Source organism: Stegostoma tigrinum, chromosome 20, assembly GCF_030684315.1.
Source record: "Stegostoma tigrinum isolate sSteTig4 chromosome 20, sSteTig4.hap1, whole genome shotgun sequence".
NCBI lineage: Eukaryota > Metazoa > Chordata > Chondrichthyes > Orectolobiformes > Stegostomatidae > Stegostoma > Stegostoma tigrinum.
In genome coordinates, this window is record NC_081373.1 from 41004524 (window position 1) to 41148702 (window position 144179).

General features: G+C 41.1%; 2 protein-coding genes across 2 annotated transcripts; one reads left to right on the forward strand and one right to left on the reverse strand.

Moving 5' to 3' along the window:
* The first annotated feature begins 2235 nt into the window (after positions 1–2235).
* ccnj (cyclin J) lies at positions 2236–20531 on the forward strand. Its single transcript, XM_048551171.1, has 6 exons — positions 2236–2425; positions 2569–2668; positions 5704–5914; positions 12182–12481; positions 18794–18953; positions 19043–20531. The coding sequence occupies exons 2-6, from the start codon at positions 2591–2593 to the stop codon at positions 19437–19439; spliced, it is 1146 nt and encodes a 381-aa protein (XP_048407128.1). The 5' UTR covers positions 2236–2425; positions 2569–2590; the 3' UTR covers positions 19440–20531.
* Positions 20532–28910: 8379 nt separating this feature from the next.
* Positions 28911–117081, reverse strand: LOC125462049 (protein CC2D2B-like). Its single transcript, XM_059652934.1, has 16 exons — positions 116956–117081; positions 116516–116719; positions 114656–114748; positions 84191–84300; positions 80787–80883; positions 71584–71679; positions 71321–71485; positions 71114–71140; positions 70821–71024; positions 60998–61087; positions 60556–60669; positions 55693–55827; positions 43046–43168; positions 42432–42490; positions 39370–39547; positions 28911–29099 (listed from the first exon to the last, which is right to left on the reverse strand). The coding sequence occupies exons 1-16, from the start codon at positions 117079–117081 to the stop codon at positions 28911–28913; spliced, it is 2010 nt and encodes a 669-aa protein (XP_059508917.1).
* Positions 117082–144179: the final 27098 nt, after the last annotated feature.

Consider the following 144179-nt stretch of genomic DNA (forward strand, 5'->3'; position numbering starts at 1 on the left):
TTAGGAATTGCTGAAGATGAATCTGACTGTATATCATGTCCAGTTACCTTTGCTGTTGACTCAGATAGAGGGAATTTAATTTAGCCAGCAGACTGTATTGAGTTTACAGGATAATATGAAGTTCAAATCTGTTATTGAAGACAAAGATGTGGTCACACTCACTGACTGCACTGGATTTGCCTTTCTTTAGTAGTGAGAAGAGTAGCTAATCAGTTTTCCCTGAAGGGAATCGGTGATGAGGAATATTTATCTTCCTCATCATGCTGCTGCTCCTTTGAAATACAGGGTCTACAACTCCAACCCCTTTCTCCTGTGGTGCACCAAATGAATAGATCTTCCTGCAAAATGAAATTCTGTAGGATTCAGTGTTCCATCAAAGACTTAATGTATATTGACAAGCATCTCCAGTTCAATGTAGCTGACCACGTGCAGATCTTTTACATTTTCTCACTAGATGTGATTAGCAGCGGCACAGATGTTGCAATCATTAAAAGTAGAACTTGTCGCTTTATTTGTTAGCCAAGAGAGAGGTGGCATGATTAACTGGCATAAATGTATTGTGCCACCTGCCAGCACACAGACCACTCATAAACGAAGTGTGAAGCTGGATGATGCTACTTGGCCTGCTGTGTTCATCCAGCTCTACACCTTGTTATCTTGGATTCTCCAGCATCTGCAGTTCCCATTATCAGTCATAAACGATGTGTGTTGTTGGTCACAGAGCAGCACGCACGTATAGAGTGCGAAAACCTCAAAAAATTCAGCCTGAATTTATCATCTGTACATTTGATTATTAGGCGCCCCATCGTCAGTAAACTCCAGCGCACAGAAAGCTGTTTTGATTGCACCCTGTCCTGAGGTTTGTTCACCCAAATGTATTCAAGCTTAAGTTAAACATTCTCGACTTCCAAACTCCCTCCATAAATTTAGCCTCCCTATAAATCCGTAACCTCCATCAGCATCATAACCGCCTGAGTGCATTTTTTGTATCTCACATCCACCTTCAAATCACTCACATCAGTAAAGAATGGGAGAGAAGCCGTTAGCGCAATAGATGTAAAGGAAGCAACATTTATATAGCGCTTTGAAAATGCAGGAGGGTTTTCAAATGAACTTTGGCACTGAACCGTTTGAGAGTAGAAGGTGGTCATGAAGATATTTAAAAAGACCCAAAGACAAATACAGCAAAGAGAAGAGTGAGCCGCAGAATGATAAGATCAAAATTCGAGGGAAAATAATTACACACACATTCCTGCTGTGTCAACCAAAGTGAGAGATGTGCCTTGTCGTACAGCACAGAAACGGATCCTTCGATCCAACCAGTCCATTCCGAACATTATCCCCAACTAAACTATTCCCACCTGCCTGCTGCTTACCCATATCCTTCTAAACATTTCCTTCGTCTGGGATCTAACATAGAACTCTAAACGGAACTTGCCGCTCATTACTGCCTTCAAACTAACCCTTTATTCCCTCCCAGTTCTTTTAACATTCTGCCAGTGAATTCAGTGCTCTATGTACCGTTACGTTCAGTTCAAACATACCTTTTTTTTAATTGACTCGTTGTATTCGTTGTTTTAATACTCTAGATTCTCTCGTTCTATTTTGACAAATTATGGCTTTATTTCGGGTCAGTTTATTTTAATCACATTAGGCTGCGAATTCCCTCTGTGTTGATACGCATCTTGCCCTCCGGTCCAACTCAATTTTTTAAAAGTTTCCAGGTTTGTGTTTTATTTTCGGGAATGACATGCACAAACTGCTTAGATAGCGAATGCCAAACTGAACACCAGAATTTATTACCGCCGTATAAACGCGAATCAACCAACACTGCGCTCCCGGAAAACACAACTATAGCTTTGCTCTTGGTGAGTCGGGTTGCAGTCACATTTGAGATGTAGTGAGCTGGTTTCTGTGCGTGGGTCCAAGAGACTAAAGCGTTCGGAAACAACACAACCTGAGAAATGTAACTTTGTAACTCATACAGACGGCGTGAAAGTGACTGGGAAAGTCAACTAAGCCGAACACAACGCAACTGGAAAAACAACTTTTTTTTAAGAATGCGTATACTCCAAACAATTGGCTGCGGAGAGACAGTGCATTATATAACTTTTTGGCTTTGGTCTGTGAGTCTGTTAAATAAAGATGCAAACTACAAATCAGGCTGTTGGTGTTCGATGTGGTCCCGGAAGTGCTTGTGTCCACAATGAACATACACGTTGCTCTGAGCTCAATACTTCCTGTTGCAGTTTTATGTTTGTAATTTACATTCAGACTGTCAAGTGTGTTTTCAGATCGTAGGTCAGTTTTGCTGTCAACACACACACACAAAATAACTTTCAGCTGTGATGTGCCGAATGTTTTTGCAATCGCAATTGAAACTGGCCATTAGCGAGGTCAAGGCTTATTCATCAGTAAATGTCAGGTTTGTTTGGTGAATACGAACAATTGATTAGTGTTAATTTGTTGGGTTGATAAGGACGAAGTAGGTTTGTGATCTGTTCAGTCTAAATACTGAACAGCGGGACCGTGTGCTTTTGGTTACAGGCACGCTGTCTTCTTTTGCAGACTAATTTAACTTCGTATTTTGATGAATCCGATGGAGCTGGGGGAGCAGTGGTGGAAAGGACAAGTGGTTGCTGACATCCATCAGGCTCTTCGTATCAAGGTACACCTCTTATTCTAAACAGAGTTACAGAACCACAACCTGAGTTTCCGCAGGCTCTTTTACCTTGTCAGAATCGGGACGAAGAAAGTCCGCACCCCCGCCCCCCCCCCCCCAATTTGACCAACTTGCTAGAGATGTGTGGAGGCTGACTTCTAAATATCTTTATTTGAAGGAGTTATTTTAAAAATTAAATAAATCAGATTGGCCTCTCCCTTAATGTACATGTCTGTATGATCAAGGTGGTGTTTCATTTTTCATATTTGAGAAATTTTCTTTATAGGACTCGTCGATACAATTTGAGATACGTCGTTCAAGTAGCACGAACCATATGAAATACAGTTCTATTAATAATATTAATGCTTTTTCTTTTAAAACTAATTTTGGCAACTTTCTTTTTATTATATCTTTGAAGCTCGCTTTAGGGTTGTTAACCAAAGAATGGTAACCATCAGACTTTAAAAGTAATTCGAGAACCACCTCACTGATTTAAAATGAAATTGACTAAGAGGAGTTAGGTTGGATTGGGCATTGTTTACACAGTTTGCATATGTCACGCTCTCTACAATAGAAACCAACAGATTTATCATCAATCAAATACCTGGATTTGGTAAAGGATCCTTCTGAGAGCTCTGGATCAAAACTTGGCCACAAATCTAGGCTGCACCTGTACTACTACAAGAATAATGAAATTACTGAATGTCTATTTAATTGTTCACATTAATTTGTTGGGGGGTGGAACTACCAGAGCATGCAGTCGAGCTTTTGCCATTTGATAGATTTGGTGTACATTTGGTGACTGTTTTTGGAAAATTGAAACTAGTTTAATCTAGACATTAATGTTTCAATACATGTACTCTCTCAAAAATTGATGTGTATTTAATTTATGACTTTCTGGGATTTTCAATATGACAAAATAAAATAATAACTTCTGATTTTTATTGTGACTTATTTGATACTTGAGTCTTTCTGATGTTGAGAAATGAGAGCTTAAAGTTGTCTAGTCAGACTCTTTGTATTGATTCCCATCCCTTTTAGACAGGCAACATTGGTTCATAATTGAACATTTTTACTGTACTTGTGTGAAAATGCTTTGGTATTCCATGGTCCTTTAGTGAGAGGATCAAATAAAGCCAAACTATTGTTTTGTCTGACACAATTAGCTCACAAACCTTTTTATTCTGAGGCAAGTATGATATTCCGGTCTATGTTTCTTTCTAGTGTTAAATGCAAGTTATTTTTGCTACCACTATAATTTATTAGAAAAGAAATTGGAACATAAAAAGACTCATTTTTAAAGTTGTGGTCAATTTCAATCTTTCATTTTAAGCTGAATGTGTTTCACACAATGTGATACAATTCCCATCGAGGCTTACATATTGGCTCACCAAGAATTACATTCATAAGGCATCTGAGTGCTTAACTAAATCCTGTTTGGACAGTGTCACATTGCAATGTTTTAATAAAAGTAGTCACTTCAAGGTTATAACCATATTGACAATAAGAGTTTCTACTATAAATTTTAAAATGTAAAATATTTGACCTGCTTTATAAAGTAAGACACATCACATGAGGTCATTCCCCATTTTTAAAATTGATGTTTGATTTCAAATAAGAAAAAATAGGTCATAGCAGTACCATTGGTACAAATTTGGGCATAGCAGAAATATGGTGCTGCAACTTGTATTAATCAAAGTAAGATTTTTTTTTAAAATTGTGACCAATTTTGGGAATTCCTCCTATTAGTGGAGTTAACTTCCAGATCAGTCTACATATTTTATGTGCAAATTTGCTTTTGTTGAATGGAGTGCTTGCAGCTGACGCTGTTGCAAAGAGAATGGTGACAATTAAGCTAGTTTTAAAAGTTAATTTAAAATTAGTCCACCCACTTCTGGATGTTTAACTTTGATGTGAATTCCAATTTAATGCAGACTCAATAGGCTTGAAGGGTAAATCAGGAAGTGTGGCAAAATCAAGAAACTGAGACTAGGTGGATGTCCTTCAAGAAAAGCTATAGGTTTGATTCAGTAACTGGCAGATGGACTCTAAATAATTCTAGAGTTCTTTTTATTTGTTATGATAATTTGTGATTTTGAAAATAATGTATGTCTGGATACATGAGTATAAATTTGGCCTTGCACACTTTATTATGCTTGTGCATTTAATCATCAAAATTGCTGCCTCTGTTTTTGAAAAGGGACTTTTTTTTGTTGCATTAGCTTTTCTGTTCATTTGACAGTGTTTTTCTCAATTTAATTCCCATCCCCTTAAAAAAAACAACGTTGCTGGTCATGATAACTCACTTAAATGGATTTGTTTAAGGCTGATTCTAAATAATATCTGCAGACTATTCAATGACATGCAGCATCATAGTCATGCTTAATCCTGCCCTTACTAAGTGTCCACCTACAATTTCCAACCGTGATCTTAGCCAGACATCAGTTAGGGCTTCTGTGCTCTCTCGTTCATTGGGGATGCTGAGAGAAATTATAGAGCCCTTCGTCCATATTTGGGACAGATCATAGATCAAGGAACTCTCAGTCTGTAGTGGCTCAGTGCCACTTGGCACATTGGTGTGGTCAGTTTTGAGAATTTTTTTAAGAAACACCATGCAGATGGCATTTGCTAATGAGTGAGATCCAAACTCTGTATTCATTTCATTATCCTAAATTTACCACATTAATCTGTACTCCTTCTATCAAATGAAGCTGCAGAGGTCATTTTGTGTTTCTGTTTGCATGCCCAATAGTAGCAGGATTGGATGGTAAACCAAGACCATCTTCCTTCCTACCTGCGCTAGCTCAATGATTTTTTTTTTCTCCCTTTATTATTCCCAACTGGTTGTGACTAGAAAATGATCATCAGGAAAAAACTGGAACATAAGATTGAAGTACTAATTGTCCAGTTGAAAGAACATAGGTGAACCTCTTTTAAACTAAAATTGCACATTGTACAAGCTTATGTATTTTTTTTGATAATAATAATTTTTACTTTAAGTGTTGTTCCTTAAATGTATGTTCTTGTTTCATTATGTTCAGGAGCTGAGATTACCACTCTACAAAAGCCATTCTCCTCAGCTGAATACTAGACGTTACTTTGCAGATCTTCTTGCAATCATCAGCAATCATTTTCATCTTTGCCCCACTGCTCGTCACCTTGCTGTTTACCTTCTAGATCTATTTATGGACCGCTATGACATTTCTGTTCAGAAATTGCATTTAGTGGCACTGTCCTGTTTACTTTTGGCAAGTAAGTGTGTGGTTTTTTTTGTTTTCCCCAATGCTTTTTCAATGTTGATATACAACTTTAAGAATCAAATTTTGATGTGTTCTTGTTTTTAAACTTCAAACTACACTGACAATAAGTTTGATTATTTGGGTAGATACTAGAACTAATTTTATGTTAAGTATTAATTGATTTCTAAAGAAAAATGTTGCCAAGATCAGAAATGTGCAACAAATAGGCAAGATTGGCTTGCAAGATGGATAAATGCATTGAGTATGTTTCTGGGCCAAATCCTGACCTGTGGTATAAAGGGTGATCTTTGCTAGGTTAGCAATGGGTTCAATGCTAGTCATGGGCTTCTGCAATCTAAAGGCCTGGTGCACTGATCCTGATTGCTCCGTAATGACCTTATTACAATTCTGTACATGCAGCTATGTGAATAGATCAGCTGTCATGGTCTTACAGTCAATTATTCTCCAATCATTCTGAAACTTTATACTTTAAGATTAGTTACACCAGGGGTGTGTGGAACTCTGAGCAGCAATGATAATTTCCATCAAAGACTGACCTCCAGGAACTTTAAACCGCAGGATAAGTTTGTTTCTGTAACTTTTGTGAAGTTATTTATAAAGTCTAGTAAGTTTTTAATGGTTACATTAAAAAAAACTGATTATATAGTTTGTTTAGGTATCTTTCACCATTTGGAATCTAATGTTCTGAAATTCTAATTTTGGTAGTTGTACTCAATATGCCATTCCAGTTTGTTCATGTCGATCACAACAGCAGAAGCAGGCTCTTTCCAATGCTAATACTGAAGACCATAAGATTTTAGGAGCAGAATTTAGCCATTCAGCCCATTGAGTTTGCTCTGACATTAGTAATAGCCACTGTTTCTCAACCCCTTTCACCTGCCTTCTCCCTGTAACCCTTATTTCTCTTACTAATGAGAAAGCCATCTATCTCTGTCTTAAATACACTCAATGATTTGGTCTTCTCAGCCTTCAATGGTAACGAGTTCCACAGATTCACCACCTGACTGAAGAAATCCCTCCTGCTCTTGATTCTGCAGGGTTATCCCTTCTTTCTGAAGCTGTGCTCTCTGGTCCTAGTCTGTCCTGCCAGTGGAGACTTCTTCTCTGCATCCACTGAAACTTTGTATCCAGGCCTCTTGGTATTCTATCAGATTCCCCGCTTTCTAAACTCCATTGAGTACAGACCCATAGTCCCCAACTGCCCCTCATATGACAAGCCCTTCGTCCCCAGGTCATTCTTGTAAACCTCCTCTGGATCCCCTCTGGTCTGTAGAGCCTTGTATTCAGGCCCAGAACTGCTCACAATGGTCCAAAGACTGACCAGAGCCTTATGCAGTCTCAGCAGTACATCTCTCTTCCAGCCCTCTTGAAATGAATGGTAACATTGATTTTTGCCTTCCTAGCAAATTAACCTTAAGACAATCTTGAACCAGGACTCCCAAGTCCCTTTGTGCTTCAGATTTCCGAAGCCTCTCCCTGTTTAGAGAATATTCTACACCTCTAGTAATCCTACCAGAGTGTATAACCTGACACTTGCCCACACTTTATTCCTTTTTACCTGCTTTTTAGCCTGCTCAGTCTTTGAGCAGCGTCCCCAATTCCTCACCACTACCTGTCCTTCCAACTATCTTTTATAATCTGCAAACTTAGCAACAATGCACTTTAGTTTACTTTGTCTAGATCATTAATGTATAACATAAACAGTTGTGGTCCCAATATTGACCCCTCCATCTTATCATGTAGATGTATTCCAGGTGTTCTTCTTCAGTCCTACCAAGATCCAGGCCCTCAACATGCTGGTCACTGTCCCTAATAATGCATTTGTAGATTTTTATGGCTTACTATCCTAATAATCATTAAACACATACTTTAACTCCCTTCAAGCTGTGGTATATGAGAAGTGCTCATTCCTGACATCCTCCAGTTGAAAAAAACTAAAATTTAATACATTAAGAATTTTGAATAATATATATTAGCAAATCTTCAACAGCATCAGTCTGGAATGTCAGGATGTAACTAGTGGCAATTGTGATGTTAGTTTAAAATTGTTGTTAATATCAGACTTGTGGTGTAATTTGTTGTAAATGCATTTTAATTCAATTTGCCAGAATTTCCCATTGTTCTCACATTTTAAGTGACGACCTGAGTGAATACCAAAGCAAAGTACTGCAAATGCTGAAATCTGAAGTAAGTATTAGAGAATGCAGAAATATTCAGCAGTTCAGGTCACCTCTGTTGACAGAAACGGCTAACATTTCAGGTCAGTTAAGTTATGTAACAAAACTGTCATCTACCCATGTTGGCACTGTTTAAATTCAGTTGCTCTGTACTGAATTATATAGATTCAAATCTGCTTGCCCAGAAAGGGATGACGTAGTCGTAATATCATTGGACTCGTATTCCAGAGGCCCAGACTAATGCTTATGGCCTGGAATTTTTCTTTACAGTCTTGGTTTTGGTCACTATGAAACCATTGTCAATTGTCATATTAGCCTTCTGGTTCACTAATGCCCACTGTAGGGAAGAAAAATCTACCATCCTTACCTGGTCTGATCTACATGACTGCAGACCATCAGCAATATTGTTGACTCTGAGACTCTGAGCTGTCCTCTGAAATGGCTGAATAAGTCACACAGATAAAGGGCAAATCCGGGAAGGATTTGCTGGTTTTGCTATTGACACTGCCATCTCATTAAATAACTTTTTAAAAATGAATGTTAAATAACAGATTTGGAATTCTTAGTTTTCTTTGTCACCTTTCTTAAGTAACAGTTACATTCTATAACTGTAACTATTATGGCCAGATGAGGAAGAATGAATTGGGTCACCTCTTTTTCAACTCCTTGGTTGGTCTCAAAAATGTGTTTTTAGCTTTAGGCTGTAACTCCTCTTTGCATTTTAAAAAAAAAGTCTACTATATCAGGAAAATTCAAATTACAAGGTTTTCTTGAGGGAAAGGAGACCAATTTCGTTATCTGTTAATCCTAAGGAAATTAATAAAGGCATGTGCCTTGTATATACTCATGTTCAAAAAGATGGGAGGAATAGACACTTCAAAGTCCTTGGTGATTGTGGTCTTTTGCCTTAAGTTCTGAACATTCACTCCATTTTCTGTTGTCAATGGGTGCTTTGTCCTTCTTCTTGAGGCAAAGAGACAGCAAGCTTTCTCCAGCTGTACAGTCACAAATCCATCTCCCCTGTTCTATCAAAAACAATCCCCTGAAACACAAATTGACTTGTATACTTTAGTACCAGAATTCATTGTTTCTGAGCTTAATAATTGCAGGTTCATAAAGCTGCTGCTCTTACCCCATCAAACTTCCTTATTCTTTTGATAAACCTAGTAATTGGAACATTTAACTCCCAACCATGACCAGAGGAAAGATTTAATGTTGCAGGTCAGTGGCAAACCTCGTTGCTGAATTCACTTGATAGTGAGAAAGGCTCACTATCCCCCGGGGGACTGTAGAAGGATTCCCAGAAACGGGAACCCCAGCCACAGGATGTAAATAGGGCCGATTTACTGAGCCAGTTGACTTTCACCAACTGTGAGCCTGTGGCAATTCAGTGGTGACTAATTGATTTAATTGGAACCAAATGACTTTCCCACACCTATGACTTAACCTCTGACTGCTACCTCTCTCTCATGATCCCTACGCCTTAATATTGCTTTTGCCTGGGATTTTTTTGATTATTCTGGCCCTGTAGTGGGCATTTTGCCAACAACTGCCTCTGTTACCAGTGATGTTGATGACCAGTGCTGGCCTCCATTGAATTTAGCTTTATTGTTATGTGTACTCAAATGAGTACAGTGAAAAGGTTACATTGTAAACAATTCAGCACCATCTTAGGAACAGATGCCGATATTTAAGGTATAATTGTCTGACATATCTTTTGAGTGGGTCCCCAAATCCTCGGAAGGTACTGCAGTTGTCATTAAGCATATGAAATACTTAATATTATTAGGAACCCCACTTGGAACTGATTTGGGGGTGCTCTACCACTTCTCATTTAGTGGGCGAGTGCCCCTTTGGGCCAGCTGAACCAAACTTCTCAATTCAAGGCTCCTTAGACATCACTTTCCAAACCCCTAACCACTACCAATGACAGTAACAATGGGAATGCCACCAGGTGCAGGTTCTCCTCAAAGCTACCCATCATCCTGACTTGAATATGTTGTTCCTTCATTGTCACAGCTTCAAAACTCTGGAACTGCCTCTGTAATGGCATTGTGGTTCTACCTATGCCCAATGGACTGCAGATCAACACCCCCTCCTCAAGGGCAACTAGCAACAGGCAATAAATGCAGGCCCAGCCAGTAATGCCCACATCCCACAGATGAATTTACAAAGTCATAGAATAATTGTTGTGCTGAAGGGGACCATTTGATCCACTCTATATGTGCCATCTCTTTAGAAGAACAACTTGTGTAGTCCCATTCCTGTGCTCATTTTCCTGGTAGGTTTTGCAAACTTTGTTCTCTTCAGGCACTTAATTAATTCCCCCTCAAACCACTTGAAGCTACTTTTAACCAGTCTCTTCTTAACATTCTTTAGTAACAATCCCTTCAGCTTCTCCACTATAAGTCTCTTGAACCATTCATCAATTTTTTTTTCTTTCTGCCCTTTTCTTTAAAGTCTTCACATTGTACTTGGCAATGAATATGATGGAAAGAATCAATCACAGTGCTTGTGTTGAGGCTAAACCAGTGTTTTAATAAGCTCATAACTTTCTTCCTTTTGTAATCCATACCTCTATTTGCAAAGCCCTGGATCCCTCTGTCTTTATAACCACATTCTCCATTTGCCCTGTCATCTTCAACAATTTGTGCATATATGTCCCAAGATGGTGTCCTTTAGAGCAATTTCCCTTTAGAATTGCACCCTTTTTTTACATTTTCACCTCCTTTTTCTTCATCTCAAACTCTCTGAATTGATTTTTAAAATCTTCTTCCTCCCTGTTCTAGATGTAGCCTGACTCAGATCTCAAGATAGAGGAGCACAATCAGGCCATTCTGGCCATCGATTCTGCTTCACCATATCATCTTGAAATCTGTGGCTTTCATCCTCGTAACTTAAAATAGTGCTTGGATTTTGAAACATCTGCAAATTGAAATTGAGCTTTGTAGTCTAAATCATTTATCGTATCCACTTCGTGTACCTTACCCAACTTCAAAAATGTCTGTTGACCAAGTGGCAGGAAAGTGCATTAATTAACTCCTTTTACCAATGCTGCTAGAATTCCTTTTATTCCATGGTTTCAATTATATTGGCAAACATATATTGAGTGGCAATTTTATCAAGAATTTTTTAAAAGAAATCCCTGGAAGTGACTAATAACTTTAAACAAGAAAGTGGTTTCCTGAGTGACCAACTTAAAGGAATTGCACAAGATTAGAGGTTTGAAAATGTTTACTGTGACCTCCACAGTAACCAAACAGTATTTAGTGATCAACGAATACTCTAAACTAAGTAAAGTTAACCTCCATTAATGCTTCTGTGTAACCCAGACAACAGTTTTAGTTCACTATTTGCTTAGTTCAGAACTTCAAGCTTTGCAGTGATCAGTCTAATAAAGCTCCCAGATCCTAATGGATTTGGTTCTCGCTGTTTCACTGAGTCAAAATATTACGTGACTACTCAAAAGGCATTGCTGTTAGTTGTTGGACAAGCCTGAAGCAACAACCAGCAAGGCAGCCTGCTCTGGCACTTGTTTCTTCCAAATTTCTTGGATTATCACAGAATACATCTGTTCAAGCAGAGTTAGTCTTTCCTCCTGTATTCTACCCTCTAATCCAAAGAAATAAAAGCTTTACCTCCTTTTATGGATATGTCTTTACAAGCTAGTCAATATACAAATATCTTAAATGACTTCAAATAACAATTTGAAGTTCAGCTGAAATCACTTTGCTTTGACAAGGTGAAGTGTAAATTGCAACCCAAAACTATAACAGAGGAGCTGTGGAGCTGGAAGAACGGGCCAGGCTGCATCAGAGGAGCAGGAAAGTTGACATTTTGGATCGGGACCCTTCTTCAGAAATCTTCGAAACTGTAACACTTGTGTAATGAAATTCACACCTGGATATTGAAAAACATGTGCTGCTTAGTACGTTTGTAGAAAGCTATAATATTCAAGTGAATGCACTATACTAAAATGAAATTATACAAATTTGGAAGTTCTAATACTTATCCACTGTTTGCTTTGATTCAGAGAATTATTGTAAATATTACTAACATAAACATTTGTTTTATTAAATCAGGCAAGTTTGAAGAAAAAGAAGACCGTGTACCGAAACTTGAACAACTCAACAGTCTAACTTGCATAAGTAGTATGAACCTGGTGTTAAACAAACAGGACTTATTGCACATGGAACTGTTGTTACTAGAATCCTTTCAGTGGAATCTTTGCCTGCCTACTGCTGCGCATTTCATTGATTACTACCTTTCCATTGCTGTACATGAAACTGATCTTCATGATGGAAAGCCTATGGTTTACTTGGAGAAGACAAAGTTATATACAGAAAAATACTCTGCCTACTTTCTAGAGGTATCTTTACAAGGTATTTATAGTCAACCAAAACCTCATTTTAGTAATTTATTCCTCTTTCACTCCCATTTAATTTTGTTGGAGTCTGCTGTAACCCACTCTGTTCCTACCTGCCTCTCCCTTTTCTGCTATGTTGCAGGAGAGCCTTTGTGTCCCATTCAGTTAACAAATGCTTTTGAAAATGATGTCATTGGTTAAGAATTCCAAGATATTTGACCAAGCAATGATACAGGCTTTGGTTCCTAAAATGCCTGTTTTCAGCAGGGAGAGTTAGGGTCAGGCAGCTACCCTAATACATTCCGATATACCCCCTGAAATCACCCCATAATACACTGAGTGGATGCATAGTTAGGAAGCCTGCTTGTGATACTTACATAATTAAAGGCCACTAAAGGTTGTTAATAATGAGCCTATTGACCTCAGTAATATGCCGTCCATAACAAAATAGACTGAAATGCTATTGAGAAATTGCCTGTGATGGCTGGAGTTTAATAGTATTGCCTCCCTGAGTTAAAAGGCTATTGTCTCACTTGGAGATGAGTGCAAAATTTGAGGCTGTTGTTCCGTTTGAATACTGAGGGTGCAAAGAAATATCAAGAGGTATCATCTTTTTGGTGAGACACTAAGCCAAAGAATATTTTGCCCTTAGCTGGGCATGAATGCAACCCCGGCCCTATTATTAAAACAACAAAGAAATTATTTCTGATATATAGTACGATATTTATTCACTATCAAATAATTTAATCCCTAGTTTATCACTTAAACAGCAGTTATTCAATTATAAGATCTTTGTACCACAGTTGGCTGCTATATCCTACATTATACCAGTGACAGTGCAAATGTAGGTGTACTTTTATGGCTGTTAACCACAGCCACGTGACATCCAACAGTATTTTGTGAAAGGCACTGTCTGAGCATAAATATTTCTTTATTTGGATTAAAACTTTCCTGGAAGTGAGTTTTGCCAACAAGATTGGACAGCAGTAGTAGAAGTTGGACACAATTACCTTCTCACATGAACTTTAACCGGGGATTAGCATTTCTGTACTGTAATTCACATTGAACCAGAACAGTTATTGAAGTATTAATGAACTTTTAAATATACCTTTTTAAAACTAAATATCGGTCTATATAGCTTGTACACTAGAAACTGTTTAGTGGCGATGCTCTTGATTAAAAAGGGAGGTGGTGACTGGCTAAACAAACATGACAATAAAGGTATTAATTCTCATTTTGACCAGAAATTTAAGGAATGATTTGAGAGACATTCTTGATACACCCAAGTATAATAGGAGTGTGATTAGTTATTTGTTAAAATCAAAATCTCTGACTTTTTAATCAAAAGTCATGGAATATCCATCATTAAAAGACATTTTTGTAATTTTCTTTTTGCTTAGAAACAAAGGATGCATTCCATTTTTCCAAGATTTTACCATGTTCCTTTCTCTTAGGAAAACAATGGGTAGAATTTCCAACTTCCTGCGGGTGGCAAGGAGTGGAAATAATTGAGTTTGCACTAAAGAGTAACTAATACTCTGTGGACATGGGTCAAATTCAACAATGGCAAATTATGAAATTTGAATTCTGTAAAAATCTGGGGTTAAAAAGCAATTGCAAAATTGTTTTTTTTGGCTGAAAGTTTTTTTATTTGAGTATTCTTGAGGGATTCCTGCCACTCACTGTATCTTAGTAGATACATCTCAGTAACTGCAGGCACCATCACTGTGTGACATGCCTTACATCCAATTTCTATCTCCATTTGACCATGGGTTTCTCCCAGAAACAGCTTACCACTCAATGGAAATTTTCTGGAGAGCTGGCATCTCTTGTGCCTATGCCATTTTTAAGAGGCTGGTGGACCCTGGAATAGCATTGGCATTCCAAAGCTGCCCAGCCCAGTCAAGGGCATTTTGTGAAGACTCCTCAGACTAGAAAGATGGTGCTGCACTTCTCCAAAAGGGACCAGGACGTCCCAGCCAAGTGGTAGTACAATGGAGAGGAATGCTCTTCCTGGACGAGTGGAAGAGGAGGCAATGACACCTGAGCCTTGCAGCCTGGTCCAATTTAGCCACCCAGGCCCATACCATTTTGACAGCCCAAAGGAACAGCCAGTAGTACCATAAAAAGGTCAACACCCTCCTCTGCTTCACCAAGGTAAGTACCACACTTTATTTCTCTTTGCTACTCAAACCCATCCTATCTCTGCTACTACTACCTATATCCCACCAAGGCCATGCTCTACCACTCTGTGGCTGAAACATTTTCTCTCACTTGCTGTCACCACCAGTACACACCACAAACTCTGTGGCCTGTGTGCTGCCTGCTCACTATCTCTGAACACCTTGCCATCATTTGTCCAACTGCACAGGCCCTAACTGAGATGCAGACAATTTCATCTTGCTTAGATCCTTCCTTTCTCTTCGTATAGGAGAAGACAGCCCATAGCTCAGAGAATCTGAAGAGATGGGCAGGTGCTTGACATTGCACCCCATATGTAACCAATGGCCATGATGCCTTCTTACTTGTTTTACAAGTACTGTTGACATCTCTTTGACCTCTGCAGTGAAGTGGTTGGCTCCTCCATGGCCTCTGAGGGCTAGCATATTGAGGTCTCAGAGGAAGCATTGGCAAGGCTGCCTCCTGCATCTCCCACATCTCCCATCAGCTCAGTTAACAACAGCTTTTGTGGGAACACAAGCACAATCTGGAGAGCACCTTGCTGTGCCACTTCTGCTGGCTGAGGAAAGAAAGGCTCAGGCCACTTGCACTCTGAGCACTCCTGAGGTGAGGCATCTGCACAGCCCCAGACAGGAGAGGGATCTGTGGTGTCAGCAGTCAGTGCATTGGTTAATGTGTGCACAGGAGCAGCAGACAGGTGTCTGGGGCACATTTGGTCCTCAAAGCCCAGAAGTGCCAGCAGCGTAACAGATCATGTGACCATCAATCAGTCTTCATGGACAGGTTGATAGCTGTCATCAAGAGCCAGGTACAGTACCCTTGAGAGCTACTGGAGAGGTGGATGTGCCTGCACTCTGTCACCAAGCCTTCAGTTTAGAGAACCAATAGTGGGACAGGCAAACTGCTTTCACCTTACATCTGGTTGTTTGTCTGAGTAGCCTCAAATGTCATTGTTCCATCGTTGGGCATAATTTCATGGCCAATATGATGTAGCATGGATTGAAGTTGTAGTCGTAACATTATCAGGAAGCAAAATAAGCAAGGCATGTACAGTACTGTGGATCTTAATTAACTTTTGGCCCTCTGTGCTACAACATTCCCATTCTTTCCAGGACCCTCTTTGCTAAAGTTGTTGGTGTGAGTGAGTTGATCAGCGATCTCTTATCATTAGTAATGGACAATGCAATAGAATGGGGAGCAATGGTGATCCCACAGGTCGGTGACCTGTACCATTCATCTATCTGTGTGCAATGCTCCTTCCCTTTCCTTTTTTAGAAAAAAAAGCCCTGACATCAGTAGGCTCTGCAAACCCTCCCTCACAGATCTAGTCATTTTACCTGCCTTCTCCAACCTTGGTCACAGACATTTTCTTCATCAATGTACGTTTCCGATTTCTACCACAATGGAAGAAGATAGTGAGAGCTCCTTGGCCAGTGGCCTTCTGCCTTAGCTTTCATTTCTGAGGCCCTCTATCCAAATTCCCTTCCTGGTAGTATTTCCTGTAATCATCAAAATGCACATCTCCCAGGTCCCACCCAACTTGCCGACATTAGTCTGTACCTGCCCACTCTTCATCCTCGACTGCTGACATACGGAATGTCCATGCTGCTTCAGGCCATGCAGATACACCCCACGTGCCTGACCATGACCAAATCCTGAAGTAATATTGGGTTGCTGTTGGCTTACTGAACTGTGACATGTATTCCTCCATGGACCTCAATGAGGACTGCAACTCCCCCTCCCCAAGACTGTGATATGGCTGCTTGCTCACTGCACATAGTGTCTTTGTGGGTAAGCTGTTGGCACACGGTCCAGGCATGAGACTGATCTAGCACATTGTTGTCCAGCAAGATAACTATCCCTTTGACTAAGGATTGCTGACCAGCAGAAGTTTCTTGGTTGTGTGACTAGGTGAATTGACATTGCATGGATAGTGAAAGCATCCAAGTTGACAGAGAGACCTTCCTGCGGTCTTTTGATGCTAGTTGCTAGAGCAATGCAAATCTGCTTCAGGAACACCTACAAGTAAATTGAAGAGGTGCGATTATCATGAGATGTTGGCACATGTCCACAGACTTTAGCATCTGACAGGGTTGCATGTGGCTGGTGCCTATGGACTGTGCCCTGAAGTGCTATTTAAGCCCTAGGCAACATGGCTTCTTTGGATTAAGCGGTGAGCTGAAATTACCATGGATCTGCTCTGAATTCTGTGTCGAGTTGTCTCGATGTCTAGCCTGTTTGTGTTTCAGTAAAATAGGAATCTGAATATTAATGAGGTGAGTTGGGCTGTTAACAAGCAGTAATCCACTAACCTGCAATTTACCACTACCTAGCAAGAAACTTTGATCGCTGTGTGTCAAACATATAAAAGATAAAGCATGATCTTCCCATTGCTGAAGCTGATTTCTCATCCAAATCTGCCACCAATTTTGCCATAGATCACATCACACGGACCTCCATGAAGTCGGTGCAACTTAATGGTGATCATGTAACCACTGTTGATTGTCATTAAGCCCACACTAGTTCACTAACATCCTTTTAGGAATAGAAATCTGCCACCCTTCTCTTGACTGGCTTACATGTGATGCCGGGCCTCCACATGTGGTTGATTCTTAATGGTCTTCTTTGGGGTGTAATGCCTGCATGAATTTTAAGAATGTTATTGCCGTTTTGAAGTTACTGGTGAGCTACCTTCTTACCTTCTTAATAACCACAGTGACTTGCTAGACCATTTTGATGGGTGGTTAGAAGACAGTAATAAGTCAGTTGTAGTCCTGCTAGACTTTTTTTTAAAAAAATCTATCTTTAAAACATTTTACTAATTTTTTTTTAAGAAAAGCAACTCCCACCAGCCATTCATTGGTTCTATAAAAATGGTAGCTGTGTGGCCACTTTTTAACCCTTCCCCAACTCCCGTATTATGGGAGACTGATTCATGAATCGATTTGCATCCTGCAGGATTTTATACTTGTGCAGGGCAGCACCAATTCCGATTTCCAAATGTGAAATTTGGCACTGTTTCTTGGTCATTTGGGTTAATGACCAATCTGATAATGTAACCATTACACAAACGTACATCGCTGTTCATGCAGCTGAATTGTTAGTTGTGGTCATATATTGACCTGATATAACATTATATGACTGTAGATAAATCACCTGAGATAGCAAGAACTGCAGATGCTGGCGTCAGAGATAACAAAGTGTGAAGTTGGAGGAACACAGCAGGCCAGTGACCGGGATTGGCCAGTGAGGTGGGAGGAGCGGACAGGTGGGAGAGAAGGTGCTCGGGTTATGCCAGGTCAAGGAGGCAGGGATGAGAGGGAGGTAGGTCATGGGATGAGGCCGGGGTGGTGGGACTTTGAAACTAGTAAAAGCCACGTTTAGGCTATCGGACTGTAGGCTCCCAAGGCAGAATGAGGTGCTGCTCCTCCAGTTTGCAGGTGGTGTCATTGTGACACTGTCCATCCTGGGCCACCTCCGGTGTCCATCTTCTCTTCCCATCTGTCCGCTACTCCCATCTCACTGACCAATCTCAACCACTGCCTACATGCACTCACCTATCACCATCCCACCGACCTTCCCCTACCCCACCCGTCATCTCTGTTTATTTCCAAGCTCCCCTCCCCATTCCCTTTTCTGAAGAAGGATCCTGAACCAAAACCTCAACTCTCCTGTTCCTCTGCTGCCTGGCCTGTTGTGTTCCTCCAGTTCCACACTTTGTTATCTTATGTATGGCTGTAGATATGCTTTGGTAAAATAGAAAATGTATTTACTTTTTTAGCTATCTAAAGACCTTTTTACATTTGCAAATTTGTGATTGGATAACCTCCTATTTAAAAGGAAAGTTCATTAACTCTCTTACTAATATAAACATCTACGTCTATACTTGAAGCATTGTAATTTTTTTATAAATGGATTTTTGTGATGTCCAATATCCTCCTCATCAATCAAAATGATTTAACTTTGCTAGTTACGTCAATGCAAAGATCCGCATAGATGGGCTTTCACTGTAACAATTCCAGGTCAGCAGTTTGGCTTTGGGTAAACTAAATAAATATTTTTACTTATTGTTTAATTGAAGTGATGAAGGACATAACTTGTTAATGTACAATTAAATGGATAGGCTCTCAATTTTTTATCTTTACAGATCATGGCTTTTTAAATTATTTTCCTTCAGTAGTTGCAGCTGCTTGCGTAGCAGCATCGCGAGCTGTTCTTAAACTCTCTCCTTTATGGCCTGTTCGACTGCATCATATTACTGCTTATGCTTGGGATGTTCTCTTACCCTGCACTGAACGTCTGTTGATGTGAGTTCAGTCTATCTAATATAATTATTTTTAAATGCGATTGCTGAACTTGGTAGCTCTCTAACTTTTCATTCATTGTTAATTTGAAGCGCTCATGACAACGACGTAAAAGAAGCCAACAAGCAGAAACGTGAACAAAAAGGCGAACAATCAATTCAGCAGATTGGGCAGAGCACTTTCTTGACTCAACCTGTAGCTCCTTCTCAAACCCAGATTGCACAACAAACCTCACCATACTTTCAACCAAAGCACTCAAATCTGTTACAGTATCCTCACCAACAGCCCTTGCAGCAGAGTTGTCAATCTGCTTTTTCAACCGGTCAGGCAACAAGATATAGTATATCAGCATGCCCTTCCAATCTCCAAGCTAACCTTGTAACTCATGGACCCGTACAAGCAAATAATATGTCATTAGCAACAAATATGGAAGTTAAATCTTCTATTAATATTCCTTCTAATCGTAACTATCAAGTCAATGGCCACTAAATCTGAAAACTCCATGCTTTTGAAAGACTATTTGTTGAATCAGTCATCAAAAGATGCATTGCATATGGAAATAGCTTTAATAGTGACTTTATATTTTGAAATAGTTCTTTACATCTTTAAAGAAAAACAAAACAAATTCATTTTCTAGGTGTTGGGAATTATTGGGCACTAATATTACAGAATAATAAAGAACCTATCTAAATGTTTGAAGATATACTTAGCAACAAGTTAATTGATAGGATGAACAATAAGTCTGACAAATTAACAGGATAAAATGCTTGTTTGGAAGCTGGATGCTTTACCTCAGAAAATGATCCTGATTTTTGGTCAGTGTCTTGATAATTACTTCCTGTTTGTACACCTTTAAGAGCCAAACAGTCACTGGCTACAATTTTAATGGCAGCATTTTTCTTTTTTTTCCCTCAGACTCAAGTCTAAAGTTAATTGGCTGCTAATTGTGCAATATTATCTTTTTTCACACTTCAGAAGGTAACCACGTTCAACAATTGGTAACTACCTCATTTAGTTACATTTTAATTGGATTTGCATACAATCGTTGAGACCATTCAATGTACTGGAAGAACAGTTTCAGTGTTCAATTTATTTATAAGTAGCTGAACTTTCTCTCAGTTGAAATGTGCAAAATCATTTGAACAGTACAAAATTTATTTGCAGGAGTAAAATTTATAATAACAATCTCATGTTCAGGTGCTTAACTCACCTTTTTTTTGTATGACACAGTAAATATATCTGCCTTTTGTATTACTGATAGCTTCTCACCTAACATGATGCTTGCATTTAAAAACTCTGCTCTTGGGATTTAATTGTTCATTTAATCTTTACCTATTTTCTGATAGATGGTTCTGGAAGTTCATGTTTCTAAAAGAGCAATAAGAATGCTTTTTGGATTAAGTGCATATTTTTAATAAATGTATTAACTTAAAATATTGTGTGAGGGTTTTCAAGAGTGGGCACGTGCACTTGTAGAAAAGAATTAATGGCACAAATATGATCCTTTACTTAAAGTGTAATGTTGCATTGTTTTCCAAACCCTAGTGTATCATTAGAATAAATTTGTTTTACCAGGTATATGGTAGCAATTCCAAAATGGAGAACTTCCTTACTGAGTGCTATGCATCTCTAAAGTAATCAGTGATTTTAAATAAAATTGTTTCCACTAGATATTGTTTGGTATTCTTTCACAAAGGTATTTAAAAATTCTCATTTTAGTTATACTAGAATCTAATGAAAATATTCTAAAGTTTGGGAACAAAACTATCTACAATTTCATTGTTTTTTGAAATGATGATTCACATCACATGAATCTCCATTCTACGGGTTTTCTTCAAGTCTACAATATCTGTATTAGTACTTTAAAGAAGTCCTGCATACAGCTGAATTTTCCCTTTTTTTGGGTGGGAAGATTGGGGTCAACTTTTCTCACATCAATTACACAACCAGCCCCCATGGTGCCCAGTTCATGCAATTGTGTGGTGGTGGCTGCTTTAAACCTGGCTCCCCAATACATCACTGCATGCCATAATATTTCCTTCACTTTGTGGTTGTGTATTATTGGGATCTTGCGAATTGGCATCATGTTTCTTTGGATATGAAATTACCTCCTGCATATTTCCAACCTCACTGTTGTAGCAATGTCCTTTTGCAAAGCATCAAAATGGTGTACTCTATGGTGCAGGGGCAAATTTTATGTTTTGTAAATGGCAATTGAACAATTTTGAAGTAATACTTCATAGTATAATTTATTACCACCTTAATGCAACCTCTGAACTTCCTCTGGCTGCTGTTTTTTAATAGAGATGTGAGCCATTTCTAAAATAGAGGATTTCCTGATAATAGGAAATTACAGGATTTATTTGTCTGCCTGTTGCTTTTTTTATTTGCTGTTATTGTGTCTGTTGTAGTTACAGCACTTTTATTTTGTGCTTTGATTTCACTCCTTATTCAGTAATTTATTCTCTCCAAGCTTCTAAGCTCATTGTGTCATGGGGAGTCTTGCTTGCAAGATGCTTTTCAATGAAACCTACATTGTTTATTTCCTATAAAACTATTCACTTACTTGTACATCTCTGGCTCCTTTATAGCCGCTCTCCCTTTTCTTCCCCTTTTTTACCCTTCAGCTATCCAATTAATTTTTACTTAAGCCACGTGCCAAATTGCGTCAATTTTGAGGAGTTGCATAGCAACGTTTCCTATGTACCTTTTTAATGCTGCTCACTTCATTATGTATGCACGACACCTTTTCCAGCACCTTTGCTCACACTACTGGGTGTGCATTAGTAGCAGCAGCAGTATTCGCCACTGCCAGGACTTTCAGGGACTACCAGTGCAGATGCCCCTATTTAAAACCCAGCTATACACCAAGTCAAGCTTTACCAGCCACAAATAGCCCTTCACAGCACATGTAACAGGAGGGAAACAAAAGACAAAGGCTTCTGAGGGCACAAATGTTGCACAGGTGACTCCTCTTTGGAAATGTAAGCTCACGTTTTACATCATCATCTGATCAACAATCACTGCTTTGTAGCTACAAGAATCAAACTAAGCAGGTTACGCAATATCCCATTACAACCATTTCTAAGAGAATGCTACACTGGCTCCAAATCCTAATGTAATGTATTCTCTTTCTTCAATGCAAGAGTATCAATACTGGAAAGTCTCCAAAAGAATGGAAAGTGATGATTTTTCTGGGACTACAGTAAAAGTGAAGAAAAACAAGCAAGATAAAGTTGTAGAGATAGTAGGAACTGCCAATGCTGGAGAATCTGAGCTAACACGGTGTAGAGCTGGATGAACATAGCAGGCCAAGCAGCATCAGAGGAGGAGGAAAGCTGACATTTTGTGTCGAGAGATAATGGGAACTGCAGATGCTGGAGAATCCAAGATAACAAAGTGTGGAGCTGGATGAACACAGCAGGCCAAGCAGCATCTTCACTTTGGGTCGAGACCCTTCTTCAGAAATGGGGGAGGGGAGGGGAGGGGGATTCTGAAATAAATAGGGAGAGGGGGGAGGTGGCTATAAGATAGATAAGGAAGAAGTTAGTTGGAGAGGAGACAGACAGGTCAAAGAAGCAGGGTTGGAGCCAGTGAAGGTGAATGTAGGTGGGGAGCTAGGGAGGGGATAGGTCGGCCCAGGGAGGACGGACAGGTCAAGAAGGTGGGATGAGGTTGGTAGGTAGAAGATGGGGGTGGAGCTTGAGGTGAGAGGAATGGTTAGGGAGGCAGGGACTAGCTGGACTGGTTTTAGGATGCAGTCTGGGGAGGGGAAATTTTTGAAGCTTGTGAAGTCCATATTGATAGCCTTGGGCTGCAGGGTTCCCAAGCAAAATATGAGATGCTGTTCCTGCAGCTTTCAGGTGGTGTTTGTATGACAATGCAGGAGGCTGAGGATGGAAGTGTTTTCCAAGGAGAGGGAGGGGGAAGTAGAAATGGTTCGCGACTGGGAAGTATAGTTGTTTGTTGCGAAATGGTCCCCAAATCTCCGCTTGGTTTCCCCAACATAGAGGAGACCACAACAGGAACAGCAAATAAGTTGAATTTGCTTTGGGAATAAACAGGAGCTGCTTGCCTTTTGATTGTAAAGTTGCTGTTGTTGTCCAATGATTAATCTCTGCATCCAGTTGGGTGGATATTGGAACTAGATGTCAATTAATTCCTATCTGGCTTGTAGTACCCAATGCTGCTGTATCCTATCATGATATTCCTCCCACTCAATGTTCTTATCTTCCTCCTTGGCAGACTCCTATTCCCTCTCCCAGCTCTTCCCCATCCAACACATCTCCTCTTTGCCTGCTCCAATTATGCAAAAACAACATGCTATGGTTACATAGCAAACTCTGTTTGGAGTAAACTGCAATGACCACACCTCCCAGACTGATCCAAGTATCAAAACCTCATGTTCAGGAGGGCTATGATCTGCTTCATAATGGCTCCAATCAAAGAATACTATCTTATGTTTATGCTTGCCTCAGACAATATATTGGGTATGCTGTCATCAACCATGGTTGCAGAGGGTAGCCCTTGTCTCCACTAACCATCCCTATAAGGCATGTGATGCTTTAATGAATTAGGACAGAAGAGTTCTCAAGGATTTTTTTAGATTAGATTCCTTACAGTGTGGAAACAGGCCCTTTGGCCCAACAAGTCCACACTGCGTCTTGGAGCATCCCACCCAGACCCATCCCCCTATAACCCACACACCCCTGAACACTATGGGCAATTTAGCATAGCCAATTCACCTAGCCTGCACATCTTTGGACTGTGGGAGGAAACCGGAGCACCTGGAGAAAACCCACGCAGACATAGGAAGAATGTGCAAACTCCACACAGACAATTGCCTGAGGCTAGAATTAAACCCAGTTCCCTGGCGCTGTGAAGCTGCAGTGCTAACCACTGAGTCATCGTGCCACCTTATACGATATAAGCATTGTTACAGCTTCCACGATACGTGAGCAGACTTCCAAGCTATGATACCAATGATCACAGATGACTTGTGTATTGATGGAATGGGACTCTCCTGTGGATGAAATATGTTGTGTTATGATAGGGTCCAATCTGTAGTTGAAGATTCACAATTTTGCCTCCATGGAGATGCTCTCCACTGGGGGAAGCCAGTTATGTTGGCAAAGCCTACTCCCCAAGCTTTGAGAGAGTGTGAACTGGCACAAATTACATCAGGAACAGCCTTGATCCATGAATGTGTTGAGGATTGAGAGATCCCAGACAGGATCTTTGCAAGCAGTCAGTTGTGTAACAATTTAGTGCAGCTGTCATCTTGACAGACAAGAGAATAAGATGGACATCCAGCCCTTCAGGTTGCAGGTCCCACTCCAGCAGCTGACATAGTTCTGTGATGGTGTCTGGACATACCCTGTGGCTGCACTGTGTCTCACTGATCTGGAGGAAATAGCATCAATGATAATAGTCTCAAGGCTTCCTATAAGCCTTCTATGTCCAGAGTGAACCTTCAGCTGTGAATTCATAAAGAGGCAATTTGACAGCTGCTGCAGGTGACTACTGGTCCTGCGATTGCTGGCACATCGGTTTCTCCTCCATTTCTCTGTGCCTTTGAAGTGTTGAGGCCACGCTAACCATGTTCTCTTATGTGGCTGGATCCATTGGTCACAGTTCCAATGAACCTGTATGGGGAATATCAGAAACAGAGCAACCCTTGGTAATGTAAGCAGTAAGCATTCACATCACAAGGAAGTGAAAGCTTAGTATATTCTCAATGCCCTGGGAAATGAAGGACCAGTCATCCCTTGTGCAACCTATGAGATCTTGGATTGTCTTTGTAAATTGTAGCTAAAAGGTAACATCTAAGGTTATCTGTGGTAACTATTGCTTCACAGAGGTGTCTATGATCAATCTGTAATGACTAATGATAAGGTCAAGATTGATTGCAACCAGATTTGCATTCCACACATTGGACAGTGATGAGTTTCACATGCAGGATGCTATGATTACAGATGACTTTAAATTGTAATCTGAGAATGCCTGATTAATGTAATTGTCTCTTGAAGGGCCTCACATCACTCACATGTAGAGCCTGCATCCTCAGCCAGAAAAAAAACTATTTACCCCGTCTATTCCACATGTGGTCACAGCCATTTTCCATTTCCATTACACATTTATGATTTGGATGAGATTGGAAAACAATGCAAGTTGTGCTTGGCAGAGTGAATTGCAGACTTAGAGTAATTATGTAGGGACTGCTCCCCAACCTTCATGTTCCTTTCTTTCTTGTACTCCCTGTCAACTCCATCAGTTCTGAGCTTCTGACTCATTAGGTATTCATCTCCCAACATTATCCTCTGGGTCCCAGGCCTACAACTTAGCCACATCAACCTTCATGATACACTGTCTCTTGTTAAGGCCGTGGTGGTGGTGATCATCATTGATTCCTGTCCCACAGTAACCCAGGCCTTCCAATGCACTGTCATCTCCCACCCTTTATATGTTGAGTGCCTATCTTCACAATTATTGTTCCCTTTGGAGGCAGCAGGCTGGTATGCAATCCCCAGAACAAATTTTGCTAAAATTTCCTATAGAGTGCTGTCCCCACTGATAATTCACTTGATGTTCATTGGCCATGCACCCAGAACTGGCCAACATCCAAACCTCTGATTGACTTTGAAGGGCAGCCCTGACTGATGACTGACCAGACCCTTGACTGATATCTGTACAGTTCCCTAACTGACTTACCAATATTTGCCAGGTTGGTTGCACAGGACCTGTAGGTCTAATTATGACCTGCTGATTTTCCCCTGTACTCAGTCACTCGGTTGGCTACCTGGTTCATATTGCAGCACTGGAAAAAGTTCTCGTGAGCTCCTTTTGAAATGCTGACACTTTGTCCACCAAAATCTCAATTAAAAGAGTTTAAAGACACTTTTGTATTCATTATTTTCATAATTTGCTTAAGTTGAGCCAAATACCTTTCATTTACTGTAATTAAGATAAAGTAATACTTATTTTAAGCTGAATTAAATACTTTGACTTTTTTTTAAATGTTGAGTGGATGTGAATGTGCAGGGAGCAACCCATGCGCATCTGAATGCTTAACATTGTGGTAAAACAGTGGTTAATTGTTAGGCCTGTGGTCATCTTGCCAGCATATTATGCGGAAAGTAGAAAACTTCAGATACAGAAGGGATCAATTTTGGAAATTACCTTTTTGCAGCTCTCAATAAATTTCATCCTAGGGTCTTAAAAGAAATAGGTAGTGAGATAGTTGATGAGTTAGTTTATATTTTGTAAAACTCATTAGATTTGGCAAAAGTTTCTTTACATTAGAAATTAGCTATTGCAGATCCTTTTATTCAAAGAGGGAGGGAGGCAGAAAACAGGAAACTACAGGCTGGTTAGCTTCACATTTGCCACAAGGAAACTGTCAGAAGCTCTTGAATTTTTTTTCCTATTCAGTTTTTTTGTGGGATGTGGGTGTCGCTGGCCGTGCTAGCATTTCTTGCCCATCCCTACTTGTCCTTGAGAAGGTGATGGTGAACTGTTTGCGTGAACCGCTGAGTTCCTCTTGCTGTGGGTTGACCCACAATGCTATTAGGGAGGCAATCCCAGGATTTTTACCCAACTAATCATAACAGGGCACTTGGATAAGTTAAAGGTAATCAGCTGGAAGTCAACCAATAAATTCACTAGGAATTTCAGATGAAATTTCTTTATCCAGAGTGTGATTAGAATGTGGAACTCTTTCCTATGCTTAGTTGAGATTTAGGTGCTTTAACAGAAAAGGGATGAAAGAAATACGTGAAGCATTGTGGGATGTGTTGTTATCTTTAATGTGTTACTTAAAAGCAATTTGAATTTGGTGAGAGCTTTTAAAATACTTTTTAGAGGCTGCACGCTCAGAAGAGCTAACTTAATTTTAAAAGCCTCAATAAAGATCTGGAAATTACAACAATTCACTATCATTTAAAGGTGTTTGACACCCCCTACAGATGCAGTAAACTTTATGGTCTGGACTTCTTTTCTGTTTATAACGTTCTTAAAATTCGTTCAACTGATTGTGGTGACTCAGGTTTCACTAAATGCAAATTATGGTTAACATTCCACAGCTTTTACATCATGTGATTCCAGTCAAATTATGCTGCTCAGATGGAAATTCTTGGCTAAAATATATATGTTAATGAGGAACTAGTAGCAATTTTATTTGACTTTTGTCTTTGTACATCTACCTACTCTACACTGGCATGAAATATATTACTGAAATATTGAGCTGAATTTTATTGCCACCTGCCCATATACTTGTGAGCAAGACAGCACAGAAAATAGAACCAGTGATTTATTCGTCATATTCCCACATGCTCTCGAGCTGTTCATCCTAGTACGATGGGCTGGAAGACCTGGGATGTTACCTTGCCCCTGCAATTACACCTCCCTCCCTGGCTTCCAACCCAGTTGAAACTCCCCTTTCATTCCAGCATCAATGGTTAGAATCTTGTGCTGCTCCCTAGAGTTGGCAGAGGAAATTAATCATTGTTGAGTCCAAAAATCAGTTTCCTGTCAATAGATGAAGCTTTAGAATTAACACTCTGAACATTAAAACATGGGAAGAACACTTCAATGACAGGGAGTCAGTGTCAAGGAGACAGCGTGTCTGGTGTAAAAGGAGAAAGGGTAACCATGTCTTGAATATGCACCTCCTGCTGGGAGAGCAGTTGTGGTTTCTGAGCAGGGCTGGTCATAAATAGAGTCAGTGCTATCAACAGCAGGTCATCGGGGGTTAAACAGCGACTGCTGGGCAGTGGAACAGTGACTGCTGGGCAGTGGAACAGTGACAGTGACAGTGAGAGGGAGGTGGAATGCAGAAAGGAGAGAGTTGAAAAGTCATCGTTGGATTTTGTGAGGAAATATCGAACATTACAGAACAGATGTCTTCAATAATGGGAGGCATAGGGGTTAGGGTATGCATGCAGGCAGTGGATATGGGTTTACAGAGGAGATAAGGTATTTTGAGAGTTGTAATGTCAAGGGTATTGATAAAGTTCAAGGGTAACAGTAAGGTCATATGGTAGCATTGGGTAGGTTGAGGCTGATGGGGTGAAGTTGGTGGATATGGGGAGGAGTGAAAGTGCTGGAATATCTATGAAAGGTAACACAAGTTGTCTGCTGCAGCAAATGTAGCCCTTCACTAAGAGTGATCACTGAAGGTATGAGAAGGGTCACTTCAGGTGGATGGGATTACTGGACATGCTCAATGGTAAAAATCATGGGAATCCTAATAATCATGATTCAACTGGATGACAATCATGCTCAGGTGTGGGCTCCTTTCTCTGGTCACCATTGGTCTGGTAACACCAACATTGATCCCTGACTCCTGTGTCTCATTCAAGCAATGTCCAAGCAAGGTCCATGTGCTGGAGTAAAGGCATCTTCTGATGACCCAGGCAGAAAGTGATAGAGGTAGGAAATTGAAAGTTCCATGATTTTTACACTCTACTTCATTATCTTTCCTTTATCTCCATTAGCAGATTTGTCAAACACTTGTTCACACCAAGTCCTGTGGTCAATATCCTGGTTAACAAAGCATGGGCAGAATGACACCTCACCCAATCTGGAGGCGGAGGCAGTCACACCAAGTCCTGTGGTCAATATCCTGGTTAACAAAGCATGGGCAGAATGACACCTCACCCAATCTGGAGGCGGAGGCAGGGGAGGTCCATTTAACTAAGGATCTGCTAATGGAGATAAAGGAAAGATAATGAAGTAGAGTGTAAAAATCAGCTCAAGTAGTATAGTGCCTAAGAATTTGGGTTTAATCTATCAAAAATCACAGCAACAGTTGGATCATATAAGTATATAGATTCCGTTAACAGGGATTAAACATCAACAAGACATTTAGGAAGACAAAATATAAAGACTGCAAAAGGAAAAAAAGAGGCATTTAACAACTAAACACAAGTATATCTTCTAAATTCCAAAGTGAGTTTTTTTTTATGTCTCATGTACCAAAGATGCTACATAGATCCACACTGATAGTACATTATTAGGATATGGATAAATGTACACTGCAACAGCAAACTCCACATTAGGGATTTCTACATTATGAATACCAGTACTGTAGACTTTATCAAATATTGTCTGTAAATTTGAATAGCGCATCTGAATAGGAAATCCAGAAACCTGTAGAAGAGCACAAGAAAAATAATAAATTGCCACAGCTAACTTAGATACTTCATGAATCAAAACATTTCTTCTTATCCAATAAATTAAATGTGCAGAAAGATTCAATATATGGTGATGACCTACACACCATTCAATTTTGCGACAATCACTTGAGATTTTGCATAACATGTGCAGATAGTTATAGAGACCTAGTGGTTTTGTTGTAAAACTTGGATTAATAAAATAATGCAAACCTATACTTATTCAAGCTAGTATATAATCTTGTCACAAACTTTGTACTTAAAGAAAACTGAAGTACTTAATTCAAGTTGTGAATGAAATACGTATGTTTCAAAAAGGAAGTAGGCCACTGAGTCCAGATGGCTCATGTTAATATTTACATTGTGTGAGCAAATATGTATGGTCACACTTAACCAACTTGATCTATCCCTTCAACCAGTTTTCTTTCATTTATCTATTTGATCGAATCTGATTATTGATCGAGTTGTTTTCTCAACCTTGGAAGTGAATTCCACAGTCTTGCAACATGCCTTATTGATTAATACTGCATTGTTCTACTGAAAAGTACCCAAATGTCTTTTTACATGTTTCCTGAAATAACTCCAGAGAGGCCAGTATCCTGTCACCAAGTCACCCTTTATTTACACATGGAAAGTCCTCAACACCTAACCAGCTCCCTTGGAGCCTGCCATCAGAGTGCCCCTTATTAGTCTTCCCTGTAATTCGCATGATAAATGGAGACAGACAATAGACTATGTAAAACGTTCTCCATCATCTGCTGAAAAATTGCACAGGCTGACAATATTCAAAATGGCAGTTCCATATATTAGTATAAACTATTATGGGTATTAATTATAGCATACTTATGGGAATCCTCAGTTAACCGAAATTGCAAGTACATATGGCTCATGTCCAGCTTCATGGGGGGCAGACTTCCACTAGCTTTGTGTATAAATCCTCCATGTATTCAGCTGCAAAAAGCAGTTTACCGATTGTTATTCTCTGCAAAGGCAAACTGACCTGTCAGGCTTCGCAGTCGGTAAAACTGATGCTGCTGATTCTGCCAACTGGAATGGTTGATGATCGCTTTGCTTTCCAGCTTTCTGATTTCTACCTCTAATTTTGTCTGTAAGGTAAGTGGCACTAAGTGGGCCTTGCAGAATTGTGAAATTGCTTCCTGGTCAACATGCAAGGTGGTCTTGGCTCTTTTGATAGTCCCTAGACCATCCTGAAAATCATCCAGGTATTTAGTTAGGACTTTATTAAGGCAGCTATTTTCTAATCAAAAAATGCTGAGCCAGTCAAGGAGAATAGTTCTCAACCAATTTTGCCCCATCAAGTTTGTTCCTACTACAATCTGAAACAGCTGCTTTTCATAACAGACGGGAACTGAAGCTGTATCCTTTATCTGTAAAGGTTCCCTGATATAGGTTCTCAGTATAGCTGAAGTATTGTGCAACTTAAGGGTTGGGATCCAGAGCAAATTTTGTTAAAGAATGGTTCTGCAGTCATGGAAACAGCCACACTGGTACCGACTTCCATTAGAACCGGGTGAACATTTAACCAAATGTTTATTTTGATTGGTTCTGATTTGGATCTTGTTAAGCAATATAACTGCTCCAAACAGATATAAGTGGACTTTCAAGGGTGTGCACTCTCCCAGATACTGACCTTTGAGATCTCTTGTTCAATTTAACCCAGCGGGACTCATTTGCTGTCTCGGGTCCACATTTTGGCAGCAACTACATTACCTTTTTAACCCAGATCCTAACGAAAATTATAACCATTTGACCGAGGCATGGCTTTATTTTGGGGTTTTGCTGTGAGCTGACCCAAAGTTCCTCTGTTCAAGCTATGTCATGAGTGATGCTGTGCAATTGCCTTCACCCGAGTGGTGTTCCCCAAGCTCAGTTGGACTGGCTAGGATGTCCATTGGAATACCCTGCAATTTGAATGCTCCATTTGGCACATTTTCCAATAATAAAGCCAGTTGTAGTGATTGTTTGAAGTCATTTGGGCTTCAGCTAAGAGGCACTTTTGCTTGGTTACATCATTAATCCCAGAACTCTTTTAGCATCTCATTAAGGGTAAAACCAAAGCACATATTTCTGACAGTCATCCTAACCTAGTCAAAAATCCTGATTTGAATTTCCCTGGTGCTCAAATTGCTGAATAAAAATGGTAGCATCTCAGAATTAGAGAAAGCTTGCAGTCGTTGAAGGGATTTAGTATCTGGTGGCTTGGGGAAAGTTAGGCTTTCTATATCTGAAAATGTTGTGGGTACACAAGCTGATAGGAGAATTACTTGTTGCTTTTCAACTGCCCCAATGTAATTTGCCTGGAAAAAAAAATGCATTCTTTCCACATACTGGGCCCAGCCTTATGTGGCAGGGTCAAACGAGTCAATCTTCCCAAATAACAATGACGCAAGCAATGCTTATGCCAACTTAAAGATAACTGTTGCGAGTGAGTTTCTTCAGGATATGTTGACTGTCATCGCCACTGAAATAACTCCAGAGAGGCCAGTATTGTGTCATTAAGTAACTCTTTTGCACATGGAAAGACCTTGAGATTTCTCATAATGTGCAGCATCCAAATGTATATACATTGCACCTTCTAAGCTTCAGGACCAAATACTGCACATGGTACACTAACCTAGTTCACATTCAGGCTTTCTATAAATCCATCATTCGTATTGTTACTCCATGACAAAGAATTTTACTAACATGTAAAAATGAATACAGGGATCACAGTACAGAATGAACTTGAAACTGTTCTTTGTTGCTGCCCATCTCTTTTAAATAACTGCTGTGAGCAACCTGTACTAGTTGCCGTGCACCTTGGGTACAAGCATTGGCAGGCAGCCGGATACCCTGAGTGACTAGCACAACATAAACACAGCCTACTCATCTTAAAAGAAGGATGCTTTGTGGCTGTAAGAGGTAAGGGTAGAATTTCAAGGTCAGGCTAGCAGTGATAACTTTAAGCAGCATGCGAGAGCAAGCACTCAGTGTTCAGACAATATGGAGTAGTATATGATCAGGATGCAGCGAAAACAAGTAGCAGCAAAAGTGAATACTGTATGGATTCTCCAGCATCTGCAGTTCCCATTATCACGGATACAATTTTAACCTCACTGTGAAGCCTCTTCCAGGGATGCCTAACCTGAAGAAGTTACCCTCCTCCCTCCGGACCAACCTCAGGGAATCTCTCTCTCTCCATCTTCGGTCCGCCTCCCCCTCTCTCCCTATTTATTCCAGAACCCTCACCCCAACCCCCTCTCTGATGAAGGGTCTAGGCCCGAAATGTCAGCTTTTGTGCTCCTGAGATGCTACTGGGCCTTCTGTGTTCATCCAGCCTCACATTTTATTATCTTGGATTCTCCAGCATCTGCAGTTCCCATTATCACTGTCTGGTGTAGAGCTGGATGAACACAGCAGGCCAAGCAGCATCAGAGGTGAATACTATAAGTATTGCTCCAAAAACATAACGCATTGAAGAAAGAAGTTTAATAATCTGGCACAAATTGTGGGTGTAGGTGAACCATCTTCAAATTATATATCGTACAAGCACTAGCCTCATCCATATTCTTTTCCTATCTCCACCAAATCACGTGTGATTTCTTTTCATCCATTAACTGCCATCAGTAAATCACCTGTGTTTTCTGACTGATTCATTTACATGCAAAGCCGATTAGGGCAAGGGACTCTTTTTCTATATACTATTCTCCACAATTAAATCAATACTCAACCTTCCAATTCATATGCTTTACCTGGCATGCACAAACCAAGCACTCATACTCTGATGTAAACTATGGAAAATGTGTTAATGTCATTTACTGCAAGTTTGGGCTCTTGGATTCTAAGTATGTGAGAGGACTAGACAGGCAGTGCAGAATCCCCTATGACTATTCCCCTGCAAAACAGATAAACCATTTTGAATACTGCTGAGGGTAATGGCCTGTTAGGGGAAACCAGTAAATGCCAAATTCATTCCAAATTGTTGGCTCTGCTGAAAGGGAAAGGAGGAGAATATATGGGAGTGCAACAGTTATTGGAGATTCACTTGTAAGGGGAATCGACAGGCATTTCTGTGGCCAGAAACGAGACTCTAAGATGATATAAAAACAGAAGTTGTTGGAAAAGCTCAGCAGATCCAGCAATGTCTGTGAAGAAAAATTAGAGTTAACATCTTGGGTCGAGTGTCTCCTCAAGCGTCACTGATCCCGAAATGTTAACTCTGATTTTTCTTCACAGACACTGCTGGATCTGCTGAGCTTTTCCAACAACTTCTGTTTTTGTTCCAGATTTACAGCATCCTCAGTTCTTTCAGTTTCTGAAGAATAGTATGTTGCCTCCCTGGTGCTAGGGTCAATGATGTCTCAGAACAGCTACATCGCATTCCGGAGAGGGAGTGAGAACAGCCAGTGGTCATGGCACACGTTGGTTAATAGGTTAAAAAAAAATGAGCTCCTAAAAGTAGTGCTCTCTGAATTCATTGTCGTAGCTACTCTTTCCATCTTAATTGACTTAGACAACATGAAACTTATAGAATATAGGGAGTTTATGAAGCAAGCTAAAAAGTAAGACATCAAAGGTAGTGATCTCAGAATTACTACCAGTGCCACGTGCAAGTCAGACTTGACGTAGCAGGATATATCAGTTGAATATGTGGCTAGAAACATGGTGCTAGAGGGTGGATTTCAGATTGCTGGGATGCTGGGACTGGTTCTGGGAGAGGTGGGTACAATCTGGATGGATTACATTTGGGCAAGACTGGGATTGACATCCAAGGGCAAGTATTTGCTCATGTGGTTGTTGCAGGTTTTAACTAGAATGGCAAGGACAAGGGGGTTGGGAACCTAAGTAGGGTAACAAGAGAAAGAGAAATCAGGATGGTAATAAAAGAAAGATGCAAAACAAGAAATGCAAAAACAGTCTGGCACAGGCTGTGGCAAGGCAGTGGTGGAGGAGTTTCAATCCAGCAGTGAAAGATGGCACTTGAGGAGCAGCGACTTCGACAGTGGTTGGGTACAGTGTAGATGGTGCAAAGCAGTGGAGGGGGAATGGTGGTCCAGGCTTCATTGATGGTGATAAGCTGGATCAGGACTGATGGACTCTCTTAAATTATTCAAAATGATGGCAAATAGTGGTGGCATATGAAAACTTTTCATTGTATTTTATTGTACTCTTACTGTAAAATACACATGACAATAAAATAATTAATTCATGCATTCAGTGGAAAGACTAAACAACAGCAAGAGGCAAATAAGGCCACAGTATAAGGAAAACCCACAACAAATAAATGGAGCACATTATAACAAAAAGCAATAATTGTGGGTGACTTAAGCTTCATGTTGTCTAGGTCAATTAAGTTGGAAAGACTAGCTATGACAATTATTTCAGAGACCACATTAGGGATTGTTTCCTAGAGCAATATATCATGGAGACAACCCAGGAACAGGAAATCCTGGATCTGGTGATGGGTGTGACAGAGTCAATAAATTATCTCCTAGGAAGTAGTGATCATAACATAATAGAAGTTAATTTTCAGTTTGAGTGTGAGAAATTTGATTCAGAAACAATTGTGTTTAACTTAAAGAAAGACTAAAGGTGACTGGACAGATAGATAAGCAGAAAAGAAGGTAAGCAAGTAGTGTCAAACATTTAAGGAGGTAATTCATGACCCTCAGATTTCAAGACAGGATAGACCAACTATAGCTAAGGAAGGTCAGAAGAGTATAAAGTTGAAAGAAAATGCACATAAGAAAACTAAAACCAGCAGTAGCCCTGGAGTCTAGGATAAATTCAGAATCCAGTGTAGGAGAGCTAAAAAGACAATAAAGAGAGAGAGAAAATAAACTACAAGGGCAAACAAGAGAAATATAAAAAATTACAATAAGGGCTTCTTCAAATATATAAAAAGGAAAAGAGTATGTATAAAGTGAGTGTAGGCTTCTTAGAAAATGAATCTGGAAAGGTAGTTATAGAGAACAAAGAAACAGCAGAGAGTTAAACAGATGTTTTGTATCCATCTGTACAATGGAAGATACATCAAACACCCTATTAATAGTGAGGAATATAGAGGAAAAATTAAGTGCCATCACCATCACTAGAAATGTAACATTGGATGAACTAATGAGGTGAAAGGTAGATAAATCCATTGGTCCTGACGGCTTGCATTTTAGAATCCTCAAAGGAGTAGCTACAGAGATATTGAGTGAATTAGTTGTAATTTTCCAAAACTCCTTGAATCTGGAAAAGTACTGCAGAATTGGAAAGTTGCCAATGTGACACCCCTAATCAAAATGTTATGGGGACAAACAGTAGATGACTATATCCGATTTGTCTAACATCTATTGTTGGAAAAAATGTCAGAATCAATTATTAAGCGAATAACAGCAGAACATTTGAAAAATAATAATCTAATCAAGAGTCATATGGCTTCATGGAAGAGAAATCACATCTGAAGAATTTATTTACAGTTGTTCAAGTAGGTTTCAACTAAAGTGGATAGAAGGGAACCAGTAGGAGCCAGAAGACAAGACACCTCACAAAAGGATAAGTCATAAGATAAGCCCATGATATTGGAGGTAGCATATTATTGCAATAGAGCATTAACTAATGGCCAGTAAACTGCAAGTGTGGAAATATGGTTCTTCTTCAGGTTGGCAACTTGTAACCAGTGGATCAGTGCTGGGACAACAAATGTTTACAATATATATTAATAACTTGGAGGAAGGAAATGGATGTATTATAGCCAAATTTGCAGATGACACAAAAATAGCTGGAAAGGTTGTGAGAGTGATACAAACAGCTTCTAAGGGATATTGATATGCATTTGTAAGGCCAAGTTCGGAGTACTGCATACAACTGTGGTCACTCTGCTATAGGAAGGATGTTATCCAATGTGAAAAGGTGCAATAAAGATTTACATGGATGTTACCAAGACTGGAGTGTTTGAGTCAGAAGGAGAGGCTGTCTCCTTTTTCCCTGGAACGTGGGAGACTGAGGGATGACCTTATAGAGGTTTATAAAATCAAGAGGGGCATAGATAAGGGTAGGGGACTCCAAAGCTGGAGGATATACTTTTTAGGTGAGAGGGGAAAGACTTAAAAGGGACCTGAGAGGCAACTTTTTGCACACAGAGGGTGATGCATAATGGAACAAGCTGCCAGAGAAAGTGGTAGCAGCAAGTATAATTACAACATGTAAAAGACATTTGGGCAGATGCATGGATAGGAAAGGTTTACAGGTATTTGGGCCAGTTGCAGACAAATGAAACTAGTTCAGATATCATACTGCATATTTTTTTCTATTCATTTCTTGGCCCTCTCTAGTTACCCTTGAGAAGTCTTTTTGAATCATTGCAGTCCTCCTGCTGAGGGTTGATCCACAGTGCTATTAGGAAGGGAATTCAGTATTTTGACCCAGTGACAGTGAAGGAATGGCAATATATTTCCAAGTCAGGATGGTGAGTGACTTGGAGGAGAACTTGAAGGTGGTGGTGTTCCCATATATCTGATGCCCTTGTCCTTCTAGATGGAAGTAGTCATGGTTTTGGAAGATGCTGTCTGAGGATCTTCTGTAAATGTCTGCAGAGCATCTTGTAGGTAGTACATACTGCTGCTACTGAGCGCCAGTGGTGGAGGGAGTGAATGCTTGTGGATGTAGTGCCCTGCTTTGTCCTGGATGATGTCAAGCTTCTTGAGTGTTGTTGGGGTTGCACTCATCTAGGAAAGTGGGGAGTATTCCATCACACTCCTGATTTGTGCCTTGTAGATGGTGGACAGGCTTTGAGGAGTCTGGAGATGAGTTATTCGCTGCAGTATTCCTAGCTTCTGGCCTGCTCTTGTAGCCACTGTGTTAAGCCCAGCTGAGTTTCTGGTCAATGGTAACCCCAGGATGTTAATAGTGGGGGATTCAGTGATGGTAGCACCATTGAATGTCAAGGGACAGTGGTTAGATAGTCTCTTATTGGTGATGGTCATAGCCTTGCATTTGTGTGGTGTAAGTGTCACTTGCCACTAGTCAGGCCAAATCTGGATATTGTCCAGATCTTGTTGCATTTGAACATGGACTGCTTCAGTATCTGAGGAGTCACAAATGGCACTGAACATTGTGCGATTATTGGCGAACATCTCCACTTCTGACTTTATGATGGAGGGAAGGTCATTAATGAAGCAGCTGAAGTTGGTGTGCCTAGGACACTACCCTGAGGAACTCCTGCAGAGATGTCCTGGAGCTGAGATGATTGACCGCCAACATCCATGACCATCTTCCTATATATCAGGTATGATCCAACCACTGGAGAGTTTGACCCCTGGTACTCATTGATTCCAGTTTTGCTCGGGCTCCTTGATGCCACACTCGGACAAATGTAGCCCTGATATCAAGATCTGTCAGGCTCACCTCACCTCTGGAATTCAGCTCTTTTGTCCATATTTGAGCCAAGGCTGTAATGAGATCAGGAGCTGGCAGGAGCAGGAGCAGGTCCCTGGCAGAACCCAAACTGGGCGTCACTGAACAGGTTATTTCTGAGCAGGTACTGCTTGATAGCACTGTTGATGAAACCTTCCATCGCTTTACTGGTGATCAAGAGTAGACTGATAGGGTGGTAATTGGTTGGGTTGGATTTGTCCTGCTTTTTGTATACAGGACATACTTTGGCAAATTTCCACATTGTTGGGTAGATACCAGTGTTATAACTGTATTGAAACAGTTTGGCTAGGGGAGCGGCAAGTTCTGGAGCACAAGTTTTCAGTTCTATTGCTGGAATGTTGTCAGGGCCCATAGCCTTTGCAGTATCCAGTGTCTCCAAATGTTTCTTGATATCACATAGAGTGAATTGAATTGGCTGAAGACTGGTATCTGTAATGCTGGGGACCACTGGAGGAGATCGAGATGGATCATCCACCTAGCACTTCTGGCTGAAGATTGCTGCGAATGCTTCAGCCTTATATTTTGCACTGATGTGCTGGGCTCTTCCATCATTGAGGACGGGGATATTTGTTGAGCCTCCTCCCCCAATGAGTTGTTTAATTGTCCACCATCAATCATGACTAGATGTGGTGGGACTGCAGAGCTTAGATCCGATCAGTTGATTGTGGATCACTTAGCTCTGTCTGTCACTTGCTGCTTTCACTGTTTGGTGTGCAAGTAGTCCTGTTTGGTGGCTTCACCAGGTTGGTGCCTCATCTTCAGGTATGCCTAGTGCTGCTCCTGGCATGCCCTCCTGCACTCTCCACTGAACCAGAGTTGATCCCCTGGCTTGATAGTAATGGTTGAGTGGGGTATATGCAGGGCCATGAGGTTTCAGATTGTGCTGGAGTACAATTCTGCTGCTGTTGACGGCCTATAGTGCCTCATGGATGCCCAGTCTTGAGTTGTAGATCTGTGCAAAGTCTGTCCCATTTAGCACAGTGATAATGGCACACGACATGATGGAGGTTGTGGGTCTAGGCCCAAAACGTCAGCTTTTGTGCTCCTGAGATGCTGCTGGGCCTGCTGTGTTCATCCAGCCTCACATTTTATTGTCTTATGATGAAGGTTGTTCTCAGTTTGTACAATCAATTTATACCAGGCCACTAAAAAGGAAACAGTTGCATAACTCATGTTGTAAGTCTTCAGATTAATTAGCTCAAAATTCACATTCACGTTCCAAAACAATTTGCCTCCAATTAATTTTCTGGAATTTCGAATGTAATTGCTGTATCCATCCTCTAATACTGACTTTGTCTCTCCCTTTGGCAACAGTTTGAACAGTCTGTTCACAAATTTGATTTCTCATTTGATCCTAAGATAAACTTCCAATGTCAATTCATGACGTCTCTAACATCACCTATATCTACTTCAGTAATGTTGCTTAATTTTCTCCTGTCTCAGAGCATCATATGCTGCAACCCTCGTTCATGCTTATATCAATATATAGTGTTGACTACACCAATGCACTTCTGATCTCCTGCATTCTACTCTCAATAAGTTTAAGATAATTCAAAATGTTGCTGTCTATGTCTTAACTCACACCAAGTCCCATTTCACCATGGCTTTCATGTTTGCTGACCTTAACCAAGCTTTTGGTCACCTGGACTGCTGTCTCCACATACACCTTAATGTCACATCTTTCTAATGTTCCTCTGAAACGTCTTAGGATGTTTAATTTGGTTAAAACTGCTATACATATATGTTGTTGTGTTGCTAGTTTGACAAGTCAGTGATGAGAAGAATTTTAATTGAAAAACTAAGTTGTTCGAAGAGGTAACACAAACCTTGAATTCTTTTAATAAACTTTCTAATCCTGTGCTCTGTTCTTCACTCACTGAGCGACCAAGGTTTTGTTCAAGTAGTGGAAGAAAATTTTGAAACACTCCAGTGCAGTAACGATTCCATCGCGTTGGGTGCTGAGCTCTCCATTCCATGATTTTATTCTTCAAAGCCCATTCAATCCTAAATCACAATGAATAAGTAGAGAAAAAAGCACATAATAAAATATCTGTACAAACCTAAGAAGTAGGATTAGAAGTAGGCCATTCAGATCCTGGAGCCTGCTCCACCATTCACTTTCACCATTCTGCTGATCTGTTTATGTTTCAAAATTCACATTCACATCTAACTCCAATAACTATTGATACTGTTCCATAACAAGAATCTATCTAACTCTGCCTTACAAGCATTTAATGGCCCTACTTTCACCACTTTCTGGGGCCAAGGATTCCAAAGTAGCACAATTCTATGAGAGAGACAGATTTTCCTCATCTCAGCTCTAAAAGGGTGACACCTAATGTTAAATCAGTTCCAGTAAGTTGTTGACTGATCAACAAGAGGAAACATCCTTTCCACATCAACCTTTCAGGACTATTAAGGAGCTTATAAACTCAGTCAAATCATCCCTTGCTCTTCTCAACTGAAAACAAGCCCAGCCTGTCCTCTCATTCCAAATGTCATTTTGTGGAGGGAAACAACCCAAAGTTCACTAGCCATGGGAAAAGTTTTAAACATTCAACTCAAGTATGGGTTACCACACCAATACGTTGATTTGTTTAAGTTATTAATTGTATATTTAATATCAGATTTTTCCATTAGATAAATGTTATTTTTCAGGCTTAGTTCAGCAAAAAGGCCAGCTTTTAACAGAAAAGTTTACCTATGCAACAGCAATTTAGCCAACATAATCTATAAATTAACCTACATTCATAACTCTAAGTGCTATAATGATAGCAAGGGTATGGCGGTGTCCTCTGCTGATCCTCCAGGAAGAGCGTGGCCCTTCTCTGAACCGTTTCTCTACTAGGACCACCAGGTCCCTTATCAGAGAATCACTGAATCATCTTCCCTTTCTCTGACATGTTCATAAGCTGTGTGGCATTACAGAAGTTTTAGAATGCCAATGTACATCCAGCTGTACAGCAGACTTTCAAAGATGACATGGCCACAAGATATACTGGTCTTTTGGCAAATGTTTGCTGAGTGTTGAGTTGAGTCAGGAACAACACGTTGCAAAATGGGACCGGAATCCAATGTGACAAACACTATAGGGACTGAGCAGTTAGGTAATGCATTGAGCTTGGTAAGATATGGTCATAACTCTCTGGGTCCAGCAGCAGAAATCCCTCCTAAAAGTTAAATTCAATTCTAATATACAAAAGAAAATAATGTAAGATGCTGCCTGAGGGTACATCAAGGATTACATTCTGCGAGCCCTAACAGCTTCACTCATACAAGTTTTCATTTTTGACCTTACTAGGCATACAGCAGTCTTTCAGGGTTTCCTTTAAGCACTATCTTGAGCTCAAAGTGGCAGAAATGCTCACCAGTGTGGGCATCCTCCAATGTTCATTCCACGAGCACCGTATTCAAAGTTCAGCTGTGCACCAGTTCAAGTGCTACAAGCCAGTAATAGCCCTTCACAGCTCAAGTAAATTTGTAAATACACTTGTAAATATATTTTCATTTTACATCATCATCTGTCTGTTTGATTGTCATTTTTAACTATAGCTACAAGAATGAATTTAGGGAGACTTTCCTTTCTCAGTGCAACACCATATTAGAACGATGTCTGGAGGAATGTTACTCTTTCTCGAGTGCCCATTGTAGCATCAATTCTGGTCATGTTTGAATGTGGAAGCATTAGATTTTGTGAAGTCTTCCACCTATTTGTAATGTTAACGTTTTTAGCCAACAGGAAAAGCCAAAACAGAACGAACGAAAAGCTTCTAATTGTGTTTGGCAACGAACATTGGGTGCTTGTTTTTTATGGCAGCAGCACGTCTTCTATTAATGAATGATGACTTAACCCAGCTCAGTTGCATTAGGGATAACAAAGTGTGAAGCTGGATGAACACAGCAGGCCAAGCAGCATCTCAGGAGCACAAAAGCTGACGTTTTGGGCCTAGATCCTTCACCCGAAACGTCAGCTTTTGTGCTCCTGAGATGTTGCTTGGCCTGCTGTGTTCATCCAGCTTCACACTTTGTTATCTTGGATTCTCCAGCATTTGCAGTTCCCATTATCTCAGTTGCATTAGGAGTGAGTGTCAAATAAGTCCTGGTTTGTTGTAGCTATGCTTTGTTCTCTGTCATGGTGAAGGTGATATTTTATCTGGTCAATGCCTTTATCTTCCTCATTAGAAGAATCCTGCTGCTTTTACAAAACCTCATTGTTCATCAGACCCCTCTTTGTCTGCTCCACTTGTCCAAAGCACAATAGACAAGGATTATCCTGTGAACTCTGTAGCATACTGCAAGGTCTCTCTACTGCCCAACCCCCAAGCCCCCAGAAGCATGGGAACCCATTCTGTGGCCCTTGGTGGCCCCAGTGGAAGAATGCAAGGCATTGCATATACACTCGGCCTCAGGGGTTATGTGGCAGAGTGATCAGCAATGGTAGCTTCTCTCAGAGCATCCACCCTTGTAAGGCATGTGACCTTTGAATGAAACAAGAACTTGATAAAGTTATTTCACTCAATGTTGGATTTATCAGGAATATAGCCACAACTGTAAATGCGTATGTAGTGTACGATGATAATGAATTGTATGCAAAGTATTTGTTTAACAAGTCTGACAACTACTGCATATTGATTTGCTCTATAACTTGCATCTGTCTTTAATGGGCCCATGTTTCCTTTGCAAGTAGTTGCTTTTTACAGTTCTCCCAACTGGCTGAATTTTTGCTTTTTTTTTGCATTTTGTGAGATTCTTCTTTTAGATTTATTCTGTACCTACATTGATTCCGGTTGCCTATCTACACAGGTAGAGCTTTTACCTTTAGGATTATGCACTGGTTTTGTATATTGAAAAAGTATTCAAACAATACAATAATAAACATAGCTTCTACCTGCTCTGTAATTTATCAACAAGGCTTTTTTCTGTGACGTGGTAGATTAGTTCTGGCGGCTAGAAAACATTTTAGTATTATATGTTACAGATGTACTTAAGTGTCTAATGAAAATAATTTCTTCATATTACTGAATCAATCAAATTGAAATATTCTTTGTACAGCAATACAAATAAAGTTATTTAATTTAAGGTACACAGGAATATAGAAGCAGGAGTAGGCCAATCAGCCCGTCAAGTCTGCTTGCGCATTCAGTTATATTATGACTGATCATCTAACTCAAAGTCACCTCCCTGTTCTATCCCCATATCCTTTGATGTCCTTCATAGCCAGGAATCTATTGATTTCTGGCTGAAACATATTTGATGATTGAACTTCTACGAGTGTCTGTGGTAGAGAAATCCAAAGATTCACTAACCTTTGAGTAAAGAAATTCTTCTTCAACTCAGTCTTAAATGGCCTAACCTTTACCCTGAGATGATGTCTCCTGGTTCTATACTCATTGTTAAAATCAGTTTCAAAACAGGCAGTTGTGTATCAGCAGGTAAATGTTATTTCAAGATCATGAGCCATAATGTTGACTTTAATATTTCAGATAAACCAGAATCAACTACCTGTACAGAAGATAATACATAATTCTGGGAACCCTTGGTGAAGAATGGTCGCCAATTATTTTCCTTTGTGACATCAAAATTTACACTCATAGGGAGACTGTTCTTCTGAATATTAGCCCAGACCTATAAGAATGTGTTTCAAAAGTCAGTACATAATTTTTAAAATTTACTGCACATTAATTAAAATATTTAATACTTAAAACAGTATCAAGTAGTATAATACATTATGCAATAAGAACAAAAAAATTCTGGAAAACTGAGTAGGTTTGACAGGAGCTGTATAGAAAAATGTACGTTTTAGATCATGATATTTTACCAGGCGCTCTGTTTCACTGTTTTCCATTAACTCTGTTCCTCCCTACGCAGATGCTGTCAGACCTGTTGGGCATTTTCAGCATTTTCTGTTTTTATATCAAACTTTCAGCATCCACAGCATTTTGCTTTTGGATTAGCCTTCAGTAGATTTTATCTTGTCTACATCTCTCAAATTTCCAAATTTTACTAAATTAGATTGCAGATAATGTTATACTCCAAAGATCATTAACACCATATTTCCACTGCAAGTATTTACTTATGTTGAATGCAGAAGTTTGGGAACTACTTCAGTTTATAACTAAATACACCATTATGGCAAAGATAAGAGGATTGAAGTGTCTTTCTTTAATTCTACTACTCCACCACATAAATTGAATTGATTTATCCGGTTCCCAAAATGGCCAATCATATACTTCCTCTGTACTAGACTTTAAAAGATCTATCAATCAATTTCTTTAATAAACACAGTGTTATTTATTACAAGAAGAATTATTCAAGGATGATGCAATCTGCTTAACAGACTCATTTTGTCCACGAAAATATGCCTACTCCTCTAAATAACTCAAAACAGATAAACACGAATTCTGGGTAAAAGGGAGGAATACAGTTACTTTCTATATTGTTTTGGGACAAGGACACTTTCGAACAATAAGTGTTAGTTCTTGAAGGCAAGAAGTAAGGAGAAAGTGTGGAATATTTAGATGGCTGACAGTCTAATGTTCTGATGCATGAAGGCACCAATCACAAGCAGTTGACTGCAGGGTCTTTGCCATTGTGATAATCAGGTTTCAATCTGGACCAAGCCTCCAGCTACCAGATTGGACCGACAAGAAGAGTTTTCTAGAAACAGGAAGACTGGGCTGGGAAGCACTTTTCTGACCCCAAGCTGGCCATGAAACAGAATCCCAAACAATTTCAAACTAGATGTTAAAACCTGATAGTTGTAAAGACAACAACAAAGTGTGGAGTGGATGAACACAGCAGGCCAAGCAGCATCTCAGGAGCACAAAAGCTGACGTTTTGAGCCTAGACCCTTCATCAGAGAGTTGTAAAGATGGACAGCTGTCTGCAGTAAACAAGCAGTTATCATAAGTGTCATGACAACTGATCATAGTCCCAAATTATTTATGGGCATATTGACTTTTTAAGGAAGGCAGTATTTTTTATTTAAAAACATTCAAAAGGACATGCAAGCTAAAGATGGCTTGGATTGTAAATTCAAATATAAATAAGGATGTAACTCCAAACTATCGGGAAAATTCCTAGGTGGAATCTTCTCAATCCCAAAACAGCATGGAAGGTCACATCTTGACCTTGTCAAGGAACTTTAGATAGAAACACTTCAAAGGAAGAGTTGCAATACAAAAGCTGAACTGTAATCTCATGGTTACAAGGATAATGGAAACCATTGCCAAGTTAGCAGAAACTATTTCCTATGAGTTATATCCCATATAATGATAAGATATATAAAAATGTAATTCTTGGCAAAATATATATGTAATATCTCATGGTAGAAATACACAGTGGAAGGGCTTAAAAAAATCAACTGCAACTCAGATTTCTGAGTGCTGTTCTTGTGTTGAGTTCTATTGGGTTGGTGTTTACAGCAAGGGTCATAGCAGAAGAACATTCACAGCAAGTTTAAAGAAAGTCTGTTTCTCTTTCTTTATGATTTATGGAAGCAAGTCACAACAAATCCACCATCTAAAAGAAAACAGGACTACTGCATTCAGTTAATTTGCAGAACAAAGAATCTGAAGGCCAAGACCAATGCTAATAGCATGAACCAACTTATCAACCATAACATTCCACCATTAACCAATCATAGACAGGCCAAAACTAACTAATTTATCCTTTTTCTAACTTTTCTTTTCAGAACCTATATCATCTCTCACTACTGCCCTGATGTTGTCGTTAAATATCAGAACAACACCACATCTCTTAACTTCTTATGTGTCCTTCCAAATAGTCTGATTCCTCTGGATATTTAATTCCCAGTTGTGACCGTCCTGCAACCATGACTCTGAAATGCCTTCTAAATCATACTCATTCTGGATAATTGTGCCGTTATCTCATCTGCCTTGTTTCGAATGCTACCAGTATATAGGTAAAGTGCTTTTATGCTAGTTTTTATACCTTCTTTTTGAATTCTAACATTTCCATCAATGATATCTCCTGAGTTTACCTTCCTCTTAACTTCTTTCATAGTCCTCAATGTAGTTAAACCCACCAGTATACTTCCTGTCATTTTCCCCTTCACTTCCCCCATCTCACTGGTTTAAAAATCCAAGTGACCACTCTATTTATCCTTTCTCCTAGAACACGTCCGAGATCAGTTCAGTGGAGACTGTCCCAGTGGTACAGATCCTTCCTGTTCCAAAATTGATGCAAATGCCCCATGAAATGGAACCCCTCTTTCCCACAGCACTCCTTTAGCCACTTGTTTACTTCCCTAATTTTCTTATCTGTATGCCAATTTGCGCACAGCTCAGGCAGTAATCCTGAGATTATAATCCTTGAGGACCTGTTCCTTAATTTATGAATAGAGATGTTAGAATTAATAAAGATGGTATAAAAACGAGCATAAAGGCACTCTACCCAATTGCTTGTAATATTTGAAACAAGGTAGATGAGTTAACAGCACAAATTATGGCAAATGAGTATGATTTAGTAGCCATTGTGGAGCTATGGTAGCAGGATGGTCACAACTGGGATTTAAATATCCAGGGTTATCAAACTATTCAGGAGGACAGTCAGGAAGGTAAGGGAGGTGGTGTTGCTCTGATATTTAAGGATAACATCAGGGCAGCAGTGAGAGACAATATAGGTTCTACAGAGAATAAGGTTGAATACATTTGGGTGAAAATTAGAAATTCTGAGAAGAAAAAGTCACTGACAGGCGTAGCATATAGGTCACCAAATAATAACATCACATTGAGATGGACAATTAGTTGAGAAATAACTAATGCCTGTAAAAACGTATGGCAATTATCATGGGGGATTGTCATCTACATGTCAGTTGGTTGAACCATGCCAGCCAAGGCAGCCTTGAGGAGGAGTTCATTGAACGTATCCATGATAGCTTTCTTCAACGATGTGTAATGGAACCACTGAAGGAGGAAGCTATCCTAGTTCTGGTCCAGTGTAATGAAACAGTGATAATTAATGATCTCATAGTTAGGGATCCTCTTGGAAAGAGTGATCAAAGTATGGTTGAATTTATAATATAGATGGAAAGTGAGAAGATACAATCCAACACCAGGGCCTTGTGCTTAAACAAAGGATACTACAGTAGGATGGGGGAGGCGTTGGCTAATGTAGACTGAAAGCAAAGACTCTATGGTGGGACAGTTGAGGAACAGTAGAGGGCTTTCAAAGCAATTTTTCATAGTGCTCAACAAAGGTATATACCAGTGAAAAGGAAGAACTGTAGGAAGAGGGGTAATCATCCAAGGATGTCTAAGGAAATAAGGGAGGCTATCAAATTGAACGAGAAGGCATACAAATTGGCAAAGACTAGTGGGAAACTAGAAGATTGGGACAACTTTAAAAAATGCCAGAAAAAAGGCTATAAAAAAAGTAAGATAGATTATGAGACTAAACTAGTTCAGAATACAAAGACATATAACCAAAGTTTCTATACATGTATAAAATGAAAAAAAGAGTGGCAAACATAAACTTTGGTCCTTTAGCGGACGAGAAGGGGGATTTGATAACAGGAATAGCTGGGGCACTAAACAGGTATTTTGTGTTGGTTTTCACAGCGACACAAGTAACTTTCCGGTGACAAAGAGACTAAGGTAGGTGAAGACCTAGATACGAATATTATCACAAAAGAGGTTGTGTTGGGCAAGCTAATGGAACTAAAGGTAGACTGGTCCTGATGGAATGCATCCCAGGGTACAAAAAGAGATAGTGGGAGTAATAACAAATGCATTAATGGTAATGTTCCAAAATTTGCTGGACCCTGGGGCAGTTCCAGGAAATTCAAAAACAGACAATCTGACACCACTGTTCACAAAAGGAGGTAGATAAAAGATGGGGAACTATAGGCTGGTTAACTTAATTTCTGCAGTGGGGAAAATGCTCAAATCTATCATCAAGGAAGAAATAGCAAGACATGTAGATAGAAATTGTCCCATTGGGCAGATGCAGTATAGGTTCATGAAAGGCAGTTCATGTTTGACTAATTTTCTGGAATTCTATGAAAACATTACGAGCGCAGTGGACAACAGGGACCCAGTAGATGTCATGTATCTGGGTTTCCAAAAGGCATTGGACAAAGTGCCGTACAAAAGGCTGCTGCCTTTTGTAATATTCACGGTGTTACAGGCAATGTAGTAATATGGATTGAGGATTGGTTAACTAACAGGAAGCAAAGAGTTACAGCATGCTGCTGTACAGAGGGACCTAGGTGTCCTTGTGTATGAATTGCAGAAGGTTGGTTTGCAGGTAAAATTGGTAAATAAGAAGGTAAATGGAATTTTGTGCTTCATTGCTGGAAAGATTGAGTTTAAAACATAGGGAGGTTATTTTGCAGCTTTATGGGGTTCTGGAGGCCATACCTGGAGTACTACATGCAGTTTTGGTCTCCTTACTTAGGAAAGGATGTGCTAATGCTAGATGGGGTGCAGAAGAGATTCACTAGGTTGATTCCAGAGTTGAGAGGGTTGGCTTATGAGAAGAGGCTTCAAAGACAGCAATTATCACTGGAATTTAGAAAAATGAGGGAGGATCTAATAGAAACATATAAAAATAAAAGAGGAATAGATAAGGTAGAAGCAAGGAGGTTGTTTCCACTGGCAGGTGAAACTAGAACAAGAGGGCATAGCCTCAAAATTAGGAGAAGCAGATTTAGGACTGAATTGAAGAGGACTCTCTTCACCCAAAAGGTCATGAATCTGTGGAATTTCCTGCCCAGTAAAGTAGTTGAAACTTACTCATTGAAAGTTTTTAAAGCTAAGATAAAGTTTAGAATAGTAAAGGAATTAAGGGTTATGGTGAGAAGTGGGTAAGTGGAACTATGTCCATGAAAAGATCAACCATGATCTTATTGACTAGTGAGGCAGGCTCGAAGGGCCAAATGGCCTACTCGAGCTCCTGGTTCTTATATTCTTATATAAATAACTGAAAATGAGTAAGATATCCACGAAAGAAGGTATTCCTTGTGCTAAACCTATTGTGTCCAACCAAAGCAAGAGAAAGGTTGAGTAAAGAAGGGAGCCAGTTCCTTCTTCCTCACTCAGGTGTGTAACAATTTGGAGATGTCCTGTCCAGCATCATAACAAATTGGGCATCTTCTCCTGAGACTAGTCATAACACAATGTATGTGGCTTTCAACAAATATCTTATTTGAAAGATATTCCGCTGTGCTTTCATCGGCCTCTTAAAGAAATATCAAGGTATGCACAATCTTTCAAACTCAAGCTCGCAAAAATAATTAAATATGAATGTATCGTAACCTCCAAACTTTGAATAAATGAAATTCTATTTTTGATTGCAATACATCCCAATGTGTACACAAGGACAGATCTTTTTAAAAAAACTAAGACATAGTTAGACACCTATTCTCATCTTCACCATATCATTACCTTGGCTGTAGGGATTGGTGAGCTCATTTGGTTTGATGGCTGGTTTGATAACAATACGGATTCAATTCCCATGTTGGCTATGGTTTCTATGAAGGTCCCAACTTCTTAATCTCTCACATCACCTGAGACTAGTGACCCAAAAATTAAACCACCACTGTTATCCAAGATAATGCCAGCACGGTAGATAGGTTTGGGCTCATCAGAGCCCATCCACTCCAAGCTGGCAGCATCATTTTTTCAATGTAATATTAGACTTTTTCCTTTGTATTCTTCCTTTCTTCTTCATCTACAATGCTGGACCGGTGTCAGTAGAGTGACACCTGTAGTGTGGACTCCTGGTGGCAGTGGCTGTGTCCAGAGTCTGGATTCCTGGCAGCAATAGGCACAGAGCCTAGATTCTAGGAGGTGGCAGCGTCTGGAGCAGGGACTCCTGGCAGCAGTGGGCCAGGAGCCTTGGACTCTTGGTGGTGTTGGTGAGGCAGGGGCGGCCACAGAGCAGGGGTCTCCTGGGGCAATGGCGCCATCGTTGCTGTTCCCAGAACAGGACCACTTGAGATCCAGAACATCTTGTATCAACTTTGCAGAAGCCCTGAAGCTGTGCTTGAGATGTCAATTTGAACAAAATATGAACTCTAATTTAAGTAGTTTCTTTTTATTCTTATTGTCATTCAAAATGGCACTGGATGGTGGCAGCAAAACAATTTTTACTGTTTCTTCAAGCTATAAATGACAATAAATCATTCACTTATTCATTCATTCAGACATCCCTCATCAGAAAGTAGGAGGAACCAACATTGATCAATTGGTCAATGTTAATTTCAGCTTTAATGTCAACTTAATTTCAACCATCTAGAAGGACAAGACCAGCAGATGTATGGGAACACCACTACCATCAAACTCCCCTTCAAGCAAATCACCACCCTGACTTGGAAATATATCACTGCTCCTTCTCTGTCGCTCAATCAAAATCCTGGAATTCCCTCCTTAGTAGCATTGTGGGGCAACCCACAGCAGATGGGCTACAGTGGTTCAAGCAGGCAGCTCACCACCACCTTCTCAAGGGCGATGATGGATGGGCAATAAATGCTGGCCAGCCAGTTATACCGACATCCCACAAAAAGAATTTTTGAAAAATTCTCTAAGGATGCCAGCACTCTCCTGACCTCTGTAACTTGGTTTTTATTGGTATCAAATCCGCCATTAGACCAGCTGTGATGCTAAGATTTGGTAAAATTTGCAATGCAAACTAATTCCAAACTTCCAACAAATCTTTGATTTCTCATTTAGTTTTAGGGGCATCACTTCCATGACAGCTTGTACTAATGCTGTTCTTGGTTGCACTTGTCATCTCTCTCGAATGAGACAGGACTCTGGTAGAGACAGGTCTTGTAGACGACGGTGACTGCCTTAGATTTCTTCTTGGTACTTAAATAATTCAAATAAAGTTGCATGCTTGACATCATGGGGGTGTCACAGTTGTTCAGTGTTTAGCACTGCTACCTCACCGCACCAAGGACCTGGGTTTAATTCTACCTTCAGGCAACTGTCTGTATGGAGTTTGCATATTCTCCCCATGTCCACGTGGGTTTCCTCCAGATGCTCTGGTTTCCTCCCACAGTCCAAAGATGTGCAAGTTGGGTGGATTGGCCATGCTTAATTGCCCATAGTGTTGAGGTAAGTTGTGAGGATTGGGTCTGGGTGGGATGCTCTAAGGCATGGTGTGGGCTTGTTGGGCTAAAGCACCTGTTTCCACATTGTAGGGATTCTATTCTATGATCACTAGTGAGATTCTGACTTGAATTCTTTCATATAGGATAATAGGTTATGATCGGTATATACGTGTGATTCCCTATGGATGTGATAAACTTAAACATCAAAATGTTTAAGAGCCAGGAGCAGTCTCATGGTTTATTTTTCCAACATGGAATATCTCTTTTGGTATCAATTTAGCTTTTTGGAAAAAAATTCCATTGGGTGGTGTGGTGATACAGTGGTTAGCACTGCTGTCTCACAGCACCAGGGGCCTGGGTTCATTTCCAGCTTTGGATCACAGTCTGTGTAGAGCTTGTATGTTTTCCTTATGTCTCCATGGGTTTACACTGGGTGCTCTGGTTTCCTCCTATGGTCTAAACATGTACTGGCTAGGTGGATTAGCCATAGTAAATATGGGGCTAAAGGAATAGGGTTGGTGGGCCTGGAAGGGATGTCCTTCAGAGGGTCAGCGCAGACATAATTGGCCAAATAGCTTCTCTCTGCAAAGTAGGGATTCTATCTATGTCTGACTTATCTTCTTGCTATGTAGAAGTATTTAATGAAAGTAGGAGGAGCCAACATTGGTTAATTGGTCAAGATTAATTTCAACTTAAACGTCAGGTAGTTTCGACCATTTAGAAGGACAAGAGCAGCAGATATATGGGAACACCAGTACCTTCAAGCTCCCCTTCAAACCAATCACCACCCTGATTTGGAAAAATATCGCTGTTCTTTCACTATCACTGGAGCAAAATCCTGGAATTCCCTCCTTAGTAGCATTGTGGGTCAACCCACAGCAGGTGGGCTACAGTGGTTCAAGCAGGCAGCTCACCACCACTTTCTCAAGAGCAATGAGGGATGGGTAATAAATGCTGGCCAGCCAGGTACACCCACATTCCACAAAATGATTTTTTAAAAAATCTCTAAGGATGCCAGCCCACTCCTGACCTCTGTAACTTGGCTTTTATGGGTATTAAATCCATCATTAGTGCAGCTGTAGTGCTAAGATTTGGTAACATTTGCAATATAAACTAATTCCATCCTTCCAACAAATCCTTGATTTCTCATTTAGTTTTAGGGTCATCAAATTCCATTACAGCTTGTACTTGTGCTGTTCTTGGTAGCATTTGTCATTGCTTAACTATATATTTTAGGTCAGGTATCTATGCTTTTACAAACTCACTTTAAGCAAGGCTGCTTGCTAACTTGGCTGAAATTACAATTTTCTAAGTTGAGCTTCTAATCATTCCTAGTTATATTTTCAACTGTTATTGTGTATCAGAATATTATCAAAATAAACTAAATAATAAGGAACACAGGCTACCATTTGATTAATCTGTTCCTGGAAAGTGACTGGAACATTTCTTTTAGCTCAAATGGCACCTCTTGGTATTGGAAAAGACCATCTGGTACAATAAAAGCCGATATTCCTTTAGCTGACGACATTAAAAGAACCTGCCAGTTCCTTCAACAAATTTATTTTAGTTTGAAATCTGGCACTGCAAACTCTGTCAATACAATTTTCCAGGAATTGACCAGAAATCACCTTAAGTACGACATTGACCCTTATGTGATCTATGAAGAATCTGGTTGTATCATCATGCTTCGGCATGAAGACAACTGGAGAACTCTAGTTACTTTGACTTGATTCAATGAGACGATTTTTTTTAACATGCTGGATTTCTGCTTTCACCTGTGCCAGTTTCTCAGGACCTAAACAATAAAGATGCTGTTGCATACTTTATGTCGTTCCACAACTTCCAGTTTCCGGGCTGCAGCCACCTCCTCATCACCATGGACAAACAATCCTTCTGCACATCCATCTCCATTAGGATGTTCTGAAGGCTCTCTGCTTTTTCTGTGACAAGGTGCCCATCTATCACCACTCTCCTTAACCTGACTGAAATTGGTCTAATTTTGAACAATATCTCCCTCAATTCATCTCATTTTCTCCAAAAATAAGGTATTTCAGGGTATCAGGATAGATCTAAGATATGCCTGTCTCTTTTTGGTGTTAAATGGAACCTTTCTTGTTCCAGTCCTACTTGAGGAACCTCCCACAAATATTTCATCCTATCTGTACCCATCATGGTTTTATAAACCTCGAAAAGGTCAGCCCTCAGCCTTTGATGCTCCAGGGAAAATAGCCCTAGCCTAATCAGCCTCTCCCTATAGCTCACACCCTCCAAACTTGGCAACATCTTTGTAAATCTTTTCTGAACTCCTTCCCTGCCTTGTCTTGCCTTTTAGTACATGGTACCTCAGCCAAAGATACCAGGCTCACAGTCCTGCTGTATTGATAGGCCCTTAAGTGCAGACAAAAAGCCATGAAGCTTGTCATAATTGGCAGTATTCTTCAGTCAAGTCAAAAAATGTAGCCTTCGATCAGTGGGGCCTGGCATAGTAAGTCAAGGATAGCCTCCAAAGCTCATCTAGACTGCAATATGAACCAGGCTGGCATGGTCTGATGTTGTGACCTCCACTGCTAGTCATAGAGTCATGGAATGATGCAGCACAGAAATAGACTCTTCAATCCAACTTGTCCAAAGTTACCATTCCTAATCTGACCTAGTCCCATTTGCCAGCATTTGGCTCATATCCTTCTAAACCCTTTCTATTCATATACCCATCCAGATGTCTTTTAAATGTTGTAATTAAACCAACCTCCAAAACATCTTCTGGCAACTCATTCCATACACGCACCACCTTCTGCATGAAAAAGCTTCCCTTTAGGTCCCTTTTAAATCTTTCCACTCTCACCTTAAACCTATGTCCTCTAGTTTTAGACTCTCCCATCCTGGGAAAAGACCTTGTCTGTATACCCTTTCATTGGCCCTCAGGATTTTAATAAACATCTATAAGGTCACCCATTGGGCTCTGACACTCCAGGGAAAAAAGCCTCAGACTATTCAGCCTCTCCCTATAACTCAAACCACCAATGCTGTTAACACCCTTGTAAATCTTTTCTGCACCCTCTCAAGTTTAACAACTTCCTTCTTATAGAAAACTAACCAGGTTTGTATGCAGTATTCTAAAAGTGACCCACCAATGTCCTGTACAGCTGCAACATGACATCCCAATTCCTACATTCTATGCACTGATCAATGAAGGCAAGCATGTCAAATGCCTTCTTCATCAATCTGTCTACCTGTGATAACAAGGTGTAGAGTTGAATGAACACAGCAGGCCAAGCAGCATCAGAGGAGCAGGAGAGCTGACACTTCAGGCCTAGGCCCTTCTTCAGAGCTTAGGGAACTTTGCACCTGCACCCCTCGATCACTTTGTTAGGCAATACTCCCCATGGCCCTATCAATAACTGTACAAGTCCTGCCCTGGTTTGTATTATCAAAATGCAACACCTCACAATTATCTAAATTAAATTCTGTCTGCCATTCCTTGGCCAATTGGCCCTTCTGATCAAGGACCCATTGTACTTTGAGATAATCTTCTTCAGTGTCCCCTTCACCACCTTTTTTGGTGTTATTTGCAAACTTACTAACCATGTCTCCTATACTCACATCCAAATCACTTATATAAATGACAAAAAGTAGTGGATCCAGCACTGATCCTTGTAGCACACTGTCAGTCACAGGCCTCCAGTCCAAAAAGCAATGCCCATCACCCTCTGTCCTAGGGGAAATATGCATAGCACTTCTACGCCATTCCGTTCACCAGGAATTTTTGATCAGTGCTCACAAACTGGGGTGTCAATTTTCCTTTGCTAATCACATCCAGGGCAGTAATCAGGAACAATGCATGGCAGCTCCAGACTGACAGTGCCAACCTGAGTGCACAACAATATTTTACAGATGGTTTCAGTGCCAGGATTTCAGCCCATTCCAGGGTGAGTTGTCCTTTATATGGTGAGTGATAGAGAGGAGCTAGAATTGGATGATAGATTGCCAATAGAATTGGGTATATAATGAATGAGTTTGATGAGATGCAACAAGAAAACCATCAGGCCTCATGGACAAATACCCTCCATGAAACTTGACAAAGCTGGCACTTTGCCAAAACAATGTAAAATTCAGCCTCTGAGATAGTAGAAGCGGCTAATCCTGGAGAATCTGAGATAACACAGTGTGGAGCTGGATGACTACAGCGGGCCAAGCAGCATCTGCTCCTCTGATATCTAAAATTCAGCCCCTGATATCTTTCCTTTTATCTTTTCATAGTTAGTATTACCCACTTACAATTAATTGTTCTCAGGATTGGATATCCTGCTGCAAGTGCCCACTTTTATGTAATATCTGTGCTTTCCCTAGTCCCAGTACTCCACAGGACGTAACATAAACTGAATTGTTTTACCAAGTTTCCAATATGGCTAATCACATGCATTCTCTAAATTAGACCTTAAAAAAATCCATATAACGGGTTTAACACAGTTTGTATTATGAATGTACGAATGTTCATCTATTTAAATAAGTCATCCACTGATGTCCAGCACAGCTAGTGCCATGTACAGCTGCGCTGTGACTACCTCAGTCTTCAAACCAGCATGCAGCTTTGGTGTCACTATCAAATAGGCTGTGGATCCACCAGAGAGCATTGTGAAGAGGCCCCTTACTTTCAACCTGCCTCTCCACAGCTTTTTTAGGCCCCCACATGCACTCCCAGGTTTGCCTACAGTGGCTCAGTTCCTAATAAGTGGGAAATGCAGGACTGGACCATCTCACACATCCATGACTCTACATGTTTCATCAACAAGGCTATGCTACAGAGATCTATACACCTTGTATCCAGTTGGCAATTTACGCCATATATCCAAGAGGGTTGGCACTGTCTCAACCGATGATACCACACATTCACATGTCAAAACATCTCCACACAGAAGGGTACAGAAAGAGATGGATATTTTCTTTTCACAGTCTGAATGTTTCTGCTGTTAGGTCAGATTAATCAAAAACTGTGTTTGGCATATAAAGTGTATAATAGCCTGTTTAATGATTTATTTGAGACAAATGTGCTTTAATGTTCAAGAATACTCACATTTTCTTTATTGATCAAACAATCAGCACTTTGAAGTGGACAAAAAGCATTGTACTGGTCATAACACTCTCCAGTTTCTGGATTCCATATCATGGTGGCCGTTTTTTCTTGAGTAATCACATACGCTGTCACTCCCTTTAAAATAGAAGTTATGAGGTGATACATCAGAATACCTTTTGAATAACTGAAGTATAACCTAAAGAAAAGGCAATATCAACATTTATAATATGAAAGTAAAAAACAGGAACATTGATAAGTTGGCTGAAATTCTTCATCTATTATTTGTTGACAGTCGAATAGAATGGCCACAACCTTCAGGACTCACATAAATAGATTCTACCTAGGGGAACTTGTTCTTGGAATTATGTAGAAGTGAGTAGAACTTCCAACCACACATTCTTTGACTTTTCTAATTCACATTGAAATAGAATGTTTTTCGTCCAATTTGGAATAACAGTTTACTGAAATTATCCCTGACAAATATTGTGTGATTACTGATCATGTAAATGTCATTGATTCTATGTAATATATTCTCAATTCTAAACAAACCTTTATTTGTCATCCTGAAGACAGATTGGATTGAAGTAATAAGAGCACAGAAACATTACAGTACATAATAAAATGGTAAAATTGTAATATGGGACAGTTGAGGAGTGATAATATAACTGGACTGGTAATCTAGAGGCTAGGCTTATTCCACTATGGTAGTTGGTGGAAATTAAATGCAATTAATTACATTTGCAGTAGAAAGTTAGCCTCAGTCGTGGTGGCTATGAAGCTACCGTTAATTGTCATAAGATCCATCTTGTTTACTCGTGCCCTTTAGGGAAGGAATATTGGCAACTCTTGCCTGATCCAGGGTAAGTGGGATTCCAGCTCCACTCTACCTCAGTTGACTCTTAACTGCTGTGTGAAATAGCCTATCAAACCTCTCAGTTCAAGGACAGTAAATGGTGGGCAACAAATGCTGCCTTGCCAGTGACACTTCCATCCCTTGAAAGGATCTCAAGAACATAAAGTAACTAGAAATGTCAAAAAAGTAATTCCAAGATACGTTAGCTTGGAAAGATAAAAGATAAATGGAGATATGACTCAAATGGAACATCGTGAAGTTTTCAAAAAAGTGTAAGGTTACAATAAATAATCTATCACACTTTATTATTATTCCTGCTTCATCATTTGTATGAGTTTCTGTGGTTTTGTTTCTTCTTCAAGCTAGCTTGCAACATATGATTGCCCTTACTATGCTAAGTCGTTAAATCAAGATTAAATCTTTTATGTCAGTTTAAAGATTATTGTGGACTTCCAGCTCTCTACATGCAGGATCCTCTGAGCTAAGTTTTACCACTTCATTGGAGACTGGGTAGTAGGCTTGACAACCTTAAAATTAGAAACTAATGCAGATCCACTGACTAAGGTGAGGTGCTGGAGAGACAACCCACCAGTGGGCCTATTAAAATCATTAAATGGTCAATTTAATGGTCATAAGAGCCTCTACTTGCCACAATTAAAATTTTATATGTGCCTTCAGAAGGAGATAACCTCTTAAGGAGAACATGCCTCGTTTTTCAACATTTTTTGTTAATTAGAGCTCTCCCCTCGATCACCGCCAAGATTACCCTTCATTTCCAGTAGTTTCTGCTACTCCTCTTTCCCACCCCAGCCTGGCATAATGCTAGACTGATGCGAACACAACTGCACTGCCTGCTGGGATTCGGTGCCTTTTCAGAAAGAGACTTGGCTTCAAGTGGTACTGCTGGTACCAGACAGCTGCCAGCTATTTATTGGCCTGCAGCTGTCAGAGGTGCAATTTCCTTTCCAATGAGGCAAAAAGCTTAACTCACATCAGTTAGTAGCACAATGGTCATTAAATGGCAATGCAGTGAGCTGGCCAAGCAAGGATAATGATGGGAAACTTTGATTCCTCTGCCCATCAATAAATTCAGCCCATGCTTGGTAGTAACTTATGAAAGCAAGTTTACAATTTTGTTGGAAGCCCCCAAAATACTGGAAAGTATCAGAAAGAAGTACCATCTATATTACTAACTGCTGCTTAGTGATAAGTTTCCAAAGAAAACAAACATCTGGATCCATTTACTAAAATAGATAGCGTGAATAAACTATAGCATTTATACCAACTACACCATGTGCTCTTCCAGCATAACGACTGGTGTTAATGAGAAATATGAGCAAAGAAGTCAAGTACACGGACTACTTGACACTCATTCCTGTAGTAGTCTAATTTGCTCATCTAGCTTCTAAACTCCTTCCATGCTGATGACTCAACAATTTAACAGATTAATCCAGAGATTTTTCACCTTTTGAATAAGAATACAGTTTCCTGCATTGTTTTAAGTATGCTTTATACTAATTTAGATATATTTTGCTTGATATTTTTGAGTGAAATTATGCTCTGAAGCCACTCTGTTTTTGCCATTTGATAGTTGCCATAATCCCTAAAAGATTATATCATAGAATCCTTACAATGTGGAAACGGGCCATTCGGCCCAACAAGGATGTCTGAGGATAGCAAATGTGGTTCCCCTGTTCAAGAAGGGGAGTAGAGGCAACCCTGGTAATTATAGACCAGTGAGCCTTACCTCAGTTGTTGGCAAAGTGTTGGAAAAGGTTATAAGGGATAGGATTTATAATCATCTAGAAAAGAATAAATTGATTAGGGATAGTCAGCACGGTTTTGTGAAGGGAAGGTCGTGCCTCACAAACCTTACTGAGTTCTTTGAGAAGGTGGCCAAACAGGTAGATGAGAGTAAACCGGTTGATGTGGTGTATATGGATTTCAGCAAGGCGTTCGATAAGGTTCCCCACAATAGGCTATTGTACAAAATGCAGAGGAATGCAATTGTGGGAGATATAGCAGTTTGGATCGGAAATTGGCTTGCTGAAAGAAGACAGAGGGTGGCAGTTGATGGGAAATGTTCATCCTGGAGACCAGTTATTAGTGGTGTACCGCAAGGGTCGGTGTTGGGTCCACTGCTGTTTGTCATTTTTATAAATGACCTGGATGAGGGCGTAGAAGGATGGGTTAGTAAATTTGCAGACGATACTAAGGTCGGTGGAGTTGTGGATAGTGACGAAGGATGCTGTAGGTTGCAGAGAGACATAGATAAGCTGCAGGGCTGGGCTGAGGGGTGGCAAATGGAGTTTAATGCAGGCAAGTGTGAGGTGATGCACTTTGGTAGGAGTAACTGGAAGGCAAAGTACAGAGCTAATGGTAAGATTCTTAGCAGTGTAGATGAGCAGAGAGATCTCGGTGTCCAAGTACACAGATCCTTGAAAGTTGCCACCCAGGTTGACAGGTCTGTTAAGAAGGCACACAGTGTTTTAGCTTTCATTAATAGAGGGATCGAGTTCCGGAACCAAGAGGTTATGGTGAAGCTGCACAAAACTCTGGTGCGGCCGCACTTGGAGTATTGTGTCCAGTTCTGGTCACCGCATTATAAGAAGGATGTGGAAGCTTTGGAAAGGGTGCAGAGGAGATTTACCAGGATGTTGCCTGGTATGGAGGGAAGGTCTTACGAGGAAAGCTGAGGGACTTGAGGCTGTTTTCATTCGAGAGAAGAAGGTTGAGAGATGACTTAATTGAAACATATAAAATAATCAGAGGGTTAGATAGGATGGATAGGGAGAGCCTTTTTCCAAGGATGGTGACGGCGAGCACGAGGAGGCATAGCTTTAAATTGAGGGGTGAAAGATATAGGACAAATGTCAGAGGTAGTTTCTTTACTCAGAGAGTAGTAAGGGAATGGAACGCTTTGCCTGCAATGGTAGTAGATTCGCCAACTTTAGGTACATTTAAGTCGTCATTGGACAAGCATATGGAAGAGTGTAGGTTAGATGGGCTTGAGATTGGTATGACAGGTCGGCACAACATTGAGGGCCGAAGATTGTGGCATGTACTCTCATAGAGTGTTGAAGGTATTGACCTTCTCGCAACATTGCTGGGCATCTCTCGAGTTTATGAACCTCACATTGACCCGGGTAGAAACTTTTGACCAGCCTGGCATGGTCTGATGCTGTGGTCTCCTCTTGTGCTTTGGACAAAAAAGGATGCCCCTATCTGCACTACGCCATCCACTAACTCCTTCAGAACCTTCCTGTTCTTCTCCGCTAAGCCTTGAGCTAACGAACCATTGTTTGCAATTTCTGGAGCAATTCACAGGAACTGTGCAGAGTACTTCTGGACTGACAGCACTTGACCTGATTGAAAGTGCGCAAGTGGCGACAATGTATGCAATATGCCAGGCAGCAATCTCATCCTCATCATAAACTCTTCTAGTCATTATCTGAACCACTCGACCCCAGGTCCAGGGCCTTTCTGACATTACAATTGATGCTCACCTTGATTGCTCTATTAATTAGCTGATTTCTGTTAATTCAATTCAACCTCTACTGGTTTTCCTGTACTCTGATAACCTGTCCTTCTACCCACCCTTTTAATCATCCTTCCTTTCCTAATGAAGGCTTTTGAGATTGCAAAAGGGTTTACCTGTGCTCCTCAGCTTTGGAGACAACGTTTAGTCTCAGCAGGGTAACTGCTCTGAGTGGCATTGCTGGCACCACAAAGCTACCTGCCAGTCGGATTGACCAGCAGCCTTCTAAGATGGGACTTACTCCCAAGAAAGATATGGCTAATATTACATTGCTGCAATATAGCTGTTGCGCTTGTGGATTGCTCTGTCTGACTTTTTATTTGGAAGGGCAGAAACCACAGCACAGTAAACTTGGAAAGAAACTGTTTTTTTTTTGCATTTTTTTTCCATCCTAAATTACTTTCACATCTTGAAGAGTCACATGAATTGGAAATTAAATAGAAACCTAAATCTTTATAATTACATTACTTACTTCAAGAATTGAGGTTCCTAACAGCACAAAAGCATTTGCCTTCATGTACAAGAAGTAGTTACAAAGAAGGACTGCATGGTCTTCTTTACCTCCAAGTATCAGGTTAAGAAATTGCTAAATGTAAACAAAACGAATTAAAGCTATTATATGGCATTCTTGAAGGAAATATGTTCAAAACTATTACTCATGTGTAAGTTATTAGCATTTAAAATCCCATACTTTGGAAATTGATAGATTGTACCAGAAGAACAAATAATATTAATAAATTAAAAATACATATATAGTACACCATGAGTATAAGTTTATATGTAAAAACTTTATTAAACTCATAACATTAGGCCACAACTTAAATTTAAGTCACAGCTAGGAACAGATTTACGTAATGTAATCAGCATGTTCATCCTCTAAAATATATAACATTTATCCTTGGTGTTCTACTTGCCTGTGATGTCAGCCAAGTATTGCAGGCATCTGAGAAGCCTAGGTGATCTGGAAGGTATGGAATCAAGGACACAAATCTAGCTATAAGATTCTAAAATGGGAAATGGTACCAATTATATATGTGTCAATAATATCATAATTAATAGAAATATGAACTGTTTTCTAAGTATAAAGGCAGCTTTTCATTTATTTGGAAGCTGTCAAACTCCTTCACAATTTATTCACTTATTAGATAATAAATAAATGCAGTAAACTTTGCCGTATATCCATTGTTGTAATACAGAGAGCATAAGTAATAAGTTGTTAAGCTTAATATATTTTGCAAAACAATAATTTCCAAACTGAATAAACAGTACAGCTACAATGACACAGGTGAAAGTTTTAAATTGGTAGGAAGGGAAGGGTTTCCTCTTTCTGCACATTAGGGATTCTATCCTTTTTATGTAACTAAATAGGGGTTTGGTGAATTCACAAATGATTTATACAGGGCTGAATTTTACCAAAAATTGTCTTAAGTATTAGTTACATTGAGTTTTTGGAGAGTTTCTCTCTGTGAAGTCTAGCAAGTTTTCTCACATGATCAAACTCACCTCTTAAATTCGGAACCATATTCCATGGCACCTCATTCATCCAATGTTAGCCCAATTGTACCATTTGCTGTAGGTGAAAGTTCTTGCCACTCCTGATGTACCCCAAGCTGGCACTGTATAATAAAGGGCAGGTGCTCCAGGCATTCCAGAGCAGCTCTTGTCGCTTGGAAACATTTGCTCTGGACATGGCAAACGAGGGAAAATTGGACCCTTGCTTTGCAGAGACTGGAGGCTCTGGTAGATGGGCTGGTACAGAGAAGGGATGTCCTAATTCCACACGACCAGCAGAGGATGCCAAAATACCAGACTGTCAGCCTGGTCTGAGGTTGCCTAGCAGTGTCAAAGCAAGGTCAAAGACTTTCCCCACACTGCCAGGGTCAGTGCCATCATTACCTCACCTAGATTCATGCTCTACCACATTTGATATTGCATGTAAATGCATCCCCCACTCAATCTCACCCACTCAATTCCCCCATCCTATTAACACAGCATGTTTTCTATGTTGTCCAGTCACTTGCTTGGGATGCTGAACCACCTCGCCCCTACCTGTAGCTGTGTGCCACCCATGTTCATCATTTTCAATCCCTCCATTTCTCACATTTCAGCAAAAAAAAATGCTCATTAAGAGGGTTGAAAGAGGCAGGTAAAGAGGTAGAATGCTGGATATTCAGCTCGTCACTCCTTATGAGGAGACAATCCTGATCCTTGCTGGTGGGGAATGAGACCAGTGGCAGGAGAAAGGGATGGTATCAGGAGGCTATCAGATGCTTTGGATTAACTACCTCAAACTTGGTGTGGAGACGCTGAAAGAAAGATGTTGTGAAGTAAATTTTGCACAATCAGGAAGGAGATCACACCCAGAGTGAGAAACAGCCTAAGTGAATATACAGTTTGGGGAATTTGGAGGCATAGTTGAATTTAGGCAGCGGGGGGGGGGGGGGGGGGGGGGGGGGGGGGGGGGGGAGATGATTTTTGCTTACCTTTTTTGACTTATAGTAAGTAAATTCTTTTAAAGAGGATGAACTGAAGCCCAAGTTCAGGGACCAAGTTCAACAAGAAGAAGAGTGACATCACAGGTAAACCATAATTTCATTGGTTAGTGATAGCTACCAATTTGAGTATGGGTACTTTCAGATTGAAGATAAATAAATAAAGGAATTTGCGGGCTCCGACCTAAAAGACCTGAATGAAATTTTTAAAAATCAAATTAAGAATTAAGTAATTAAAACAGAGATGTTGTGCCAGGGAATGTGTTATAACTGCATGATGTGAGAGATGGTGGACCCCATTGTGGTTCATGGTGACCACATCTGTAGCAAGTGTTGATTGTTTGAGGACCGACAGCTCAGAGATGATAAGCTGGAATCTGACCTTCAAACACTGTGACGCATCAGGAAGGGGGAGAGTCATCTAGATGCTGTTTTTTAGCAGGCAGTCACACCCCTTAGATTAACTATTACAAATTCAGTCAGTGGTCAGAGAGAGGAGGGTGCGACTACCAGCAAGGCAGGTAGAGGGACCCAGGAGATAGCGCTGAAGGAACCTCAGCCCTTGAGCTTGTCTAACAGGTTTGAGATTCTTGCTCCCTGTTTGGTTCCAAGTGGGGGCTGCTGGGAGGATGAGAAAACTGAACACAGCAACATGGTACAAGGAGCCATTCAAGAGGGGGGAGAAAAGAGAAATGTATCAGAGGGATGAAGGGTTAACTCTTTAAAACCAAGATGAGGAAGAATTTTTTCAGCCAGATGATGGTTAATCTGTAAAATTGTTTTTTCTTTATTCATTCACAGTATGAGGCGGTCACTGGCTAGATAGCATTTATTGCCCATCCCTAATTGCCCAGAGGGCAGCTAAGAGTCAACCACATTGCTGTGTGGCTCTAGAGTCACATCTACGCCAGACAGTAAGGGTAACAGTTTCCTCCCCCAAGAATATTAGTGAACCAATGGGTTTTTCCAACAATGGACAATGGATTCACAGTCATCATTAGACTCTTAATTCCAGATATATTTTGAATTCAAAATTCTGTCATCTGTCATGGCAGGATTTGAACCTGGGTCCCCAGAACGTTATCTGGCTCTCTAACAAAAAGGGAAACACTTGTGAGACTGCCTTCCATGCCACGTCACCATTTAAGAAACTAACATCTTGTTGTGGACATACAGAGTGCAAGGGAGGAAGGACAGAGACAGTCACCAACATCAAAACAGCATGAGAAAGGAACCTGTGATTCTGAAACAGCATGACGAGCAGTTTGATAAAGCGCACAAAACAGTGCAGGGTCAGCAGCTTCTCAAAAAACTTGACAGAGTGAAAAAAGCAACTTCATAAAGAGGAAAGCAGACTTGTGTGAAAAGAATCATGGCAGTGTGATATAAAAACCAGCAGCACAGAGCTCCTTCAACCTGTTTCTACCTGTCAGAGCACATGAAAACAAGTGGATTTTTCTTCTGTGATTCTTTTGTTTGATCAATTGATTTAAATCAGAAGACATCATTACAGCTTAAGAGTACAATTAAGAAAAGCAATTTTCAATTTCTTAACATTGAAATTAATTAAATAGAACAGAGATGGTCAGGCAGGCAATGTGCTGTCTCTGTAGTATGTTGATGAGGAAGAACACGGTGTAATTTGCAGTGAATACATCTGCAACAAGTGTTTGCTGCTCCAGGAAAATCAGCTCAGACCTAATGAGCTGGATCCTGAGCTACAGACACTGCAACAATTCAGGAAATGGGAGAGGCACCTGGATGCTGTGTTTCAGGAAGGAGTCACACCCATTAGATTAATTATGTCAAATTTGGTCCATGGTCAGGGACAGAAGAGTATGGCAGTAAGTGAGGTAGTTATGGGAATCCAGCATTTATCTTTAATGCAAACTCAACAGTGTCTGGTCAAAGGCACACACTGTAGATTGGATGAGCAAACAGACCTCGACACCGTGGCCAAGTTGAGGGAGAAAAAGAAAATGTAGTAGTAATTGGGAAGAGCATTGTTAAGGGAATGGATACGGTTCTCAACAGCAAAGTCAGAGAGTCCCAACGGCTGTGTTATTGAACTGGTGGAAGGTGGCTCAATGTATCCACATTTGCCACTCTGTCTCCAAGATGGCATTCTAATTTATAGTTGTAAGCACTTATTTCACCATTGAATGGGACCTGAAGCTGTGAGTGGCACTTCCTTGTCCTCTTTAAACCAAGTAGGAATTTGTTGTCTGTGATTATCACAAATTTTCATCCATAAAGGTATTGGTGGAACTTCCCGACTTCCAGTATGACCACCAATCATTCGTTATGTATCTGGGCGTATTTATGTTCTGCATTAGCCAAAGTCCTGGATGCATAAGCTATTGGGAATTCCTCTCCATTAGGCCACCTAGGAGCTAATACCACCCCGATGCCATACAGGGAGGCATTGCATGTCAACACCAGATCTTAATTGGGATCACTGTGCCACAGGGATCCCTCACTGGAACAGATTAACAGCCCCAATCAGTGAATTTATATTCTATGACATTCAGCAGGCTGACTTCATTACAATCCCTACGCTGACATCATCATCAACAGTACTGAGGGAACTCGTTGTGTTGTTGCTCTGTTGTGTATCATCCTCTGCCAGAAAACTTTCTACAATATCTTGCAGCTCTCCAATGATCCTTGCCTTCTCCTTAACAATTTGTGCTCTCTTCGTCTGCAAGGTTGACACAGAGTAACTATGAATAGTTCTTAGGAAATGTGGCATCTGATAAATGCAGTAAAAATCACAGAAACCAGAATCAGATACATGGGACTGGGTTTTTACACTGCTTCCCTGCTAGAAGGTGTTGGGGTGATTGTAAAATGCAGCATGTGGCCTGCCTACCGAGGTGCCTGATCTGTCACCCATTTTATGAGTGACAGTGGAAACACCGGGCATTCTACGCAAACTTGGGCAATTGATGCAGTAATTGATTTAATTAATACTTAATGGCAAATAAAGCCCTAACTGCTCCTCCACTCCCTTGTTAATACTTTACCCACAGCAGGAGGAGGCCTATGCCAAGCAAATAGCATGGAAGCTTTGTCTGTGGAGCTTCAGGGCAGGCATAGAATGGGACCTCCTTTGGCAGTCCTCTTGCCATTCATAGTAACTCCCCAAGGTCATAACCCCTTTTAACTGTTTCCCTAGCCTTTCAAACATGCTACCCCCATCATCTTTATCTGAATGTGTAAAGAGAAAGAAAAAATTGGCGATCTAGCTTGGGAGGCCCCTTGGAAAAGAGTGTGCTCATAATATGATAGAATCCTTCACTAAGGTAGCAAATGGCACAGTTGAATTTGAGGCTAGGGTCATGTATTTAAATAAAAGAAATGATAATGGTACCAGGTTTGAGCTGGCTATGATCAATCGGAGATTTTTACTTCAAGGGATGACAGCAGATAGGAAATGGAAAACATTTAGAGTGCTTCGGTGAACTGAAACAATTGTTCATTCCAATCTGGCACAAAAAGTAAATGGGAAACTTAGCCCAACAATGGCTGACAATGTTAATTAGGGAATAAAAACTGAAAGAACTATGGGTGCTGAATAAGAGGGGGAAAATGTAGTATAAGAGTATGCTTGCAGTGAACATACAAACTGACCAGAAAAGTTTCTATACATGTTTGAAGGGAAAAAGACTAGTGAAGACAAATTTACATCCCATATACTCAGAAGCAAAAGGAAGTTATAATGGAGAGCAACGATGGGAGACCAATTAAATACATGTTTTGATTTTGCATTAATAAAGGGAAAAAAAACTCCAAAAATTTTGGAGAACACAGAGCCTGCCGAGAGGGAGGAACTTAAGGAAATCAGTGTGAATAGAGAAATGGTGTTGAGGAAGTTGATGGGACAAAAGGCTGATAAATCACCAGAGTCCAATAATATACATCTCCAAGTACTTAAGGAAGTGGCCTAAAAGTTATTGTATTGGTGGTTTCTTTCAAGATTCCACAGACTCTGGAACAGTTCCTTTGGATTGGAGGATAGCATTTGTAACATTGCTTTTTTTAAAAAATGAAGAGCAATGATGACAAAGAACAGTATAGTACCTGAACAGGCCCTTCAGCCCCCCAACATGCATTGACACATGATACTTTTCTAAACCAATAACATTTTGCCTTTACTTGGTCCATATCCATCTATTCCCTGCTTATTCATGTATGTGCCAGGATACCTCTTAAATGTTACTGATGTATCTGCTTCTACCATATCCTCTGGCAGCACGTCCCAGTCAATTACCACCTGATGTGTAAACAAAATTCCCTATTAAACTTTCCTCCTTTTACCTTGTACCTAGTAATTGAATTTCTTTCCTAGGAAAAAGGCTCCAGCTATTCATCCCATTCCCAGAATTTTGTAAGCCTCAACAGGTCACTGCTCAGCCTCCAATGTTCAAACTAAAACAAACCAGGTTTGTCTAATCTTTTGTCATAGCTAATGCCTTCCAAGCAACATACAGGTAAAGCTTTTCTGTATCCTTCTGATAGTGTGGTGTCTTGAATTGTGTGCAATATTCCAAATGTTGGCCTTTCTAAAGTTCTATACAGCTGCAACATGACTTGCCAATTTTTATAATCTATGCCCTGTCTGATGAATGCAGGCATGCTGTATGCCTCTTGATCCCCTAATTTACTTGTGTTGCCTTTTTCAGGGAACTCTGGATGTGTATACCTAGATTTCTCTGTGTATTAATGCCTCTAAGGGTCTGCCATTTACTGCATTCTACATCAGACTTCCCAAAATGGATCACCTTGCCTTTGTCTGGATTAAATTCCATCTGCCATTTCTCTGTCCAATTCTCCCTTTCTATATCCTGCCATATTCTTTGTCAATCCTCCTCACTATTAGCTGCTCCCGCAACTTTTATCTTATCCTCAAACTTATTAAAAAGGCCACCTACATTCTGCTTCAAATCACTGATATATATTACAAACAATAGGAGCCCCACGACAGAACACCACTGATCACAGATCGCCAGTCAGAAAAGCACCCTCCACTGCTATTCCCTGTCTTCTAAGACTAAGCCATTTCTGTACCGTTCTTACCAGCTCAACGCATATCCCATGTGACTTCATTTTCTGTAATTGTATATTAGTTTGACCTCATGAATTGGGAGTAATGTGAGAGTCCATTATAAAAGATTTAATAGTACAATATTTTAAAAGTAGCAGCAGGATAAGACAGGGTCCGCATGGATTTATAAAAGGGAAATCATGCTTGACAGAACAGTTTAAGGATGCAACTTATAGAGTTGATAATGGGGAGCCAATGGATATAGTTTACTTAGGCTTCTAGCTTCTAACAAGTTCCCACGTAAGAGATTGCCATAAAAATTAAAGGGTATAGATTTAGAGTTAAAGTACTGATATGGTTAGAAAACTGATTAGTAGACAGGAAACAAAGACAAGAAGTAAATGAGAGATAATGGGAACTGCAGATGCTGGAGAATCCAAGATAACAAAGTGTGAAGCTAGATGAACACAGTAGGCCAAGCAGCATCTCAGGAGCACAAAAGCTGACGTTTCGGGCCTAGACCCTTCATCAGAGAAACGTCAGCTTTTGTGCTCCTGAGATGCTGCTTGACCTGCTGTGTTCATCCAGCTTCACACTTTGTTAACAAGAAGTAAATGGGTCATTTTCTAAGTGGCAGCCAGAAACTAGCCAGGCACCACAGGGATCAATGCTTGAATCCCAGCCATTCACAATACATATTAATGTTTTAGATGAGGTATCTAAATGTAATATCTCCCAGTTTTCAGACAAGATAAAACTGATTAGGAGGGTGAGCTATGAGGAAGATGCAGAGTTGCTTCAGTGTGATTTGGACTGTTGAGTGAGTGGACAAATGCATGAGAAAAATAATTAAAATGTGGATAATTGCGAGATTAACTTTGCTACCAAAAGCAGGAAGACAGATTGTTATCTGAATGATGATAGATTGGGAAAGAGGGAGGTGCAACAAGTTTGAGGCGTCCTTGCCCACTAGTTGCTGAAAGTAAGCACATAGGTACAGCAGGCAGCGGAGATGGCAAACGGTATGCTGTTATTCATACAAGAGGACTTAAGTATAGGAGCAGGCATGTCTAGCTACAATTGTATAGGTGCTTGGTGAGACCACACATGGAGTATTATACACAGTTTTGTCATCCTTATCTGAAGAAGGATAATCTGACAACGGAGGGAGTGCAATGAAAGTTTACCAAACTGATTCCTGACATGAAGAGAGACTAGATCAATTAGGACTGGAGTTTAGATGAGTGAATGAGGATCTCATAGAAACCTATAAAATTCTAGTGGACCTAGACAGGGCAAATTCAGGGGACATTCCTATAGACTGGGGAGTCCAGAACTACAGTTCACAGCCTAGGCATACTGGCTTGGCCATTTAGGATGAAATGTGGAGAAATTTCTTCACCCAGAGTGGTGAGCCGGTGAAATTCATGACCGTAGAAAGTGGTTAAGATCAAAATATTTGGTGTTTTTATGAAGGAGTTAGATACAATTCTTAGGGCTAAAAGGATCAAAAGGTATGGGGAGCAGGAACAGGGTGCTGAGTTTAATAATCAGCCATTGCCAGATTGAAAGGTGGAGCAGACTCAAAAGGCCGAATGGCCCACACCTGCTCTTATTCTCTATGCTTCTAACCATGTCCTCCATCAACTCCTCTTCTTCAGGGCACCAGGGGACCATCCGGCATCCCAGAAGTAGGCACTAGTTAAACATTGCGCTGTTGGAACTAGAGAGCTGCCTGTCACTCTCATTAGCGCACAGATCTCCATACATGACTTCTTGTCCAGATGGTAACAGAACCTCATCAAACTGAGTGTTTTTTGTGTGTGGAGCAGTCACCTTAATTACGGTTGGGTTTCCATCCAAACTTTTAGCTGGGGCATGGGAATACACCCTCTGCAAAATCCATCCCATGGTAAGGAATGTGTGACATGCCTTTAAGGATTATTCTGATAGCAAACTTCAGGATATGTGAAGAGAGTGGTTGTTGTGTCAAAAATCTTCCCACAGATGACAAACATCAACTCCCTCCAGTTCCTTATTGCTTGTGGCAGCACATTCAAAGATACATAGGAAGATTATACAGCAGTCTTTTCCTCCTCATGCTTGTGATTCAACTTCCTGGGTCTTTTTGATCAACCTGTTCAGATATATTTTTCATATACCCTTCCATAGCAGGTGGGACTTGAACCCAGAACTTCTGGTCCAGAAGTAGGGACCTTGATGAGCACAAATTATATCATGCACTGTTGAATGATACCAATCCTCTTCCTACATTTCAGAAATGTAAAACCTAGAAGTAAAGTGATGATGAGGCATTTCCATTGAAATTAGACATACCTGCACGTACCGAGATGTTGTTTGTTCATCCCCTGCAATTAGAACCTATCCTCCTCCTTTCCCCTCCCATCACTTTATTAAGTCACAGTATGTGAAGTGGGAGATCAAATTTGTTCCAAACTTTTATCTCAAGGAATGCCAAACTCAACCCTAACTGGTCTTAAAAAGGCTACCTGGAATCTTCAAGTGAGGCTGTGTTCGCTTATCCACAGCAGAATGATGAACAGCCCTGAATTTTGTGTGAAAATTCCATAACCTTTTTCCCTTTGTCTCGGTGCCAACCCCATTCTCATTTTCCAAGGTCTCTTCTCAACCTCCTTACTTCAAAAATCTTATCTGCATTCCACGTGGCAAAGTGTTGCTTATCTCTTTGCCCATATAACTGTGGTTTGGTCGTCAAGTCAATTTTGCCACTTGTTGTGACTAGGAATATAGCAACGGATCCTCTTGCATATTATGGTATTTTGCAAATAAAGCTAACCTCACTCCATAAGAAGTCAGCTCTTCAATATTTTCCGAGATTATTGGTCATCAGCTATCAGGGCATGATTGGGGTTTTGGGGCTTTTCAATCATGGAGTAACAGTGAGTCGAGACCTGCTAGTTGACTAGAGAATTTTAAAAGAACTGTACATCATTAAGGGAGGTGCTCAGGACAGCAGAGAAGAAGTAATATTTGGTCAGGAGTTCTAGGAGTTAATAGGCATGGAAGAACAGAGGATCTGGTTAGCTAGGATAGTGAAGAGCAGGTTATTTATTTTTAAAACCACGCTCTCCAATTTAGCATCACTTAGGATTTTTAAGCTCCTTGTGCTATATTTGTTTCTTTATGAATCCTACAAATAATTACACTGTGACATACAAAGGTTGCCTTGGAATTTTCAGGAAATATATCAAGCAGTTCTTGTGGTGGACAAAGTGGTCTGATATATCTTGTAACAATCCCAACTCTACATTCAGTGTCAATAGTATTGACAATGACTCTTCGTTTTGGGTAAAGATTATTAATGTCTCTTTGAAATGTATATGCCATATGTATCAGATCTTCATCTTCTATTGATTCCAACTGGAGAAAAACAGAAGAGAGAAATATTATTTTTTAACTGTAATGAGATAAAAATGATCAAATATCCATTTTCTAATCAGATTACTAACCTGCCAGAGAGGCGGTTGGTTGTCTTCCTAAAGCAAAAGCATATGTGTTTAGAAAAAAATTCTTCTCATTGAAAAATACCACAGCTAAAAAAAAAATGACCCAGCCAATTCCCAGTTTCTTAAAATGCTATTTAACTGTCTGGAATTAAATAACTAATTTTTTATACATTCAATTGAAAACTAATTTTAATTAAGTTGAGTACTTACAGTATCTGAACAAGAAACCTGAGGATCCAACGTTATAAAGATTGTTAGAAGTGAGCTTTCTGCAAGTCCAAACTCATAAAATTGCTCACAAGAGCCTGTATCTACTTTCTTCCAAGTATATCCGAGTAACATTGGTGGGGTATCTATTCTGAAAGTGCCATTCACCTAGCCATCATAAAAACACAAAAACGCAACTCTCTCAATGACAAAATTTTTTGACAATTGGTACATTCTGATAATTCAAATGTAGGTAAAACTAATACCTTTGATTGTTCAAGTACTGTATTGAATGGAATAGCAATGGATCCCAGCCAATGCTTGACATGAGGCTTAATATTGCACGTCTCGAGGCAGTCACTCTAAGATTAATAACAGTAATTCATTTATATGCTTACTTATTGTATCAAAATCAGAAAATGTCAGAAATCAGAGGTAGTATTTTTCAAGTGCAATGCTTAGAGTTTGCTTATGGCATAGTTTTTAATCGAGCACAATTTCTGAAATGGGTTGATTTAAAGAGAATTAATATGCATGTCTTTCATGTACACTAGGGTATTCTGTTTAAAATCATCAAAACATTTTATTTCCAAAACATGTCTTTCTATATAAGCAAGCCACATTTTTGCTACTCAAATTTGGCTATATAATGTTCCCATGTAGTGTGTTGGGAATTTTACTATTTTAAAGGCTCTATGAAAAGGCAAGTTGTGAGTTTTGAATTTTTAACACAAATTACACACTGTGCATATCAACTTTCCATATCTTTTGAATTAGTTTGAGATGTAATACCTTAAAATCCAGCTCAATCAATAGAGATTGCAGAGTGGGGAGACCTCAATTTTAGTGCAACTTAGAATGATGGCAAAAATATCAGCAAAATACTGTCATTATTCCACAGGCACTATTAGCAAATTCAAGCATTCACACATCCACAGATTAACACAGTAATCTAGATGTCAGAGTCCCTGATTCTAATTTCCTCTAAAATTTGCACAGTCGAATTCTCCCCAGTATGCAACCAAGGCTGGACTCGCTGTTAATGCAATACATTTCGACCTAATTCAAAAGATCATGCCAACTTGACGCATTCTATATGCAATGTGTTTAAAAATTCAAAACTAACAACTTGCCTTTTCATAGATCCTTTAAAACAGTAAAATACTCCAAGGTGCCAGACAGGAACATTATGCAGCCAAATTTGATAGCAAGCCAGAATGGCAACAATTGAAAAGGCAGGAAGAAGTTTGGTCAAAGGCATAGAGCCCAAGCAACTTAAGCCACAGCTGTCAATGGCACAGCAATCAAAATCAAAGATGGCCAAAGGCCAGAATTAGTAAAATATGACTCTGAGAGTTGTGAGGCTAAAGATTAATTCATAGATAAAGAGGGTTTAGGCCTTGGATGAAATTTTTTAAATGGTGAGAACATTAAAATTGAGCCAATGTGTTATGTTGAGCTTATATAGGTGAGTCAGCACATAGCTAGTGGATCAGCTGGACTTGGTGCAAGGACAAGAGAAGCAGAGTTCCATGTAACCTCAGTTTTAAAGTGATAAGGACGTGGAATGCCAGGAATATGTTGGAATAGTCAATCCTAGGTATTATTGAGATTTTCCACAAGAGATGAAATGAGGCAAGGGCAGAGATGGGTGATGTTAAAATCATGGAAATGAAGGTCTAGCTTTTGCAGCTAAGCTGCAGAGCACAACACTCCAATTGTGTGTCTCACTTCTATAGGGCACTGAGCAGCCAGCTGCACATGATCTTTTGGCAGACAGCTAGTTAAGGGTGTGGATTTATATTGGTCATCCACTTACAATGTGGAGGTTGGAAGAGCAACAATTCCTCTGCAAGATGTTGGCAAAGAGCTACTAACCTGGCAAACACTGGTACCTTTCATCCAGAAAATGCAGTTTGCTTGTCTCACCTAAATGTACAATGAGCCCTGCCTTTTGTCCAGGAGCTACAACCTGGCTGTGTTCCATTCTGGGCATTCTATCCAGGAGATCTAGCTTTCTTGTCTTGTGATCAGGGAAATGAACAGAAACTTACAGTCAGAATGCCAGATGGAAAACTCTGGGTGGCCTCACAGTTTAGCAATGTCTCCCTATAGGTGTTCATCTAATCATAAAGGACAAGGCAAGAGGGCATCTTTTTTAGACGCAGGAGAAGGAGATCAACTTGCCTAACCAGGCAAACTTGTTCAGAGATCAGAAAGGAAATTGACAGTTGTGGAATCATCCAAAGAACCTAAATCTAGAAAGGCCATTAATTACCTAATTTGATATGCCCAGTTGAATGCGCAATACTACTTTTCTCTTTAAAAGGTTGTAGGTGGCAATGCAAGAGATAACCTTTAGCAGTGTTTTGCCCAGTTAATGTTAAATGTTCACTCAGTCAGAGAAGGTTCAAATAGACTAGTTCCTGGGATGAAAAAGTTGTCTATGAGGAACAGTTAGCAGATTGGATCTAGCTCATTGGAGTTTAGAGAACAAGAGGTTTTTTTTCTTGAAACATAAAAAATTCTGAAGGTATTTGACAAGATGGATATAGACAGTTTATTTCTTATGGTGTGGGAGTCAAGAAATGGAATGGGGGGGAGGTTAGAAGAAGGTCTCCATTCAACTTGGATATCAAGAAAAATGTCTTTTCTCAGAGCAGAGCTAGGCTTTGGAATTCTCTTCCCCAGTGTGTAGTGGAGGTTGGGACATTAATATATGCAAGGCTACATTAGACAGATTTCTGATTGACAAAACAATCGAAGTTTATGGTGGATAGAAAGTAAGTGGAGTTAAAGCCACAATGAGATCAGACATGACATCAGATCATGACATCAGGCAGTAGCATTTGCTGCCAGGACATGACCATATTCCTGTGAGAAATGCCATCATTTCTGACTTCCTGATAGTGTCTGCATTTAGGGGGTATTCATATGCTCCCAAAATGGCCTGTTATCAGCATAGGTGCAAGTTCACCTCCACTACTAGTTTTCTTTTTTGTGCTGCAGACAAAAACTGTACATAGCACAAAGGAAAGGAGAAAGCCCAGCAAAAGAATGTTACATGCATCTTCTGAACTCCTTGAGGAAGGGGCCCTGAAATCTGCAAGGCAGTAGGATAGTAATTCTATCATTGAACATTAAGGAGAAGTGGTAAAGCAAGAGAGTGAGTGAACTAGTGTGGGCCACAAAGATGTATCGTGCAAACATATGAAGTATAGTAGTCAGGTGTATTCTGGGCACAGGAACCTCAACTCCAATAGTATAGTTGTAATGATGCAACAGGAAACTCTTAATCTTTCAACCTATATGTTTTCTCACACAGGTAAGATTATTGATGAGGAAAGGCAACTGGAAGGACCAACCAACAGTTCACCTTCTGAGGACACACCATCAAATTATTCTCACACATATTGCACCAGCACTAAAACTCGATGAAGATTGTATGAACTTACCTAAACATGTTACAGAGGTGTCGACAGTTCAAGCCACTGACAGTTGGAGGACTATAGGAGGCCAGTCCGTTGATGAGCCCCAAACTTATGATATGTCTCTGCATTGAGAGGTAAGGGAACATCTGGCAGTACTGTGGCTGTGAACACCTATGCATTGAACACAGAGCAGATCATCCAGGCTATGAGCTTTGTCTGTCTATAGCATGTGTAAATATGTCTTAATCCAGGTATAGTTTGCTATTTAATGGAGAGCTAGATCCAACACAATAGTCAGTGGGTACCAGAGAAGACCATAGACCTTCATGACATTTTCTCATCCACGAGTTTTACACTGCATCGTCAAGACAAGACAGCCACAAGGCATACAGCATTCTTTTCAAGTCAGCAGGGATACAAGAATGTCTTGAAATCAGGAAGATCAACTTCTTTCTTCATATTAGGGCCCCTCTTAGGGAGCTTCTGGTGAGCACAGCAGTCCTTCTTGCCAGTTTATTGGTACCTTTAGTTATAACATCATGGCCACAAAACTGAAAACAAGTGCCTCTATGCCAAGCAGAAAAAGGGCTTTTTTGTTTGGTTTAGCCACCAAGGAGGCAGCTGGTAAGGACAAAATCTCTGCTAAAGGGTTGGGGATTGTGGAAATTTAAAGATCAACAAGTCACCAGAGGATGCTTTGCAACTGGAAATCCATTCAGTTATGATCAGAAGATTGAATGAAGGGAATTAGTTTTAAGAAGAACACCAGTATGATGAGATAGTAATAAGAAATCTTGTTACAACAAGGAGTAGCTTGAGTCTTCATATACAAAAACATATTTCTGCTGAGAGTGCGATGAAATGCACATATGTGGTGTGGAGCTTTCAGCTGTGTGAAAAAAGTTAATGGGTAGTACCATTTCTGTAGTTTAGAGTATTAGCTGCATATTAAATAATGTTTAGTTGATGTTGAATTTAGTTTATTTGTTACAGTAAAGGCTTTAAAATGGGAAATCTTGTCATATCATTCTTTGTGTTCGTCAGTGGAACATTCATAATAATTTTAAAATTTATCCTTCTCTTTGAGATTCACTAATAATATGCTAGGAAAGATCACATGGTTGTGGAAATTAAGTCATGGTGAAAGATGAATGAACTCAGATGCTGCTATTTTGAGCTAGTGGTTGAATTCACCTTGAATGAGAAGTCACTTATTGCAGATGCAAAAGAAAGAAAGCAGTGAAAATATTTAAGTAAGAACATGTTTATGGTATTTGGTTGGACAGTAGAGAATGAGGATTAAAAATACAATAGGCCGAGCTAGAATAAGGGAAGTTTAGGGGAGGCGATGGACTTGTGGTATTATTGTGGACTGTTAATCCAGAGACCCAGATAATGTTCTGAGGACCAGGGTTCAAATCCCACCATGGCAGATAATGGAATTTGAATTCAATAAAATATCTGAAATTAAGAACCTAATTTTGACTATGAATCCATTGTCAATTGTTGGGAATAACCCATCTGGTTCACAAATGCCTTTTAGGAGAGGAAATCTGCCATCCTTATCTAGTCTGGCCTACATGTGACTCCAGACCCACAGCAATGTCGTTGACTCTGATCTACCCTTTAGGCAATTAGGGATGGGCAATAAATGCTGCCTGATCAGTGATGCCCTCATCCCATGAATGAATAAAAGAATAAAAAAGGAGCTGATGTGCTCAAGAAAAGAGAAAATGCCAAAGGATTAGGGGAACAGATCAGGATGTGATTTTGGAACAAAAGCCACACCCAACTATTTGATGGAGCAAATGGTGGATAAAACCAGGCAGGTTTTATTTATGTTAAATGTGTAATCACCCTTCAGCCAGGATTCTGTTACAATCAGCCACAATAAGTTTCCAAATGAATGGCCATTCTGGAAGGAGGTGTGGAGAGTGATGAATTATGTGGAGTTAAAGTTAGGGATTCAGTTGTGCAACAACATTTACAGAAATGAGGTGAAGTAAGAATGCAGCATCTGCAAAGAGGTATAGTGAGTAAAGACCAGGAGCTATTTGGGGGGAGGGTATCTAATGACATGCTGATGTTGATGCTACCATGAGAGTGAAGATTCAGGAGGTGACCACAGACCAGAAGGAAGATGGTAAAGTTGGAGGTCACCATAAAATTGAGAAATAGTGGAGGTTGTACTCTAACCCATGCAAGCAAACCTCTGATCAGGAACAGACAGATTGTAACTGAAGCTTAAAACAAAACAGTACAACTAACACCTAGGCACAAATTAATGAGAGGATTAAAATACTTCAATTTCAATAACTAAATTACAGCAACAAGGATGGAAGGTCTATAAGCTGAACAAAGTTATTTCAAAATATAAGCAACCAGGCAGCAAATCAAGGATGAATGTAGTTCAATGCAGAAGTATAGACTTTATGTCAAAAGAAGTTCATTTGTAGGCCAAATTTGAGAGACAGGCCAATTCTTTTCCAAAGTGAAAACAGTGGTCATAGAACTGGAATTAAAGCTTTCATAAAAATTTCAAACTTCTACTTTATTTTAAGATTGGGCAAGATGGATCCACTGTCAGAATAAAAGCTGCGGGGGATAAAGAGGAATTTGAGGGAGAAAGGACAAAGGAGGGTAAAAAATGACCAAGAATGGATATACACAGTGAATATCTCCATAGGGAACTGACTGCCTAGAAATTATCTTAAACACCAGTCTTCTTTTGGACAGTATTCATTGGTTTCAAATGAACTGCGCTAAAAAAACTAATGTAATGGGGATTGGAAACTGCAAGTCAGTTTATTTATGACTTGTTAGGTATATGATCTAACTTACTTCTGAATAAAGTATCATACATTTAATTGACTGTTAATGCAGTCAGTGATGGTAAATAATTGTAACTAATGTTGCGCACTTCTCAAAAAGAACACCTTCAACATGGTAAAACATCAGTCTTAAAAAATCAAGAAGAAACACATCCATGAATCTACTGGTCAGCTACTTTGACAAAGGTGAAAAGATAATGAAATCTTTACTAAAATAATTAACAAAAAAAAATCTAGAATCAACCAGTATGAGTTGTTCGTAGAAATTTTATGTTTGATCAATCTTATCAAATCATTTGAAGAAATGACATGAACAACAGAGAAGGCTAAAGTAATAAATGTAATAAATTTGTATTTTCAAAGGGCCACATAAGTACCACTCTTAGATTATCAAAGCTATAACGTACTTGAAAAAGCTTGAAAATTAAAGCAATGCCATGTTACCAAAACAAAACTGCAATAAGGCAGCCCACTAAAATTCAGCATTGTTTTAACATTTGCACATCTATGTCGATAAAAATAAAGATCAGTGTTTTTACAGTGCTTTGTAAAAAAAAGTCATTTTAAGGATTTATGTAAGTTTCATCCAAGCTCTGGTCATTCCCTAATCCCTCATGATCCCCAGCCCTCACTCTACATGCACAGACAAAACATAATTCCTTCTTTGCTCCACTGCTCGACAATTTACTCACAGTAGTAGCCTGGCTTTTCCAACTGCCTAATAGTAACGCTGAGCTTTCCTAAGGCCGCAATAACCCCCTTCATTGCCAACCCATCATGACTGAAAATTGGCAATAAGTATTGCTGAATATCCAGAGAATCTTGTTGAGGTATGTGATATTGGTTAGTGCTGCTTGCTACTATAATTCAATTGGCAAAAATTAAAATAGTGATGTTCTGAAAATTAGTGGTCATTCGCCACAGCAGTTGAGACCCAACTTCATTGCTCCCTTCATCAAGACTGCCAAACCGTGGGACTGCATCAACTGGCCAGCAACAGAGCCTGTCCTCCCAGTGGGATGAGTGATGACATCAGGGTATGTACTGATACCAGGATATTTTCTTGGGCCTGCTCCTGATATTATGAACAGAGACAATAAAGAAATTAAAAGGATAGAATTATATTTTCCAAAATTTGAAGTTCTTCAAATGTTGGGATAAAAGCACAACATATCCAGATTTATTAGTGTCACAAAGATGGGTAACACTGTAAGCTGGGTAGATGGAAGTATGATTTGGAAAGAGGTAGCAATAGATTAGATAAATCTGCAGAATAGTGAAGTTAGATTTCACTATAACCAAAAGTGAAGTCACCCACTTTGTACTGAAATAAATGTCACGGGCGGCATTCAATGAAAATCTAGAAAAAGTGAAGATCCATACAAACTTGGGGCCCAAGGTACATAATCATTACAATGTCATGTATAGATCTGGAAATTGATCAAAATGGCTAATGTAATGCTTATTTTAATATTCAGAAAACCATAATACTATGAGATGAACGTCATGCTTCAGTGATACAAAGCTTGCATGAGTACTATTGTTAAGAGTTCTGAGAACCAGACATAAGGAAGAATATACTGACCTGGATGTAATACAGTAAAGATTTACCAAATCCAATGTATACATTACAGAAAGAAGTTACAGGAACATATGTAGTGTTCCCTGGAATTTAGAAAGTGATTTGATTAAATTTTTGAAGATATTAACAGAAACTGGGAACATTGTCTAGAAAAATAGATTTTGATTGTTCAGGAGTGAGGCAGGGGACACTTCTGTATACAAAGAGTGTAAGATTCTCTGTCATCCAGAAATGCAAATTCATATTAGGTCAATCAGTACATCTGAAACTGAGATTGAAAGATTATGATTAACTATTCAGGAAAATGACAAAGACAAGTCATATGGTACCAGATTTTTACTCTTGGCGGAGCCACAGTGAAGATAGGTGAATACGAAAAATAGCTCCCCCACTGCCCTTGGGCATTGAACTAATTAAAGGCAGAATTCCCAACTGTGATTTTTTGTGACTTGCCTACAATTCCCTTATCTGCCTGGAGACAGGAGAGCTGTTGGACTCAGCCTCCCAGAAGCAAACCAGCGTGGAGGGAGGCATTGCTTCAGGAAAGTTTAGAGGCATAAACACTGAGACAGCTGGAGAAACACAGCATGTCTGGCAGCATCTGTGGAGAGAAAAGCAAAAGTTTTGAAGAAAAGTCATGCCAGCCTCGAAATGTTAACTCTGTTTCTCTTTCCACAGAATGCTGACAGACCTGCTGAGTTTCTCCAGCATTCTCTGTGCTTGTTTCAGATTTTGAGCATTTACAGCATTTTGCTTTCATTGCAAGTTTGGAGGCATGCTTTGCTTGCCAAGTTCAACTGAAACTACAGTCCACCTTGTGGCTATCAACAATAGCAGTGATGAAACTGTCTTCCTTCACATTATATGTGAAGAAGTTTGAGAATGTGCACCTCCATTTTGGGATGCACATGCTTCCAAAAAAATCTCAAAATCTTAATACATCATTGTGTGCGAAAAACACCTCCCATGTAATGATGCAGCAGAGACTTGTTCAGAGTGAAGAGGAAACTGGGAGGAAATAGACATGAGGTTAGAGTGCTCCTCATCTGTAAATGTTTGGAGCAAATGAATAAACAGCATATTGTTTACTCAACCAGATATTTCTGGCTATTCTCAGCCACACTGTCCCATTTCAGGCTTGAATGAACCCACATAAACCTCGCCATATTTACCTGCCATGGAATTCAGCTGCTTTCAAGTTAGAAGTCCTCCCACTATTTATAAATATTCTCTTTTATATACTTTACTCCCAAAATATATCACCTCACATTGCTGTGCATAAAGTTTTATTTGTCTATTATCTCTCGAATTTACTAACCTTATGAAGTAATCTAATATCTTGACAGTTAAGCTATTCTTCATAGTTTCTTTCACCAATAAATGTTAACATCCTTTCCGTGATACCAAAGTTGATTTTATATATATTGAGTAACACTAGGGGAAAAACAATGACCCTCAAATGACCACTAATGTTTACAAGCTTCCTGACCGAAAGATACTTATTACCCACTATTGCTATTTTCACTTCTGGAGATTAACCATAAACTAGTTCATTTTAAATAAAGTAATCTACAACTAATAACAAGGCAATGCAGTTGATACATTTTCAAAGTATATTGAATTACCTCTGGGTTAGGAACACTTATATTATCAAATACGTTAATTAATATCTTGTCCTTCATTTTGCATAAGGCTGCACTGTTGTAATCTCCATTTGGTGACCTATAATCAAAGAAATACGATTTTAGAGAAATTAAAAATTATTTCATGCAAGGTCTACTTTTCATGTAGCTACATGACCATTTGAATACAGTATTGCTCATTGGCATTATTGAAAATTTCATTCTTTGCATTTATTTTTCATTTTTCAGACACCGTTCTTTGAACAAAGAATCAAGTAGATATCTTATTCTTGACATCCAAAAATTGGTAATTAGTGACCAACATCTAAGATATTCACTAGATGGCTGTATGCCATGTTGTCCATTAATTTAACTCAGAGGAAGTACTTTAAATCTCACTCAAGATGGAATTTAAGATATGAAGTTGCATATGCATGGGGCTGAATTTTAGCAGAAATTAATTTTGTGTTAATTTTGGCGCATTTCATGGGCAATTTCACTCTGTGAGCCCAAGCGAGATTTCTCTTGCTATTCTCTGAAACTCACATTATTAACTGTTCACCATGCCTCTATGTTGCTCCACTCATTGCATCCTCCCTCTTGCCGCAAATACCATTGGACTCATCCAAGCAGAATTCTAAGGCCAATAGGTTACAGTAATGGGCAGGCTCTCTCCACCACAGCTGAAGAACCCAGGTCCATACTGAAACACAGTGAGATGGAAAGGAAGCAGAGGCCCTCTGAGGACACATGGGTGGAACTTCATTATAAAAATGTTCATACATTGGCACATATATATTCATTGTTTAATCACTTTGTGGAAAAATGTCATTTTAGCTGCAGGAGGCAAGGCACAAAGGCTAGCCATCCTTAGTGTTACTTGATGCTTTATTGTCCAAGGTGTGAAGTGAGCAGCTCTCCCACCCCATGCAGGCTATGGGGCATTAGAAAGTGATTGCTACTTTGGCAACAACACATTGCCTTCATATCATTGCCATTAATCAGATTGATTTGTGATGTTGTTTGGTATTGATGAGAGTTCTTGGGGCCAACATAACATTCCATAGAGTAGATCAATATGAAAGGTTCACATATAGCGTCTTGTGATCACAGGTTTCTTGCACCTGCACTGTGTAGATGCCTGTTTAATGCTATTGCCCTTTAAAGGCCTCACATCACACAACAGTGGAATCATCTCCCTCACAGAATGAAATATTTACCCCACTTGCTCTAGGTGTGGTGGCAGCTATTTTCATCTCCATTGAACACTTGCTATTTGGATGATGATAAATGGAATCATCAGTTGTGCTTGACAGAGTGATTCACAGAGCTTAGCATTTCAGTCAAGGTGAATCCCTCAAATTTTCACATTCCACTCTTGGTTTCCTTTCCTGTCAAGCCCATCAGCTTTGATCTTCCTGTGATCCCTCCCAACACATTTAATTTGATTATTCATTTCCCCACTTTACCCACTGAGCCCAGGCATACCATGTCATTATGCCAGACATAATAGTGCACAGCCTCCCCATTGAAGCTAGGGTGATGATCAGCCCTTCTTGCATTACCCCTTTCCATCATATAACTATAGTCTCCTCAATTTGTGCTGTGAATTTTCTCTTTGCAATTGTTATCCCAGCTGCAGCCCAGTATGCTATCTCCAGTCCCCAAAATTGAATTCCCAAATATTCTTCCCTTCCTTGTCCAATTTGAACAGACAGCCCTGCCTGATGACTTGAATGATCTATGCGCAGCTCTCTGACTGACATGCCACTTCTCCCTTGTTACATTGGATGTACAGCATTTTTGAAAATTGAGATCCCCTTAAAAATTTTTTATATTCCATAATTAGGATTTCCTGTGTAGTATGGGGCCTCATTTGACTGTGTTACAATAATAACTAGCCTCTACAAGCATAAAGAAAATATTTATCTTGTGACACTATTACATTATGCAGCATTTTATTCTTAGGGGCAATGAATTCTAATCTTCAAAAGAGATGTCCAAGGGGACAACAGACATCTGACATCATGAGTAGCTTTCCTATGGTCATTGCCAAAATGATTCACATAATTCACGACAGTATAGGGTACCTGCTCCTTGAAACAGGGATATCACCAAGTGCTCAGGTGCAGAGGACACTCCTCATTAGGCAATCTTTGTAGACAGTAGTCCTTGTCAGGGAGCTGTCTTCTCCAGCTGGAAGATGGACTCGAACTCAAGGGGGAAGAACCAGGCACTTGACTATCGACCACAGTGCAGCCTTCACAACATACCATGCCAACAGCCTGATTGTCCTCTGATATCTGTGAACCATCTCCAATTGTCACAGTTGGATACTTCCTTTTTTTAATTAACTAATGTGTCATATCTAAATTGCTGCTTCTTAACAATCTGAAAATGCTTACGAATGGGCAGATGCCTGTATTAGTTAACTATGATGATGAACACTCAAAAGCAACACCATTGCCTAATCCCAGACATAACAGACCACTGACACTGATCACCTAAGTGGCCAAGTGACCATGTTCAAATCCCTGTATGGATTTTGGAGGCTGCCCTTGACTACTGTGCTAGGACCTTTTGTCTGAAGGCTGTCTCTCTTGATTTGACTGAAGATCACTGCTCTTAGGCTATTTGGTTGATGCACATGCAGTGTATCAACCACATATGCTGCTGGCAAACGTGCGAGATTGATGTAGCGTGGCGCCCAACAGCAGTATGTCCACCCCCTTGACTAGTAACTGCTGACGGCCATGAAAAGCAGCTTGGTTTTGTGTCTGTGCTAAACAACAAGGCAGAATACAAGTTCTGTAGGACTTAAAGCTCTAAATCAATGGGAAAAGAACATAAATACAAGCCAGTGAAGCTTTGAGCATCCAATTAGATGCAAAGTGAGTGACCAATAAGACAGCAAATGAGGATCATAAGATGTGCACTGGGCCAATCCATAAGATGGCTGTCCTGGCAGCAGCATTGCAACAAAAGATGCCATTGTGTTCCAAGATGTATTACCATATTACTGATGGATTCATCCTATTTTTCAACTTTCTTGACAATACCCATGTCATTCAGACCACCCACAGTTTCATATCAAATTGCAATATGCATTTATAAAAATAAAAAAGTAAAATAAGTTGTGACCACATGCCAAACTCATTCAAGCAAGAACTTTGATGAGATGCTCATCTTACTAAGTTATTACAATTTATAGTTGCACTGATATTTAATTGTCCCTTTTCAGATTAAAAGCTAATGATAGGCGTAACTGTAGTTTGAGAAACCAATGAATTAACTTGATTTGAATAAAATCTCAAAATGATTTTTGAGAAGTGTATGCAGATTTAAGGATTAATATTTATATATCACATTTAGTTCACAGATTAAGCAAACTAATTTAAACAAATTACTTGAAATCCATTTCAAGTTTTTCATTCCAACATGGCTGGGTTCCATCAGCAATACTTGTCTGATACATGGATTGCTGGAAAGTAACTTCAACAAATGGTTGCACTTGGATCTATGCAAGATAAAAATACAATTTATTTATTCATAGATTTTTTATAATTGTCTACAAATGCTAGTGCAGCAATGTTTTCCTTATTGTACATTTACAAGATTAATTTTGAATGCATTCATTCCAGTGAAAAGAAACTTCATCCCTACAGCAATAACATAATGTAACTTAATAAATATAATGTCTTTAATGTGATGGAGTATAAGAGCATTTTATGGATGTAAGCTTGCTCACTGAACTGAAAGGTTCGTTTTCAGATGTTTCGTCACCATTCTAGGTAACATCATCAGTGATCATCCGGTGAAGCGCTGGTGTTATGTCCCGCTTTCTATTTATGTGTTTAGATGAACACAGGCCGCCAACTTCTCAGCAACAAACCCAAACAAACAGACAAAACGGACCCAGAAACCATAACCACTCTTCCCTACATCAAAGACATTTCCGAAATGACTGCCAGACTACTCAGACCTCTTGGCATCATGGTAGCCCACAAACCCACCAACACACTAAAACAGCACATAATGAACTTAAAAGACCCTATACAGACAACAAGCAAAACCAACGTCATTTACAAAATACCTTGCAAGAACTGTGACAAACACTACATTGGACAAACAGGTAGAAAGCTAGCCACCAGGATACATGAACATCAACTAGCCACAAAACGACATGACCCACTATCACTAATATCCTTACATACAGATTGGGACAACACGTCCATCCTCGGACAAGCCAAACAGTGACACGCACGAGAATTCCAAGAAGCATGGCCTTCAAACCAGAACTTCATCAACAAACACATTGATTTGGAGCCCATCTACCACCCTTTGAGAAAAAGGACAGGAAATGACACCACCAATGCAGGAAATGACATCACCAACCCAAGGAAACCCAAACACAAAAATAGAAAGCAGGACATAACACAAGCGCTTCACCAGAGACTCACTGATGATGTTACCTAGAATGGTGACGAAACATCTGGGAACACACCTTCAAGCTCAGTGAACCAGCTTACATCGAGAACAAAATAAAGACCCACTCTCTTGTGGACCGAGAGGAGGAGAGCGCTGTGTTGGAGGTGAAAGGAAGATGTTGGGTTGGCTGTGCACCCTTGCAACTGGTGGATCTTAATGCTGGCTTCGGCCTAATGCTGGTTCAGGGGAGCAGCCAACCTGCAACGATGGCTGCGGCAAGTGCTCGTGCCCCAGGTCAGGGGGTCCGCAACACCATCCGTGTTTCCGTGAAGAAGGTGGGTGAAGGTGCACCTGTAGACCGCGCCTTCTTCATGAAGAGTGTCCTGTTGGACTGTTGTGGGTTCGCTGCTGCGGACATTTACTGCCTGCAGGATTTCCCCGGAGGAGGCTTTTACGATGTAACCCTTAGGAGTGCCAAGCTTTGTGAGCACTTCCTGGAGGTTTTCAAGGAGAAAGGAAGTGAGGGCCCCCTCTCTGTATTCACCGCTGTCCCGCTGTTCGTAATGCCAGCGCAGAGGAGCCGTATGGTGACTGAATACATGTACAACCCGCATGTGCCAGCAGTTGATGTCTTGACCTTCCTTGGAAGGTACGTGAAGGTGGAAGGGGACCTAACTGACATCATGGAGCCCTTTGGCATCTGGACCAGTAAGAGGCAGGTCAAGGTGACGCTGAGGGTGGGCGCGGACGGGAACGTCGTACACCCACCGTACAGTTTCGCGATCGGCGGGAGCAAGGACTACCTGACCTATGCAGGGCAACCTAAAGTCTGCCATGCCTGTGGTAGGTCAGGTCACGTGGCGGCCAACTGCAAAGCCACCATCTGCAGGAACTGCAGGGAGGAGGGAACCTTGCAAAGGATTGCCCACAAGAGAAAAGCTGCAACCTTTGCGGGGAAGCGGGCCACCTCTATAGGGCATGCCCGCAGCGGGGGACCACCTACGCCCAGGTCGCCGGCAGGGGCAATGCGGGGCCAGCCCCCCAGGAGGAGAGGAAGGCACCAGGGCTCTGCAAGGACCCCACTAATGTGCAGGAGGGCCAGGTCGTGCAGGAGGTCCCAGCCCGGCAGGATGGGCCCGAGGCCAGCAAAGCACCCCTGCAGGCTCCGCTCCCCTCCGACAACTCGGATTCGATGGAGGCGGTGACAGGCGGCCCAGGGGAGTGGACGACGGTCCGGAAAGCGAGGAGGAAGGTGCGTCAGTGGGCCCAGGAACTGCAACCATCAGGCGGGAAGAGGCAGCTACAGGGGGGCTATAAGAGCTCCTCTGACGAGGGGGATTCGGAGAGGGCCCGCCCGAAGCAGAAGTTAAAAATCTCAAGGGAGAAGGAAAGCTGCACCACGCTTCTAGGTGACGGGAGGTGTCCTGGGGCTCCCTCCGACACCCAGGCATGTGCTGCTGGGGCACTGGAGGGCCCCCCTGGAACTTCCAGGCGGGAAGGAGGAAACAGCGCGTCCACAGCCTGACCCAGAGCCGGACTCTCCTGTCTCCATACCCCCGACGGGTGGATGCTACCCGGAAGGCAGCACGGACAGTTTCCTGAGCCCGGAGAGTGTCCAGCAGTTAGCCTGAGCAATGGGCATGAAGGGACAGATAGAGGGGCTGGACCTTGGACTTGGGGAGGGTACTGCGGTCACTGCCCACAATGGGGGTACGGGTTGCGAGCATTAATGTGCGCAGCGTCAAGTCCGCCACAAGATGTGTGTCCACGTTAGCCTACCTGACCACTGTCAAGGCGGACCTCCTGTTTCTGCAGGAGTGCGGGATTCTGCACCTCAGCAGGTACGGGAAATGGTCCGGCACCTGGACCTGTGGGCCTTCAATCTGGTCGGGGGGTAACGACTGTCGCTCCTCGGGCCTGGCTATTCTACTGCAGGGGTGCAACTTCACCATCTCTCAAGATCAGGAGGTGGTGGGGGGGGCGCCTCCTAGTGGCTGATGTCACCTACAGGAACGCTCCCCTGAGGCTGATCAACGTGTACGCCCCAGCGGTACGGAGTGAGCGGTTGGCTGTCCTGCAGCGGCTTCCACCCCTGCTGGCTACGTCAAGGCCGGTCATCCTAGGCGGAGACTTCAACTGCATCATCGATGCAGATGGAAGATCCGGCGTGGGGACAGCGGGTGGGGGGAGTCAACTGGATGTCACGTCCAGATTCCTGATGGGCACGGTGAAGGACGCCAAGCTGCTCGACGTCTTCAGCGCCCCTGCAGACGGAGCGCAGTGGAGGTACACCTGGTCGCGGCCAGACGGGTCTATTCGCTCAAGGATAGACTTGCTGTTTGTGTCACGGGCGTTCTCGGTCAGGTCCACCGGCGTCGAGCCGGTGTTCTTCTCTGACCACTGCCTCCTGCTGGCCGACTGTCACTTACAGGATGACCAGCTGGCCGACAAGGGGACGTGGAAGTTCAACACGACTCTGTTGACCCCAGAGAACATCGAGGAGCTTAAGAGGAAGTATGCCGTTTAGAGAACCGTGAAACCCCTCTTTGAGTCTCTGGGCGACTGGTGGGAGACGGTGAAGGAGAACATTAAGAGGTTCTTTGTCCTCAAGGGTGTTTGGAAGGCGAGAGAGAGGCGGGGAAAGCTGTCGCGACTCCAGAAAAGGGTGCAGAACCTGCTCCTTCTGCAGTTGATGGGGGTCGATGTCACGGAGGACCTCCGTGAGGTGAGGCGCCAGCAAGTCACGCTCTTCGCCACGGAGGCCTCCAGGATAAACTTCCGGTCCAGGGTCCGCTCCGTGGAGCAAGACGAGACGTGCTCGCGTTTCTCCTTTCAGAAGGTGCACGAAGAGAGGTCTGTGCTTAGCTGGCTGAAGGAGGACGACGACTCGGCCCGACATTTTGAGGATCAGCAGATTCTTCTATGCTGGGCTGTACGACATGAAGCCCACGGACAGCACAGCCTCCGAGTCGTTCCTGTCGTCTATCACGGAGGTCTTAGACGACGGCACGAGGGAGTGGCTGGACCGGCCGATATCCCTGGACAAGCTGACCAGAGCCATCAGAGAGCAATAAGACTCCCGGGAGCAACGGCTTACCAGCCGAGCTGTATTCCGCTCTGTGGAACCTGGTCGGCCAGGACCTGCTGGAGGTGTACGATAGTGCGCTTCAGGCAGGGGAAATGTGCAAGTCCATGAGGAAGGGCATCATCACCCTCATTTACAAGAGGAAGGGGGAGAGGGAAGAAATTAAGAATTGGCGTCCCATTTCATTATTGAACGTGGACTGCAAAATCCTGGCCAAGGTCATAACCAACCGGGTCAGGTCTGTCCTGGAGTTGGTGATTCATCCTGACCAAACCTGTGCTGTGCCAGGCAGGAAGATCGCTGAGAGCCTCGCGCTCATCAGGGATACCATCGCCTATGTACAGGACCGGCGGGTGGACACCTGCCTCGTCAGCTTGGACCAGGAGAAGGCCTTCGACAGAGTCTCTCATGCTTACATGAGGGACGTCCTCTCCAAAATGGGGTTCAGTGAGGGCATCCGCAATTGGATCCGGCTGCTCTACACCAACATCGTTAGTGCAGTCTCGATCAACGGGTGGGAATCGGACAGTTTTCCCGTCAGATCTGGAGTCAGGCAGGGCTGCCCGTTCTCTCCTGCCTTGTTCGTGTGCTGTGTGGAGCAATTCGCCGCGCCCATCAGGAAGGACATGAGCCTGAAGGGCGTGACTATCCCAGGCAGCGGAGGCCTTCAGGTCAAGACCTCCCTGTACATGGACGATGTCGCCGTCTTCTGCACCGATCGTCGGTCAGTGAGTAGACTGTTGGACATCTGCGGCCAGTTTGAACTGGCCCCGGGTGCCAAAGTCAATAGGGTTAAGAGCGAAGCCATGTTCTTCGGGAACTGGGACGACTGCTCCTTCATCCCCTTCACCGTCAGGACAGACTACCTGAAGGTGCTGGATATTTGGTTCGGTGGAGCTGGGGCGTGCACTAAGACTTGGGAGGAGCGTATCACCAAACTGAAGCAGAAGTTGGGCAGGTGGACGCTCCGGTCCCTCTCCATCGCGGGTAAGAACCTGGTTGTCAGGTGCGAGGGGCTTTCGGTACTGTTGTATGTGGTGCAGGCCTGGCCTATTCCCTGGGCCTGCGCCGCTGCGGTCACCCGGGCCATCTTCCACTTCATTTGGGGTCGAGGATGGATCGGGTCCACAGGGACACCATGTACTAAGACCTGGAAAATGGTGTACCGAACGCCACCCTCGCCCTGACGGCTACCTTTGCGTGCGGCTGCATCAAGCTGTGCATAGATCCTCAGTACGCAAACACCAAGTGTCACTACTTACTGAGGTTCTACCTGTCCCCGGTGTTGCGAAGGATGGGCCTGGCCTCGTTGCCGCGAAACGCTCCGAGTAGTTGGACCATTCCGTACCACCTGTCCTTCGTGGAGAAATTTTTGAAAGGAAACACCTTTGACCACAAGGCCGTCAGGCAGTGGTCAGCATGTAGTATCCTGGAGACCCTTCGGGAAAAGGAGAGGGTGGATCCCGTCGTGTGGTTCCCCACGCAGACTGCCAAAGTCATTTGGCAGAATGCCTCATCGCCAGAACTTTCAAACAAGCACAAGGACATTGCTTGGCTGGCAGTGAGAGGGGCTCTGCCAGTGAGATCCTTTATGCATGCCCGGAATCTCTGCGCCACCGCACGCTGCCCTCAAGGTGGCTGCAGGGGGGACGAGACTGTCGATCACCTCCTTCTGGAGTGTGCCTATGCGCAGGAGGTCTGGAGGGGGATGCAGTGGTATTTGTCGAGGTTCGTCCCGAGCAGCTCCGTGACGCGGGACTCCGTGCTCTACGGGCTGTTTCCCAGGATGCACACCGAGACCAACATCAACTGCGCCTGGAGGACCATCAATGCGGTGAAAGACGCTCTTTGGTCTGCCCATAACTTGCTGGTCTGCCAGCTGAAAGAACTGACCCCGACCGAGTGTTGCAGACTGGCGCACTCCAAGGTCCAGGACTACGTGCTGAGGGACGTGCTAAAGGTTGGGGCAGCCGCCGCGGTGGAGAAAGACCACGGTATGAAACCCCTCATCCAGAATAGAAAAAAGGGCCCTATCTGGTAACTTGGCCCAGCTGGCGCCTTCCCAAACCAGTCGGGGGGCCAATTGGGACTGTGCAGGGTGACGACTGCCGGGGTATTTACTTTGCTTTGTTATTTTTTTCTTCTTTGTTTGTTTTTTTTTTCCTTTAGTTGGTGTACGTACCCCCTGGGTAACCCGGAGCGGCTCGCATGACTGGGTAGGTGTATAAATATGTTTTATTTTTTGTACATCTTATGAATAAAGTATATTTTTTCAAATAAAAAAATGGTGACGAAACATCTGAAAATGAACCTTCTAGCTCAGCGAGCAAACTTACATCCAGAACCTCAACCTGAGCTACAAATCTTCTCAAAACTCACTAAGAGCAATTTATTTACAAGTGTTTCCTGTTTCCACTCATGGTGCCAGGTAGTGTCATCATAGTAGGGAAGCCTGCTTCAGTAACCTGACCAATTCAAGTCCAGACAAATTGAGTTGATATTTTGTAGTGGGTTCAAGGGATGCAACTGGGTCTGACCAGAAAAAAGATGGGTACACAGTGGGTGTCCAATCATGGAACCCCAAGAAATTAGGTGGGACCAATAAAAGTGAGAATGACTGGAAGAGGGACACAGACAATAGTATACAGACTTTTAGGTCTGAGATAATGGGAATGGCAGATGCTGGAGAATCTGAGATAACAAGGTGTGGAGCTGGATGAACATAGCAGGCCAAGCAGCATCTTAGGAACACAAAAACTGACGTTTCAGGCCTCGACCCTTCATCAAAAATGAGGGACAGGGAGAGGGTTCTGAAATAAATAGGGAGAGAGGGGGAGGCGGATCGAAGAGAAGATAGGTGCAGTGGAGACAGACAAGCTGAAGAGGTGGGAATGGAGCCAGTACAGGTGAGTGTAGGTCACCTCTACTGGCTCCATCCCCGCCTCTTTAACACGAACCCCAAGAATCCGTTAACCCTGTGTTCTGCTTTCAAATTTGTCCTTCCAAAATGAATCACCTCACATTTTTCAGGGCTAAACTCAATCTGCCACTTCTCAGCCCAGCTCTGCACCCTAACAATGTCCCTTTGTAATCTAGAACAGCCCTCCACACTATTCACAACTCGACCCATCTTCATATTGTCCGCAAACTTACTAATCCACCCTTCCACTCCTTCATCCAAATCATTCACAAAAATCACAAATATCAGTGATGTCAATCAGATTTCAGGTTCAGTGGCAATGAAGGACAAAATTTCCCACAGGGACAGCAGAACCGTGGACATGAGGAATGCAGAGAAATGGATGAGGGCAGGATAGTAACTGAGGTGCTACCCTCAGCACAGAGTTTACCAGTTAAAAAAAGCTACCTGGTGTTGTCCAAAAAGAAGTAGCATCAGTGCATATTATCATGCCCTGCCCTGCCTGTGTCTTTTAAAGCTAGGATATTGAAAATATCCTGGAAGTTCTGCACGCCATAGCATCTCACAAGTCACTCGTTGTCTTATTTGCATAAACTGCTCAGTACATTCAGATCCATATATATGGGAGGATGCCTGCACAAAGGGGGAGAATTCTGTCTATTTTGGATGCCAACTGATGCAAACCATCAACAAAAGTGTATAATGAACACATAAGTGCAGCAGATACACATTAAAAAGTTTTATTTCAGATAATGCACACAGACTGTGTTCTTACAACCATCTCAGAAAATCACAATGGAATGATACTATTCAAATGTAATTCATTAATGGCTCACCCAAGCTAGATTTAAACAAAATTATCAGTAAAGAGTTGCTACAAAAATAATTAAATCAAATATTACATGCAATCATCATCAGTCTCAGAAACAATCTGTAAAATCTGTGTAGAAGTAAAAAAGACTATAATCGATAACTTCGTGGCAGGGTTCTTGATCATATAGCATAACTTCTTGACAAATCCAGAACCAGTTTTAAACACTCTGAAAAACAACTTTCCATATGTATACATATGCTCATATTTTAGTATTACTCTCTGCATTGTTATTGTACTGTACAGTCAATAAAATATGGCAAGGAAGAAACACCTAGCAGAAAACCAACACAAGTTGTCTGCTAATAGCATGCTGACAGACCCAGATAATGTGGCTGATTGCCAAGATCCTATTCTACTATTAGTTCAGTCATGTTCATTTCTTCACTTCTACCATGCTAGTCGTCTTTCATCTCTTCATTTTTGTTGTAAGATCAGTCAGTTCAGTTCCATAGCACCATTGCAGGATCTGCTCAGGATAGTATCCTAGACCCAATTAGCTTCATATTTAAACTTTACACCATCACAAGTTCAGAAGTGACAATGTTCACTGACGACGATGAACAACACCATTCACAATTCAGTAGATACTGCAGTAGATAATAAAGTATGAAGCTAGATGAACACAGCAGGCCAAGCAGCATCTCAGGAGCACAAAAGCTGATGTTTTGGGCCTAGACCCTTCATCAGAGAGTCTAGGCCCGAAACATCAGCTTTTGTGCTCCTGAGATGCTGCTTAGCCTGCTGTGTTCATCCAGCTTATCTTGGATTCTCCAGCATCTGCAGTTTCCATTATCTCTGATACTGCAGTAGTCAATGTCGAAAAACATCCAGAATGACAACAACATTCAAGAAACTTGACACCATCCAGTAGAGTGGCCAGTTTGCTCCCTTCATCACCAATGCTAAGTGGCAGTAATGTTAATTCTAATCAATGTGCTGCAACAACTTCACTAAAACTCTTTAGACAGCACATTCTAAACTCATGACCACCACTCTCTGGAATAATAAGAGCAGCAGATACATGGGAACACCACCACTTGCATGTTCCTTTCAAGCCACACATCGTTGTGATTTGGAACGGTATCACCATTCCTTCATTTCACTGGGTCAAAGTCCTGGAAGTCAATTCCTAACAATATTGTAGGTGTACCTACAACAAATGGTCTGCCTTGATTCAAGAAGGTAGGTCACTGTCTGAAGTGCAACTAGGGATAAATAAATGCTGCCTCAGCTAGCAAAACCAAAATGGTATTAACAAATCGGCACAACATTGTGGGCTGAAGGGCCTGTTCTGTGCTGTACTGTTCTATGTTCTATGTTCTAAATAAAAAATAATCAAACAAGGTAACGCGCAATGTATCAGAAATCATTTTCATGGGTAAGCTGTCATTGCCTATTCTTCATCCTCCAGATCAACTCATAAAACACAGAAATCAACTCCTCTTAGATATTTGTTGGCAGGCCTCAATTACAATCCTCTCAGCTAACAACCAAAGATGCAGACAGCAATCACCTTTAAAAAGAAATGAATAACTGCAGTTATGAAACTTAACACATCAAGAAATAAACAATGAAGTTGTTCAGTCAACTACTTGTTGCAACTATCAAGCAGATTCTGCATTTAGCAAAAAACAAAACTATATGGACTTTAGCTGCATTGTTGAGACTATTATAGGGCAAGGTCCTCTTTTAATACTTTGAGTTGAGACTCTGTGATCTGAGTACATTCCTGCTGTGTAACCACTGACCATCTGAGGTGCTTCTCTGCTGTTGAAGTCTGTTGTTGCGCAATGAGAGAACAGCAGATTTAACTACTTCCTCCAAATAAAAAATATTCCCCATACCTGATTTGTATCAACAGTAAGGCTGGAGCATCAACCCTCTTACTAAAATAAAGTCAGAAAGGCAAGCTATTAAACTGAGTTTGTGCTTAAAATTGTTTTGTTAAGCCCTGAGATGGTAAGAGACACTATTTTAAAAAGTTACATAAAATATACCATAGTACATTAAAACATAGTATAATTTTATTGATTTACTGTGTTCAATAGTATTAATTGTTTTCTTGGCTATTAGAGATAATTTTAAATGTAAACAAATGTTATAATATTTGGCTGAATAGAGTAATCTTTGTACCTGATTAAAAAGATCATCTTCACCTTCAGGCTTTCTGAAATGGACGTTATTGGACATGCCAGACACTGGAGACAATAGGCCATACAGTGGTTGTGACCTAATAATAAAATCATTCTGCAATATAATGATTTTCCCTACTAAAACTGAACATGTTTAATAATACAGAATGCAAAATAACTTATGAAAACTTTTTCAGGTAGATTTAAAATGTAGGTTTGAGAATATGCATAAGCTGAGTTAGTTGAACAAAGCAAATATTTTACATTTGATGTAACTATAATTTTCTGTGAAAATTTATGTGTGAAATCGGGCAGAATTTAACAGATCTTTAAAAATGATGGGTGTGATGGAGAAGTCCCACACCCATTTCTAATAGATTCAGTTTTTGCAAGCAGTGGAAAATTCAATACATGATTCACAGAGGAGAAAAACCCAAACTCAGCAGGGTCATTTAAACTTAAAGCTGATTTCATCTGGACGTCATTCTGGTTGGTTCAAGGGCTTTAACCCATTGTGGCAGTCATAAATTAGTGGAGTAAATATAAATGGTCATATAAGGTTCTTTTAACTGTCATGACATGAAGTTTCTCTAAAAAAGGTAAATGTTGCCAGCGAGAGTGAAAGAAAATCTTTACTGAAGTGCTTTTAATGACAGGCCATCTGATATAAGGTAAAAGGAAATCACCAGTATATTCATTTAGTTTCTTTGTTGACATTTTTACAGGGTTATTTTTATGTCATTGTCCATGCTTGGCTGATGTTCAAAGGGTACAATTATATCAGCAAGGGGCTCTGAGTTAACAGTTTGTAAGGTTAAATACTATTAAAGGACTGTTTTTAACTGTTTTTAAAGAAATTAACAATCTGAGGTGATCAAACACTTTGAATGGTTGCTTACATGACATTTATTTGAGTATCAAGCCTGCATCAGCAAAGATTGTATTAGATTGTTAGATGTTTTTTCATTCCCTCAGAACAAATTACAGTGCATACTGAGTTAGTGGCTATGGAGCTAACGTGAGAGATATGATGGGATAAGGTGGAATGGGTGGAGGGTACGCCAGCATGAACAGCTTTTGAGCAAATGAGAGAGCATGGAGTATGAATGAGAGGCATGAAATGAGATGGGGGAACTGGTTGAGGACTTGTTTGGGGTGAGTATTCTTCTAAGACAACAGGGACTAAATCCCAGAGAATTTAGGAAGACCATCTTGCCAGCCTGTCTCAGCTCTCCATGGCTGCTTTGGATATGCTTTCAGGAAAGTTTAAAGGAGATGTATGAGGTAAGTTTTATACATAGAGGATGGTAGGTTCCTGGAACGCACTGTCAGAAGAGTGGTAGAACTGGATATGTTAGCAAAGTTTAAGAGGCATTTACACAAGACACATGAATGGGCAGAGAATAGAAGGATAGGGATCATGTACAAACAAATGAGATTAGTTTAGAAAGACATCAGACATGGCAAACCAAAGTGCCTGTTCCCTTGCTGTACTGTTCTATGTTCTATGAAAGGGGTCGTGTGACCTTTTCTGAATTCTTTCTGACAACAATCTTGAACACAAAGGAAAGCCCAGTTTGTCTTACTGGGAAGAATGTGGTCAGAAGTCACACAATGCCAGGTTATAGTTCAACAGGTTCATTTCAGATCACAAGCTTTCCAAGCACTGCCCCTTCATCAAGAATGTGTGAGGTATTCACAACTGTAAACAATGACCTGCACAGCTTTGTTTATCATGCTAGACAGGAAGGTGTTGTTAATATCAAGTTTGGTAAATAGTTATTCTTTAAACTGTCAATTAAATTTCAGATACAATGATGTCAAGAGACAGTAATGTTGTTTCATTAAAACTCATCTAGTTGATCAATGGAAAGGAGCTGAGGATCAATATGATCTGGATCATCAGGAATGAACTGTCTACTTATGCTTCTTTTCCATGTACTTAAATGTCTTCAAGATGAAAATTTTGTTGTGTGAATTGAATTCCTTCTTAAGTGTTATCAGTCCCTATGGGATTGCAGCAATTAAGTTGAAGGATGTATTATTACATCACAATGTAAAGAATCTCACCATTTCCAAAACCCAGGGTCATCCTCAAACACTCTAAGGTTATATTTGAATTGGCTATGTAGTGCAATGGATAAAAGTTAAATGGAGGTCCAGCATAGAGTTATTGTTCAGTGTGTTGGACAGCTTAGCCATAGAGGGGATTAGGAGGAGAGATAACATATTTCTGTGGTGCCCAGGAAGCTGTCAAGAAATACCCCTGGGAGGGAACACAGCAGCTTATCATGGATGCCAATTCCCAGAGTTTGACCTCAAAGAAATTCATAGTAGTGGCAAAAGAAACTTAATCACATCACATAAACATCAAGGCCAGTGAATATTGATAGCATATTCTTAGTTACTACACCACCAAATTCTGATCCTACTCACCATATACCATACTCTGCTGCCTAATTATTCATCCATCAGCCATGACTAGCGCTCAGAACTCATGACTAAAATTCATGTAATCTGCCTTACCTCGCACAGCTTCCCATGAAAGCCAGTCACCTATCTCTGCCTTCACATATCTCTAGTTATGCAGAAATGCCAGGCACACCAATCAAATATAACAAAACAACGCTTGAAGACATTCTACTCTCTCCCCTGCAGGACATTGCTGCCACAATGTTTGGGAGCATAGCCGACTTGGTGGGTGACAAATATACCTCTGCATGCTCAGCCCAGCACAGAAGACAGTGCTGCACATCATGGGGTAAACTGCAACAGAATCTGCAGAATTCTGTATCACTGGGAGCTTTCAGGGTGATGATATGTCACTGTAACTTATGCCTTTTCTCCACTTCCGCCTCATTTTCATGTTGCTGATATGATAGAGAAAATATGAACTATTTGGCAATGGACTGTCTGCTTTATATTCTCTACCTCCAATTACGTCCCACTGATTTTATGCTTCTAAATGTCTATGAAGAGTCACCCGCTCAGTAACAGCAGCCCTGGTGGATGGGAGATAGGTAAGTACCACTACTGGATGAAGAAACATGGTTGTGCAATTGGATAATTACAACCAGCTGGTCAGATACTGCACAAACTATGGAGGTTAGTACTTATTCATATTGCATCAATTTTGCAGTTAAGGGTAAACCGATGATAAGTGTTGAATGATTCATTGTGCATAATAAAATAAGTTTGGGAAAGCTCTTGTGGTTCAGTGGTAGTGTCCCTATTATTTGAACCCAGGAGGTCTGGGTTGAAATCTTCCCTGCCATGGAGCATAGCTGAATATACATGCACAGGTTGATTAAAAATACTTAAAAACGAACTAGAAGCTTTGTGTGTTAGAGTCTTATCTCTGGACTAGAAGGTCTGAATTTACGTCTCACCTGCCATGATGGGCATCATCATCGTTTGGCTTTTTTTATATAAAAAGGAACTGCTACGTTATTGGCAGAGTAGTCAGGATCGGAGATCTGTGAGCTTGCGTCCTGTCAAAAAAATTACTGTCAAGGATAAGTTCTGAGTTGTTTTTCACTTCATCACCTACGTCGAATCCTATGTAACAGCTTCTGCACCTGGTGAGTTATTGTAAATGAGTAGATGGAAGACATCTCTAGGTGGAATTATAATCAAATGACAACTTGATGAAAGGCTAGGTAGTGTTCAAAGCTATGGTCTCAGGGACTCAGAAGGAAACTTTGATAGGGCAACCTGAAGGATAATGCTAATGAACATGCACCCAAGATGCATAGTGCATTGGAAGGAATTAAGACAACAACCTATCACTGTCAAGGAGCATGGAGGTATCCAGCTTCAGTGTGTACAGAATATTGCATCGAACCTAGGGTCTATTCTCTCCAGCATCAAGTGACAATTAACACCATGGTAGCGTTTGCAGGCCCAATCATAACACAACATCTGATAGTTGTTGTGTAAACTTTCATAGCAGCATATTTGAACATTATTCAAATACGCAATACTGGATGTGAAGTTTAAATGGTGGTAATAAAAACCTCTGCTGTTGTATAGGGAAATTGTAGGGTATGGATAGAGTGATGTTATTGGGGGACTTTAATTATGCAAATATTGATTGGAACTGTGGTAAAGGATAAGAAGATAAGCTTTCAAACTATACCCAGGAGAACTTCTTTGATCAACTAGGAAGGAGGTATTACCAGATATGATGCTGGGGAATTAAGTGAACCAAGTGTCTGTGAGTACGCATTTGAGTAAAAGTGATCATTGTATCAGCATGTTTTGATTAGTAATGGAGAAGAGCAAGGAATAACTTAAAATAGAATATCCAAATTAGAAAGGGATCATTTCAATGAGAAGAGAGAGGAGCTAGCCAGAATAAAATGGAACCAACAATTGACAGGAAAAGTTGTGTTTAAGACTAATAAGCATTACACATATGTGCAGAATTAGAGCAATGTATGAGTGTGTCACTACAAAGCCACATTGCAATAGTTCCCTAAAATAAAAATGGTGCTGCCCATATATTCACAAGGGCAGAAGCTCCAGAATGTCACTGATATTAAATATTCTAAATCACGAGATTTCGATACTTCAGAATGCAAGATTAGAGTTCACCCATCATACAATGACATTTAGCATTATGTCATTTGAATGAAAATGCAATTGTTTCAGAAAATTATATATTAGAAATGTAATTCCACCTGTAAAGTGGATACAAGGGAAGGGCTAATTGAAATTTAATCTATGTATGAGGCTGATTTACTTGGCATTCAGATCCCAAAGTCTCTTGCTTGATATGCAAAGTTAATTTCAAATCCCAGCCCACACTTATTTGCTCTTGGCATCATCCATGCAAACACAGGGGCATATTAGCAACTGAAATTCCAGGCACAGGAGACCAACATTATTTGGGAGCCCCTTGCACCATGTGCAAAAGTCTCCCAATGGCCACCTTAATGGCAGTGTGCATTGGGAACACACAATCTGACAGAAAGCTTAAATGGAAGAATGACTGATCCTTAACAATGAGACGTTTCAGCTACTGGCTAAATATTTTTCAACAAAGTGAAAGACAGGGTGAAAAAGCCATGTCTTCGAGGGTGACAAGGGAGATGGAAAAGATGGTGAAACAAAATAAAGGATGCATCATGTGCTTCAAATGAATGTTTCAAGAAAAAAATGCCAAATTTAACAAGTTGAGAGGGAAAGTGAAGAGGAAATCGATATTGGCAAGAAAATCATGGGAACAGAATGACAGATACCATAAAAGGTAAGCAATAAATCTACTAGCAAGTAAATAGTAATTGAAGAATGAGAGATAGGCTATGTCTTATTTAGAATGGAGAGGGAATATATGCTGAGACATACAGGACAAGTCTAGATTACTCGATGAATATCTTCTAGTGGCATTTACTAAGAATGAAAATATTGAGAAAACACCAGTAGAAGTGAAGACGATGGAGGTAATGGAAAGGGTGAAAACTGTGAGAAAGAATATGCTAAAAGATTGGCATTGTCTCGGCTGGATAAACTGTTTGGTCTGGATGATTTGCATTCCAGGTCAATTGAGGGAGTAGGAATGGAGATAGCAGAAGGGCTTGACATAAAACTTCCCTTAAACAAGATACACTGAAGTGTGAGAGAAGTGGACAATGGCAAATATAACACTCTTACTCAAGCAACGGTATAAGGACATTCTTGGTAACTACAGGTTATTCAGCTGTGAGAAAGGTTTTTTAAAAAATAAAATCAAAACATCTACAGGCTCTTAGAGAGATTTGAATTAATTATGCAGAACAGCACAAACTTGAAAAAGACAGAACATATTTGAATTCTTCAGTTAACTACTGTAAATAATTGAGGAAAGGAAAGCATTAGATCATATCTATATGAAACTACAAAAGCCTAACCCTAACTCTAAACTACTACTCTAAACATTAGTTAACAATGGAGAAACAATGCCTAAAGTACAAAAAAGATCAAATGATAATAAATGTTTTTCATATTGGAGGATGGTAGACAGTAATGTTCTCCAAGGGTCAATATTTTACCTGATATAAATAGATGTTCTGTATATAAGAATGCTGGGTTCAAAACTTGTGAATGTTATCTAGTGTCTTAGTGTGGCAAACAATGAAAATGATACAAATCTGCTTGAAGTCATATGTGGATGGTTGTGGTTGTTGGAGTTCAGTCATCTCAGCTCCAGGGCATCTCTGCAGGAGTTCCTCAGGGTAGATATTTTCTAATCAACCTCTTCACAGATATTATTACAAACCTTTGGAACAGGTTGAACCCTTGGATCCAGGCCTCCTAGCCCAGAGTTGTCCAGGGTAATGTCCTAGGCCCAACCATCTTCAGTTGCTTTACCAACTGTCTTCCCTCCATTATAAGGTCAGAAGTAGCGATGTTCATTGACAGTTGGATAAGGGTCTGCACTATTCATGTTTCCTGAAGTAGTCCATATCCAAATACAGCAAGACCTGGACAATATCTAGGCTTGGGCAGACAAGGGGTTTGTTGGGTGTTGGGGGGGTGGTGTTTGGCATTGATGACCAAATGGTATTCTCACTGGACTATTAATTCAGAGACATAGATAATGTTCGGGGGTCCTGGGTTCAAATCCTGCTAAGGCAAATGGAGGAAATTGAATTCAATAACAGAAACTGGAGTTTTATCAAACCCACATCAATGGGGTTGACTCTTAACTGCTCTCTGGGCAATTAGGAATGGGCAATAAATCCTGGCCCAGCCAGTGATGCCGTCATTCTTGAGAATGAATTTTTAAAAATGGCAAGTAACAATTCGTGCCAGGTAATGGCAGAAGAGATTCTAATCATTTTCTCTTGATATTCGATGGTATTATCATTGCATAATCAATTTCCTAGAGGTTTCTGATGAACATAGACTTTCCTTTATAACTTGTGAGCATTGCTGGCTAAACCAGCATTTATTGCTTATCTTTGAATGTCCAAAGGGAATTTAAGAGTCAACCACTTTGCTGTGGGGCTAGAGTTACTTTTAAGCCAGAACAAATAAAAATGGCAAATTTACTACTCTAAAGAACATTGATAAACCATTTTGTTTAAGGGCAGTTGAGAAAGGTTATATGTTCATAATTAGGCTTGTTTTTAATTCCAGATTTTACTGAATCTAAACTTCACCATTTGCCCTCATGGTTCCAGAACATCAGCTTGGGATTCTGGATTACTAATCCATTGACTTTATCATGACTCCAGTACTTCTCCACACTGGATTAGCCATATAAATATAATGGCTACAAGAACAGGTCAGAGGCTAGAAATACTGCAGAAGTAACGCACCTCTTTATGCCTCAAAAGCAATCTTCCAAAAAATTACTAGGATTTTTCAGGTGCTATCCCATGGAAGAAATAATGGCACCATGCAGCATATCTCTCAGGATAACAACATTCAAACTCTTACCATGCTACAAAACAGAAACTGCTGGAAAATCTCAGCAGATCTGGCAGCATCTGTGAAGGAAAAAACAGAGTTAATGTTTCAGGACCAGTGACCCTTCCTCAGAACCATGCTAAACTCTGTGATGATAGTACAAGACCTCAAAGCAACACAAAGTGCTCAGGACACACCTTCTTGGCTATGTCATTATCTAAGTAAGGAACCAGAAGAATATTCATACCACTTGTGCCATGACATGAGTTGGCAGTGGCTGAACAGACCATCACCTAATTCATATGACGATTTCCACCAACCTTGTCCAATAACTTCAGAAATTGTAGAAGCGTTGTAGTAGGAATATCAGTGTTAATGAACTCAAGGACTCTGTGAAGGAAGACCATATTACATAGCTCCTGATCTGTCACCATCTCAACACAACCCAGCCCAAAAGGACATTTGTCAGTAGAGAACCAATAAAATCACCTGCACAGATAAATCCCTGCCAAAATACAAAACAAGTTTGAATTGGAAACAAGTAAGGTAGTCTCATTCAATCAATGATCTTTTCCATCCTCCTTGCTGGACACTATCTCTACAAAACTCCCTGCCAGAGCAGAGGTGCTCTACATCTTTTGCAGGAAACTAAGCTAAATCAGCCAACATCACCTCCAGTCCAGAACACAACAGCCCAATATTTGTCATCAAACTGCAACATACAGACACCAATTGTGTTCATACATTCAGAGGCCAAGCTCCAAACTATCACCATGCATTCATGGAGGGCTATAAGAGAATGGGTCTTTGGCTGAACATCCAAAAGGCAATGGTTCTCTACCAGCCTGCTCCTCCCAGGCAAGGATGTTCTTACATCTTGCATGCTTCCTCTCAACAGAGGCTGACATTGACAATGGCTCTTCACTTCTAGTGTGCCAGTGCAGCGTTCAACTTTCTGAATAAAAATATACTTGATGGAAAAGACTGGCACCAAATTTCAGAGTAAGAGAAAGTGAAAGGAAATGGGTCTGGAGTGGGGGTGAAGGGGGCAGATTCCAAGGGAAGGACGATAGATTGAGTCTGGAACAGGGGAAGGGAAGATTGGGGTGAGAGTTGGGGAAGGGAGATATTGGGTCTTCTGGGGAGAGGCAAGGGTCACATCAGGATTTGGGAGTGTAAGTGATCTGGGGGATGTGTAATTGAAAGTGTGTGAGTTAAATTTGGGGTCAGTTTACTAGTTGCTCAAATGTATTTAATAGTTTAATCTTTCCTGAATAACTATTTTACTTGATTTTATCTGAACTCTCCAAACTCTCCCATTAAAATGGGGACTTTCAGTGAGTTCAAGAATAGAGAAATTGCCCAGCAGAATATTCCTTCATTGTCTGTGAGAATGGGGATTCCTCAAGGTCATTTCATCTCCCATCTAGACTAGAATAACGACTGTCTGGTCACTGTAAAAATGAGGCTATTTTGTATTTTTTTTAAATTTTCCCTGCAATTTGGTGTCATTAGCAAGGGTATTTATTGTCTATTCCTATCTAACTACTCTTTACCAGTAATGTGAAGATCATTATTTGAACATTGCAGTTTGTTCGACGTAGACGCACCCTTTGTGCTGTTCGGCATGAATTCCACGACTTGGCTCTGAAGGCAAATTCTTTGCTTGGCTTGTGTGTAAGTAAGGAAACTTGCTGTCTTTACTCACTCTGGTTGACAAGTGACTTCAGATGCACAACAACGTGGTGGCACTTAGCTACCATTCAAAATGGCCTAGTAAACCATCCAAGTGCCACCACATTGTTGTGCATCTGAAGTCACTTGTCAACCAGAGTGAGTAAAGACAGCAAGTTTCCTTACTTAGACACAAGCCAAGCAAAGAATTTACCTTCAGGGCCAAGTCGTGGAATTCATGCCGAACAGCACAAAGTGTGCGTCTACGTCAAATACACTGCAATATTCAAATAATGATCTTCACATTACTTGTAAAGAGTAGTTAGATAGGAATAGACAATAAATACCCTTGCTAATGACACCAAATTGCAGGGAAAATTAAAAAAAAATACAAAATAGCCTCATTTTTACAGTGACCAGACAGTCGTTATTCTAGTCTAGATGGGAGATGAATATAGGGACGCTGAGGAATCCCCATTGTCACAGACTATGAAGGAATATTCTACTGGGCAATTGCTCTATTCTTGAACTCACTGAAAGTCCCCATTTTAATGGGAGAGTTTGGAGAGTTCAGATAAATTCAAGTAAAATAGTTATTCAGGAAAGATTAAACTATTAAATACATTTGAGCAAATTTCTTTGCTTGGCTTGTGCCTAAGTCAATGCTAAGTGATCTGTTCAGTTTTCTTTTTTTTCAGTAGTTTGATACAAAGTAAAAAAAATGAAAGTCACCATAGTTCCGGTATACCAGAAGCTGCTCTCTCAGAGGCAGACAACTAATTGGATGTTTAACCAGAAGATTACATGTATCAGCTGAAGGATGAGATTGAGAAGATAGGATCTTCATGGTGATCTCTGCCAGTTCAGGAAGTGAATTTGGGCTGTTGTTATTGCAGCAAAACCAGCCACCCAGCAATCAAGCCAAATTTGCTAACTGGACGGTTTACTAGGCCATTTTGAATGGTAGCTAAGTGTCACCACATTGTTGTGCATCTGAAGTCACTTGTCAACCAGAGTGAGTAAAGACAGCAAGTTTCCTTACTTAAACACCGTGCACTAACTAGAATGCCTGATCAACTGACCATCCAATTTTATGGTCATCATTTCAGATGCAGGTTTCATATTCCACTTTATTTAAATCAATCAAATTTAAAATTCTGAGCTGAGTGGTCAGATATTTCTTACCTGATAATACATTTCCTCATTGGAATGTTGTATGCTCCTAATACATTAATAAGCAGCTTGACATCTCCATCAGATAAGGTCTGGGCAGGTATTTTTTTTCTCTCCTTACGCAGTGGTTTCATTTTTTTTCGAGGTGCAATCATGTTTAACATGGCAAGACTTATTTGACTTTGACACAAAAAATATCAGAATTAGTTTTGATGTCGTGCGTTGATACTGTTCAATGCTAACAAGTAAAAGTGTATAAAATAAAATTTTATTTAATTTCCTCTAATTTTCATTCTAAAACATAAGCTATTGTAGTGAAATCCATTTTAAAGAACTCTGGCATGAAACCCAAACTTTTAACGAATACTTGGTAGAATGTGGTTTGAAATAACTGCACAGGAGTTGGTATCCATCAACTAGTCACCCTCTATTTACATGTGCACTGTACACTGGCTGTGACTAGGCAGCTGAGAGTCAGCTCCTGAAGTCAGAAGACTCTGAATTCCCTGTTTATAACTATCAATCAGGACTTCCTGATTGTCCCAAGTTGACTATGAGATCCTTTTATGGGGTTGTTAATGAGATCCAACTGGCTCTACTCACAACATTCCCTACCTGACTAAGTCCAGGGTGTAGGTGTAATTTTGCTCTGGTAGCTTTTCCTGGGATATTTTTGCCCCAGGTACGGTTCCTCTGATTCAGACTCTGATATGGGTGCTGACATGCAGCAACGTGTGCTGGATTGTAGATTGTCTCTTGCATCTGGAGTATCTCAGGACAGTTTCCTCCTCTTTTTCTCCGATGGTAACAGTATTGAGGCTATATCCATCTTAGACTCTGAGGTATCCTTGATGCTAGATGGAGGGGGATAACCCTTTGTTTCTGACAGGCCTTCTGGCTGTTCTGAGGAGCTAGGTAAGTTTTGCTCCTGCCCTGTTTGCATGATAACAACTTTCAGTTGATTGACATGTTCAGGACATACCTAAACTTTGTAAATCTCAGGACCTGACCTTGTGTTAACCTTGCTTTATAACCATTCCATGGTTCTGGCACCAAGCTTTAAGTAAATTGCCTCTGTCACTTAGAGGAAGCACGTGGCATTGGTGTTCTTGTTGCCATTTCACCCTCCCCATCAGGTCTGGGAATGCCAGGCTTAACTTGGTACAGAGAGTCTTCTCCCAGTCAGCAACTTTGCTGGAGCTATCCCTGCAGTTGTTTGAGGGGTGAGCCTATAACTGAACCGTAACCAGAAAAGTTTGGTGTCAAGTAAAGCAGTAGCCATTTCTTTAAACCTGCTTTCAGTGTTTGGATCACTCACTCTGCTGGATCATTGGACAACAGATGGTAAAGAGCTCTAATACCAACATCAGTTGTAGCATCTGCTTGAAGTTCAGTTGAGCTTCAGCTGGTAGGTGCTTTTGCATGGTTATGTCATTAAGCCAACATACCAAATAGTCTCCAAGCAAGTCAGAGTTAACCATAAATCCCATGCCCCTGCCAGTTTCTTAACCTAATGAAAAATCCCAATGCAGACTCCCCTTAGTCTTGAACAGCCAAATAAAACTGACAGTATTTCAAAATTAGAGAAGGTTTGGGGTCATAATATTCCTTAACCAAATCCATCAACTCTTGGAACATTTTAGTACCTGGTGCCTCTGGGAAAGTTAAACTTTTAAAACCAAAAATGCTGCAGGTCCATAGGCAATCAGAAGGATTGCTCATTGCTTTTCATCTGCCCCAATGTCATTTTCCAGGAGAAAATATTGCATGCTTTCCACATACTGGGCCCAGACTTCAACAGCAGGATTGAATGAGTCAAGTTTCCAAATAAAGGCATGATTCCAGAAATGCTTAACCCAACTTACAGACAACTGTTACAAGCAAACATTCTAGAGCCACATATTATCCCACTTCTGTCTGCCACTAAAATAACCACACAGAGGCCAATATCTAATCAGCAAGTCTGAAGATGGGTCTAGGCCCAAAACATCAGCTTTCCTGCTCAGCCTGCTGTATTCATCCAGCTCTACACCTTGTTAACCAAATCTCATCATTTACTTGCTTGTGCATAGTAAACTCACTGTGGCTGCCAGACCCCCTGTTTATATCTTTAAGCCAGGGCTCCCTGATAGGACCAGGTTAACAACCCCATCAAGGGTCGTTAACTCTCCAAGATCCATCTGGTTCCAATCACTACTTGGTTAGAAAAGGTTTGAAATTTGTTTTGGAATGTGGGTTGTTGCATTCCAACCTTCTTCAGTGCAAATTATATGTAAAGTAAACTGTCATGAAAGAAATCTGCAAAATTATTTAAATTGCTTTTTAACAAGAATCTTACATGTCCTTTAATGCACAGTTTGTACTTATACCCATTTCATTAATTTAAATTTGCAAATTTACAATGCAAGAATGAGCGTTTATAACATTTTTACTGCTTACTCAAGAGACCATATGTATTCTATTTTAGGATTATAAACTGAAATTGAAGTTGGACTGTTATATCACTGGAATAGCAGGTGCATGGCACAATTTAGAAATCAAGTGCTGCATATTGTTTTCAGCTGTGCAGTATGCAGCTTTTTGAAACAGTGAAATGGAGAATTTGACACTGAGCAGCGCCAACAGTCTTTTGAGTTAAGGAATTTCTACCTGATGGCAGTCCGATGATCAATTGAGCAGCATAGTGTTAAAAGCTGTAAGGGTCTGGGCAGCAGAGAAAATATCAATCAAAGCCCAGAAACAGAAGGCACCCCACCTCTCTATCTCTCTGTATATAGAAAAAGACAGCTAAACCAAAAAAGCTTGAAAGAAAGATTTCTGAAACAGGAAAAGACTTTGATCCACCCCATAAACTATCAAATTAAAGAACAACCATCACCAACATTTCCTCTACTGCATGGCAGTGACATGTTGCATACTACACAACACATTTTGCATGCTTAAGTCATACATGGACCTCAAAGGTCTGTGCAGCAGGAAAGAAAAATGCAGGGAACATCAATCATTGTTCTGCAGACAACAGCATGTCATCATTGCTAAAATCAAAAGGACTGTGAAATATATCATTTCACCTTGTGGCCTAGACTTTAGATCTTTGGAAATGTGTTTACCCAGTCTATTCCTTTTTCCACCAGAGTATCTGTGTTAAACAATTTATCTTTTGACTGATTTAATTATGATTATTTAATTATGTGTGCATAATTACCACCTACTGAATGCAGCGGGCACCAGGCTAACTCCTTCCAGATAATCAATCACATATTGTCTAACCAAGTCTAGGGCCCATTAGGGACCAGGTGGCAATCTGTCTGTCAAGGGTGTTAAATGAATTCTTCCCTTTGACCTTCACCCTGGTAAAGAAGAAGGTAGGTACAGAATTCAGAAAAAGGTACTACGAGGAACATTGATAACAAAGTGTGGGGCTGGTTGAACACAGCAGGCCAAGCAGCATCTTAGGAGCACAAAAGCTGATGTTTTGGGCCGAGACCCTTCATCAGAAAAGACCCTTCTGATGAAGGGTCCAGGCCCGAAACATCAGCTTTTGTGTTCTTAAGATGCTGCTTGGCCTGCTATGTTCTTCCAGCCCCACGCTTTGTTATCTTCGATTCTCCGGCATCTGCAGTTCCCATTATCTCTGATCACTATGAGGAACATGCACTGATTAATGAGGATATAGGGCGGTACTGGAGACTTTGGGCTTAATAATGGATAAAACCCCTGGCCGGGATGAATTGCATCCCAGGTTGCCTTAGGAGGCAAGGCAGGAAATTGCAGGGGCTCTGACACAAATTTTTAAATCCTTTCTGGCTACAGAGGGAAGTGCTAAAACACTGGAGGATGTTTAACATGGTTCCACTTTTCATAAAGAGTGGTAGAGATGAACTAGGGAATTACAGAACCATGACTCCCATATCAATAGTAGGAAAACTATTGCAGAAAATTCTGAAGGAGAATTAATATCCACTTGGAAAGGCATTGGTTATTTATGAACAATCAGCAAGACTTTGTCAGACGCAGGTCATGCCTAACAACTTTATTAGAATTTTTCAAAATGTGATCAAGTGTGTGGATGCGAGAAGTTCAGTTGGTGGAGTCGATATAGATTTTAGCAAAGCTTTTGACAAGATCTCACGTGGAAGACTGATTGAGAAGGCTAAAGCTCCTGGAATTCAGGGAAACTTGGTGAGAAAAATCAGAAATTGGCTTAGTAATAGGAAACAAAGAATAGTGGTAGAAAACTATTTGATTGACTGGAGCCCAGTGTCTAACAGCGTACCACAAGGATCAGTACTGACACCCTTGTTGCTCTTTATAAATGGTACAAATGATACAGATGAAAATTTGGGGAAAAGTTAAGCAAGTTGAAGAAGAAGGTTCTAGGTTGCACGAAGATATAGATGGGTTAGTCAGATGGGCAGAGCAGTGGCAAATAGCATTTAACCCCACTAAGTGTGAGGTGATGCACTTTAGAAGAAACAACAAAATGAGGGAGTATTTAATGAATGGCATGACACTGGGTAGCTTGGAGGAACAAAGGGATTTTGTGATTATTCACAGATCCCTGAATTTAGCAGAGCATATGATTGGGACAGTTAAGAGGGCATATGGGACAATCAGTTGTGGATGTAGAGTATAAGAGCAAGGAAGTGATTTTGGAGATGTACAGAGTGTTTGTTAGGCTACACCTGAGTAGTGTGTGCAGTTCTGGTCATCTCACCACATGAAGGATGTCAAGAGAGGAGACTCACTTGTGTGTTCCCTTGGATGCAGAAATTGAGGAGAGACTAGATAGGCTTGGATTGTTTTCTTTAGAGCAGTGAAGACTGAGGGGGTCATGATTGAGGGTATGGGATAAATGCAGGAAATTGGGTTTAGCGCACCTTGGATGATAATAAAGTCAGTGCAAACTTGATGGGCCAAAAGGCTCGTACTGCACTGTATGACATATTGAATCTATGATCCTTCAGCTGGCTATCATCAATGGTATATTGTTTTCCTTTTTCCTGGCTAAACTTGACCAATCTCATTTTGTTACACAATATTTACTCTCAATTCAATCATTTCCTGTCTTATTGTTCACACTCTCCCAACAAATCACAACTCTCCGAAACATTTTGTCTCCTTTTCCTCGGTTAGTCACACAGTGACCTGAAATGATTTTATCAGCAGTTGGCCATAGAAAGCCTTTTAGACATCTTTGAATTAAATGAAGCAAAAGACCCAACACTAAAGAGGGCATGTAATTATCATCTATGGCACAGGTATCATTCCCTGCTTGTAGTTTGTATCCCCAACCAACATGTATTATTTTATTGGCCATTTACTTCATAATAATAACCAAAATAAATGAGCAAAAAAAATTGATTTTTTTCACGATTCATTAAATGCAGCAAATAGCTCACCTTATGGTACTAATTTCTTCACATTCAATAACCATGTCTTGCACTGTATAATGGTGCCTGACCCTCAAAAGTTTTTTCATCACAGAAGTTTTTACCTTCCAGATAACATGTTAATTAATTATTGTGATATTAAACATTTTACAACTATTTCATGCATGTGAAAAGCAATCTAAACATCTCCAATGACCTAAGTTTTAATATTAATTGAAAAGCCTTCCTTTATATGTTGATCAAATTATTCACACATGCAAAACTAAATGATAAGATTCTCGTAAATTGAATTCAGTACATATACTGTTATTATTTTCTCCTTAACTCTTACTATAATCTGAATGGATCTAGTAATAATTTGGGAAATATACATTAGTGAAATTATTTTTGTACTATTTCATAATAGGCTCATTTCATTCTTGGAAGGATGACTTGAGAATACACAGCTCTGGAGAAGTGAAATATAAACAGAAAACTGATAGAGGACTGTAAATTATGAACTCAGCAAAATTGGTTCTATTTGTGGGCTTGTACAGACACGTATAAATATAAAAGAACCAATAATCAGGGATTTAGGTGTAATGTCCTTTACACAGTGTAGTGAGATTGCGGTACTCACTTCTCCGTGGGGTGACTGAAGCAGGTAGCATTAATGCTTTAACTATAGTTTTGGCACATATATGAGAGAAGAAAAAGAGATGATGTGAGAAGGATGGATAGAAATCATTGAGCAGAAGGTGTTTCTGCGTAAACTAGAATAGAGGGTACATCAGGGCCCAATTGCAAGAATCCGGATCTCTAGAAGGCCTGTTATGTTCAGATTATGGAATAAGGGCCCATGCTTTCTGCCCTTGCCCCTGAGTTTCGGTGCATTATAAGTGTCAGTATCAACCAATAAGACTTCAAAGTTTGCTTCCATGTGATAAACTCCATGTAATAGGCATGACTAAGGCCTCTCTGAACAATTCATATAACAATTCAATTACTTTCTAGTGAAGGTATTAGGTACAGAAAACTAGTTACACATATCAGTAGGAACTGAAATGAGCCCCAGGATGTCAGTGAGAGACCTGAAATATATTTAAATGATGTGACTATCATAGTCTAGTAAGTTTCAGTGTGTGCAAGCTGTGAGCTGTGGTTGTAAGTCTTGTAACAGCATTAAGAGTGAGGAAGGGTAATATGGATTGATGAATAGAGATTGTCATGTGGATGATGGGGTAAAGTGAATTTGGCATTGGATGGGGCCAATAATGGTGCAGTTGATTGAATATTTTTAATTGGATATTTGAGAAATGAACTTACGCACCTTGCCAATTCTGATCTCAGGCCTTTAAACTGCATTAATCTTCTTTAAGCTACATTCCTGACTGCCATCTCTTATTTTCTCTCAGATGGATGTATGATGGGCCTTCTGAATTCCCCACCTCATAAATAGAAAAGGCTGAATTTTTATTCCCGTTTGGAACTGCAATGTCAGGATAATTTCCTGACAGGGCAATGTAAAGCATGAGAGTGACACGTAAAACCTGATTGTCGACTGTAAATTTAATTAATTGCCAGGGATGGCTCACAATTAGGACAGCATTCCAACAGTGAAAGAGATGTTTTGACAGTGCTAAGGTGGCAAGAAAGAGTTTTAGACTCTCAATGTAATAAAGGAAAAGAAAGGGGACCTCAACACAAAGGCTCCCTTAGCACTGTTAAAACTTGAAATTTAAAATTGTTTCTGCCCTAATGGTAGTTTACCGCAAAGGGCAAAGATTATAAGACCATAAGATATAGGAGCAAAATTAAACATTCAGCCAATCATGTCTGCTCTGTTATTCAATCATTGCTGATATGTTTCATAACACCATTCTCCAGCCTTCTCCCCATAACCTCTGATCCCTTTACTTACGAAGAAACTATGTATCTCTATCTTAATTACACTCAATGACTTGGCCTCCACAGTCTTCTATGGCAATGAATTCGTTTGTGGTTAAGAAGCCATTCCAACCTCGATTTTGCCTTCTGGAAAATAATCTAGAGGCATACCATTTCTGTAAACTGCTGGATGCTGATCCCACATCCAGACCAAATTAAAATTTGGCCCAGAATGTCTGCCTTCCCACAAACTACAGAGGACCAACTGTGTATTTTTCGAAAACCTGTTGCACATGCAAATCTTCAAACTTTGAAACTGTCAGAGGGTTTCCACAACATCTTACAGCCATAATGAGCCTTGTCTTCAAGAGATACAATTATCTTTTAAGTACCATCAGCTACCCATGATAAAGACCTCCTTTTGACAAATGTAGCCTAAACACCCACATGGATAGCACTAGCTATTGGCTGTAATCATTTAGAACAGCAGGCACAATGAATATAATGTGTAGGATAGTTTATCAAAACTGTAAATCAAATAAACAACTTTAGAAACATTGAAAAATAAATGTCATCAATATTTAAAATTACAATAAATATGGAATTACATTCCAGATACAGATTATTTGCCCTACCATAGTCCTAACATTGCCCTAACATAACATTGCATCTTACTCCCACAAGTGGTGTTCTAGCTTCTCCTTAATTTGCTTTAAATATTCTTTATAATGATAATGCAGCTTTTTATAAGACAAAGGATCTCAGAAAACTGGGCAGGATCTCTGAACACTGAGCAGAATTTTGACACTTTTAGTTAAAGTGTTTTGTTGAGTGAGATTCATGTTACCCAATTCTCCACCACTCCAAGTAACATTTTTCACAAAATCTCCCAGTTTCATCCTATTAATTATGTGATTCGGTTTTTGGGCGCCTTTCTTGGGTATAAATGCTTGCCACTGCCAAAATCATCTATTGGAGCCACATTTAAAGCCATACTGCACACCACTTCAGATGGTGCAAGCCAGAAACTGGTCCTCATACCATGGTGCTTGACTGCTTTCACTGAGAACATGCCCAGGAGATAAAGGAGGGCAGTCCTTTCTCCTGCAGGCCGCCAAAAGCAGCCATGCCTCCAGACACAGCCACCCTGGACCCAAATTGCAGCCTGGGTCAGTGCTGTGTTCTGGATGAAGCAGGACACCTCTCACTGCAAGAAGATTATAAATTATTTTCTGCAGCCTGCAAGTGTCACCATTATCTCTCTGCTACCTCACAATCACAGGGCATCACTCACTCTAACTCTACCACTGCATATGCCTTTCACAAAGGTTCTTGAATAACTCATCTCACTATTGCAAATATCCTGTCCACTCAATGGCTCTTACCCATCTCGTCCTTCCTACTCACTCATCAGACACTCGAACTTTTCTATTTGTGCATAAGCTTCTCTTCTATACACTTTCATCATTCTCAATCCCAATCTCTGACTCATTGCTGGAAGACTTTGGACAAACTCGCAGAATTATGTCTCCACAGCACGTTGACTGGCCTGCCCGTAGCCCTTGGACAGTTTGCAGTTGACCTGCAGAAATGATCATTGTTCCATGCTGGACTGTAAGGAGATGAATCTCTGGACTCTGATAGGACTAAGTGCCTGACCGACTATGGCCAACCCCTGGACTGGAATAGGCCAAGTCACTTGATTGACTATAGAAGTCCCATACAGACCATAGTTCCTTTTCACCCCACTTAGGATTGCTCCCCTTTGACTTTCAGACATGCTCACTTGCAAATGAAGTATGATGTGAGAAAGTATGAAATTGTATATTTTGCCAGGAATAAAGGTAAAAATGTTAACTAAATAAAGAGGGATTGCAAAGCTCTGAAATGAAAAGGCTTCTGAATGGCAAAAAGTTTGTATGTAGTTCCAGCAAATAATTAGGAAGCTAAGAAAATGTTAACGTCTACCATGAGGAGAATTGAATAAAAGATAGGGAAGTCATGCTTCAGTTATACAGGGTACTGGTGAGACCACATCTGGAGGACTGTGCAAAGTACTGGTCATCTTATTTAGGATATGATGTGAATACATTGGAGGAAATGCAGAGAGTGACAAAAAGAATGAGCAAGTTGTCGCATGAAGAAAGGTTGGACAGGGTAAGCTTGTATCCACTGGAGTTTAGAAGAATTAAGAGTTAACTTGATTTAAACATGTAAGATTTTGAGGAGTCTTGACAGAGCAGATGAGGACAGGACGTTTCTTGTTGTGGGATTTTATAAAACGAGAGATCACTAGAAATCAGGGTTTCCAATTAAAATTGAAATGAGGCAAAATAGTTTCTCCCAGAGCTTTGAAAGTCATTGGAATCTTCTTCCTGAAAAGGTGACAGAAGCAGAGTCCTTGAATGCTTTCAATAGGTAAATAGTTTCTTCTTTATAAAAGGGTAAAAATGGTGTAGGTGGAATGCGGATTTGAGGTTCAATCAGATCAACTATGATCCTTTAGAATGGTGGGGCAGCTTTGATAGGCTGAATAGCCTTCACCAGCTCCTAATTTATATGTTTATCTACATATCACCTAATGAGATGAAGTGTAAGTTAATACTTGAGTCTGACTGATAAAAGACCCAGGTGAGGGGAAAACCTTGACTTCAGAAGAAGAAAGTAATTTAAAAAACCGCTTGACCGTTTTAATAAGGCAGGAATGGAAAATTTAAAAAGGAGAGAAAAGGGATTTCTTCCCTCTTTAAAAAACAACAGGCAGTTGCTAAACTTTCTGCAGGTATCACAAATAAGGCCATCTTGATGTTGCCATTTGTCAACAGAACTGTAAGGGTCGCAATCCATAAATTATTACAAGCTTATTTTTATATTGGTTGATTATAATGATCAAGTAGGTGAAAGGTTTATGTTTTCATTCACAGTATACTACCTTTTCTAGATGCTTCAGTGCCATCATTCTCTGTTCTGTCAGTGAATCTTCACCGATATTTATAAAAATGTCATCCCTTTGGCTTTCAAATTCCTAGAAAAATATGAAAAACATGGCACTGCTCATACTACAGTGTAAGTACTGTAAACCCCTTAAATAAGTGTAAAATATGCATAAGGACTGTAAGAGAGAGCAGGCAGTAAAGCATACAGTCTTCTAGGCATCATAAGTACAGCGTAGATTACAATAACAGGGAGTTAAGCTGAACCAATGTAAAACATTAGTTAGAAGTCAATTGGAGCATTATGTACAGTTCTGGGTGCTACAATTTAAAACTGATTTGAAGGCAGTAGTGTGCCAAAGAAGTTTGGATCCATGGATGAGAAACATTAATGAGGATAGATTGAAGAAGTTGCAACTCTTTTCAGAAATCTGATGAAAGAAATCTGATAGAGGTTTTTCAAAGTCATGAGGACCCTGGACAGAGAAGACGGGAGAAACTGTTTTAACTCATTAAAGAACTGAACACCACTGGGCACATATTTAAGGTGTTTTGCAAATGGAAATGCAAGATGAAAAGTTGTTTTCACACAGCGAATACTTAGCAGTTGGATGCTCTGCCTGGATATGTGGTGGAAGTGGGTTCATTTGAGGAATTCGAGAGGGCATTGGATGATTATTTAAATAGAAACAACATTCAGAGTCATGGAGAAAAGACAGGAGATTGACACCAAATCAAAATGTTCAATAGGCTGAATGACTTTCTGCATCATAAAAATTGAGTAATTTTGTGATTGAGCTCATTATGGTTCTTTGCGAGAAGAATTTAAACATAATCCGCTGCTATCCTTATTCCCCATGGCGCATTTTCCTCTGCTTCAAAAAAAGTGCAATAGTCTGCGTTGACTTCTACCTGTGAAAAAGAATTACATGCAAGCTTCTCCCAGCTTCACTTACTCAAATTCTAACTCATCACTGAGTCCCATCCAGATTAAACATCAAAACCCACATAATTATAGGAGTCTATTAAATTTCTTAGGCCTTTTATGCTCCAGTAGAAATAGCCCCAGTTTCTCAAGCCTCTTTAACCAATACGTTGTTCATACATTAATAAGTATGCGGAGGCAATGGCCGAGTGGTATTGTCACTGGAGTGTTAATCCAAAGGCCCAGGTAATGTGCTGGGGATGTAAGTCCAAAACCCACCACGCTATACCTGAATTCAATAAATATCAGAAATTAGGAGTCCTGCAATGACCATGAAACCTTGTTGATTCTCAGAAAAACCCATTTCGTTCATTAGTGTCTTTAAGGGAAGGAAATCTGCCATCCCTACTTATTCTGGCCTACGACTCTGCGACTCCAGGCCACAGGAATGTGATTGACTCTTAAACTGTGAAATGGGCAATAAATGCTGGTCAAGCCAGTGATGCTCTCACCCTCTGAATAAATTAAAAGTACTTAATACTTTAAGCACTGGCATAAACAGTATTTTTGTTTTCATTATGCCTGTATTAATGCCCCACCTATAGCTTTATCCACCTATATATGCACTTTCAGGGAAACGCATATTTCAATTTCTACAACTATTCTGCATCACTTCACTGGGATACCACTGTTCAAAAAATTATCGCCAAAATCTCTGATATCTTCTCTCTGATTCCTTTCAAAGCGTATTATCTCCAATGATCTATCTCTGTTCTACTCCAGATTTATTTTCACCAAGATTTGTAAAATAAATGCAATGCCTTTATCTAATACCTCCCCATATTTCATCCTCACAATTAGCATCACAACAATATCCTAACTTTATTTTTCTATCAGTTATTTTTATTTTTCAAGAATCAATATTCATAACAACCTGGAAAATATTGTCAGATATCTCTTTGTCATATGGCGGCACTTGCTTAAAGCAACAATATTCAGGAACTCCAGAATTTCTTAGCATCAGTAATTGAAAACGTTTAGAGAGCTCCAGATTTTTATCTGTTACAAAGTTAAACTCTTCTTGTATTTGATCTAATCTAAAGTATTCAGGAGCATGTTGGCTCTCCTCAGTTGTGTACTGTTGAAGAAAAACAAAAGAATAAATTACACCCTTGAACTTAAGCTGAATTTTTTTACTGAAAAATTAATGTAATTGTAAAATAATGGTAAATATTCTTTGTCATCACTTATTGCAGGTGCTTAACAACAATCCCCTTACATTAATGTGTAATGAAAAACATAATGGTGCTTTTTAAAAATAAAAGAATCATTCTGTCTTGGTAAGCAACAAACACATAGAATATTTTCACTAACCTTAATTACTTGCATTAAATCTGAATTCTGCGGATCATTGGGATCCACTCTGGCTTTTCTCGCCCATTCAGCAAGTTTCTGCAAGTCATTCAACCAAGACATTCCAATTGATGCAATAGCATCCATGCTGATATTAAATGAAGATAGAAAACCATTTTGTCACATTAGTTTGCATGGCTTGCTTTATGCTTCTGGCAGTCAGTTACTTTTACAGCTACAAAGAATTTCTTCTGAAAACTGATGAAGTAATATTAGCATGAAGAACTTACAATTGAAATGCAAATGCTTTCTGACATACTTCCCATGTAACATTAATGAGTGTGGCAAAAGAATCTAAAAACAATCCAAAACCCACTTACAAAAGATCCAGTTGTGAACTGACAGGAGATTTTCACTGACAGGGTCACAATATATGGAATTGTGGGGCCTTATCTATTGTCACCATCTGTGTAGAGACTGATAACAAGATATTTAAGTTTATAGCAAATGGAACACAGGATCAAATGATCACAAGATTGAGGATCACACAAGATTTCAAGACTTCTGTGGTAAGAAACAGTGACCCAAAGTAAAGAAAAACAAAACAAGTACAGAAATTCCTAGAGAAACTCAGCAGTCCTGATAGCACCTATGATGAGAAAACAGAGCTAAGGTTTTGAGTCCAGTGACCTTTCTTCAGGTTGGGACTGTTGCTGAACAAAGGGACCTATGGGTGCAGTTTCACAGTTCCTTCAAGTTGCAGTCACAGGTAGGCAAGATAATGATGGCATTTGGTACACTTGCCATTATTGGTCAGTGCATTGAGTATTGGAGTTGGAATGTCATGTTGAGGCTGTATAAAACATTGGTGAGGCTACTTTTGGAATACTGCATTCATTTTTTGTCTTCCTGCTATACAAAAGATGTTTTAAACTTGAAATGGCTCAGAAAAGATTTATAAGGATGTTGCCAGGGTTGGAGGGTCTGAACTATAGGGAGAGGTTATTTTCCCTGGAGGCTGAGGGGTGACATTACAGAGGTTTATAAAATCATAAGGGGCATGGATAGGGTGAATTGTCAAAGTCTTTTCCAGGGAAGGGGAGTCCAAAACTAGAGGCCAAATGTTTAAGGTGAGGAGGGGGAAAGATTTAAAAGGGACCTAAGAGGCAACATTTTCATGCAGAGGGTGGGGCGTGTGTGGAATGAGCTCCGGAGGAGGAGACTAGTACAGTTACAACATTTAAAAGGCATCTGAATGGATATGTGAATAGGAAGGATTTAGAGGGATATGGGCCAAATGTTGACAAATGGGTCTGGATAAATTTGGGATATCTGTGCACCTTGAAGGAGTTGGATTGAAGGGTCAGTTTTTGTGCTGTACAACTCTATGATTCCATGAGATAGTTTCTGCTGAGTTTCTCCAGTAATTTTTGTTTTGGATCCAGATCATCAGTTCTTTCGTTTATTTTTCGTGAATAAATACAATTTTTAGGTAAATTATCATCTAAACCATGGGAAGGTATCCCCAGTCAACTTGTAAAACTACCAAAAAATAATTCCTGCCTTTGTTGTAGTTGACGTTGACTTTTAAATGGACATTTTATTCTTCTTGTTCAAGTTCAGAGCTAATCTGTATTCCCATTGGCCTACGTCATTTTCACTTTTCAAGTCTTGTAACTTCAAATCCCAGAGTTGACCTTCAAATATGAGGGTTACACTGGAAATTACATCCCTTTACCCCAAAATAGGCAAATCTTCTAGCCTTCTATATATCTAATGAACACAGTCTTTTCAATCTGAGGTTGAACTTCTACCTACACTCTTCATGGTGAATTACAGGGTCAACATTTTTACTGCTTTGGGTGCAGGATTGATGGCCCTATGTTCTTGTTGTCTTTTGTATTCTGTCAGATATACTTGGGTCTGTGAGATTCAGCGATATCGTAAGAAACCCTAAAACGTGATACTATAATAGTTTGCAATTAATTCTTCCCTTCTGAAGGCTGTATTCATCTGAATCAGAGATAGTAGAGTAGAAAAGGGTCTGAAGAAGGGTCTAGGCCCAAAACGTCAGCCTTCCAGCTCCTCTGATGCTGCTTGGCCTGCTGCATTCATCCAGCTCGACACCTTGTTATCTCTCTTCATCTGAATCATATGGGCCTTGTCTCCTGTACAATGTTAATTCATTATCATCTGGACCTGAGGTCAGTCCCAGCTTGAAATAAAATTGAAAGTTTAAAGTATTTATAAAACATAACATTTCTAATGCCTAGCGAGTTTTGAGAAGATTTGTAGCTCAGGTTGAGGTTCTGGATGTGAGTTTGCTCACTGAGCTGGCAGGTTAGTTTTCAGACGTTTCATCACCATTTTAGGTAACATCATCAGTGAGCCTCTGATGAAGCGTTGGTGTTATGGCCTGTTTTCTATTCATCTGGTTAGGTTTCCTTGGGTTGGTGATGTTATTTCCTGCGTTGCTGGTGTCATTTCCTGTTCTTTTTCTCAGGGGATGGTAGATTGGCTCCAAATCAATGTGTTTGCTGATGGAGTTCCGGTTGGAATGCCATGCTTCTAGGAATTCTCATGAGTGTCTCTGTTTGGCTTGTCCTAGGATGGATGTGTTGTCCCAATCAAAGTGGTGTCCTTCCTCATCTGTATGTAAGGATACGAGTGATAGTGGGTCATGTCGTTTTGTGGCTAGTTGATGTTCATGTATCCTGGTGGCTAGCTTTCTGCCTGTTTGTCCAATGTAGTGTTTGTCACAGTTCATGCAAGGTATTTTGTAGATGACGTTCGATTTGTTTGTTGTCTGTATAGGGTCTTTTAAGTTCATTAGCTGCGTCTCCCATTAGTGTGTTGGTGGGTTTGTGGGCTACCCTGATGCCAAGAGGTCCGAGTAGTCTGGCAGTCATTTCGGAAATGTTTTTGATGTAGGGGGGAGTGGTTATGGTTTCTGAGCCCATTTTGTCTGTTTGTTTGGGTTTGTTGCTGAGGAATCGGCAGACTGTGTTCATAGGGTACCCATTCTTTTTGAATTCGCTGTATAGGTGATTTTCTTCTCCTCTGCATAGTTCCTCTGTGCTGCAGTGTGTGGTGGCTCATTGGAATAATGTTCTAATGCAGCTTCGTTTGTGGGTGTTGGGATGGTTGCTCCTGTAGTTCAGTATTTGGTCCGTATGTGTTGTTTTCCTGTACACACTGGTTTGAAGTTCCCCATTGACTGTTCGCTCTACTGTGACATCTAGGAATGGCAGTTTGTTGTTGTTTTCCTCCTCTTTTGTGAATGTTATGCCAGTAAGGGTATTATTGATGGTCTTGAAGGTTTCCTCTAATTTGTTTTGTTTAGTGATGACAAAGGTGTCATCCACATAGCGGACCCAAAGTTTGGGTTGGATGATTGGCAGAGCTGTTTGTTCGAGTCTCTGCATTACTGCCTCTGCTAAGAACCCTGATATCGGAGATCCCATGGGTGTACCGTTGGTTTGTCTGTAGGTTTGTTATTGAAAGTGAAGTGGGTGGTGAGGCATAGGTCCACTAGCTTGATGATGTTGTCCTTGCTGATGAGGTTGGTGGTGTCTGATGTATGTGTCTTCGGTTCTTCTAATAGTGTAGACAATGTTTCTATTTTTTAGTGACTACACTAAACAAACAACAAACAAACAAACGTCATCTATAAAATACCTTGCAAGAACTGTGACAAGCACGACATTGGACAAACAGGCAGAAAGCTAGCCACCAGGATACATGAACATCAACTAGCCACAAAACGACATGACCCACTATCACTCGTATCCTTACATACAGATGAGGAAGGACACCACTTTGATTGGGACAACACATCCATCATAGGACAAGCCAAACAGAGACACGCACACGAATTCCAAGAAGCATGGCATTCCAACCGGAACTCCATCAACAAACACATTGATTTGGAGCCAATCTACCTTCCCCTGAGTAAAAGAACAGGAAATGACACCACCAACGCAGGAAATGACATCACCAACCCAAGGAACCCTAACGAGATAAATAGAAAGCGGGACATAACACCAGCGCTTCGTCGGAGGCTCACTGATGATGTTACCTAGAATGGTGATGAAACATCTGGGAACAAACCTTCCAGCTCAGTAAACCAGCTTACATCTGGAACAAAATAAAGACCCACTCTTTTGTGGACCGAGAGGAGGAGAGCGCGACTGTGTTGGAGGTAGAAGGAAGATGTCAGGTTGGCTGTGCACCCTTGCAACTGGTGGATCTTAATGCTGGCTTTGGCCTAACGCTGGTTCAGGGGAGCCGCCAACCTGCAACGATGGCTGCGGCAAGTGCTCGTGCCCCGGGTCAGGGGGTCCGCAACACCATCCGCGTTTCCGTGAAGAAGCTGGATGAAGGTGCACCTGTGGACCACACCTTCTTCGTGAAGAGGGTCCTGTTGAACTGTTGTGGGTTTGCTGCTGCAGACATTTACTGCCTGCAGGATTTCCCTGGAGGAGGTTTCTACGATGTAACCCTCAGGAGTGCCAAGCTTTGCGAGCGCTTCCTGGAGGTTTTCAAGGAGAAAGGAAGTGAGGGCCCCCTCTCTGTATTCACCGCTGTCCCGCTGTTCGTGATGCCGGTGCAGAGGAGACGTATGGTGACTATACACATGTATAACCTGTATGTGCCAGCAGTTGATGTCCTGACCTTCCTTGGAAGGTACGTGAAGGTGGAAGGGGACCTAACCGACATCATGGACCCCTTCGGCATCTGGACCAGTAAGAGGCAGGTCAAGGTGATGCTGAGGACGGGCGCGGAAGGGAACATCGTACACCCATCATCCAGCTTCGCGGTCGGCGGGAGCAAGGGCTACCTGACCTACGCAGGGCAACCTAAAGTCTGCCATGCCTGCGGTAGGTCAGATCACATGGTGGCCGACTGCAAAGCCACCATCTGCAGGAACTGCAGGGAGGAGGGACACCTTGCAAAGGATAGCCCACAAGAGAAAAGCTGCAACCTTTGTGGGAAGCGGGCCACCTCTATAGGGCATGCCCGCGGCGGGGGACCACCTACGCCCAGGTCGCTGGCAGGGGCAATGCGGGTCAAGGCCCCCCGGAGGAGAGGAAGGCACCAGGGCCCTGCAGGGACCCCACTAATGTGCAGGAGGGCCAGGTCGTGCAGGAGGGCCCAGCCCCGCAGGATGGACCCGAGGCCAGCAAAGCGCCCCTGCAGGCTCCGCTCCCCCCCAACGACCCGGAATCGATGGAGGAGGTGACAGGTGGCCCAGGGGAGTGGATGACGGTCAGGAAAGTGAGGAGGAAGGCGTGCCGGCGGGTCCAGGCACCACAACCATCAGGCGGGAAGAGGCAGCTACAGGGTGGCTATAAGAGCTCCTCTGACGAGGGAGATTCGGAGGAGGCCCGCCCAAAGCAGAAGCTGAAGATCTCAAGGGAGAAGGAAAGCAGCACCCAGATCCCAGGTGATGGGAGACGTCGTGAGGCTCCGTCCGACACCCAGACATGCGCCGCTGGGGCCCTGGAGGGCCCCCCGGAACTTTCAGGCGGGAAGGAGGAAACAGCATGTCCCCAGCCTGACCCAGAGCCAGACTCTCCTGCCTCCGTACCCCCAACGGGGGGATGCCACCCGGAAGGCAGCACAGGCAGTTTCCTCAGCCCGGAGAGTGTCCAGCAGTTAGCCCGGGCAACGGGCATGAAGGGACAGATGGAGAGGCTGGACCTTGGACTTGGGGAGGGTACTGCGGTCACTGCCCACAATGGGGGTACGAGTTGCAAGCATTAATGTGCGCAGCGTCAAGTCCGCCGCAAGATGTGTGTCCACATTGGCCGACCTGACCACCGTCAAGGCGGACCTCCTGTTTCTGCTGGAGTGCAGGGTACTGCACCTCAGCAGGTATGGGAAATGGTCGGGCGCTTGGACCTGTGGGCCTTCGATCTGGTCAGGGGGTAACGACTGTCGCTCCTCGGGCCTGGCTATTCTGCTGCGGGGGCGCAACTCCACCATCTCTCAAGTTCAGGAGGTGATGGGGGGGGGGTCGCCTCCTCGTGGCTGACATCACCTACAGGAACGCTCCCCTGAGGCTGATCAACATGTACGCCCCAGTGGTACGGAGTGAGCGGTTGGCCATCCTGCAGCGGCTTCCACTCCTGCTGGCTACATCCAGGCCGGTCATTCTAGGCGGAGACTTCAACTGCATCATCGATGCAGATGGAAGATCCGGCGTGGGGACAGCAGGTGGGGGGAGTCAACTGGTCGTCACGTCCAGATTCCTGATGGGCACGGTGAAGGACGCCAAGCTGCTTGACGTCTTCAGCACCCCTGCAGACGGAGTGCAGCGGAGATTCACCTGGTCGCGGCCAGACGGGTCTATCCGCTCAAGGATAGACTTCCTGTTTGTGTCACGGGCATTCTCGATCAGGTTCACCAGCGTCAAGCCGGTGTTCTTCTTGACCACTGCCTCCTACTGGCTGACTGTCACTTACAGGACGACCAGCTGGCTGGCAAGGGGACTTGGAAGCTCAACACGACTCTGTTGACCCCAGAGAACGTCGAGGAGCTTAACAGGGAGTACGCTGATTGGAGAACCGTGAAACCCTTCTTTGAGTCTCCGGGCGACTGGTGGGAGACGGTGAAGGAGAATATTAAGAGGTTCTTTGTCCTCAAGGGTGTTCGGAAGGCAAGAGAGAGGCGGGGAAAGCTGTCGTGACTCCAGAAAAGGGTGCAGAACCTGCTCCTTCTGCAGTTGATGGGGGTCGATGTCACGGAGGACCTCTGTGAGGTGAGGGGCCAGCAAGCCTCGCTCATCGCCGTGGAGGCCTCCAGGATAATCTTCCAGTCCAGGGTCCGTTCCGTGGAGCAGGACGAGACGTGCTCGCGTTTCTTCTTTCAGAAGGTGCACAAAGACAGCTCTGTGCTTAGCCGGCTGAAGGAGGACGACAGCTCGGTGACGTCGTCTCAAACCAACATTTTGAGGTTCAGCAGATTCTTCTATGCCGGACTGTACGACGCGAAGCCCACGGACAGCACGGCCTCCGAGTCGTTCCTGTCGTCTATCACGGAGGTCTTAGATGACGGCACGAGGGAGTGGCTCGACTGGCCGATATCCCTGGACAAGCTGACCAGAGCCCTCAAGTCCTTGGAGAGGAATAAGACTCCCGGGAGCAATGGCTTACTGGTCGAGCTGTATTCCGCTCTGTGGAACCTGGTCGGCCAGGACCTGCTGGAGGTGTACGATAGTGCGCTTCAGACAGGGGAAATGTGCAAGTCCATGAGGAAGGGCATCATCACCCTCATTTACAAGAGGAAGGGGGAGAGGGAAGAAATTAAGAATTGGCGTCCCATTTCACTATTGAACGTGGACTACAAAATCCTGGCCAAGGTCATAGCCAACCGGGTCAGATCTGTCCTGGAGTCGGTGATTCACCCTGACCAAACCTGTGCTGTGCCGGGCAGAAAGATCGCTGAGAGCCTCGCGCTCATCAGGGATACGATCGCCTATGTACAGGACAGGCGGGTGGACACCTGCCTCGTCAGCCTGGACCAGGAGAAGGCCTTCGACAGGGTCTCTCATGCTTATGTGAGGGACGTCCTCTCCAAATTGGGGTTCAGGGAGAGCATCCGCAATTGGATCTGGCTGTTCTACACCAACATCGTTAGCGCAGTCTCAATCAACGGGTGGGAATCGGACAGTTTTCCCTTCAGATCTGGAGTCGGGCAGGGCTGCCCATTCTCTCCTCCTTGTTCGTGTGCTGTGTGGAGCCCTTCGCCGCATCCATCAGGAAGGACGTAAGCATGAAGGGCATGACTATGCCAAGCAGCGGAGGCCTTCAGGTCAAGGCCTCCCTGTACATGGACGATGTCGCCGTCTTCTGTACCGATCGTCAGTCAGTGAGTAGGCTGTTGGACATCTGCGGCCAGTTTGAACTGGCCCCGGGTGCCAAAGTCAATAGGGTTAAGAGTGAGGCCATGTTCTTCGGGAACTGAGACAACCGCTCCTTCATCTCCTTCACCATCAGGACAGACTACCTGAAGGTGCTGGGTGTTTGGTTCGGTGGAGCTGGGGCGTGCACTAAGACTTGGGAGGAGCGTATCACCAAACTGAAGCAGAAGCTGGGCAGCTGGATGCTCCGGTCCCTCTCCATCACGTGTAAGAACCTGGTTGTCAGGTGCGAAGGGCTTTCAGTATGTTGTATGTGGCGCAGGCCTGGCCTATTCCCTGGACCTGTGCCGCTGCGGTCACCCGGGCCATCTTCCACGTCATTTGGGGGTCGAGGATGGACCGGGTCCGCAGGGACACCATGTACAAAGACCTGGAAAACGGGGTAAAGGGTGTACCAAACGCCACCCTCGCCCTGATGGCTACCTTTGTGTGCAGCTGCATCAAGCTGTGCATAGATCCTCAGTACGCAAACACCAAGTGTCACTACTTACTGAGGTTCTACCTGTCCCCGGTGTTGCGAAGGATGGGCCTGGCCTCGTTGCCGCAGAACGCTCCGAGTAGTTGGACCGTCCCGTACCACCTGTCCTTCCTGGAGAAATTTTTGAAGGGAAACCACAAGGCCGTCAGGCAGTGGTCAGCATGTAGTATCCTCGAGACCCTTCGGGAAAAGGAGAGGGTGGATCCCGTCGTGTGGTTCCCCTCGCAGACTGCCAAAGTCGTTTGGCAGAGTGCCTCATCGCCAGAACTTTCAAACAAGCACAAGGACATTGCTTGGCTGGCAGTGAGAGGGGCTCTGCCAGTGAGATCCTTTACGCATGCCCGGGATCTCTGCGCCACCGCACACTGCCCTCAAGGCGGCTGCGGGGGGACAAGACTGTCGATCACCTCCTTCTGGAGTGTGCCTATGTGCAGGAGGTCTGGAGGCGGATGCAGTGGTATTTGTCGAGGTTCGTCCCGAGCAGCTCCGTGACACAGGACTATGTGCTGTACGGGCTGTTTCCCAGGACGCACACCGAGACCAGCATCAATTGCGCCTGGAGGACCATCAATGCGGTGAAAGACGCTCTTTGGTCTTCCCGCAACTTGCTGGTCTGCCAGCTGAAAGAACTGACCCCGACAGAGTGTTGCAGACTGGCGCACTCCAAGGTCCAGGACTACGTGCTGAGGGACGCGCTAAAGGTTGGGGCAGCCGCCGCCAAGGCGCGGTGGTGAAAGACCACCGTATGAAACCCCTCGTCCAGAATAGAAAAAAGGGCCCTATGTGGTAACCGGGCCCAGCTGGCGCCTTCCCCAACTGGTCAGGGGACCAACGGGGACTGTGCGGGAAGAAGACTGCCAGGGTATTTTCTTTGCTTTGTTTTTTCTCCTTCTTTGTTTTTTTCTTCCTTTAGTTGGTGTACGTACCCCCTGGGTAACCTGGAGCAGCTTGCATGACTGGGTAGGTGTATAAATATGTTTTTTTTTGTACATCTTATGAATAAAGTACATTTTTTCAAATTAAAAAAAAGGTCACAAAACATCTGAAAACCAATCTTCCAGCTCAGCGAGCAAACTCACATCCATTTCTAATGCCTATCTATGAGACTTGGGGTCTAAGGCCTGAAATCTCATTGGATTGGAAGAGCTCCATGACGTAACCAAAATGCAGCCAAAGCCTGAAGTTCTGTCTCTGATCTAGCCTCCATTAGTTTTGTTGCCAGAGCTGGGTTGGAAATGAGACAGGAGGTATTTCATGCATCCACAGTTTCCAGAGGCTACAGCACAGTTAAAAGTGCAGCTGCCTTCTAATAGAAACATTTTTCAGCACCCAGGTTTCTACAACATGACTTGTCAGCTTTAAATATTTACGAGAAAGGTCTAAACTTCATAGAGTTCTTTCAGAAGTTGGGTACCTGTTTAAAATGGGTTACATAACACTTGAAGATGATTAGGAGTGCATAAAAATTGTATGTTTTTGGAACTGCTAAGTTATTTCAATGTGTGGTCTTTAAATTTGTATAACAAGAAACCGTCTTGCAGATAAAAACATCAATAGTTTCAGTTTCAAGAAGTTTGGTGACACCAGCCTGAGGCTTAATATTGTAGGATTAATCCTGTATGGCTGTTCCAACAACTTACTATTGTCATATGGAGGTTGGGATGGAATTCAAGTATTTGTTCTTAATCGTAATTAAGTATTATGTCAGGTGGCACAAACTTAGACGTAAAGAAAAGACAGCAAACACTTAGGACGGGTTGTCCTATCCCTATTTGGGGTTAAATATTATCAGGCTGACTTTAACAATGTGTGGAGGGAGTTGATTTGCTGCTTAGTATCCCTGTTCACATTGCGAGCATTTTGAAATTAGAAGGATAAGAGCATTTGTCAAAAGTCTGCACACTGCTGATCCAACATTTATGCAACTCCAATGTACATCGCACATTTCAGACTCCCTCCCTCACCACTGCAAAATAAATGATGTTGGGCTAGCTTTTAAAGATGACATAGTTCACACCAACTCATGAAGCAAACCAGGTCTGGAGTTGGTAACCATTTGACTGGAAAGTTCGAAGTTATTTACAGTTAGGCATGCCATAGTGAACTAAGTGGTGAATGATCAGATTTTGCTTTGAAGAAACAAATGATAATTAAAGTAAGTTATGAAAGTGTAAAGATCTTCAGATGCATGATCATCAGGATAAAGTAATCATTCACACTGAACAATTTTGAAATTTACTACATTAATCGTCTGTATTAATTTAATCCATTCATTAAATTTCAGTGTTTTTGAAAAAAAAATCCCTCACGGGATGTGGACATTGCTGGTTAGGCCAGCATTTATTGCCAAGCCCTAGTTGCTCTTGAGAAGGTTGACCATTGCAATTCATTTGGTGTAGGCACACCCACAATGCCAAGACATACTTCCCTGTTACAATGCATGAACAGTTTTCTGGGCTGTTTGAATGAATTCATAAGCATTAATATATTTGGCTTCGAAATTTTGTTGACACAGTTTCAACAGAGTCTCAGTATGAGTACATTACTGAGTTCCAAACCCACTAATGGATTTAGCTCATCAAAGCAATCAAGGGTTTTTTTAACATTGACATTTTTATCAGCTCCAAATAGGATTATGTTTTTAAGTGTTCTTTTAATTTATTTTTACAATTTTACGAGCATTTTAAAAACTTCCCCATGTTGTTGAGGGGCTTATAATTTCTATACATGGATAAGTGAGCATGTGGATAAGGGTACGTGGAGAGAAATGGAGTTAAAAAATCTATGGCTCCTGGGGATATGGGCAGGGAGGGATGGGGATTAGGACAGAGGGTTAGTGAATCTTGTACTCTTGCACAAAACTGAGCAGAAGTTACAGTAAACAGTGGTGGGTCATTTACTCTGCCACCTCGACATCTGTCTCAGTTCTGCTTCAGCAGGCAATAGCTGCAACTGCAGCCTATCCCCACCATCCCACCATGAAGAAAGCTTGTCAGATACCGAAATCATAATGTCAGAAAATGGCCCGACTTCTGGTTCAAGATGAAAATCAGCCCTTAACTTCAGAACATAACTGATAAATCAGAAACAAAAACAAAGTTGCTAGAAAAGCTCAACAGTTCTGGAAGCATCTGTGAAGGTGAAAACAGAGTTAACGTTTCGGGTCCGGTGACACTTCCTCACATAAGGGTCCTATGATAAATCAGGAATTGGTAGTTCTCTGGCATAATTATTTATATTAATGAAAAAGATATTTTTAAATACTTATGATGTGTAGTTTGGTTCCATTATGCCTAAAGTTTCAGTCATAGAGTTGTAGAGTAATACAGCATGGAAACAAGTCCTTCAGCTTGAACTGGTCCATGCTGACTATGGTGCCCACTCAACTTTTCCAATTGCCCACACTTGGTCCATATTCCTCTAAACCCTTCCCTTCCATGTACCTATTCAAGTGTTTTTTTGAAAATGCTGCTATTGTACCTGCCTCAACCACTTTCTCTGGCAGCCCATTCCATATACGCACCACTTTCTGTGTGAAGTTGCCCCTCAGGTTCTTCTTAAATCTTTACCCTCTCACCTTAAACCTATTCCCTCTAGTTTTCAATTCCCTATCCCTGTATGCATTCATCCTATCTATGCCTCTGATTATGTTATACACCTAAATAAGATCACTCCTCATCCTCCAATATTTCAAGGAATAAAGTCCTATCCTGGCTAACCTCTCCCTGTAATTCAGCCCTACTTGTCCTGGCAACATCCTCGTAAACCTTCTTTGCACACTTTCAAGTTTAACTGTGTCTTTCCTATACCATGGTGACCAAAACTGCACACAACACTCCAATTGCAGCCTCACTAACAACTCAACCAACTGTAACATAATGCCTCAACTCCTTAATTCAATGAAGACCGATGAAGGCCAACATGCTAAATGCCTTTTACACCACCCTGTCCACCTGTGATGCCACTTTCAATTGGCAATGTACTTGTACTCCTAGGTCCCTCTGTTCTACAACACTCCTCAGGACCTGACTACTTACTGAAAAAGTCCTACCTTCGTTTGACTTTCCAGCGTGCAACACCTCACACTTACCTGTATCAAATTTCATTTCCCAATCCTCAGCCCTCTTCCCTATCTGATTGAAATCCCTCTGAAATTTTTGATAATCTTTCTCATTATCAATACCTCCTAATTTTGTATCATCTGCAAACTTACTAATCATGCCTTATACATTCACACCCAGATCATTTATGTAAATAACAAATAACAGAAGTCCCAGCATCAGTCTCTGTGGCACACCATTATAGGTAACTTTCAGGTACAGAAAAAACCATGTTGTTGACAGCACTACCACAGGCACTAGAATGTGTGGCAGCAGGATGCAGAAAATGTAGCCCATGAAATGAGTCAGTGTCTAACCAAGGGTTGACAAACAAGCTACCACTTTTGACCTCACTGTTCTAGTTAATGTAAAAACCTACAAGTCCTTAACATTGACTCCAAAGCCCATGACGTTCAATAGCATCAAGTCAAATATGGATAAGCAAAGTCTCTGCTGATTACCAACTATTTCTTCACCAAGCCATTTACAATTAGGTGGTGAATCACTGAAGTTTCATCTTGAACACCAAATGGAAGAAGCATGGACGCTGGCAAAAGCACTGTATGTTCTCTGAATGAGGGACTTCAATGTTGGTCACTAAGTGTACATCAGCAGCACCACTACTGAACATGCTGGTCCAGTCCCAAAAGGTAAAACATCTAGACTGGGTCTCCGGCAAGTTAGTAATTAACCAAAAAGACAGAAACGCTTACTTGGCCTCGGCTTAATCAGTTTATCTGTCACAGATTTGTCTATCCATGCCAACGTTGGTAAATGTGACCAATATACAGACACCTTGTGGAAAGAAAATCAAGCTACAGGACACCTCACATTTTGTTGCGTGGCACTACCTATTATGCTAAATGAGATTAGATTTCAAGCAGATTCAGCAAGTCAAAACTAGACATACATGGATGATGTGGGCCAGAGTTATGTTCAATTACAATCTGTAACCTTTTGACCTGATATTTTCCACCTCACATTACCATTATGCTATGGGATCAACACTGTTTCAATAAAGGGAGCAGGAGGGAATGCCAGGCGTACCTAAAAATGCGGAGTGAACCTAATGAAACTATGATATTTGTACTCAAATAGTGAGATGAAGATCCATTTGAGAAGCAGAACTAACCAAATCCACAACCAACAAATCAGACTTAAGTTCTGCAGTGCTGCTGCATTTAGCTACAAATCATGGTGAATAATTATACAACTAACATGAGGAACACTCTCCATAAATATCTCCAGCCTTATTTTTTGTAGCATGGGGGGTGTCCAGAACATCAGACCAGAAGACAAGGCCGAAGTGTTTTCAATCGAAAGAGGCAGATAGAAGATGGATAAAGGAGAAGATAGGGTGAGAGGAGACAGACAGGTCAAAGAGGTGGGGTTAGAGCCAATGAAGGTGAATGTAGGTGGGGAGTTAGGGAAGGGATAGGTTGGTCCAGAGAGGATGGACAGGTCAAGGAGGCAGGACGAAGTTAGTGGGGAGGAGATGGGGGTGAGGCTTGAGTTGGGAGGAATGGTTAGGGAGCCGGGGACTAGCTGGGCTGGTTTTGGGATGTGGTTGGAGGAGGGGAAATTTTGAAGCTTGTGAAGTCCACATTGATACCTTTGGGCTACAGGGTTCCCAAGCGAAATATGAGATGCTGTTCCTGCATCTTTCGGGTGGCATCATCGTGGCAATGCCGGAGGCCCCGGATGGATATGTCACCCAAGGAGTTGAGGGGGGGGAGTTGAAATGGTTCATGACTGGGAGGTGTAGTTGTTTATTGTGAACTGAGCATAGGTGTTCCACAAAGCGGTCCCCAAGCCTACGCTTGGTTTCGCCGATGTCGAGGAGGCCACAATGGGAACAGTGGATACAGTGTATCATATTAACAGATGTGCAGGTGAACACCTGTTTGATGTGGAAAGTCTTCTTAGGGCCTGGGATGGGGGTGAGGGGGGAGGTATAGGGGCAGGTGTAGCACTTGCTTCGGTTGCAGGAAAAAGTGCCGGGGGTGGTGGGGCTGGAGGGGAGTGTGGAGCAGACAAGGGAGTCACGCAGAGAGTGGTCCCTCCGGAAAGCACATAAGGGTGGGGAGGGAAAAATGTCTTTGGTAGTGGGGTCATATTGCAAATGGTGGAAGTGTCGGAGGATGATACGTTGGATTTGGAGGTTGGTTGGGTGGTACATGAGGACAAGGGGCATTCTATTTTGGTTATTATTGCGGATAGGGGGTGTGAGGAATGAGTTGCAGGAAATGCGGGATCTCCCCTCCTCTGACCACATCCCAAAACCAGCCCAGCTAGTCCCCACCTCCCTAGCCATTCCTCCTACCTCAAGCTCCACCCCTATCTCTTACCCACTAACCTCATCTCACCTCCTTGACCATCTTCTGTCTGCCTCCCCTGTCTCCCTGTTTATTTCAGAATCCCCTTCCCCTCCCCCATCTCTGAAGAAGGGTCTTGACCCGAAACGTCAAACTTTCCTGCTCCTCTGATGCTGTTTGGCCTGCTGTGTTCACCCAGCTTCACACCGTGTTATCTCAGACTCTCTAGCATCGGCAGTTCCTACTCCCTCTGATGTGTTTTCAATCATCTCTAGCCAGAAGTGCTGAGTAGATGGTCAATCTTGGCTTCCTTCTGAGGTCTCCAGCATGACAGACCTCAAGCTTCAGTCATTTTTACTCACTCTAATGTGTTGGAAAGAATGCAAAAAATATTTATGAGAGTGATTCCAGGGATGAGACACTCAGTTACAAGGTAAAATTAGAGAAGTTTGGTTGTTTACTTTGAGAAGAAGAAAGCTGATAAGATTTGACAGAAACTTTCAACATTGCGAGAAGTATGGATAGAGTGGTTACGGAGACACTGTTCCCACTTGTAAATAGATCAAGAACAAGAGGGCAAAGTGATAAGTATTTTGCAAAAGAATAAATTATGTGAAGTGAGAAAATTCACACGGCAAGTAGTTAGGGTCTGAAATGCACTGCTTAGAATTGGGATGCAAGCAGGTTGAGTTGAGATATTCAAAAACACATTTGTTGATTATTTAAATAGATGCACTGTTCAGAATTTCTAGGGAAAAGCAGGCAATTAACATTAGATTAAAATGCCCATTGCTGGTACAGGTGTAATAAGTCAAATGCCCTTTTCCAGCACAGCAACAGATCTGTGATTCTGTGATTTTCTCTATTATTTATGATTTAATGTGGTATTGATAGATCAGATTTAAATGTATTCCTTCAAATTTTGGTTAAGTTTTAATCTTTCTGTTATCCACAAAATTCTATACTTTGCTGTACTACTTTTGGCTTATTGAAAAAGGTTTAACTTGTGTTCTATCCTTCAAATCTGAAAATATTCAATTGTCAATTCCTTGTCATAAAAGTAAACTACAGTATTCAGTTCAGTTAATTTATACTACATTCCTTTTTATAAACTGAATTTTACATATCTGCAATAGAAACTTTAACATTGACTATTCTATTTTTACATGGAATCTAACTATATCATAGTCATTATTTCCTTACGGTTACACGAGTTGTCAGCAAATTAAACATGCAAAGAGCAAAAGCATGTGGAAAATGGGCAGATCAACAAACACAAAAGACAAGCAAGAAGTAGAGGATAAAAGTCAAAAGTAGCTTAAATAAAAACATTTGGAATAGGACAGTTGAAGACAAGGAGATAGTTACAAAAACAGTGAACAGGAATTGGAAACAAACCTACTGATATAGAGACCATAATGCTTCATATCTTTTGATTTGGTCCTTGTCAATCAAAAACTGTGCAGTCCAAATTACCTTTCTTTATAGGTTTTTGGTTTAGGTGCAGGTGGTGCTAGGGCAAGGCCATCTTCACTTACTCCCCATGAAACAGCATACAGTAGCTTTCCAGAAGTTAATAAAAAATATTCTTCGGATTTTGTTTCATCCAAAACAAATGGTACATCTATGAATAGAAGAAACAACAAAATTATTAGACAAATATTAGAAATGAGCAGTGTAGATATAAAATACATCAGATTTATGCCGGCAGGATTTTTAAAATGGCCTGGGAATATAGATGCTACAGAAATTTAGGGCCCTAAACTGTGCCACATAAGGGTCGGTGATTTTTTTAAAAATGTCTACGGGATGTGGAAACCCCTAACTAAGCCAACATTAATGTACTCTTAAGATAGACTGCTTTCTAGTGTTATTGCAGTTGGCATGTTGTCAATATATCCACAATGAAGTTGAAAGAAAATTCCAGGACTGTGACCTAATGACAGTGAAGCAATGGGAAATTCAAAATTAGAATGTCATGTGGTTTGGAAAAGACTTCCATGTGCTGGCGGTCCCATGCATCTGATGTTCTTGTCCTTCTGGACAGTAAAACCATTGAGCTCAACAGTTGCCATCAAGGGCATCTCAATGATGTGTTACTATGTATCTTGTAAATAGCGCAGCTGCTACCACTTGCTGCACACGGAAACAGACTTCCAGTATCTGAGGTATTGCGAATATGCTGAATGCTACACAATCATCTGTGAAGATTCCCACTTCAGAGGGGAGTCATGAATTAGCTGAAGATAGTTGGATTGAGGGCACTGTACTAACCTGAAGAACTCCTGCATAAATGTCCGGGCACTGAGATAATTGGCCTCCAAGAATCATATCTTCCTTCGTGCAAGGTATGACTTTAGCCAGTGGAAAGTTTACCCTAACTTCAGTTTTGCCCGGACACTTTGATGCCACAATCAGACAAATATTTTCACTGTCACCTTAGCTCTCAAATTCAGGCTCTTTTGTCCATGATTAGATCAAGTTTATGAACCAAAAAACTTCACGATATACTGCATTTGCTATGTGTTTGCCCACTCACTCAACGTGTCTAGATTACCCTGAAGCTTCTTTGCATCTACCTCACAACTCACAATCCCACCTAGTTTTGTGCTATCAGCAAACTTGGAAATATTGCATTTGGTTCCCTCATCCATGAGCTGCTTCCGAAGCACTAAGCCCTATGGTACAACATTAATCACCATGTGCCGTGTGGAATAAAAATGTTTATTGCTACTCTTTGTTTTTATCAACCAATTCCTCTGTCAACCAATTCTCAATCCATGCCAGTATCTTATGAAATGTGGGATCTTATGAAAAGACTTGAAATTTAATAACATCACTTATACTGGTTCTCCCTGTTCACTTTCCTAATTTTCTCCACAAAAAATTCCAGTAGATTAGTTAGTATGATCTCTCCTTCATGCACCCATGCTGATTTTGTCCAGTTCTGTTAATGTTTTCCAAATGAACTGTTACCAAGTGCTTTTTAATTGACTCAGTTTCCTCTCTACTGCTGTTAGGCTAACTAATTTGCAAATCAGAATTTTTTTTCTCTGCCCTTTTTTAAATAGTTGGATTATCATTGCCACTCTCCAATTTGTAGGAACTATTGCAGAAACTGTAGAAATTTGGAAGATGATGATGTGAGTCCAATATTTCTAGAGCTGCTTCTTTTAGTAATACTCTGGGATCTGTGTTATCAGGCCTTGGGAATTTGTCAGTCTTTAAATTCATTCATTATGAAATAGCATCTTTTTATTTAACTAATACTGATTCTCTTCAATTTCACCCTTTTGCTAGACCCCTGGTTTCTTAACATTTCTGGAAAATTAATTGCATCCACTTTTGTGAAGACAGAACAAAAACGTGTTTAATTCTTCTGTCATTTCTTTATTCTCCATTTATAAATTCCCTCATTTTGGACGTTGTTTGTCTTCACAGATCTTTTTCTCTTCATATATTTATAGAAGCTTTTACAGTCAATTTTTATGTTCCCTGCAAATGTGCTCTCATACTGTGTATTTTTCTCCCCTTTTGATCAATCTTTTCATCTCTTCTTGCTGAATTTTAGACTGCTGTGAGTACTCAAGCTTGCTGATCTTTTTTTCTGGGAATTTTAAATATCTCTTCTTTCGTTCTAATATTATTTTTAATTCTTTCTGTAAGCTACCTTTCCTGTTTTATTTTGCACCAGTTAGAAATAAATTATCATTGTAAATCATATATTCATTCCTTACATATTAACCATTCCTTCTTTACTGCCAACACCTTCATTAAGATTCCCTAACCTAGCATTGTCAACTCATACTTTATACCCTTGTAGTTCCATTTATTTAGATTCAGATCCTTGTTTCAGATTCAACTTCTTCACTCTCCATCTTAATGAACAATTCTATTATTTTATGGTCATTCTTCCCCATGGACCCCTCACAACAAAATTGTTAACTTTTACTCAATGCCATTGTCATCAGCGATCACTTGCTAATGAGAATGTTTATCTAACTAGGAAATTCCACATCACTTGTCCTTGGGTCTATATGTCCTTTTGCGGCTGCTGAGCCTGATCCAAGAGTTGCATTTCTGACCTTACATTTGGCAAGTGCTTCCAGTCTCAAGATCATTGTCATTCCTCTCTCTAGTTCCTTTTCCATACTTCCTCTTGCAATGGGCATTCTCAAAGAATTGTGTCCCTTCATGCAGACGTTTCTTCCAAGTCTTCTGAACAAGAGTTTCCCATGCATTGATATCTATTTGGCATTCCTTGAGGGAAAGCTTCAAAGAGTCTTTGAAATTCCTCCTTTGTCCTTCTCTCATTTGAATGCCTTCCTTGATCTGGGCTAAGAAGATTTGCTTTGGTAGTTGAAACTCAGGCATCCCAAGCATGTGGCCAGCCTAATGCAGTTACTTTCCGATGATCATAGCCTCAATGCTGGTGCTATTAACTGCTTCAAGGACGCTGATGTTAATATGCATGTCCCCCAACGTGATGTGGAGAATCCATCTCAAACAAAATTGATGATACTTCTCAAGGCTCTTAAGGTGGTGTCTATACATAGTCCAAGTTAAATAAACATGCAGAAGAGTTGGCAGGATGGCTTTCTTATGCAAAAGGATCTTGGCATCAGGATGGATGTCATGGTCATCAAAGACTGTCATCCTTAGATATCCAAAGGCAGCACTTGCATATTAAATGTATTATTGAATATCTGCTCACTAGTTGTTTCATCAACATATTGGTATTAAAAAAACAGATATACACTTTGGGAAATCTTGCCCCATAGTATTACAGTTATCCTTTTTTGTCCAATGTATATGTAGTCACTTATGATTGCTTGCATCTCTAATAGGGTGGCATGGTGGCACAGTGGCTAGCATTGCTGCCTCGCAGCACCAGGGACCAGGGATATGCAGGATAGGTAGGTTTGCCATTGTAAAACCGCATGCGGAGTTATGGGTATGTAGGAGGTGGGTCTGAGTGGGCTGCTCTTCAGAGGTGCAGACTAGATGGGGCGAATGGCCTCCTTCTGCACTGTAGGGATTATATGATTGTAATCTCCTATTTAATGCCTCCCCTTATAGCTCTGCTACTGTTTGGGAACCTCTAAACAACACCTACCATTGTTTTCTGTCCCTTGGCGTTCTTTATCTCCACCTGTACAGATTCTACATCATTATTCTGTGAGCCAATATCCTTCTTCGTTATTGCATTGATTTCCTCCTTTACTGTGAATACTTTCCATGGAGATGGAATAATCGGCAATAATAAATACCCTCGATATGCAGTACCCATCCTTGGTCACCCTGCTGCCAAGTCCCCATTATTGCAACTATATCGTAACTGTATATATCTAAGCACTGTTAAACAATCTACTTTATTGCAACTGCTCCATGTCATTAAGATACAATGCCATTAGAACTGCCTTTTTAGCCTTATTCGTTTTTCTGCCTTCCATATGTTTTCATTTCTATCCTTGTTTCCCCCTTTCTGTCTCCCTTCTCAATTTCCTATCTCCTTGATGTTCTCGTTAAAGTTCTTTTGGATAGTACCAGCAAATACCTCCCTAAGAATATTCATCCTGTTCCTGTAAGCACCCTGTACTGTTTGTACTAGCCCCATCTTGCCCAGAACTGGTCCCAATATTGCATGAAAATGAATTACACCCTAAACCATTTTTTACCCACTTATTCACCTGATATAGCCTGTTATTTCTAGCACACGGCACTGGTATTAATCCTGTTATTATACCTTTGAGGTGTTACATTTTAAGTTTGATCCTAATTTCCTATACTCAGCTTGTAAAACCTTAGACAACAAAGTGTAAAGCTGGATGAACACAGCAGGCCAAGCAGCATCTTAGGAGCTGCTTGGCCTGCTGTGTTCATCCAGCTCCACACTTTGTTATCTCGGATTCTCCAGCATCTGCAGTTCCCATTATCTCTTGTATAACCTCATCTTTTTTTTAACCTATATTGTTGAGACTAATATGATACCATGACCTTAAGCTGTTCACTCTTCCCCTCTAGAATGCCTAGCAGCCTCTCTGAAACATCCTTAACCCTGCCATCAGGGAGACAATCATGGGTTCTCTCATCATTGAAGACAAGAGATACTTGCAGAAACCTCCTGTTAGTTGTTTAATTGTCCATCTCAATTCACATCTTAAAGTAACAAGACTGTAGAGCTTAGAGTTGATTTGTTGGTTGTAGAATCGCGTAAAGCAGTCTACTGCACACTATTTATGTTGTTTGGCATGCATTTAGTCCTAATTCACCAGGTTGATGCCTCATTTTAAGGATTTTTAGGTGCTGCTCCTTTCATGCCCTCCTGCACTCTTCATTAATCCAAGATTGATCATCCTGCATAATGGTAATTGCAAAGTGGGACTATATGCTAGGCCATGAGACTACGGATTATAGTTGAATACAATTCTGCTGATGGCCCACAATGCCTTATGTAGGCTTAGTTTTGAATCAATTGATCTGTTCAAATTTTATTGCAATGGTAATACTATAGATCACAACGGACAGCGTCTACAGTGTGAACAAAGGACTTCATCTTCATAAGAACTGTACTGTATTACCTCCAACTAATACTGTTGTGATCAGTTGCGTCTGCAACAGCTAAATTGGTCTGAACAGATCCTGGCTAACCAACCGAGATGTAAATTAGTATCTGCCCTGGAAGGGGCAGTCCCTGTGTGGAACTCAGTGCAAATGATTGGGGGCTACAGCCCATATCAAAAAAGTTGTGGTAATGAGTGATCATCATGACTTGTGAAGGGGCTACAGTCAGCTCCACTATTTCTGAGCACTTGAGGTCATGCATGCAGAAAATATGGCAGACATTAATCCTGAAGCATTAGAGAAAGTTTGGTGTATAAGGATATCAGAAATAAACTTTAATCCAAGGGATATGGTATGTTACAGAAAAGAAATGTGGAAAGATTTGATTACGTTTATAGGGAATGATCCAAAAATAGTCATTTTGCAGAACGGCTAATAGGGTGCTTTCATGCTGTCAATTGGTACTGGTTACATATTTAGAGACCGAACAAACCATAGAAAGTGATGAGGCATCATGCATTAAAATACACATATGTTGGACAGTTTTGAAGAACAAGTTGTGGTAGATCAAGGGCTAGTCGAATGTAGATAACTAAAAATTGATGCCAAATTAACATTTATGCTAGAAGTGCCAGAGAATGGAGAAATGTTAACATTGTAGGGAGACCAGAAATACAGATGAGGGACAGAAGATTAGATTCATGGATTTTCAAAAAGATGTGAAAAGCCAGAAACAGAGCAGAAGTCCTAAAAAAATTATGTGGAAGTGCACATGACCCTGGGATTAGATCACAATCTTCCATAAGGAGCTCTGATTGTAGGAGAGGGAGACACTGTTGTAGTATCCCAGAACATGATCGAAGGTTAAGTAGTTTAACAAGAATAAGGACAATTGAATAAGTTGGGAATACCATGAGAAGCAGTAGCCCTTACAATCAATAGGTTTTAGTGATCATGATCAAATTATACAATAAAGAATGCCAAACAGCAAATTGGAAAGCTGGGAAAAATTTGGTGTATACACTACCTACCTGACAGGTTACAGCCAGCCTTATGGCACAGGATTTTTAAGAAAGAAATCAAGATATTAGTATAGTCTCACTGACTGACTTGGATCCAGATTAACAATTTTATGAAATATTACACTCTCTCTGTATTGACCTGAATTTCGCATCAGCAAAATCTCCCCGTGCTCTCCTGTCCCTGTTTTTATAGGCTATGGTTTGGGGAAATCGCCACACTTGCTGCTGCCCATAAAATTTTCAACTCAACTACTCCAATACTTTTTCATGCTTTGGAACTGTTCATCTTTATAATCTGAGCCACAGGTGATTAGATTCTTGACCTCAATTAATCTGGAGGGAGCTAATAATTCTCTTCAGTTTGGGGCTTCCTTGCATCTTTTCCATCATCTCTAATTTTGCCAACTTGTGCTATTTGTATCACACCTTGAGGTTAGCTCATTTGGCTGGATTGTTGGTTTGTGAAGCAGTGTGATGTCAGCAGCACAGGTTCTCACTCTGGCTGAGGTTACCATGAAGAACTGTCTTTCTCAACCTCTTCCCTTGCCTGAGGTGCGGGAGCCTTCAGGTTAAATCACTAACAGTCATCTCTCTCTAACGAAAGAGCAGCCCTAAGATTTGGAATGACTGTGGTATTTTGAATCCTCCAAAGAGTGGGGGGAAGCTTGCAGCTTTTGGCGAGAACATGCACAAGCACTATACATTGTGCTTTCCTCCATCTGACCATCCTCACTGGTGAGCCAATGCAATTCCTCTCCAGAATGATATAGTAACAATTGGGGTGCTGAGTGATTATTCCTGAGTCATATACCTTTCTGCGTAACTGCAAGAGGTGGAAAGACCAGACAAGTTTGGAGGAAGCCGTCCACACTAACTAGTAATCAGCTGCTTTTGGCAACTGGCTGTGGTGCTGTGATTGATGTATATCAGTTTGTGTGCTTGAGGCTGTGGGAGTGTAGAAGATACAGACATAAGAAAAGTTTTGTGTTCCAAAATCTCATACTGAGGCCAAACCTGTTAAAACAAGATTTTACCTTTGTAAATAAATTCCAGCCTTACAGCTGTATGTGTCTCTCCTCAAATAAGGTAAGACCATAAGTATCCACCTTTGGTTATCATCTGTACTGACCATAGAAAAGAAATGGGATGAAGATCTCAATGCGTGAATTAATAGTCCTTACCCACATGTTAAAGGACTTAATATGATGTTTGTGAAAACAGAAATACCTCATGTAGAGGAAGTTCACAGGACTAGATTCCAGGCAGTTCTTAACTGGACCCTGTATCCCATTTTTAGGAGGAGAATTTCAGTGCAGATTTTGTGATAGATTTGAAAGCACTAGCCTTAAAAATAAGGAAATAGACCCCCTTGTCCTCAATCATTCTCTGCCACTTTTGCCACTTACAATCTGGCCCCACAACCAAAGATATATTTTCCTCTCCACCCCTATCTGCCTTTCATAGGGACCCTCTCTCCATGACTCCATTGTCCGGTCCACACTCCCACTAACCCCACTAACCCCACCACCCCGGCACATTTCCCTGCAACTGCAGTAAGTGCTACTCCTGCTCCTATTCCACCACCCTCACCTCTGTTCAAGGCAAAAAACAAACCTTTGACATCAGATATGGGTTCGCCAGTACATCCGTCAACTTTGTTTACTGTACCCGCTGCACCCGATGTGGCCTCCTCTACATCACTGTGACCAAGCGGAGACTTGGAGACCATTTCATAGAGCATCTGTGCTCTGTAAGCGACAAACAACAACACCTTCTGGTCGCAAAACATTTTAACTCCCCTTCCCAGTCCCTGGGTGACATGTCCATCCTAGGCTGCCTCCAGTGTTACACCTGCAAATTAGAGGAGCAGCACCTCATATTCTGCCTCTGGAATTTACAGCCCGAAGGCCTACACATGGATTTTACCAGTTTCAAAATCTCCCACCCCCGGCATTATCCCATGAACCAACCCTCCCTCTCATCCCCACCTCCTTGACCTGACACAACCAGACCATCTTCTCTTCCACCTCTCTGCCACTCCCACCTCACTGACCAATCCCCACCACTACCTGCACTCACCTATCACAGTCCCACCTACCTTCCCCAGCCCCACCACTCCTCTAGTTATTTCTGAGCTCCCTTCCCCCTCCCCATTTCTGAAAAAGGGTCCTGACCCAAAACATCAGCTTTCCTGTTCCTCTGGTGCTGCCTGGCCTGTTACATTCCTCCAGCTCCACACTTTGTTATCAGCTTTTTAGAGTATATTTTATTTGATTATAATTCAATCTGCCACTAAACAACTGTAATCTAGGTGAACACCAAATGATGGTTGAGGCTGAAGTACAACAATATTAATGGAAAGAACTGAAAGAGATACTTACTACTTCCAACTCCTTCATGAGTAGTTGTAACTATCTCATCACTACCAAATTCTATCTCTTCCAAAACAGCAGTACTGGTAATTGTGGTTACTTCAGGAATGGGTATATATACCTTTGCCAGTAGTTTGATATTTTTGCTCACTAATTCATATATCTATACAATTAGAAAGAGGTCAAATTGTTAACATGAAGGAATGTTTTACACTATATTTTTAGTCTCATTAATCACAAAAAAATTTAAAAATCTTCAATGCAGTCAATTAATTTCAGAGCTTAACGAGCTTCCAGAAAATCGACTTTGATATTTTTCAGTGTAACTTCATTATAATAGGAACAGTTTTTTTTCTTGTAATACACTATATACATTCTCAATACAGATGTTCAGATAGATTTTGTAAAACTGATAACACTGGAATTTTAAAATGGAGAAATGACTCCTCAGAGTTCCCTTGTTTGAATTAGCATGCGAGTGCAGAATTGGCAAATGTATATTTCTATTGCAACAATTAAACCAGATGACCTTCCAAAGGAGAGTTATTATTATATTAACCCCACAACATCCAATCTGTTTCATCTAATATTTCACATTTTTGAAATGTGTTAGGCACACATGTTGACTGACTAAACAAGTTGACAAAGCTGATACCTGCAACAGCTGATGGATCAGAAGACCTAAAATTAAGAAATTGTTTCAATATTAACAGTCATGACATAACGGCCATCCTTTGGCTAAAATGCAATAAATTAGATGGTTATGACAAATTCATTTAGCTGAACTAAAGTTATGCCTACGTGGTGATGCAGAACTTCAAATCTACCGCAAACGATTCTTGGAATAATTTTGTTGAAAACAAAAGACAGTTTGCAAATGCCTTGAAGCAATGTGCGCAGTGCTGAAAACACCTGAACCTGGATCTTATATAGACAGGCTCAGGCACCAGCAAATTGTTTTTATGCAGGAAGCGCAGGATAGAATGGAGCAAAGCAGAATTGCAAAGCAATTAAGGAGGATGCAACTCAGCCAATAAATACGTTGTCATAGAACACAAGAGCAGCAAGTTATCCGAGGGCTTTATTGAGGAAATAAGTACAAAAAGGTTGTGCATCACTGATGTAGCAATAAGGCATTAAAGCACCTATTGCTTCATGACTTGTGGCTACACACAACTGTCTGAAATTCAGAGCATAGAACTTCTTTTCTAACAAACAGCAATGTGGTTGACTCTTAAACGCCCTCTGGGCAATTAGAAACAGGCAAGAAAAGCTGACTTAGCCAGTGACACCCACATCCCATGAACAAATAGAAAAAGTAAATGATCAATACTTTTAGATCACAAATTCATTTCATTGACCCACACATGATCTAGCTACTTTTAGTCATGCTGAAGCACATATGCGCCTTCATGAGATCAAAATGTGTTTTACAGGAGATCAGGATATTTATTTGCCAAGATCTGCCTGACAGCAGTGAAGCTATAGTTCAACTACTGACTCCATTTAAAGACACAATCATTTTTGTATACTGCAGGGAATTAACCTTCTGGCGCTGTGAGATTCATTGGCAAGATGCAATTCCAATGAAGCTCCACTCCTTGAGATCTGCCTTCAGCTCAGTGACAGGTGAATGATTTTAATCTTATCTTTCATCAATGTTTAATTCTAGCTCCCTTCTGTCAAGCATTTTCTTATCACCCCTCGGTCTGATCAGATCCACCATTATCAAAGCAAACAGTTCAGACCTGCCCTCTAGAATCATTGGTTATTTTACAAATTGGCAGTATGGCAAATAGCAAGGGGAAAGCCTTGGACTACAGAATGATATGTATGGACTAGTCAGATAGGCAGAACAATGGCAAATGAAAAGTGTGAGGTCATTCATGTTGGGAGGGCTAACAAGGCAAAGGAGCACACGATGAATGGTGGAACCCTAGAAAGAACAGGGAATAAAGGGACCTTGATATGTATGTCCATTGATCATTAAAGTTAACAGGACACATGGTATACTTCTGGAATACTTGCTTTTATTAGTCAAGATATTGAATACAAGAATGGGGAGATTATGATGGAGCTGTACATGATGTTAGTTAGGACACAGCTGGAGTACTGTGTGCACTTCTAGTCACCACACAACAGGAAGGATGTGACTGCACTAGACATGGTGCAAAGGAGATTCAACAGGATGTTTTTGGGTTGAAGCAATTCAGGTTTTATGAGAGATTACATAGGCTGGGGCTGTTTTCCTCAGAGTAAAAAAGGCTCAGTGGGGACCTGATTGAGATTTACAAATTTATGAGGGGCATAAATAGGATAGATAGGAGGAAAACATTCCCTTTGGTAAAGGGGTTAATAACCATGGGACATAGATTTAACATGAAGGAAATTTATATGGAATTTAAGGAAGAATCATTTTGTCCAGATGGTGGTAGTCATCAGGACCACACTATCTGAAAGAGTGAGACAG

Coding starts and splice junctions, on each gene's coding strand:
- ccnj (XM_048551171.1), top strand. CDS start 2,591: ATGAATCCGATGGAGCTGGGGGAGCAGTGGTGGAAAGGACAAGTGGTT. Junction 2,669..5,703: donor ATCAGGCTCTTCGTATCAAG/GTACACCTCTTA, acceptor CATTATGTTCAG/GAGCTGAGATTACCACTCTA. Junction 18,954..19,042: donor TGCACTGAACGTCTGTTGAT/GTGAGTTCAGTC, acceptor GTTAATTTGAAG/CGCTCATGACAACGACGTAA.
- LOC125462049 (XM_059652934.1), bottom strand. CDS start 117,081: ATGGATGCTATTGCATCAATTGGAATGTCTTGGTTGAATGACTTGCAG. Junction 114,749..116,515: donor TATCTGACAATATTTTCCAG/GTTGTTATGAAT, acceptor ATATTTTTCTAG/GAATTTGAAAGCCAAAGGGA. Junction 42,491..43,045: donor ATGTATTATCTTCTGTACAG/GTAGTTGATTCT, acceptor AATGTTTTCTAG/CCGCCAGAACTAATCTACCA.